This window comes from Poecilia mexicana, unplaced genomic scaffold, assembly GCF_051168715.1.
Source record: "Poecilia mexicana isolate PSO_F unplaced genomic scaffold, ASM5116871v1 scaffold_21, whole genome shotgun sequence".
In the NCBI taxonomy this organism is placed as follows: Eukaryota; Metazoa; Chordata; class Actinopteri; order Cyprinodontiformes; family Poeciliidae; genus Poecilia; species Poecilia mexicana.
Window position 1 is genome coordinate 1,945,343 of NW_028263390.1, and position 144,179 is coordinate 2,089,521.

Genomic DNA, 144,179 nt, shown 5'->3' on the forward strand with positions numbered 1-144,179 from the left:
AAGATGTAGCTATGAAGTTTCTTTTCTGCAATGTTACTATACAACACTGAATATTGGAACATTATCCAGTCATGACTAGTGCACATACCAACATTTTAGAGATTTTTTAAAATTATTATTAATGTTCCGATATTCTGTGTCTGGTTTACATATTGAATGTATAAATAATTTCACCAAAATGTAGAATTTTGATCAGGGGTTATTGAAATGATCCGTACTGTCAAAAACAGGAAACAACTTGGATTGTTCAGTCTATTTGGTACAAACATCAAAATGTGTGTAAAGATACATTTTGCATCTTTACACACATTTGTAGAAATGTTGTAGATTTAGAAAAAAAAAAGTAATTTTATAGTTCTCATTTTATTCACACTTATTGGCTACTGTGTTGCATGTATGAGTTAATGGAAAATTTCAAACCATTTCTTCATCTGACGTCCATGTTCAGCAGACCTAATGGTTGTCTGAGTCATTTGAACCTGAATGTCAGAAGTAGGTATTATGTAGGTCACCAGACAAGTGTTAAGATCATTTGCAATGGTGCTGGAGGAAATCTAAAAAGACAAGTAAAATATAAATGTACAACTAAAAGATATATCAACTTAGGATACAGAATACTGTAATTTGCATTTCAAGTATGTTACTTATGCAGAAAAGCTTATATTGTGAAAGATTTTGCTTTAAATCAACACTGGAATAATTACACTGGACTTAAAATATTAATTATATTAGATTTCCAAAGAAATTAACGTTACAAAAGATTTTAAGTTGACTCAACTTGTAATGGAGTGAGTTGTACTTATAGTTATTATTCTTTATTACTTTCATCTTTTAAGGTGAGCAGATCACAAGTTTTTTTTTAATTAAACTCAACTTGTCTTTAGAGTGTACCTCCACTGTTCTGCTTCACAAGATGTGAGATGTGAGATAGTTACTAATAGTACTAATACTTCAATCTAATTTATCACTGAGAGCAAAGTTTTGCTAATTGTGGAAAACCTTTAATATGCAAGGTCTTTAAAACAAACAGCAATCTAAATGTGAGTTTTTGGAGGATGTTTTCACTCTTGTTTAGGTCACAATGTTAATTTAATATTTAAAAGTGTGACCGACACAAACTGAACGGATTCCGTCACTTCCCGAAATTGCTAAAACTACAGGCAGACAATTCTAAAATAGCGCAAAAAACCAATGTCCTACTCCCGTTTGCTGTTTGGCCCGGTAGAAAACCGATCGGAGACTGTGCTGTAAGAAAGATTTACTTTGAGCAGAGTTGCACAGGAAGGCAGTGGCAAGGCTAGGGGGGTCACGGTTTGCAGCTGTAGGTGGGGAGGGAGACGGGTGGACCCAGGTTGTAGTAAGAAAAATTAGAATTTAAAGATGACAAAGATTACAGAAAGTCCAGGCAGCACAGGTGAGTAGAAAGGCTAGGAAACACTGGTAGCCCTGGTTGACAGCAACACAACGTGAGACAGCTAAACAGTGTAGACCAGTGTTTCTCAACCCTGGTCCTCACCGCCTCCCTGTCCTGCATGTTTTCGTATTTCCCTTCTGCTACACCTGAATTGTATCTCTGGGTGATTAACAGGCTTCTGCAGTACTTGATGGTCATGCAATCATTTGAATCAGCTCTTCTGGACAGCTGATTCAAATGTGCTCTGCACATCTAAAACATGCAGAGCAGGGGGGCAGTGAGGACCAGGGTTGAGAAACATTGGTGTAGACAATGACACAACACAACAAGGAGCAGGGAGCACAGGTGGGATTAAATACACAAGGGGTAATCAGGGAACACGACACACAGCTGGGAGCAGTCGAGGGTAGACAGACAACACAGGAACTAAATAGACACAGAAAAACCAAATCTTCAGAAGGAGCCAAGTTTGTATGACTGAATATCTCACATTAAAGACATAATACAATAATTGTCATCGTGAAGAGTTGCTGTGCATAACATTTCTATACAACAAAACAAACAAGAAAACAAACAAAACCAAAACAAAGAGTAAACAAGTAATAAGTGCATGTTGTTTATTAAATACCTTTCTCACACAGCTGTCACAAAGTGCTTCGCAGTATAAATAGTAAAAAAGAATGTCAATGCAATATAAAGACAAAGAAAGTGACATTTAGAAAATACATCATAATGTATTTTGCAAACACATTATGATGTATTTACATAATAGATCTTGTTTGTATGGCAGTGGCACAAACATAAAGCCCACAACCCATAGGGGGAGCTGTTGGTCGAATCCCGTCCCATTGATCTTTTCCACATGTCTTCCCCTCTCTTGTAACTTACTTTCCTGTCAATTCTCTGGCAATAAAGCCACTAGAGCCACAAAAATCTCCCAAAATGAAAACAGAAAATAAATTAAGAAATAAATCATGACAACATAAAATTGTTAAGGCAGCCCAGGTACCAGTCAGGCTTGAATGCTTGTTTAAAAAAGGATATGTTAAGTTGCTTTTTAAAAGCATTGATGGAGTAAAATGATCACAAGTAATTTGGGTGATTATTCCACAGTCTTGGTCCAACAGTTTGGAAGGATCCGTCTCCTCTGGTGCTGTAATGAGTGTGAGGGACCATCAGCAGGATGTCAAACTATGAAGAGGCTGAATCAGGTCACAGATATAGAGACGGATGGATGGTCTTATACACACACACACACACACACACACACACACACACACACACACACACACACACACACACACACACACACATACACAGACACACACACATTTATATATGTATATATATATATATATATATATATATATATATATATATATATATATATATATATATACACACAAGGGTGTTTTGACCTGAGCAATTAATATAAATTAGTGTCAGCAATTAATGGAAATGAAATTCATATAAATTGATGTCAGACATGCACACGTGTGCAGTCCAATCACCCGTTCTGTGTGCTGATCAGAGCTGGGCTGTAAAGCCTACACGTGATGATTTGCACATCCACACGTCTCTTTTAGTTTTGTGCCCAAGTCAGACTGTCTTGCTGCTTGTTTATCTTTATCTTGGAGTCAGCAGTGACACAGTGTAATCAGGTCTGTAGTGTATCATCTCCTAACCCAAAGGTAGTCATTTCCTCAGTACCTCAATCTCATCACAAACATGAAACCTTCTTTTAGTGTCAGCCTTGGATGCTGAGATCATCGTAAATGATGATTATCTCATTTTATATCGTTTCTTGCTTATACTGTGGCTCAATGTCTTATTCTTCAGTCAGAGGGGATTCTTGCATCATTGAGATAATTACTATAATCTCATGCAGGCTTTAAGCTGTATTTAAAAGCCAGGTCTTCTAGATGTAACTTGAGTTGCTGTGTTTTGTGTAGGCCTGGGTTGGGTGGAGTGCTTCTGGTCATGGGATCTATTGGAGATATTTGTTGTTGGGTATCTTTTTATGCTGTTTATGACAGCACTCGTGATATGTTTCCCAATTTTCCAAAACAAATAAATAATGCAGCACAAAAAAAAATTTTTTTTTAATAAATGTGATTGGCCACAGCAAAAGTAGGAACAGGTCTACTGAGGGGCATTTAGAGTGTCTGACTTAATATTTTAAAATGATGGCTGGCAGACAAAAAGACTTTAATCAAAAAATGAAAACAAATAAATTACATTTTCCTTTATCCAAATATTTTTTCAATGTAACACTTATCAAGCTAATAAAGAAAGTATGTAATTTAGAGCAGAGTAAAATACCTCCATTGACAATAGATAGTGTTTACCGTGTGTAACACTATTGGTTACAAGCAGAATTTTATTGGTCTGTAAAAAATCTTTACACATACCAAGCTCCTCAACAGAATTTGCTTTGTAACTTTGTGGCAGTTCTAGACTAAATTTGATGGTCAACCCACTCCAGGTTCCCTGCTGTCTGACCGGGACATTTTCCGTGCTCCTCTCGAGCGCCGTGTGTAAGGGTTAAAGGAAAACCATGAAGGGATGGATTCTAGACCACCCATGGTCCCTGCAGCCTAAAATTGGGTTCTTGTATTGTAACTTATATAGTATAAGTGTGGGATGGGTGGTGGCCATGGGTGGGAACCTCAGTAATCTGAGCCTCAGCAACAGAAGCTGGCTCTCGAGACGTGGAATGTCACCTGGGGAAAGAGAAAGAGAATGAACTGATGTGTGAGGTTGAGAGGTTCCGGCTAGAAACAGTTGATCTCAATTCAACAATTGGCTCTGGATCTGGAACCAGTCTCCTTGAGACTCTTTCACTCTGTTGTTACCCCTGTTGAGGGGCGCCTTGCAGGAGCCCCCCCATCTTGGTGCCTGTACGTTGGGGTTTATCCTGGTGAATGACAGGGTAGTCTCCCTCCACCTACAAGGGGGACGGGATCTGACTGTTCCCAGTTCAGATTACCCATATTTTTTGTTGGAGGGGGCACTGGAGAGTGCCCCTCCCTTATTTGGCTGATAAGCTTATTTATTAAGCTTATTTGAAGCTTACTATGATAGTTGCACTAGAAATGAGACCAAAAATACTTAAGATTTTGTAGTTTTGCAGAACTGCAAAACAGCTGAAACACTAAGTTCCTTTAAATCTAGACTAAAAACCCACCTTAGAGATGCCTTTGTGTTTTTGCAGTGTGGAAGTTTGTTCCAGATTTGTGATGCATAGAAGCTGAATGCTGCTTCTCTATGTTTGGTTCTGGTTCTGGGGATGCAGAGGAGAACCAGAACCAGAAGATCAGAGAGGTCTGGAAGGTTGATATAACAGACTCCCATCTATTTGATTTTTCTCTTGCTTGAAGCCTGTAATCTTCTTCATCCCCGACCAAACATCTCCAATGTTCCTTTGTGGTTTGCTCTTCAGCTTGTTCCTGTAAGCCTCCTTGCCGTCTCAAATCTCAACCGCGAGTTGCTTCTGTATATTCCTCAATAACGCCCTCCCTGACGGCTCATTTTTTCTTGTTTGTTTTTTCTCGTGTGTTGTCCACACATAAATTTATATAGTGGTATACTATACTATTATACTACAGCTCCTTCATCACAATGAAGCCTGCTATGATGCTATGAATGCTCAGTTTGTCTGTAATCCATCAGGATGGCCACTGAATGTGGCGGATAAAAAATGTCCCTGGAACGGCAAGTTTGTTCTCCGACATTAGCACATTTAGCAACACATACATGAGCATCATCGACAGAGCCAAGAGCTTCCTCCTGGCTCTGATTGGTTGCTTTGTGACTGATTTGCAGATATCAATAAAAGCACTAAAAACTGAATAGTTGAATCGGATTAGTTGAAACAAAATAACATTGCTGTCTGCGTGCATTTCTGCGTAAAGCACAGCAATAAACTTCTGAACAATCAGACAACACTTCACACAGAGCGCTGCTGAAGTAGTTTGACCCAAACCTGGTTAGTTTGGCAGGCGGATGGCTCTGCAAAGAGAGACATCCGAAATAGAACTATCCTTCTTGTCTGCTCTGCATTCCCAGAACCAGAAGACACAAGAGGTCTGGATGGTTGATAGCAACAGGTCTTTATTCTCGTACCTTCCTGATGAACCCTCTGACCTGCCAAAATAAAAAATACAGTTAACAAAACACCAACTAAAAATTCATCATACAGAACCAGGAACCTCCCACATAATGTCTTACAAAATGCATTACATGTTGCGAACAGAGGGAATGCTATCTGCCTTGTTTAGCTACTGATGTTAGTCATTTTAACCGGCATAACCGATTGCAAAGGGTTAATTTAACCCAGAATCAACCAGTATCATATAATATATGATACTGATAATCTGTGAAAAAATTGACCTAAAATACACCATTCAGTCAGAAGCAACCTATCATTTCAGCACTGTCAATCACTCATGTGCACATGCTGCTCACACTCTCCCCGTTGCTCTCTGCTACACTGCAGCTGGGAGGAGGTGGAGGAGCTTCACTCTTTACAGATTATCTGTCTCATGCCATACTGTAATGGCATGGTGTCCATTTTAGCAAATTTGGAAAAAACAGAAAAGAAAAAGTTTTTTGGTAAAAGTTACATGTTGCAGCTTTAAAAACTTTATATGTGAAGAGAATCTTAAATTGTATTCAGGACTAAACAGGAAGATAAAACAGAATAAATATGATTTCTTGTTATCAGAACTCATTAGAACTGCAGTGTTTGAATCAGCTGCAGTTTTAATGAGTTAAGCTTCTTTTAAGTACATTTATGGACCTTCTGATTGTATACAATTACAGTAGTCCAGCCTTGAAGTAACAAATGCATAGAATAGTTTTTCACTGTCACTCCTGGACAGGATATTTTTATTTTTGTCAATATTCCAGAGATTAAAAAAGGAAATCCTAGAAACCTGTTTAATATGGGATTTAAATGACATCCTGGTCAAAACTATCACCAGGGTTCTTTACCTTACCGTTGCAGGTCATTGTATCCAGATCAAGTGATGAGTCCTTTTTCAGAACACAAAACCTTCTGTCTTGTCAGATTTTAAAAGAAGAAAGGTTAGCGTCATGCAGGTTTTTATGTCTTCAAGACATCCCTGTAGTCTGTATGTTCTGGATTCATCAGGTCGTATGGATAGAAATAGCTGAGTATTATCAGCGCAACAGGAATGGAGCCCTGTGGTACTCCACGAGTAAACCTTGAGTATGAAGAAGATTTATTATTCACACAAGCAAACTTGAATCTGTTGGACAGATAGGACTTAAATCAACCTAGTGCCATTCCTTGGTTACTTACAACGTGATTGTATGTTGTGATCAAAAGCAGCTCTGAGTTCTAACAATACAAAAACAGGCACAAGTCCATCATCTGAGGTCAAAACAATATCATGTGTAACTTTCCCAAGTTTTCTTCAGGTTTATGATGAGCTCTGAAACCCGACTAAACTCTTCAGCAGTATTTAGACTATCACACACTTCACTAGCAACTATTTTCTCAAGGATTTTAGATTAGAAAGGAAAATTAGATATTGGTCTGTAATTTATTAAGTCATCTTGATTGAGAAAAGGCTTCTTAAATAAAGGTTTAATTACAACTACCTTATGTAAACAGTATATTTTCTGCTTTCCTGCTTCCTACATTTGGGTTCTCAGTAAAAAGCATCTTATGAACTTCAAAAAGTTTAACATAAAAGCACAAAGAACAATAAAGGCTTTGCTGTGAGAGGCAACAAAGTGTTAGAGGAATCAAAAGCTGGTGAGATGTAAGACGTTTAACAAGAATAGATGATTCAATTCTCTTTTTACCACATGTTGCAGCGATCAGAGGGTTTTCTGCAGACAAAAAAAAAAAGACTTTTCTTAGCTCTTTTATATAAGTTGAACTAGTAATGGTCTGTTTGAATCCCAGATAACAGCATCCATTCACTCAGGCTAATCAGTTTACTACATAAGAAACTCACTGACTCAGTCTTGTTAGGAGAAGTCAAGCAAGGCCATGAACAGAAAGGGCTTCAACTTTCTCATGTAAAACCACTGGATACTGCTGAGGGTTTTAGTGTGTGTGCGCGAGTGTGTCTGTTGAGCATATGGCAAAGCATTTTCTGCCGAGTCAGTGCTGTTCTCAAACATGCAATTGATTGTGCTGCGGTTTTACCAGCCAAGAGCAGTTAAAAATACTCCACCTAACCAAATGAGGTGCAATTTGTTTGTTTCTCTTTAAGGCTCTAAAGTGGAACCATGTGAGGCAAAGACTTTTATTTCCTGAAGGCTTTTCTTTCTTAGCTTCTTTGAAAATAATTAGAAATCTCAATATTATTGCTACCACATTTCAAACGTAATTAAAAGCTGTGGGAATTGTTCTCTTTTCTGATGTGGTCTGATGGATTTTTTTTTCTATAGCTTAGAAAAGCTAAACAAGCATGATGTTTCAAAATGAGCCTTTCAAAAAAAGTGCTGTAGGCCAGGAAATGTTGAACCATCTCCAGATGCAGAGGTTGAATAGCTATTACCAAAAATAAAGAGGCAACAAATTTATATCTACGTGTGGTGATCATGTGGTGATCATATACTAAGCTCATGTATTTTGCCTACCAGAACTGTTAATGAAACAATGTGAGAACAGATCCAGAACCTCCAAGTCTCCCAGCCATAGTGTGATGTGGAGGCTGAAGAAGATTGGAACCTGTAATCCCAGACAAACGTTTAAAGCATATTGTGTTTCTTTCTTCCAATTTTAAAGCAGTTACATTAAGGTTGCTGTTACAAAACACATGAGAGGACATGAGCCTTTTCTGGCTCCAAAACATGTTTTTGATATTTGAGGTTTACAGCTGTGGTCAGAATTGTTGGACTCCCTCTTGAAATCAGACAACACTGTTAATGTGTTCATGGAAATGACCTTAGTGAAACTGTTCATACTTGTAAGGCTTCCAAAAGAACAAAAACAAAATCTTCAAAGTTTGAGCTGTATGTTTTATTGATGTCCCAAATTGTTAGGGGAAAAAAGTGAAACATTTTCTGTGTTCTCTGCTTCCAAGATAAATCTGGTCATTCAATTAGTTTTAAAACCACACCTGCTTTCACATTTCTCATGAGTAATCAAAAGTTAACCTTAAGGAACTCTGGTTAGCAGGACTGTGGCACTTGAACTGTGGAACTACTTTCATTCATCTCATCAAGCACATTCATCAAGACAATATAAAGAACAAATAAATAGTCTGAACCTCAGAAAGACAGTGGTAGACACACTTATTGTGAGGGTGAAGGTTACAATGTCTTTTCCAAATGTTTCATGGTGTGTAGCACAGCTGTATGATGCATCACTGCAAGGCAGCAGGAGACAAAGTCTGTTGGAAACAACCCTGGGCGTGGCCATGTGTGCAAGATTTTTTTAAAAGACTTTGAGGGCAAAAAAAAAAAAAAAGAAAAAAAAAAAGAAAATATCAACAAGGACTCTGAATTTCTCCCAAGAAGGTTGTTGGTCAGCTTGACTCTACTGGAGATGATGTGTCAAGGAAGACAATTGTGAAAGTTGTCCACTGTGGAGGACTCTGAGGTCATAGCAGGAAAAACTCCTTTGCTGAAACAATGGCACATCAATAACGTTTGCTCAAACATTTGAAACATGGTGATGTGTTTTGGAAGTCTGTTCCAAGTTTGATCTGACGAGGCTGAACTGGAGCTCTTTGGCCAGAGAGATGTTGCTTTTGCTTGGAGAAGGAAGGAAACAGTCAAAACACAGACCTGTGTTCCACATGGTGGTGGGAGCGTCATATGCCGACTCAGGATCTAGGAACCTTCATGTTCACGGAATGTTTACTAGAAAAGCATACCTGAAATTTGGTCTCAAACCTTAACTTTAAAATCACATACACAGACATATATATATATATATATATATATATATATATGTGTGTGTGCGTGCGTGTGCATGTACGTGTGCAAATTAATGTGTATTAACTATTGAATTGTATTAACAATGCAGCCACATTGTTAAAAGTGGGAATTTTAAATCTGTCAGGGAGAACATCCGGCATGAAACATTTGCCAAAAGTAACATGCGGGTCAAGAACATCTCCAGTGCACTGGATCGGTCAAGGCCTGGGTTGACAATGACCGCCATTAGAGCTGGTGATCAACAGCACTCAAGGTACACACTGTGTGAAGTAAAGGAAAAAAGAAAATGTGTTATTGGATTTTTTATTATCTAACCTTTACTATTAACAAAATTGCCGGAAAAAATGTGTTTTGTGTCAGAACATCCTGTATGTGGCTCACATCTGTGCGAGTGTATTGAATAGAAATTTCATACCACAAACATACAAATGTGAGTTGGTATGACAATAAAAACCCTTGAAAATATTCATCTCCTTGGCAACTATGGGGACGTAGTGAGGTAACTGCACTGTTAACAAGCCTCACAGCACGTTATTCAGGCACCCAACTGTGGAGTTATTCCTCAAGCTCTGGCCATCTTCCTTTCAGCCCACATTTAGCTTTCCTCATGGCTTCAAACAGAAACGTTTGATTGAAAAGACTGGATTTAAAAGGCGTGTGCGAGTGAGGCGACCTGACTCAGTTACCATCATGATATGTGCTAGAGAGGATGGACTCAATAGCAGAACACAAAAAATAGAAGACCACAGAGCAACAAAACAGGGACAAAGTTGCATGAAGGTAATAAGAAGATCCAGTAAGGAGCGAATGAGGGAAAGGTGGTTAAATACTCGGCCTTTGAATGCTGGAACAATGGGCCAGTGCTAATTAGAAAACAAGGTGCAGCTGTGAGGGGAGAGAAGAGAGAGAGAGAGAGAGAAAGTGGTGGCACAGCAAGGAGAAGGAAACTCTTACAGGGGAGCTGGGAAAACATGAATATAACTGTTGCAGGATCAGCCAACACAACAAATAAACATCATCTAACTAAACAAAATAAGAACAGACTGATCTAAAGTAAGACCAAAACCAGACTGATCTAATCAAAACAAGAATAACAAAGGCAAAACACAGATAAATAAAAAAGACAGACAAACCCAGAAAACAACCTAAGATCCTAACAGTTCCACCAGATCTGCCAGGAGAAATGGGCCACAATACAGGCAAACTAATATGAGATGCTAGTATGCAATGTTTACCAAATATTATGCAGTTCGAAGGCATGGTTAACAAATTCTGAAGAAATGTATGCAAACTTCTGATTCTGAAGACATTTCTCTTGTTATTGTGGCATTTAGTCAATCGGAATAATTTTGGTCATTCTAACTGGATGAGTTAAAACAGGATAGGTTTGATCTGATTTAACTTTAGACCAAGTTAAATCAGAAGAGATTGCGTGCTTTTATTCAGTATAGTTAAGGTTCAGGTTTAAAGGGATTGTACCAACAGTTAGGTTTGTAGGGGGGCCTGAGGTAAGGAGTGCAGAGGAATGTCTGAAGTCACAGGTAAGTTAGTCTTAAACCTGTAGATTTATTGTTAACAGTTGGTACACTGTTCAAAACAAGAGCAAACAAGAGAGTCAGCATGAAAATAAAATACAATAACAGTACCTGAGCTCAGATAAATGTTAGGCCAGGTGGCAAGAATAGTTAGGGTTCAAGTCAGGTCAACCCAAAGAGTCATAGTTTGTGAGTACTGCAGGTCGTCCTGCTGCACAGCTGAAGAGGTTTGTGATGGAAGAACACACTGTTCTCCAGGCCACTCGGCATGACTCTGGGTCTGTTCAGAGGGAAGGCTCTCCATCTTCTTCCTTAGCTGGAAGAAATCCAGGTCCAGAGATCCCACAAAATAAAACCTTCGCCTTTAAACAACAGGGCTATTACTCAATAAGTGTCATGAAGCGGTGATTGAGAGGTGGTGAGGATTAACACCGAGACCCAGGTTATGGTGATGATGATGAAAATGATTTAATAGAGAGAGCTCAAACAGTACAGGCAGCACAGCAGAGAGTAAAGCACACAGCTAATTACAGGTAGCCCTGATACACAGAAGACTGAAAACGAGAGCTGACGCCTACACAGGACTTAACCAGTTCTACTGTGACGACAGACAGACTGACGCTGACAAAGACGACATACGACAAGGATCTGACAAGGAACACAGACAACAGGTGGGACTAAATACACAGGGAGGGTGATCAAGGAATGAGACACACCTGGGAAGCAATCAACGGGGAAGACGCAGAAACCACAGAGACTCAGGACAGAAACTGAACACAGAAAAGCCTTAAAATAAATACACAGAAACACGGATCATGACAATAAGGTCACATTTCTATCTCATTACATGGCCATAAATAAATAAATGGAAATGCTGTCATTTAAAAGATAGCACGACCTTTAAATCCACATTTTTAATGTTTTTACAGTACAGCTAAATCGTGGACTTCAGTTTTTAAATCCCAAGCAGCTCATTTATTCATCAACAGTTTATATAGTCAAGAAATTCATGACTTAAACATGACTTTAATTCATGGCTTAAAGGCATGAATTAAAGTGTGAATAAAAACACACACATTTATATCTCCCGTCTGAACTTAAGTCCGACCAAACTATTCTTGTTTTTGGTAAGTTAGAAATTATACTGAAATTATTCCAATCTCCTAAATGCCAGCAAACTTAGTAATTACATTTTTAGAGTTTTTTTTTTTATATATAACTTTGCTCCAATTCAAAAGTTTACACATATTAGGTCATTATCAGAGATACTGACCAAATTTTACATTTTGAACTTGAGTTTAACATTTTGGTAAACTTCTGATAGGTTACCTGTCACATTGGAGCTAATTGGAGTCATACCTGTGGATGTGTTTTAAGGTCAACTGAAACACTTTGTTTCTTTGCTTGACATCACAGGAAAGTCAAAAGAAATCAACTATGATATCAGGAAGCGAATTGTGGAGCTGCATGTCTGGTTCATCCTTGGGGACAGTTGACTGATGCTTGAAGTTGCCATCATCTACTCAAATAATTTTATTCAAGGATAGACATGATGGGAATGTCCAACCATCATGGTGCTCAAGAAGGAGACGGGTTCTTTTGCAAAAGATGAACGGGTTCTGGTCCAAAATGTGCAGATTAACCTCAGAGCTTGTGGAGATGCTGCTGAAGCTGGTCAGACAGAGTCAAACTGTTCATTGGCACATGGGCTGAAAGGAACAAACACTCACTTCAAAGGAAACATAAAATGTCAGATTGCAGCTTGCAGATGTCCACTGGGACAAATATCTTCATTTTTGGAGACATGTCCTGTGGTCTGATAAAACTAAAGTTGAACTGTTTGGGCATAATGCCTAAATTAGGGGACAAAGTGGAGATGCTTGTCCCACCCTAACTGTTAAGTGTGAAGGTTGCAGCATCATGTCATGTTGATGTTTTGCTGCAGGAAGAACTAGTGCACTCCATATGGGATCATGAGGAAAGAACATTATGTAGAAATATTGAAGCAATATATGGAGAAATCAGCCTGGAAGTAAAAGGTTGGGCACATATTGATCTTCCAAATGAACAATGATCCTCAGCATGCAGCCAAAGTAAAGACAAAGTGGCTTAAGGACAACAAAGTCAATGTTTTAAAAATATCTAAATCGAGCTTTAAATTTATAAACTGCACACAGAGTCTCCTATAATAATATCTAACACACACTGAACCAAAAATATAAAGTTTGATAAAGAAAAAAAATAGGTACATCCCAAAATTGTAGTGGCTGGTCTTTTTAGACCAGCCACTACAATTTTCACAAACAATAACGTTCTACCCAAGTAGAAATGAAAAGCCTAAAAACACAGGGAAAACAAGAGTAATAGTTTGAAGGGATTGTATTTTAAACAAACATAGACACTATAATTACACCTTAGCATTCCTCACACATTTTCTCACGCAGCCTATGAGATGTAAACTATCTTAAGATGAGCATTTTTTTTTTTTTACATTTTGCAAAGTTAAGCTCATGTTTTCATCAGAGGTGTTTTTGTGTCCTTTCCTTCAGTAGTTCAGAGGTGAGAAGGTGAACAGGTTTGTCAAAGGGTTTGGTTTGTGCATGAAATTGACCGACACCAGCTCAAAGTGTATCAGATTTTGCTTCCCAATTGAACTGAGTCGCCTGGACTGTCAGCTGAAAACACCCTAAAAGTTAACGTCACCACTTTATGTAATTAGCAGGACAGCTCAAGTTTGAAACCATGTATTTCCAAATATTTTGTAAATTAGGGTGTGTGACATGAAAGAAAATCCTTGAGAAATTAATGTATTTTTTTTAAGTTTTATATGTATCTCAGACAAAGAGAAATGTGAATGTAGAACTACCCTCTCTACATGAGAAAATCAACAAGTGCAAGCACATAGTTTTGGTGCCTTCAGAGTTTTAGACATAGACAGATTTAATTGTCATTCAACTGTGCACTTAAAAATATATATATTGAAAGAAATTTTGTTGCAAGGCTCCAATAATAATAAAATAAATAAGTAATAATAAAAGCATCAATATTTTTATCGTATAACATTTCCAGAAATTGTAGCAGGACAAACAGGAAAAAATATTTTATTGCGTGTTTACATAAGAATATAAAAGTTGAGAGGAAATATTTGTTGACAGTTTTTGAAGAGTTGACTTTTAAATTAACTGATATTTTCTGCGTAGCAGAGCCCCACAAGCTGTAAGGGGCCATGGCCTAGTCAAGTCACCAGGATGTTTGGTCACGTATTAATATTGACTACGGAGTTTAACTTTATTTTAACAAGATGTAGTTTTGGGAAGTACGCAAGAAGAAAATTGATTTTGAGATTAACAATATGTTACAGAGGTATAGGTGAAGTATAGTTTATTTTGTGTTAATAATGATAGAAGAATGTAAACATGAAATCATTTCAGAACCTAATTAATTTCCGATCATTACATTTTAGTTAATGTATTATTTTTTATTTAAACACTGTCAAAAGTGCCTTCATTTTAACACTTCTGCCTTGAATTACCTTGTTTTCATTTGATCACTTAATGACTAGAACACATCGTGTTCATTATAATTTGTATTATATGCCTGGCGGTGTCTGTTTTTTTGACCCTTTACTTTCATTAAGTATGGAGGACAGAGTGACAACTTCAGGAACTCCAGCTCTGACTCCCACTCTCTGCCTCCTCTCTCCTGTATATTATATCTCCTTGAAAAGAGTTTCTGGGGGAGATAATGAATGAGGTAAGCTTGGGGTACCGTGTATCTATATTTATTCTATTATACACAGTAGATTATTATTTTAAATCATTAGGGTGTTTTTAGATTTGGGTTGGTTGTCTTTTAGTGCTTTCATCAGAGCTAAAGAAAGTCCAGGGTTTAACCTGGTTGGGCTGAAGTCAAAGAGTCAATGCGCTCACATGGTTACAAGAGTTTCATTTTCACACACAAGTGTCACGTTCAACAAGATACCCTGAGCTGAGCGACTGTGAAGCCCCTTCCGCTAAAGTATACGTCATGATGTTTTGTCATGTTTGTAGTTACAGTAAACACAACAATCATGGCAGAGAGGAATGACTGTTATAAGTTCAGAAGTTAGGAAGAGGAGGAAATAGTGACTGAGGAACTGGAAAACCTAATTTTATTTCCCATGTTATCAGAAGTCAAAATAAAGCAAAAAAAAGAAAAGAAAGAAAAACAAAAGGCATCAGAGGGACATTTAATGGTTCATTGAACCAGAAATGAGCAGGGGCAGTTCATCAGAGGAAGTCCAAGGCCATGTGTTGTACTTCCTCATGGCCTTGGACAATTGTTTCTCAAAAATATCCAACCTGCTCTCCAGAACTGTATTCTGGAAACTGAGTAGTTGAGGCTGTTTTCTGCATAAACAAGCACACCAACAAACTTCTGACCAATCAAAAATTCTCTAGAGGAGTTGAGACAAGAATAACAAGGATGGCATGAGAACAAAATGATGCGATTTTCATTACTTTCATTACTTCACTGTGGCAATAACAACCAATTTTCCATTTCTGTTTTGTTTTACTCCTTTACTTTATTTGTCACATTGTTTTGGTCCCTTTTTTCCATATTTTGTAGAGTAAAATATATCTATTGAATTGACTTAATTCAACTCAGTGACTCTGGTGTGCAACAAAAATTTATCACTGATATGTAACTAAAATCTAAACATAGAGTGACGTGCTTGATTTCTGGGACAGTCCCAGTTTTATCCGTACCGATCATTTCACGGCATGGTCAGCTAATACTAACATTTCATTCCCAACTGTTTTGCTATTGCCAGAACACTGTTTGACACTGACTGGTGAAAAACAGAAGCACAAACTAAAGATAACCACCAAGCAAAAACTCCAGTTCCACAAACGGACTCCAGCTGATTGGACGGATGAAAATCTTTTAGCATGCATAGAGCTTAAAGCAGCTTTGGTTAATCCAGTAGTCCTGGCCCACCAAGACTTTGACTGCTTATTTGTCCTCTCTATTGATGCTTCGCTGGACAGTTTGGGTGCAGTCCTTTCGCAAGTTCAGGAGGGTAAGAGTGTGACTTGCCGGTAGCATTTGCCAGCAACTTTCTCACACCTGCTCAAAAGAAACACCCAGCCCACCATCTTCAGTTTTTGGCACTCAGACGGTCTGTGTGTGTCAAATTTAACCAATGGTTGAAAGGACATATATTTACGGTGTGGACAGACATCAACCCACTCAGCCACATTCTCACAAAGCCATGTCTGGACGCCTGTGAACAGCAATGAAAAAGCAAAGCTGGCTTCTTATGTTTTTGATATTAGATATATCTCTGGTTCAAAGAATGTGGTGGTAGATGCCTTAAGTAACCAGCCCTTTGTCAAATCTGCTGTGGGTAAGAGGTTGCAGAGCCCAGTTCCTTAATGAGGCCCTCCCTGCCTCACCTGGCTCTGTCCAGGAAGCTCTAGGAGTCAAATGTCAAAGACTACTCCAGCATGTTGCACTTGTATGACAGACCAAAGTTTTGGTCCATCACAAAGAATGATGTCCATGCTATTCTTGAAACACACTGTGAATGGCAGTCAGCTCCTAGAGTAGGAGCTGGTGAAGAAAGCAACACGCCTGGTTTACACTATGCTACAGTTGGTTCACCACAACACTACCTGCCACTATTGCTAAGGCTAGTTAGCATGATGGCAAATAAACAATTTTCCTGGAATGGTGAGTTGTTTCTCTGTCATTATCACAATGAGCAGCAATGATAAGACGCTCCTCCAGACGCTGATTGATTTTTTTTTCAGGCCATTAAGGGTGCATTTCTTCAGACGGCAACAGTAGTTCAGGGAAAAGATGGAGGAGCTCGATTTTTCACAGATTATCAGATTAACTGTCACCCTGTCACTGCAATAACAGGGTGACAGTTTTAACAAATGTATTTATTTTTGTAAACTTTACGTACTGCCGTTTTAAGCACTGTCTCGATCTTCAGCTCTCTTAAGTTCTTCCTCTCTCTTCAGTATCTTCTGTTGCGTTCATTAACATTCTCACAGATGTTTTTCAAGAAGCAACAATTTTTCTACTTCCACTATGTGTGCTGGCACAGATGTAATATGAAACATAGACAAAAAAATAATTGTTATGCAATTATTAATTTTTTCCTTTCAATTACTTTGCTATTAAATTAATTGAGGTGTTTTTCACTACCTTTCAAATATCAAAATACTTTGCCTTTCTTATTTGGACTCTATATCATAAACATAATAAATACATACAAATGTATGTTTTTACATAAAAATGTATAGTAGATATTTATAGAGGAAGCACACATGCAACGCACTTTCTTCTTCGACATTAATTTTTTATCTTGGTCTATAAGGAGCTTAGTACCATATAATTATAAATACAAATTGTAGGCTGCAGTCAAATATGGGAATCAGTGTCCCTTACAGGACACTTCAGTTTAGCTTAAAATACAAGACATCCCGGTTATTAAGGAACAGTTGGCAACCCTAGTTTATGCCATTCTACACAGATTGAATAATTAAGTTTACAGACAGAGTTGCAGTTTTTAAGAGTGCACTTGTAAGACAACACACTAAAGTGCTTTGTTTCAGTTTTACAAGATTCTGTGGAATAAAGTAATACAAGCAAGCTCTTTACTGTCTGTCTAGCAAGATGCACAAGCAGTCAGCTTCACAGAATACTAAGATTATACTGGAATGAACCCAATTTATAAATTATATACTTTTTTCAGTATCCCAGAATTTCTTGGTTTAAAAAAAAGCGAAGGGTTGCCAAGCATCATCCACAAACTGCCCCAACTACATGATCAGAGTTAGAGCCACATGAGCCGCTGGAGATGGATTGAACAAAAATGCAGCATTAGACAAGGCTTTTTTGGCATCATCGGATGCCCGTAGCCTCTTGGAGTTTCACTCTATATGTTTGTCCCCTTTTTTGCTTCTAGGTGCTTTTTACAAAGGGTGGATATTGACCTGCATAAATATATGTTTTAATAAGAAATAAAAGTGTAAATATATTTTTAGTCTTTCCTTTTCCTTACACATAATTTTCCTTCAAGTAATGTATATATATTTTCTTTTTTATTTCCCCTAAACATGCGTTTTGTCAAGAAAAATTGATATTTTGCTTTGGCTTTTTTTTTTTCTTCTCCCTTTTCTGTTCGCTGTATTTCTGCTCGCTGTTTTTCTGCTGCATCATTATGTCAATGAGGAGAGCTGCCTTCTATGTCTACTATTGGCCAATAGACCTTTGGAACCAACGTCACTACGTCAGACGTTGCAGGGCGTTTAGGTGCAGTCACTCGGTGCCATCTTTGCAGGCCACAGAGCAAAAAAAACTTTATCCCGGTGGTTTTATAGTGTTACCGATTGCAGTGACGTTAGTTTCAAGCTGGATATTGGATTTTCCAATATCCGCTGAGCAAGCGGCGTTTAGCTCAGAGTTGATCCGATTTATGAACACTACTTTCGGCCAGCCGTTCTCTAGCTCCCTCCTCAAGCGCTCAGAGGTTCAACTCAAATAGACCTAAAGGAGTGACAATTGCTTTTTTGGGAACATCTAAGGGATGCAAGAAAACCTGATGGCAGACTCGCACCAAATCCTCTTTGGAGAAAGCAATTGCCCCAGACAGGCAGGTAGAAAAACCTGAATATGAGGGGCTGGATACCTGTTATTATTGGTTGGATTGTTAAGGCACCAGTAAAATAGGACAGCAGTGTCACATTGACATAATGAGTGACTCATTCCATTCCAGAGAAGATATCAAGCTCACCGGGATCTCTATGGGTTGTGATAAGGCTTAGGAAGAAACGCCAGCTTTGTGGGCGTTATCAGAAATCAGGAAGCCATGGAGGTCTACAAGCCAGACTGAGTAAACATTCTCACAAGCAACCACTCCCCAGCCTACTCCCCACAAATGCATAAGCCATGTCCAGCAAGCTTGATGAAGTGGAACATCTTATTTCCACAAACAAATACGCCCAAGACTGTTGTGTTTTCATTGTCACAGAGTCATGACTGTGCCCAAATGTCCCAGACAACCCAGTACAGCTTCCAAATAGATCCTTATGACAGAAACACAAACTCTGGAAAGAGCAGAGGAGGAGGTCTGTGTGTCTACATTCAGAAAAACTGAAGCACAGATAAGATTACAGACACCAACTGCTGCCCAGATCTAGATCTGATGTCAGTTAAGTGTAGACCGTTCCATCTGCCGGGAGAGCTAGTTGTAGTCATTATTAATGCTGTTTACATTCCACCTAATGCCAATAACAGCATAGCTCTCACACAGATACTTGCTTCTTCCACCAGTAGGGGGCAGAGATGCGCAGTTCCCTCATGTGTTTGCTAATTGATGCTAGCTAGTCCAATGGAGCTGAGTGGGGGAGCCACAGGAGATGGGTAAAACTGCAGCTCTGAGGAGGAGCTGCACCTAGAAGGAAGCACTTGGTCCACCCAGACGTTTTGCACAGCTGAATGGTTGCCACTGGAGATAAAAGGCAACACTTCAGGAATGGTTTTGATGAGGGAATAACACTCTAACATACAGTGGTGAATTTAGAAAAATATCTATTGGGTGTCAAGTGAGGGGCAAGGATTTTTCAGGGGTGGCAGCATTTTGCCAGAATTTCATATCATTGTATTTTTCCATTATGAAGCAAACATAGTTATTAGGATGATGACTAAATATTTATTTGAAGCGGTCAAAGCAATATCTCTTGTGCAGTCTGTAATAAATTAGAAATACAATTTATTGTCCCATAGAGAGAAGCTGGAGAAAAAAGTCTAGCAAAAATACCCATCGATTACTGGATTGGACGTCGCCTATTAGCCACTTTGGTTGTGACATTCACCTGCAGCCATCATTAGAATGCATTGAGTCACGTCCACAAAACCTGTTTCAATGAGGGGTAGAATTGGTCACAAAAATATTCATAGCACCATGACTTTTATTACATATGGTTTAAATTAAAGCTGAGGAAATTTATGATGTTTTAATAGGTATAATGTATAATCCCCCCTTTGTATGCATCCATCTTTTTACTTTTAAATTTTTTTTAGACTTTTTTGAATGTTACAAGAAGTTAATTTTTCAACAATGTTGGTTAAGAGAGTCTTGACCTATTTTTTCACAAGATTTTTACTTTGCCAGGCACAACAACTTGTGCCTGGCAACAAGCATTGTTTACAGCAGGGATCAGCTGATTGCATTGAAGCCGACCTGCAGTGTCCAGACCCACAGGAATCCCTTAAGAGATCTGGAGAAGGACACAAAGGGGTTGTAGAGGAGGAAACAAACAGCTGAGGAGAGAAATAAGGGAAAAACAACAGAGGCTTATGGAGAAGAAGAGATATAAAGCCGTTTCTCCCCTCTGTTTCTGTGGGCAACATAAGATTGCTGGCTAACAAGATGAAGGAATTAACAGCGCTGGCCAGGAGCCTGAGGGAGTACCAGGAATGTAGCTTAATGTGCTTTACGGAGACATAGCTGGACCAGGACACTCCTGATGCCAAAGTCTCCATCAAGGGCCAGAGATTTAACCGAGAGTGTTCAGTGGAAAGGAGGGGGGCTTATTGTTCTACTAAAAACAATCATTGGTGCAATCCTGCTCATATCATGGTCAAGGATCATATCACGAATATGTTTCCTGGACATTGAAAGGTTTTACTTGCCCTGTGAATATTTCGATGTTATCATGGCGACTGTTTATGTTGCTGCTAATGCTGAGCCTGGTTCTGGTGCAAGCCATCTGTTAAAATACAGTTTTGACTTTCTTAGTGAGCCCTACCCACTTACATGCATTAGCAGAAAGCATGGATTTGAGATCTTTCTTTTAAGGTTTTATTGGTTCTAGAGGCCTTTATTTGAAAGTGGTTAGAAAGAAAAGTGGATAATAAGAGAGGAGGAAGACATGCAGCTGTCACAGTTGAACCTGTGACAGCTGCGTTGAGGACGAAGGCCTCCATACATGGGTTGTGCTTTAACCCTGCACCACCACAGCACCCCCAAGATTTGATGTGTTGTATTCCTTAGACTTCCTTATTCATGTTTTAAAATAAGACAAATGTAATGCATTTTTTATTAGCATCTTGAAATACAACACTTTCTAAGTCATGTAATCTAAAATAAACAACGTGTGTACTTATGTGCAGGGAAAGTGTGTGATTGTGTGCATGCTCTGTGGCAAAAGACACAATCAGCAGCCAAAAACACTTAGCTATAATTGGGGGTAATTTCTTTGTTTCTACTTCATGCTGACAGCACTGCCTGGAAACTCGAAAGAATTTCAGAACGTCTTTAAGATCAAGCAACATGATTACTACAAAACCATTCTCTTTTGAAATGTCTTAGTCATTTCAAAGTAGACACATTTTCTTTTACACAGTTTTATCAGAATCATTGTACCACATATCTTTATTTCACAACAAATCGTTTCACTCCACTATTACATTTGCCAGTAGTTCTTTGTATTGTGGTGAAAGAAAAATGGAACAATGCAGCAGCAGAAGAACTAAAAAAAATGCTTTGCCAGAATTAGAAGTATTTCCAGGATGTCTAAATTTCCATCCTTTAAGAACAAACATTTGTCATATAGCACAAGATTCCATCTACTTGTTTTTGAGAACTGACCTTTATGAATTTAGATAAGGTAAGGTAATTTTATTTATATAGCACATTTTCAGCAACAAGGCAATACAAAGTGCTTTACATGAATTAAAAGAAAATACAAACAAAATAACAAACCAAAGGAAAGAAGAATAAAAAGAGCAAAAGAAGAAAAATAATCTAATGTTCATCTAAAGTATGTAAACTAGGTGCTCCTGTTCAGGGTTGCTAAGTATCCTCTGATCTAATTCCATTTCTGGGCTGGGAGAACAGGAGTCTGAAAAATTCAACAGAACAGAACCTAAGACTAACCTAAATAACCTAAACAGACAGATAGATAGCAGGGATGATAAGAAAGGAACTACCACAAATAAACTAAAATGGTCTTTGCAGATTAACAAATCAAAAGCAAAAATGAAAACAAATAACTATAGCAGGGCTCACACAACCAAGTGATCAAGAAAATACAAAACATTAGTGAAACCAGAAACAACCCCAAATTGTCATAACAGTGGGCATCTCCAAGACAGCAGGTCCCCAGTTATTCTCCTCAGGAATTATATTTGGAAGGGGAAATGAGTCGTACAGACTGATACTTAGAGAGCAAAGCCCTAGACTTTGCCTGCTCCCTAAGGTCCACTGCTTCCAAATGCCAAGAGTGACACCAGTGCTGCTGCCCCTCCAGGGCCTCTCTTTCGCTACAAGTCCTCTACTGTTGCTCCCCCCTCCCTGCTGGTTCTCTTTTAGTCCATTCTGCAGACTCTCCTCTGGTTCTGATCCTGGCCCTCTGTACATGGCCTGCTGGTGCTACTTTTCTCCTGGTCTTTCCCCCTTTTTTCAGAAGAAGGAATCCTCTCTTTAGTTTCTTGCAGTCCTAGGTGTAGATCACAACCACAGTAAATTAACTAAAAAAACACTACAACCTAATAACACCATGCTAAATACAATAACACCTTGCTAAAATTCTGAAAAACCATGCATTAAGTGTTCATCCCTTGACATTTAACAGCTCCAACCTGATTTGCAGTTTAAGGAGTGCAGTTTTGCAGTTTTGAACAGTGCTTCAGTTGGTAGCACTGTTGCCTTACAGCAAAAGGATAAGAAGATCCTGGGCTCGGCTCGTAGCTCGGGGTCTTTCTGCATGTTCTCCCTGTGCATGCATGGTTTCTCTCCAGGCACTCCGGCTTCCTCCAACCATTCAAAAATATGACTACCAGGTTGATTGATCTCTAAATTCTCCTAAGATTTGTGTGTGTGCATGAATTTCTCTGTATTTCTCTGTGTTGCCCATGGACTGGTGATCTTTCATATCTTCTTAGGCTTCTTTCTAAGAAGAAATATATATGTGAAAATTATCATGATGTTGTGACAGTAAGACAAATAATCTGATAAAATAAATAGATATGACATACTTCTGCCAGCACTACCAATATTAACTGCAGCAATACATGAAACACCCAATCACATCCTTCCCCTTGCTCTCTGCTACGCTACAGCTGGTTCACCACAACTTAGCCTTTCACGAATCCTAATTCTGTCATAATGTGTGGTTTGGTTGGTGGTGAGGAATTTAATGATGCTCACAGTCCAAAACAGGCAGCACGGCAGAAAAACAGGCACACAGCCAAATACCGGTAGCAACTGAAACACCGGACTGAAACGAGAGCTAACGCTTTCCAGGACTTCACAGTTCTACTGGAGCGAAACACAAACGACACTGACTTCGACGCATACGACGAGGATCTGACAAGGAACACAGACAACAGGTGGGTTTAAATACACACGGGGTAATTAAGGGAATGAGACACACCTGGGGAGCAATCAACGGGGAGGACAGGACAGAGACTCACAGGGAAACAGGACTGAACACAGAAAACTCAAAAATAAACACACAAAAACACGGATCCTGACAGTACCCCTCCCTCAAGGGCGGATACCAGACGCCCAACAAAAAACAGAAAAGTCCAAAAACACAACAACCCAACAGGGTGGGCGGAGGGGCGACGGAAGGAGGGCAAGAGTCCAACAAAAAAAAAAAAACCCAACGGGGTGGGCGGAGGGGCGACGGAAGGGGCCAGAGTCCAGAAACAAAAATTAATCAACACAGGAACTGAAAACACAGGAAAAACAGTCCGGGGGCCGCCCACGACACAGGAGGCGGAGACGTAGAGGGGGGTCCGGCGGTCTCTTCCGCCGGCGCGGGAAGCCGAGACGTAGAGGCGGGTCCGGCGGGCGGCGTCTCCGGCGCAGAAACCGGAGTCCCGGTGGCGGGTCCGGCGGGCGGCGTCTCCGGCGCAGAAAGCAGAGACGTGGAGGCGGGTCCGCCGGGCCGGCAGGAAGGCCGGCTGGAAACTCGGGGGGAGCAGACTCTGGAAACTCGGGGGGAGCAGACTCTGGAAACTCGGGGGGAGCAGACTCTGGAAACTCGGGGGGAGCAGACTCTGGAAACTCGGGGGGAGCAGACTCTGGAAACTCGGGGGGAGCAGACTCTGGAAACTCGGGGGGAGCAGACTCTGGAAACTCGGGGGGAGCAGACTCTGGAAACTCGGGGGGAGCAGACTCTGGAAACTCGGGGGGAGCAGACTCTGGAAACTCGGGGGGAGCAGACTCTGGAAACTCGGGGGGAGCAGACTCTGGAAACTCGGGGGGAGCAGACTCTGGAAACTCGGGGGGAGCAGACTCTGGAAACTCGGGCTCGTCCGCAAACTCGGGGGGCGGAGCCACAGGGAACTCAGGAAGCTCGGGGGACTCAAGCAAACGCCGCCTCGGCGCGGGAACCGGAGGCAGCGGGGACAGACGCTGCCTCGGTGCGGGGACCGGAGGCAGCTGCAGGCGGGGCCCAGGGGCCGGGACCTCCGGCGGCTCAGGGCTGCGACGACGGCTTTGCCCAGGGGCCGGGCCCTCCGGCGGCTCAGGGCTGCGGCGACAGCGGGGTCCCTCCTCCAGCGGGCGGATCGCCAGCTGCGATCCCCAGAACGGTCTCAGGTGTACAAGCGCCCCTCCACAAAACTCGTCCAGGGAGACCGCTCCAAACACCCGCCAGGGGTCCCACCGTCGATCCCGCATCATGCGTCTCTCACCTCTTTTGTGGTCAGATCCTTCTGTCATAATGTGTGGTTTGGTTGGTGGTGAGGAATTTAATGATGCTCACAGTCCAAAACAGGCAGCACGGCAGAAAAACAGGCACACAGCCAAATACCGGTAGCAACTGAAACACCGGACTGAAACGAGAGCTAACGCTTTCCAGGACTTCACAGTTCTACTGGAGCGAAACACAAACGACACTGACTTCGACGCATACGACGAGGATCTGACAAGGAACACAGACAACAGGTGGGTTTAAATACACACGGGGTAATTAAGGGAATGAGACACACCTGGGGAGCAATCAACGGGGAGGACAGGACAGAGACTCACAGGGAAACAGGACTGAACACAGAAAACTCAAAAATAAACACACAAAAACACGGATCCTGACAAATTCTAGTTATAATGGACACTGATGACAGAGGATAAACAGTTTCCTGTAATGGACACCTTCGACTCAGCAGCACATGGTGCAGTCTCAAACGTCATTGTCTCCCTGGACAGTATAGAGGAAATGTATTTAGAAACAGTGCTGGAGCTCCGCCCACGCACACAAAGCACAACGCTTTAAAGCACCTTAGCTTTAATAACATAAAGCTACATAATTTTTAAAGTTTAATCAGTAATACTTTTATAACAAAGCATGTGTGCTTAGGGCACCCAGATGGCTAGCAACTGACTTGACTGTTTCTTATTGGAAAATCTATCATTCTTTAAACTTCTTTTCTGCAGGAGCTGAAATGAGCTGGCTTTAGGCCAGTCTACACACAGTGTGTGTCTTCCAAATGCAGACTCAGAAGACTACTGGTAAACAGAGGTTGAGAACTACTGTGCTCAAGTTTTATTGTTCAGTGATGTCACAGAGATTCTGCTGACGTCTATTCACATTGCAGTGCATTCTGGGGTTCAGAGTTTTTACCAGTCTTTTTTGTTCACCATATAGTTCTCTTTTTTTTTAAACAGCAGTCAGGGAAGTATGAACAAGACCATTTCATCTTGAAGGAGGCGTAGGGTGGGGTGACCCCTTTAGTCTAGTTATCAAACCACTGGCATCCTTCTGATGCTTACTCTTACTTCCTTCTGTTGTTTTAGACATCTGTGCTCTTTTCTCATTAAGCACATTTTGCAATTTCCAACTGCTTGGATCTTGATATTTATTTATATATATATATATCAGATCTACCACACCAGACAAGACCCAAGGTGTAGGTTGTGCAAGGAGGCCTCTGAGACAGTCCAGCACATAACAGCAGGGTGCAAGATGCTGGCAGGGAAAGCGTACATGGAACGACATAACCAAGTGGCGGGCATAGTGTACAGGAACATCTGTGCCGAATATGGACTGGAAGCCCCGAGATCAAAGTGGGGAACACAAAGGTGGTGGAGAATGACCGAGCTAAGATCCTGTGGGACTTCCAGATCCAAACAGACAAGATGGTAATGGCGAACCAACCGGACATTGTGGTGATGGATAAAGAACAGAGGAAAGCCGTTGTGGTGGATGTAGCAATACCAAGTGACCACAACATCAGGAAAAAGGAGCATGAGAAACTGGAGAAATACCAGGGCCTCAGAGAGGAACTGGAGAAGGCCTGGAAGGTGAAGACCACAGTGGTGCCTGTGGTCATCGGGGCCCTCGGGGCAGTCACCCCCAAACTGGAGCAGTGGCTCAAACAGATCCCAGGAACAACATCAGACATCTCAGTCCAGAAATGTGCAGTTCTAGGCACAGCCAAGATACTGCGCAGAACCCTCAAGCTCCCAGGCCTCTGGTAGAGGACCTGAGCTCAGAGGATGAAAGAGAGAGACCACCCACGGAGGGTGAGAAGGAAATTTATATATATATATATATATATATATATATATATATATATATATATATATATATATATATATATATATATATATAACCTATTCAGCCTTTTTAGCAGACAAAAAATATTACATTTATTTTCTCTCTGATTTTAACTTTTGTAAAATGCTTTGTGTTATGCTGAAAGGTGTTCTCCAAATAAAGCTTGATTAATCTTTTCCCTAAAAAGTATGTAGAGTATCTTCGACAGTCCTGTGTTTGTCAGGCATGCAGAAATGCAATATTTAGCAGGTGAATGTGATAGGAAGTTAACTTAACAGTGAGATAAACAGTCCCCCATTCATTCTCTGAGCTGCAATATTTGCTAATACTTCATCTATAATCACTAAGAAACAGTGTGATGCAACAGGAACACAGACTTTAGAATAATGTACCGAACTGGAGTTTGACATCATGTATTGTAATTGTAACTACAATTTTTAGTTTTATGGGTTTGAAGTTTTTGTATTAAACGATAACCATAAATAGAACCACAATTTTCTTCTTCCTGCTCCATCTGCCTCTGCTGTTGTATCCTTGAGCAAGGCACTTGCCTGCTGGCGGTGGTCAGAGGGCCATGATGCCGGTGTGTGACAGCCTTGCATCTGATGGCATGCACGTGTGCTATCCAGTAGCTTGCCACCATGAGTGTGTGAATGTGTGTGTGAATGGCTTCATGTATTATGAAGTGCTTTGGGAGCTATACGTGTACGTGTTTTATCATTTAAAACTAGATGTGTAGTCTGATTTACTTCTAGACAGTGAGAAAAGGAATGTAAACTTCTGCTTTGATGGACCGACAACCTGTCCAAGGTCTATCCTTTCTCTTGCCCAATGAATGCTGGAGCACTAGTCGTTCTGTAACCTTGCAAGAATAAGTGGGTTTAGATCATGGTTGGACATATTTAAACAAAAATTCCTGTAAAAATCATCTAATTTTTATATTTTGCATAGAGGTTGTCTGTGCTGTTTGAGAACGTCTGTGTGCACATATTTTGGAAGAAACTCAATTAATTGAAAGCAGTCATATAGTATAGTTTATTTTATTCACTGAGTAGGTCATGAAAACATTTTGCACACATACTTGTTGGACAGAACTGTATGGTTTAATGATAATGCAATCAAACTGGAATGCTCAAATAATCATATCAGTACATATTGTAAAATAAATAATATCTTGATGTAGGTATAATCTCCTTACAATTCACTACAAGTACAAAGTAAAGTAGCATGTGTGCCTTTTTTGGACACTTCAGATTTGTTTCTTATTTGATAAAAGTTAATTATTCAAATAACCAGGCAAGTACCAAAATGGCCGTGTTATGGGTTAAGGCATTTTTTGACCCACAGAAATCGGTAATGGCAAGTGGCAGCTGGCATGTGTGGAATGTTGGCTGAAAGCTGTGGCCAGTGGAGACGTCAAACAAGGATGGAAATAGTTGAGCTCAGCAGACCGTCCAATAGGATTTGTTAAGGTAAAATTTACCATTTACCATTTTTTTTACCATAATTATTTAGTAAGATAACTATGTACCTACATTGGTTACATGAGCAGACTGCACAGTGGCACAGTTGGTAGTACTGTTGCAAGAAGGTCCTGGTTCGATTCCCAGCCAGGTGTCTTTCTGCTTGGAGTTTTCTCCCTGTGCATGTGTGGATTTTTTCCGAGTGCTTTGGCTTCCTCCCACTGTCTAAAATTATGACTGTCAGGTTATGTATATGTGTATTTTGTATATATGGATATTTTCATATTTGTGTTTATGGTATTTTTTCGACAATGTACTGTATTTTTATTCTGTTTTCTTTTTCATTTCTGTACTCTTGTTCTGTCAAGACAGCTTCAATTTCCTACTTGTGGGACTCACAAAGTATTATCTTATCTTACACTGCACTTTTAGTTATACCTGCAGTCAGTTTAGATTGATTAGTGTGCAGTTATTCTGGATAGTGTGAATGTCCTCTCTGGAGTTGCCAGGGAAATGCCACATACCAGGAACATACTTTCTGTGTAACAAAGCTTCTATAATGCAGCCCACCCAAGTATTAAAGTAAAAAAAATCCCTTTTTTACTTTGTTTTCATGTGTTAGATAATTTTTTCTAACTCTCCTGAATATGTGACAGGGCACAGGCAAATGTCTCAAAAGGTTAATTGTTATCACACATAGAACTGCAATTAAAGTACTACATTAAAAGTGAGTGCTAATAAAAGCTATCCACATTGTAGATGTTACCGTAGAAACTAGACAAATACACAATTCTCAGGTATTCCTAATATTTATATCAAAGACACAACTTGAAATGACACTCATCAAATTACATTTGTTGTGAATAAGTAAAATCACTAAACTTAAAGATAAGCATGCCCTGAAAAAGGGACAGCATAGAACTCATCCATCCATCCATCCATCCATCCATCCATCCATCCATCCATCCATCCATCCATCCATCCATCCATCCATCCATCCATCCATCCATCCATCCATCCATCCATCCATCCATCCATCCATCCATCCATTCATTTATTTTCCTCCACTTATCCGGAGTCGGGTCATGGGGGTAGAAGCTTAAGTAGGGAGACCCACACGTTCCTCTCAGCCACTTGGGCCAGATGCTTTGGGGGGATCCCAGGGTGTTTCCAGGGAAACATTGACCCTCCTGTGTGTCCTGGGTCTTCCTTGGGGTCTCCTCCTGGTGGGACGTGCCCAGAACACCTCACCAGGGAGGAATCCAGGAGGAAACCTAACCAGATGCCCGAGTCACCTCAACTGGCTCCTCTCGACGTGAAGGAGCAGTGGCTCTACTCTGAGTCCCTCCCAGATGACTGAGCTTCTCACCCTATCTCTAAGGGAGAGCCCAGCCACCCTACAGAAAGTTTTGGCTGCTTGTATCCGTGACCTCATTCTTTTGGACATGACCCAAAGAGAAATGAACTAAAATTATTGAAATAAAAAAATGATTTTATTATAATCAAATGCATATTATAGCGGGACAAACAAGCATTTCTGATGGAAACTAAAAACTCTTTGATGACTAATGGCCACAAAGTCCAAACAATGACGCAAACAACTGTGAAAAATCATTACCGTTATTTCAACCCTGATTAGCATCTCATAAAAAAAGCAGTTCAACCAAAGATGAGGACTGAGAACATTTATTGGTTAAGATAGCATTTCACAGGTGCAGTTAATAAGTAGAATATTTTACTACCAGTTTTACTTTGTACAATAGCAGATCCCCTGGGTAAACATGTCTAATGCTTGCTTCTGTTCAGTCAGAGTGGAAGACATATCTCGCAAATCAATTAACTAAAAATGGTCAGTTGTCTGTTATATTGAATAGAATGGAGCTTTGTGTTGTAAAATAAATTAGTAACATATTTATCAGAAAACTCTTCACATACAATTTGCATCAAGTTACATCTTTTAACAGCAAGATCTCAGTGCAAATGCCTTTGTAAATGAAAAGGTCCTTGTCAGTACCGACAAAATTATTGACATAAAGTTGCAAAAAACTCCCCAAATAAAGTTTCATCTAGTTTTGACAGTTGTGGAACTAAAATGATTTGGATTTAAGGTAAGAGAAGACTAAATATTAGTCCAGATCCATGACCAGTCTTCCAAACACTTCACATTTTTATTGTGACACAGTTAGCTTGATATACAGTACTAAATATCTATTTCTCAAGCAGCAATGAGTTAAACAAGGAAAAAAAAAACATTCACTCAAGTATCTAAAACACATTTTTAAATACTACTGACAAAGAAATGAAAAAAAAAAGAATAAGAACGCTGGTCATTAAATAAATGATGTTAATAAAATCTAATAAAGTCTTTCTTTAAGGAACCCACAAACAAGCAGTGATATGTCTGTTTGCAATTCCTGCCACTTTCATGTGTACCTCGAAAAGAAGAGACTACAAAATGAAATGTATAACACCAAAATTATTCAAAGTTTATCAGGAGTTACCACTTCTGGTGAATGATAATGTTGGAATTTAACACAAAAAAAGAAAGAAAAAAATTGTTTTTACTCTCAATAAATCTGCCTATTTGGAGTTGATGGAGTATTGTTTTGAGATGATACACAGCAGTAGCATGTTGAAAGGTGCTTTCCTTTCCAGGTTCCCCTTTCCTCATGAAAACCGCAGCATGTCTACTGACACAACATAGTCATAAAACCATCCAACTACAGTTTTCCTTGTGAGAAGGAGACAATGACTGAACAAATGTTCAGCCCTGAATGTGGACAAAATCACAGTTTGGCAATACAGGGTAAGCATGGCTATTAATTATATTGAATGATCTCGGTAAAGGGCAAAGTATAAGAACAAATCTGTGTTGGTAGGTAAAAACCCCATATTTCTACCAGCATTCCAAACCATCATCCTTCCAGTTCATTCTTTATCATGTTCCAATCACTTCATGGCATGCAAATTTAACGCATCAAAGTATAGGAATGTTCTTACCTGAAAATGAACAGCAATGACCAAACAAATCCAGAAAACCAGTGTCACCTGTCCGCTTCTTTGTCTTCAAACTAATCAGTGACAGTTTAAAAGAAAGAAAACCCTGCATAATACTATGCTACGAGTCATCCGATTGTTCCCTTGTGTACACTATCTGACCTTTTAGTGCACATCCTATATTCAATGTGTTAAAGGTACAGTGTTTTAACAATGCTGTGCTATCTGAAAACATCCAAGAAGTACTGTGTCAGTATTCCTGCCTCTAAGCACATTGCTTCTATTCCCCATGTTTGTTGTGGCTGCAATTTTTTACCTTTTCTTGTCATGTGATTGTTGCAGCCATTTTCCCTCACAGGCCATAGCGGCTTGGTGACCCCTCCCTACATGCTCCTTTTTCATTAACTACTTAGAATTAGCATTAGCCACTAGTGTGGCATTATCTGACACACTAGGTATTTGGTTAGTGCCTGGGACCTGTCAGTGAGTCTAATAAAGCACAAGCATGAAATAATCACACATTGCTATTGGTGACAAACCATTTTTGCCCCCACTCTGTGGCTTTTGTCAGTAGTGTTTAAAATTTGCTTGGGGCTTTAAAATTAGGCTTTGATCTGTTTAATGTGAGCGAGGTTTAGACTCCTAAAACTTCCTATGGCTGTTTCATATCATGAAAAGTTACAGAAATACTCCAAAATAAAATGGATGAAACTCCTTTAAAAGGTCTTACAAAAATTTCAATTTCAATTAGATTTGCTATTTCTCTGGAGGAGTGTCTAAACTAAGCACTGTGACTGTGTTAGTCCCAGCTTTGAAATGAATATGCACTCAATCGTTGCCTGATCTTCCGCCTGCAGAGAATAATCTTGTCAGTTGGACAGACATGGAAGTAGGCAAAACCTTGCTTTACACGTCCAGGTCATCTGGCCTTGCTCTGCTCATCCTACTGCTGGCACGGCTACAAGGTCTGGCATCAATTAAAGCCAAAGGTTGGAGATCATGTCCTACTGATGAAGGAAGTTTCTTTTGCTCTTGTGTATCGTCAGGAAAGTCAAAGGCTTGCACATGGGAGTTTGAAATAGTGCTTCCAGCACCATTTTGGCCAAGCCGGTTCTGCTCTGTAGAGTAATTCGCCCAGTTCTGCTCATTGGCCTGTTTATTATAATTTCGGCATGAACTGGTTCCCCGCTCCCCAGTGGCCAGCTTGTAGCCTGGGGGGGACAGAGGTGATAGGGGAGCAGTTGGGGAGGAACAGCCATTATAGTAAGCATACTTTGTTGTGGACAGTTCTTTAGGGGTGGGACTCAAAGTGCCTCCACTGGCATAGAGTGCGGGCTGTTGTTTCCCCTTTACACGATCTTTAATTCTCTTAAAAAAAACATAGAAAAGCTCGATGATATTAAGCAACAGAGAAACTAGAGAGACAACCAGCATGAAGATGATGAAAACGGTCTTCTCCGTTGGACGGGACAGAAAACAGTCCACCCTGTGTGGGCATGGAGACCGCTCACATGTGTAGACCGCAGACAACGTGAAGCCATACATATACCACTGGATCACCAAGAAGCCCACCTCAAACAGAGATTTAAAAAAAATGCTGACTATGTAGGTTCTAAGTAGGGCACCCTTCATCTTCACTTTGCCGTGCTCTTCAATACCATACTTCATTTTTTTCATCTCAATTTTCTTCAGTGGTATGTCAACATCGCCTCCATCATTTTGTACGGCTTTCAGTTCTTCTTCCTTTCTGTTGAGTTTCTGCTCTTTCCTGTGCAGATAGAAAACATGAGCCAGATACAGGAGCGTCGGTGTTGACACAAAGATGATCTGAAGGACCCAGAAACGAACATGGGAGATGGGGAACGATTTGTCGTAGCAGACATTTTCACAACCAGGTTGCTGGGTGTTGCATTTGAAAGCAGACTGTTCATCTCCCCAGGCTGATTCCACCGCAGTACCCAGCACCAGGATCCTGAAGATGAAGAGAACCGACAGCCAGACCTTTCCTCCAGCGGTGGAGTAGGCCTGAACCTTGTCCAGAAGACGACCCAATGCACTCCAATCACCCATTCTTCGGGAGAGTGAGCTGGAACAAAAGCAGTTGTGAATGTGTTACTGTAAAGATAATAATATATGTGTCTGCAACAAATGATCGGATTAATTATGCTGAATTATGATTGATCCGATCGTGATTCATCATGAACTCTAACCAGAATTCTTCAAATGTCAGTTTTAGTATTACCTGTTAAAAAATTTACTAAGCACCTTTTGCAATCAAATTTGTAACCGGTCAATTAAAAAATAGTCAATACATCAGCCCTATACTGATGTATTGATGTTAAGTCAAGAGGAAAGGGCTGAGAGTTTCACATTTTGACATTAGAAATATTGCATCCTTTGTTAAACATAATCAAACACACACTAAAGGAATGCTAGGTTATTGCATTTTAGGCAGTAAAATGTTTATTTTATTTTTGTTTTATTTTTTTGGCTAGTGGCCTTTTTATTTGACAGTGGTCATACAGGAAAGTGGGCTATGAGGGGGGGGACATGCAGCAAAGGTCAAAAGGACTTCGTGACGGCTGCGTCCTATGTAGGTCACGCAGCACTCATGTGTTTTTAATATTTTGTAAAATAAGCTTAATCTTATTTTTTATTATTATTATTTTAACTGAACACTTGATTACTAAAAGAATTGTTAGCTGGAGCCCTAATGGTACATGAACAGTACTATGCAAGAGAATTCTGTGGCTAAACAATTTTGACAGCTTACGGGCAAATCCTTATACCTAGTTTATTTTTTTCCTAATTTGTATTTTACGTTTTTCTTCCTTTCGACGGAGCCAAACATAAATGTTTGATGCAATCCACAAAATAATTCAATTGCTTAGAGAAGGAGCAAGAAGCACTTCTGTTCTTCTCTGCAACACTACACATGTACTACAGGCAGGGTGCTAAAATCCTTGAAACTTCTAAACTCCTTAAATCTTTAGCATTTTTCTAAACCCCAAAAATCAAAATGTTTGCAGTATTAGTAAGAATCTTCTCAGACAGAATACTATGCTAAATAACATTCCTGAGATTTGAAAAAATTAAACTTACTATGGGGAGGGTTTTTTTTTTCCCCAAGCTTTTCAAACCCGTCATGTGAGCGGTTTAGACTTGCTTTAGTATGTGTGCCAAAGTTTAACTCCCTGTCCTTAGATGCATTGGGCAAGAAGGTCTCCACTTCAGATGCCAAAGCAAAAACTCGGCAAACCCAAGAGCCATTAAGGTTCAACAGTTTTTCCTTATGGGAAGGGAGGTTAAATGGACAAAAATGACAAAGCTGGAAACACAAATAAATAGCATCAAAGAGCAAAAGAAAAGCTTATTTATACCATTTTATTTGACAAGTTCTACAGGATGATAAATCTAAAAAAAGACATGGTGATGTGTGCCCGAAGCAGGCAGGGCAGGGCAGTTAAATTGCTCAAAGTGTGAAAGCAGTAAATCAACTTCCTGCTTACACAGAACTTTCGCATATCTGTTTTTCCTTTGGAAAAAAAGATACCAGACTTTATTCTATAATTATGCTTTTGTCTCTCTAAAATAAAAAAAGCTGTTTGAAATTAGTTATTGTGTGTTTTAAATGGGCAAGTCTTACACACATGACTTTAATCCTAAGTGAGCTTTTCACTAAGTCCTGAAAAGATCGCAGGTGTTGGACTTTAAGAAAAATTACATATATTTTATTTTACTCCTACCCCTTGAAAGAGAAAATCTATCTACCCTGCAATAACACCTAAAAGAAAATCCTGTTTTTAAAATAACTATGTGATAAATGTCACAGTTTATTACAGGTTTTACCATTACACTTTTACCAACTGAAACCATGTTTGTCCACTCTACAGCCTGGAGTAAAAAGAACAAATCCAATTCCTTAATTAGAAAATGACCTGTAGTCTAATCCTCATGGAGCAAGATGAAATGCATGTGCTCTCACTTATTACACATTAAGCCAGATGAAGTTTTCCCCAGTGCTCTAAAAACTGACATTTCAGCTTCAAACAAGTCAAAAAGTAATGAGGAGCTGAGGACAATAATGTCTGTGTGATTATTATCCCGCCACTTTCTACATGGCTGAGTCTGTCATGCAGAAATAAGCAGAACAATAGGCTGCAGTCCACAGAACAGTACTGGAAAAACTGAACCTCTTTGCTGCTCCTCAGCACTTTCTACTGCGGCTGGAGTCCCAAATGGTCAAGTCCTGGGCAAAGCCCTCCATCTCATTTGGTAACTGAAAAACCTCTTTAATAAACGAGGAGAGAGCCCTTTTAAATGTCCAACAGACACTTCTTTACATGGGGGTTCAGTTCTATTTCAAGACGTCTTCTAGGGTTAAACATAAATACTAAAGAAATACAAGCCTTTCTGTGAAATGATTTTGTTTAAGTCGGAAAGTTTTAACAGGAGCCTGGAAAAATTATCCATCTATTTCTAACGCCTGCTCTCATAGTTTTCGGTTTGTTTTTCCAAACCAACGGCTTTGGTTCCACTTGAGCTTACCTGCAGGGTTACAGAAGGCGGCCCAGCGGGACTTTCTTCGCCTATGGAAAAACTTCCTTTTCACGATCGGAATCCGGAGTAAAAAGTGAGCCGAACTCCTCAAACGTCCCTTATAAGAGTCAGTCAGAAAAGTTCTAGTCACCTGATCTCTACGTCAAAACGCGAAGCCCCTGGAAGCTGGAAGTGGAGGGGCCAAAACTCCCCCCCAAAATTTCAGGGCAGCTCCTCTCTGTCCTCACGGATCCCACTGCATCAACATCCCTTCCAAAGCCCCGTTTAATTTGCTGTGTCACAAATAAGCCACATGCTGTAAGAACAACTCTCTCTTTCTAAAAATGACATTTTATCAGAGTATAAAACATTTGAACAATAAAGAATAAATGTGGACAGTACAGTAACGAAATGAGTGAAAATCTTCACTCAAAATGAGTGAAAATACGTCTCTACAATTTGGAAACAATTCTGTCTTTTTCTCAGTGTTGCACAATTTAGAGTTAACTAAAGTTATGAGCCTTATTCGTAGAACAGTTTTACTCGAACATCCTTTGAAAAAGTACAACTACAGGCGGTGAACTGTGCACTTTAGTAGTGCATAGCGCCACCTTGTGATGGTCCTTCAATATAGAAATCGCATTAAAAGGTGTTTTTTGAGCAGTTTTTTAAACACTAGGTTAACTAGTAGCTAGATTAACTAGCTACTTTTGTATCTTTTGTATTGACAAAAATACAAAAGATGTATTGCCATCTTTTCTATTCAATTCAATTCAAAAATACTTCTTAATCCCTTAAAAATTCCCTTAAAAAAGGGAAAATTTCCCAGACTCTTAAGAATTATAAACTTTTTGTTGATCTTTCCTTGGCCTCAAATATGAAATTGAGACTCTATACAAGAGGGAATCAATATTGATTCCTTAACTTTGTCTTGATGTCATACCCCCATCTTGTCTTAAGAAAGTCCTGCCTGTCATTGCATCTGATGTGGTTCCAGTGGTAAACTGATCCCTTTCATCAGATGTTTTCCTCCTGGCTTTGAAAACAGCAGTTATCAAACCACTGATAAAGAAGAACAATCTGGACAGATCACTACAGCAGAATTATAGGCCGACCTCCAACCTTCCATTCATCAGCAAAGTTATTAAAAAGTCTGTTTAAACAGTTAAATAGCTTTCTAACTATAGCCAACCGTTTTGACGTCTTTCAGGCTGATTTTTGTGTTCACCACAGAACAGAGACTGGCCTGGTCAAAGTGTTCAGTGACATCCACATAAATACAAACTGTGGGAGAGCCACAGTGAAGGTTCTGTTGGACCTCAGTGCAGCTTTTGACACTGCTGACCATGACATTTTACTGAAATAACTGGAGAGCTGGTAAGACTATCTGGTGCAGAACTCAACTGGTTCAACCTTACATAAAGAACAAAGATTTCTTTGTTTCAATAGGTAACTTCTCATTGAAGTGGACAGAAGTCACATGCGGGGTATGCCTAGGATCAGTGTTAGGATTGCTCTTATTCAATATCTATATGCTCCCATTAGCTACTAGATTATAACAGGAAATAAGATTAGCTATCATAACTATGTGGATAGTACACAGCTCTACGATGCCACCAGGTGACTCTGAACCCATCCAATCACTGAACAGATGCTTAGAACAGATACATGTGTGGATGTGCCAAAATGTTCTCCAGATGAACAGAAACAAAACTGAAGTTATTATCTTTGGACCTAAAGATGAAAATCTAGAGATAACACACAGGTTCGAAACTAGAAATCAGAATAGTCCATCAGAATAGTGATGGACTCTGACCTGAACCTTCAGAGTCACATAAAGACAGTTAAAAAGTTGTCCTTCTATCACCTGAAGAACATTTGCAGAATTAGAGGCCTAATATCTCAACAAGATCTAGAGAAGCTCAGCAATTTATGTTTAGTCGCATTGACTACTGCAACAACTTCTTCACAGGTCTGTCTAAAAAACCCTCCAGCTGCAGCTGATCCAGAACACTGCTGCTGGCGTTCTGACTAAAACCAGGAAAATAGAGCACATCATTGACGCTAGATTCCTTACACTAGCTCAGAGAATAGACTGTAAAATACTGTTGTTAGTTTATAAATCACTGAACGGCTTAACACCACAGTGCATTATAGATCTGCTGTTGTATCAACTTTCCAGACCTTTCAGGTCTTCTGGTTCTGCTCTGCTCTGCATCCCCAGAACCAAACAACCAGCATTCAGCTTCCATGCACCACAAATCTTGAACAAACTTCCAGAAAACTGCTAAATAGCAGAAATACTGCTGTTTTTCCTTTACATCTGGATTTAAAAACCCAGAGTTGCTTTTGAAACATAATCAATGAAACATTAATCAGCATTTTGATGTGCAACGATGGCTCTTGACAAAATGTTATGTTTCAGTTGTTGACTGTGTTCTATGACTTTTATGAGAGCTTAGTTTTTTACCAATGAGTTTCTGCTGATAGGTCTACATCATAACACACCATTAAAAGTTTCTTCTCTGGTGTTAAGCACACAATTCTGTTGGCAGATGATGGGCATTATGTCTTTAAAAATGATCTTACATTACAATATTTCCAAAAATGTGTGCACACAAACTTAAAAATGACAACATGGCGTTATATTACATTTTATTTAGGAAGACAGGCATAGATCTGTAAACACATTTGACTCATTTTTAACAGTCTATTGTCCATGGAAAAACAGTATCTATGAGGTTAAGCCTCATACCGTGTGAACAGGGAAACAGCATGAGTTGGGGAAACCCAAGTTTGATTCTAGTTGGCATCACTTTGGTTCCTTGATGCCTTCCTCTTGATCTGGTACTTAACAAAGCCACTTCTTGACAGTTTCGCTGCAGTCTTTGTCAGTCATCTTTGGGTCAAACTGCTGAGCAGCAGCTGAAAAACACAACAATGAAACACATTGAAATATGTACTGTTATAGATTTGAGAACAAACATAGACACCATATGGTTCCCCTTGTACATTCACAGTTAAATTAATAAGGTTGGACCAATGGATATTGGTTTGTCCTTATTATATGTCAACTAACATTTAGCTTAATGTTAGACGACATAAATAATCCCATATTAACCTATCAAGCTGCTGCATAGGCAGAAAACAATTCAGTTATTTTTCAATAAACAGTTAAATTAAAAGTAATATCGCCAAACTAACTGCAAAAATGTTCAGAGTAGAATTAAATTCGGAAGCTGGATGCAAACAAGCCAGCAGCGAAGTGGCTGTTTGGGACATACTACTAGTGTAAAAAAGGGGAGGTGAACCGCTCCATTGCTTATAGTGGATTTGAGATGTTTTTGTGTGAACACATTATGCAGTCAGTAATAATATTTACAGACAAGTAAGAAAATGTACAGAAACACTATATGTTGAGTACAAATCACTGTCCTCAACATGTAGCACTTAATTTAAAGCTTGACAAATCCCCAATCAATAATAAAATGCTCCCACCCAGAGATTGAAGAGGGGGGGTGAGAGCTCCCCCTCCTCCCACAAACATGGGTGCGACACACATTCAACATTGTTGGCATGTGAGTCATTAGAATTCGACCACAAAACAACATTGATTCAATGACATCTTTGAATCAAGATGTAACTAATGTTAACTGGGTAACTAATGTTAATTAATAATAATTAACTGGCTAACTGGCTAATTGGATGATTGTTTGGTTTATTCACCATAAATTGTCGACCTTAACCAAAAATCAACCTTTTGACCATAATTCAAAATTTAATTAATCTGGGTTGACTTCCTCCTTTCATATAATCCGGACATTGTTTTCTTTCCACCAGTAACTTAAGTTTTTCTTTTGAGTGACCCGGGTTTAAGCCACCTAACCATTATAATTTTTAAACACAATCTCTGGTAAGCTAACTGTATGTCGCACTTTGAGCTCACATCACGGCAAATAAACAGTCGTTTGCATGCAGTACCTTGCGGACCACTCGGGGGCGCCTGTGGACCACTGGGGGTCTGGAGACCACAGTTTGAAAGACTGATCTCGACCAAACTTTGCCTTCCACGAAGAACTGTGCCTTTTCTTTTCGTCACTGAAACAGAAAGAAAGAAACAAAAAATGAATCTTTTCAAGATGACACAGGACCTTAAACTAATAGAAAACTCCTTACACTGCTTTTATGAGAACTGCACTGAACTATTAACTTCATTTTATTTATATGTGTTCTTTTTCCTTAATCCTTCATTCATCTTATCCCTTTGTTTAAGCTTATAGTTCTGTTTTCAACTGCAATAAAGGTTCTGAAAAAAGGGATCTCTGTGTTGTCTACATGTTGCAGCTCAATAAAGATTGATTAAAAAAAAAATAAGTCCGAAGTAGTCGATTTATTATCGTCAGTTTAATGTGGGACTTCCTGGTTACGCGGTATATTTCTCAATCCGGTTTCTTATAAATATATAGTAGTACGAGGTGTACTCCAGACGTTTAAAGGGATTTTTAATCAACTTTTTTTTATTTTATCTTCAGCCCCGTCAGGGTTTCCTGAGACTGCTGATCAAAGTTAGCTGCTGAGCTAACTTGTCCGACAGACTGACCATGTCCGCCTCAACTGGCAGCTCTCCGCCGGGCCACAGCTCAGGCCTTGGCCCGAGTATGTCTATGTTCCGATGGCTGGAGGTGCTGGAGAAGGAATTTGACAAGGCATTTGTGGACGTAGATCTATTGCTGGGAGAAATAGACCCCGATCAAGTGGATATAACTTACGAAGGAAGGCAGAAAATGACGAGCCTGAGCTCTTGTTTTGCTCAGCTCTGCCACAAAACCCAGACGGTTTTCCAGCTCAACCACAAATTAGAGGTTAGTTGACAGGTCTTAGCATGTTTTTTTTTTTAATCAGTGAATATTAAATTGTGTTTACAGCTGAGCGAGACCAGTTCTCCCGAAGACAGAGCACGTCTGACTGGCTTGTTCCTGTTCCTGATTTCTTGGAGTTAATGGTCGGTGGTTGGCACAGTAAAGAGCCTAAAGCTTTTCCAAGCCTGAAGCTTCCGACACCGGGCCTGTTCAGTGGACTCATGTCTCTAACCGTGGCGTAGATAGATGGTGTTTCCGGAGGCTGCTTTCACAGACAACAGAACAGATCTTCTTGAACCAAATTCTGCCTCTTTCCAGAGCCAGGAGCAAATTAATCTAAACCCTGTTTAAAATTTGGATTGATACAACAACTTTGTGAAAGTATAAGAGAATATTCAGAAAATAGACTGAGATAAACCAACAATGACTTAATTTTCCATCTGACCGGTCTTAGATATTCTTGTTATCATAGTGGCTGTTTCATCTATTCTTTGTTTAAGGTTTAAGGAGTAAAGTTCTACCACTGTTGTCCTTCAGTAGTTTTTAATATCTTTTGTTGAGTGTTAGTCCGTTAGCTGATAGATTGCATTTTAGAATTTGAACCCCAACATTCTTTTTAAATTGGAAGTGCAAAAAATGGACAGATTAGACATTTCTACTCTTAAACACACATTGGAATTATTTTTTTATTTTTATTTTTTCAAATCACACAGTTTACCAGACTGGAATTTATTAGTGCATTTATTATGTACCTCAATGTGCTGCTATTGGTGGAGAAACAACATATTCTTGACAGGCTCTGAGGTGGGGAACCAGGAACCAGGTGTGGTATAGCAGAGAGCGAGGTGAGCAGCGTATGCATAAGAGTGATTGTCAGTGCTGGCTCTGATTGTTTCTGACCGGGAGTGTTATATTTCTGCAGATGGCTGTAGGAACACAAGGAGGATGCAGAGGAGCATATCAAAATACATATTTTTTATATAAAAGTTGCCTTTAACAAAATTGTTTTCTGATTTTTTTTTTGCCATAATCCAGTTTTTGATCTGACTTGTCTTCATTTTGTACCTTTCCTCCACTCTTCCTCTCTTCTACATATCTACTCCTTCATTCATACTTTGTCTGATGTAGGCCCAGCTAGTTGACCTGCGCTCTGAGCTGACTGAAGCTAAGTCTGAGCGGGCAGTTGTGGAAAAGGAGGTCCACGATCTGCTGCTCCAGCTCCATTCTCTGCAGCTCCAGCTCAGTGCCAAGCAGGGCCAAGTGGAGGACTCTGACATCATCAAAGACAGACTGGTAGGTAGGATAAAAAATGAGTAGCATTGGTATGTCTGCCAGAGATGTAGAAGGAGTCTGTCAGGAAAAGACTGACTTTCATGTGTTATTGGTGAAGGACTGTTGCTTTCATTAAAAAATAAGGATTCCTGATGTGCATTGGTTATGTTTTCTAATGTGGTTCAGCAGAGAGAGAGCTTCCATACTGCTGGCTGTCCTGTAAGCTCACATGCCACACCTTCCTATTAGCTGAGGTTTGTTTGTCAGGGAGACAGCAACAGTAACGTACTGAGAATCAGGTTTAATTCAGTGGTCATGTGAGCATCAGTGTTTCTTTTCTTTGGAAACCAAAGTTTCTGTGCACACTTGGCTTTCCACTCCTTGTATGATGGACATGCTGGCACACAGCATGTGTCTCCCATTTCCTATCTACGCTGCTCTTTCCACTGTTGCCAACTCCTGAGAAAGAAAAGTACTGGCTGTCCTTAAATTAGGTGATGATGTCATCACCTAATTTGCATATTTGTTTATGTGATCCAGGCTCTAGTGGGAAAGAGAAATATCAAAAAGTACAAAACCATTCTAAATATGTTTAGAACTACAAATGGACTTTCTGAAGTAATTTTGTATCTCTAACTCTCTATTTAGCAACAGAGTTGCTGAGTTGGCAACTGTGACTGTTTCTCCACCTTTACTGCTGTTGCTAACACAGTTCTGTGTGTTACCTCTCATGTTGCAGACTATTCTCTAACCTCCACCTTCCTTCTTTTCTTCTTCTTTCTTTGCTCTAAAGCTTGCAACATCCTTGGAAGAGATGGTGAGTTTTTATTGGCACATACTTTTGCAAAGGTAAAATCTTTGAGATGTTTGAAGTGATTATTGTTGTTAGACTAGTTACTGATCGCTGTTCACAACGTTTCGTCCTGACATGGGTCTGCCTGGATGTTTGTTAATTTGGTTTTCTTAGTTAATGGATCTGGGTCTGTCAGGTATGGAATATATTGTATTTATAGTCATTTTATAGAAATTGTAGACTGGTCTGAGGTGGAAATTGTGCTTCCTCCTATAATAAGGTATCAGACATCACTTGAAAATTAGACATAAAAAGCAGAAAGTCTATCTTTCTTTTAGAAGGCCTCTTGCATCTTTTGTGCATCGTCTTCACTGATTTAATTTTTAAACACTCCTATGAAACAATAAGTATTGAAGTTTGAGAATTCTTCACTTTCATGCCACATATGATCTGTTGTCAAAGCAAAAAGATGGAGAAAAAGAAGATTAATGGTGCTTTTTTTTCCCAGATGAAACTCTGGCCTATAAGTTATTCATATTAGTTAAGATATTTTTAATGATCTGGAGAGCATTAGAACCACAGTCACAGAGACACCAGGGGTAGAACACAAATGACTGAAATGTTGAAGGTTCCTACAGGCTCCTCTTCTGGTCTCCAGTGGAAGAAAAATGCTTTGGTCTCTAGACCACCTGTCCCACATTTAAACATGGAGGTGAATTATGTTTAGGGAATGTTTTCCTGCTAAGATTACTGAACTGAGAGACCAGTGGATTGGACCATGTAATGTGAAATCTTGGAATAACTTCTCTGAGCCAAAACACTGAAGCCAGGTTACTGACTGGTCTTCCAGAATGGCAGCCAAATCCATTTGTTGTTTTATTCTGAAATGTTAGTTGATGCTCAGTTTCTTCCCCATTAAACTAAAACTATAATTAAAAGGAGAAACTGACAGATTTACTGTTCTTGTTGTTTTTATGCCACTTACATGGTCTGTGTTCATTCTAGGAGCAGGAACTCGAAGCGAGCAAGAAGGAGAAATTAACTGAGGCAAGACTGGAAGCAGAAGTCCGACTTTTTAAGAAAGAAAACGAGGCTCTTCGCAGACACATTGCAGTCCTGCAGGCTGAGGTGTATGGAGCCAGACTAGCAGCTAAATACTTGGACAAGGAACTGGCTGGCAGGTAAGATTGTGCTCGCAATACTGAATTCTATTAGGACCAATGGTAACGGATATTTCCAGAGGCGATGTTGGTTGGACAGACAACAGTTTTCTGACTGAAGAATGGGACATCATTTGTTGCTGCTCTTCTTCCTTACAAATGTTCAGGCTGGTAGTTTTTTCATAAATGTTTTGCTGCTGAAGCATGGTATACAGAAAAAAAGGGTCCTTCCAATTTGGAATTGGTGTTCAATTTTAAGCAGATGTGACTTCCATGTTCTCCTTGAAGCCCTTAGACTTTAATGTCGACAGTCAGGAAACATGTTGGAGGGTCTTTTAAAGTTTGGAGTCTCGGTACCAAATAATGAGGCTGGAGTCATTAGAGCTGTTGAGGTTCCTCACACAGAACACATCTGGTTTTGGTTCTGTTTAATCCAACCTAAACCAAGCTCATCCTCTGTTTTACATGGACTGTTGTTTTGTCCTGCAGCATACTTCACACGTCCTGGGTGGCGTTACAGTTCCATTCTGATACCTGGTTTCAAAAAGGACCAGTGTGAGACACTCCAGTCACTGGTGTCGCGTAAACTGGATTGCAACAAAAACGTTTTAACTTAATTGAAGAGCAGTTCCTTAATGCTCAGGCTTTAGAAGGCCTCCAGCATTAAGAACCTCTTCCTGCTGTTATACTACTGAAGAAGTCTGAGAGCAGCTGACCAGGCTTATGGTCAGACCATTCAGAAACAAAGAGCGGCGAGGAGCACATTATAAGATTTTCCATTACGTTCCCTTCTTTTGATTACCAAAACCACTGTTTACATTAAACACACAAAAAAATAACAATTTTGTTGATACATAAAAAAAGCCAATAAACAATCAGCTGTACCACAAAGCAGAGTCAGAAACACCAAGCCATTTTTGCAGGTTGAAAATCAGTCGTCATAATATGTGATGATGGAATAAAGAAAATACAAATAGACAGGTAATTGTTTGTTTTTTTGGGTAGGGCTCAGAAAAGCAGCTGACAAGTTTTTTCCATTCTGAGAAATGTGAGCGTCTCTGTTTTATGTGTTTTAAGTGGAGCATGTCGCTGGCAGGAGCAACGGCAGCAGCAACCTCCACCCTCATGGAAGGAGGATGATGCTGAAGCATGTGCAGGCCTTGCACATGGGTTCCTGCACAAAACTCATTTTGTCTGAAGTTTGTCCTGGGAAAAAGTTCAGCCATTTGCAAAGAGCAGTAAGAAGCCAGATGATCAGAGTCTGGAATGTCATGGGAAGAACAAAACCAAAATCAACCTGTTTATTTAATTTAATGCTGTTTTATTTTATTGCAGTACCATTGTCACACTGAGCAGAAGCATCCTCAAACTAAACAACATGTGTGTTTGTGGGTGGTGAGTTGGTGTCCTCTGAAGCCCCGCTTCATTAAATTCTTTAAATATGTCATTATCATTTTAAAAATTGACAAGTAAAAATAAATGGACAGGGATTATTTTGACTGCATGAGTCAAAATGGCAGAAGACAAAAAAAGTTGAGTGTAATCTCTGATTTCCACACTATATAATTATAAACAGTGAACAGAGGCAGGTAGACTGTTGTCCTGGACTGGGTGTCAGAGCAGGAGGAGGAATGTCAAAGATGGAGGACTCTGTTAATCCTACACCACAGATCCAGATCTGGGTTGTTATGTGTTTTGGAAACGTTTTGGCAGAAAATGTTTGTGTAATCCTGCTGTAGATGTTGGAAAGCGAGTACTCTACAGTAAACTCAGGTGAAAAAGAGAGACATCAGATGTCTTAACATTTCTGGCTCACATTTTTGAGCGCTGCAGTTTTTTATTTATTTTTTTGCTACAGTCAATAATTTATCACAATAAAACTTCAGCCTGCATATTGATCACATAACACAAAGGCAAATTATTTATTGTTGTTGTAATGTTACTGTTCCTCAGATCAGGATAATCTCCAGGTTGATTTCAAAGGGTGAGAGTCAGAGAGGTGGGGGTCCCTGCTTGTAACAGTGTTGCATAAAGTTATTTTATTCCTCTTTTATGCTATATTCATCAAACACAAATAGTTTTGTTTCAGTTGGATTTTATTTTAAAATGTGACTTTTTAGACAGGAGCCACCCCTACTTTAATTAATCTTACTATGCCTTTTTGCTGACCATACAGTATAATAATAAATTTCATTCATCCTGGGTTTTATTCTTCTTTAGTAAAAACTCTGACTTCTGTTTTTCCCGATTGGTTCCTACAGCTTTGGGTCTGGTGACATTTTGTATGGTTAGTGAATCTGCTGGATACTTTCACAAAAGAAAAGACAATAAAAGCATCAGAGCCAGGAACCTAAAAAGGCTGCTGCTCTGAATCTAAAAGGTTCTGTTCTGGTTCTGTCTGGGGGACGTCTGTGGAACCTCTAGACATGATGATGTACAGAAGGATTCTTCATAAAAACAACCAGACCGTCCTGTTCATGAGACTGTCTTGGGAAAACAGCATCTTCAGTCAGAGGCTTCTTCAGATGCACTTTAACACAGACTGCAACTTCCTGCCTACAGCCATCACCATCTATAACAACTCTTTGATGTTACAACATTTTATTGTATTAATTTTAGTATTTTTGAATTTAATTAGAATATGAATGTGGTTTGTTAGCAGCCAGGTGAAACCAGCTCCTCAGGGTGAGACTCAGCAGGTTTTGGAACGATCTGAATTCTGTACAACAGGCTGATGGTTGTGAAACAACAGTCAGTTGGTAACAGTGAAGTGTTCAAGCCTATTAAATGTTACATCCCAGCAGTCCGTTTGCAACGCTGTGCAAACTTAAATTTCCTGTCAGCTCCCATAACAACACCAAGTTAATCTGAACTCACACCAATTAAAAATTACAGCTGAGAGAAGCATATCCTAACAGATGACAGTAGATGATGATGCGATCACACTTTCAGGGTGCAGCAGATCCAGTTACTTGGTCGTGACATGAAAGGACCGGCCCATGACAAGCTGTGGAACCAGCTGGAGGCAGAGATTCACCTCCACCGCCATAAAACAGTCATCCGTGCATGTCGAGGCCGCAACGACCCAAAGAAGTCTCTTCCCTCTCCTGTGGGACACGTATGTTTAAACTCACACAGTGGCTGAAAGCACTTGCATTTGTCCTTTCTAAAAACATTTGAATGTTAATATTTTTTTGTATAACAGGACCCTGACACGCTGAAGAAAACCCAGGGAGTGGGTCCCATCAGAAAGGTGGTGCTCCTGAAGGAGGATCATGAAGGCCTAGGAATCTCCATCACAGTAAATAGAACTTTTTATGCCTTGAGGAGGAACAAACTCCAATTTTGCCCAATTTTACAAACTTTATCACTTGGGTAAAATAAAAAAAAAAACTTCAACACAGTCCACGCCTCCAGCAAGCAATCGTTTCTCAACATCTGAAGGTCCATCAGTATGAAGCAACGTGTAGAACAAGGAGCTGGTTTTCACCAGGCTGGGATTCCAACCGACGACTGTGGCTTGTTTTAAAAAATCAACTTTATTTATGATATTATACACATGCAAAACATACATCAACAAATGAACATGACTTAAGACAAAGGGATATTTTAACCCTAATCTCCTCTGACAGCCCTCAGAAAAAAGTCAGCATGGCAATAAGTACAAAACTGAAAAAGAAACATTATACTTACTGTTTGGAACAAGAGACGTGTCTGGATAAAGTTGCTTTTAAACAGAGGAATCTGAAGTGACTCGATTTATGCCAAAATGAATACCTTATTGTTTGGTGAGGACCTGATGTCATGTGTCTGTTCTTCAGGGTGGGAAGGAGCATGGCGTTCCCATTCTGATTTCAGAGATCCATCCTAACCAGCCTGCAGACAGATGTGGAGGTCTGCATGTTGGAGACGCCATCCTTGCTGTCAACAGCATCAACCTGCGAGACGCAAAACACAAGGAAGCCGTCACCATTCTCTCTCAGCAGGTAGCACCTCTGTTAGTCTGGATTTCTCTAACTGTATTGATGCTGCTTTAAAGAAGACCAGGAGGCACAAAGGGTTAAAGAGTTACTTCTTTATGAGCAGCTTATTTGCTTTAATATGCTCACTGTGGATGTTTGTGGCAGCGAGGACAAATTGAGTTCGAGGTGGTATACGTGGCCCCAGAAGTGGACAGTGATGATGAGAATGTGGAGTATGAGGATGAGAGCGGCCACCAGTACCGACTCTACTTGGATGAACTGGAGGACAGCAGCACAACAGCGCCACCAGGCAACAGCTCAGCATCACTTCAGGGTGAAAGAAATCTCTTTTTTTAAATACACTGTAAAGGAAAAGTGAGGAAAGTCAGGAAAGTGTTTGGTCAAATTAGAACAGAAGTCTCCCCAAGTCTGATGCGTGTGTGAAAGAGTGAGACATTGTATAATTCACACAAGTAAATCACATATGAAACCTGCAAATCCGTTCATGGAGCAGTGACAAGTCCTGCCTAGTTTTCAATGTTTTCTTGGTAGATGTGAGGATAGAAACTGATTAAATCAACCGAATACTAATGTCCAATATGACTGATTGTGAAAATGGAGCTAAGATATTCAGATAGCTGTTAAAGTATCCAAATTTAAATAATTAAGGCAACTTTCATTTCCTTAAATGTACTAGTAATTTTAGCACCAATTTGGTGTAAAAGTTTCTTTACTTTTGAAAACAGATGTGCAGAAAGACAAAAATGATCCATGGGTACTTTATTCATCCTTATATGAATGGGATGAATGAAGTAGAAACTATTAACAGAATCATGCTCTCCATCATAACTGATCCATTAGATTAAAAAAATTGAGGAACACAATTATCTGAACCAGCTGAATTAACCAAGTGCATTACATGAAACCTCAGTTCCCTTAAGGAAGAAAAGGTCAACACGTTATATAAATCAGTATTCACGTTGAAACATACAAAATGAACATTAATCTATAGTCAAACAATAATGTAACATTACCTCTAATTTCCCTGGAAATTAGAAATTAGGTAATTTCAACAAGAAATTTCTCATTTCTTGTTGAAGCAGGTGTGAGCGTTCTCTGTTTCTTTCTGTAAAGCTGGTTTCATTCACATGTTGAGTGACGTTAGATGGCTTTACCTGCCAGTTCCTTGACATGTCTTCAGGTTTTCTGTGAAGAGAGGCCGTCTGTAGGAGAAACGGCAGCATGTTTGTCCCAAAGTATTGAATTATTTTTGAATTATAAGGAGGAATCATTTTTAATTCAGTCAGACTAAGAGTTTTTTGTTCTTTATGAATCTTTTCTCTCCATTCTGCAGCTCTGGAGAAGATGACACTGAACAATGGACCGGAGAACGGAAACCCTGGGATCCCCTCTCAGAAAAATCCGCAGGAAACTCCGTCAAAGCCATCAGACACGGACTACTCTTCATAAAATGCCAAACTGACCTCTGGAATTTTTGGACAAGAACTGAAACAATTCAGTGACAACCTGAGAAACTTGGGGAAACCGACTTTTCCAGTCCATTTTCCCATTTTTCTCTTTTGGTCTAGATGAAGTGCGGTTTGTGGCTTGTGGCACTTGATCTCAGTGATTTTTATGTGAAAGTTTGATGCCATGTTAATGTTACTGGGGAAATTTGAGAATGTTTTTAGCAATGGGAGCTGACGGGAATACACTATAGGAGAGAAATATGCACGCTGACATGGAAGTGGGATAATTTCATCTCTTTATTGATAAAATGCTTCAGAGCTTCTGTCTGGGGAGACGGTGTGTTTTGGTTCATTATCTGGTCTTTTAAATATGGAGTCTTTTCAGGAAAAGATTCTGAAAGAAAAATAGGTGATTTAGAAACGTAGGACACCTTTCACAAGGAACTCATTTAGGCGTCAAATATTTTAGACAGGGTCTGTGATTTTTTTTAACAGTGACTATAGCTATGTTTTAATGTGTAAACTCCTATTTGTGTAATCAGAAGTTTAAGATGCAATGTGCTGTTTGGTGAGCCACCTTGTCTTTCCCTAGCTCTTAGGCTAACAACTGACCCTTTTGAGGTTGCTGATGTTACTTTTGATTTTTTTTTTTAATTATTATTATTATTATTATTTGTTCTTGTGAACTTCTTGGCTTTTCTTGAGTTTTTTTTTTCAATTAAATAATTTCAAAAACAGCATGATACATTTTTTTTAATCACTACTATCCCTGAAATTTCATAAAAATGAATGAATCCTTGTCTCCATATTTAGTTGGTAGTTGAACAAGATCGTAGGTCAGTGTTGTCATTGGCAACAGTATCACACGTCCTAAATTTGTTTAGAGGACACTACTGTACCCATCTCTGTTCTGAATAGACAATCCTGTTTATTTACTGATATTTGGTATGTGTGCTCTTTAAAGTTGCTGCATTTCCTTGTTCTTTTTAAAACTGTTGGTTCAGTGGGAACGCCTCCCAGTATAACTGTAGAGAAAGTTTGACTGCACCAGTTTTTCCAGGCTTCCACCTCAGCATTCCATGTATTCAGTTTATTATCCACCTGCTTGTTTTTGAACTTGAATAAACCATTTATTTGTCATAACTCTTTCTTGAACCTCACTATGTTTTTATCAGTTTAGCTTTTTTGGACTTTGTTTATAAATTCTTCAAGATACTCTTTAATCATTTAAGGAACTTTTAAATGATTAAATGCTCTTTAATTATTTAAGTATTCAAGTTATTGAATGGCCTTTAATAAATATTAAAGTGCTACACACGCAAACAAGTTGCTAACTCTTTGTTAATGTTCAGAAAGACCACAGGGGTCACTGAAATGACGTGAAACTGACCAAAGTAACAAATAGAAATGCACTTAAATTTAACTGATTACTATTGGACCGTACTTTTGAACTGCAGTTCAACTGAATCATTAAAAAAATCTAATTGCATTTGTCAAATTTGAAAATTCGAATGATTTAATGTTGGTGTAGAATGGTGCAGAGCACTGTGATAAATACTGCATGAGTTTTTGGAAAACAACATGAACATCTTTCAGCACTTTAATGTAATTTATTCTCTGAATCTTGTCTCCTGTGATGTTTTTAAACTTCTGACAGACAACACTGAGTTATTAAATGCAGTAGAACCAGACTGCTGCACAGCTGTCTAAAGCTGCACAAGGTTTAACAGCCATCAGTTGATCATGAAGCTATTTTATATCTGTTGTCTATTTTGTTTTCCTGCATGCCTTTAGCTTTAGTCGCACAGACAGATCAGTCTGAAACGTCAGAGCTGCAGCTGTTCTGGAACGGTCCTGCTCTTGTTTTCACTAAATCCAGGAAAATGAAGCTCATCACCCAGTTCTGAAGGTCTCAGACTGGCTCCCTGTAGCTCACAGAATAATGATAAGATACTCTAGTTAGTTTTAGCTTGACACCAAAATATAATTAAGATCTGCTTTATCAACCTTCCAGATCGCTCAGGTCTTCTGATTCAAGTCTTCTCTGCGTCCCCAGAACCAAAACCAGGCGTGAAGCATTCAGTTTCTACACTCCTCTAATCTAGAACACATGTCCAGAAGGCAAAATAGCTGAAACACCAAGTTTCTTTAAGCCCATTTATCGGTGGTTGCCTTTAACTTCTAGTCTAGATTACTACTTTTTATTACTTCTCTTTATGTTTTCAGTGTAATGTAATGTTTTTGATGAGATGTGCTATACAAATAAACTTGACTTATTTCTGTTTTATTAATATTTGGGCTTCTCTTTTTTGTTTCATGCTATTTTTCAATTCTATTTCATTGAAAAGCATTTTGAAGTTGGGGGAAAAAAGACAAACAGAAGTTAAAAACCCCTGAAAAAGGCACACACACAAAATTTCTGTAAATATTTTTATGTAAATTTGGATGTTTGATGGTTTATTTTATAAAAACAGCTTAGTGAAGTGTGCCGTGTGGTGAGCAGCACCAGGACCAAGTCTGAGCCCAGATTGACCCACTGCTGTTACTAACCTGCAGCAGATCTTCCACAGTGAGCCATGCTCTGCAGCAGGAAGGACAGCACATCGCAAACTACATGTGGTTCTAATATTACTGTCCATAGTACCAACAGGCACAAAGTTCTGCTTGGACTTTAAATTTATTCTTATATGATCTTAAGTAATATCCTAATTTCCAAGCAAAGTTAGTGTCACCATCCTCAACATTTTATTGTCTGCATAAGATCCTATTTGTCAGAGGAGTAGAGCGATGGACGTGCTGCTCTGCTCGCATCCAGTGCTGTGCTTCTGGTCTGAAGTGGATTAGAGGCAACAGCTGTTACAAAACTTCAAACATGTCCAAACCTTTCAGAGCTGTGACAGATAGTAGGATTCATTTTCCAAACATCCTCGTTGTACAGAGTTAGAGATTCGATAAATGAAATGTTTAAGAATTCACTGCGTGGCACAGCCTGGAGCCACATACTGAGGACAGTATTCTGCTACAGTTCTCCTCAGATCATCTATTCCTCTCTTCAGCAGGCCGACTTGGAGCAGCTTAGAGCTCGGTTCCTCTTCTCCTTCAGCCAGCTGGTGCTCCTGTTCCTCTGCTGAGACGCTGAGTGCTGGACGGACACAACAGAACAGCAGAGGACATTTGGTCACCATCTCAGTAACACATCCATACTGTCTACATTCAGAGAAATAGAAAACACTGTTTGTTGATTTTACATGAATGAAACATGTCAACCGTGTACTTCACTTTTCAACATTTCTTCCTTCCTTTCTACATAAACTGTCAAAAGCTCTGCACACTGCTGTTCCTGCTCTCCTGCTGTATTTCTCTGGCATATATTAAGCTCTTACTCTGATTAACCATATGAAGATGTGATGTTGAAGTGTTTGTGTTTAGCACATTACATTTCATTCCCAGAAGCAGAGAGAGGTTGGGCTCTTTTCCCTGTGCTCTTTGGGCCAGGATGCTGCAGAAACCTCGCAGGTCAAGCAGACACAAAGACATCTCTTTCAAAAGCTCGTCCACTCCTGACATGCTTCCTGCAGACGACAGATGCACCAACTTGTCTTTGTCCTGGTTAACAGAGAGAATAAAATGTTCGTGTTTCAATGTGAGCATAACTGGGTCAATGACAACAGAGAATATGTTCAGCAGACTGCCCCCCCCATGGCAAAATAAATAAATACATAAAATCTGAATTATGAAACCATGACTACGCACAACAGAAAGTAATTTTCCTTGATGAATAACAGCTGAACCTAAAAGGTTTGTGCAGAAGGTCCCATCTTAGATTCTGCCCTCTGCACAATCACATCCAACCACAAATGGTCGATGCAAAGCATCTCATGAATGTCAGTGTTTAATGAGCCAGATGTTAATCATATGACTTCCTGACAACCACGCTGAAAAGAGGGAACTAAACGCGACTTCACAGTGGAGCGTTCTCTTCTGCGCTCTGGTGGTTTGTTAAAGAGTATTGGGAGCCACTGCCCCCTTCAGGTTACAGTGAGTACTGCATGAGTAAATCAGGTTAGAAGTTAGTTTTTCCTGGACTCATCAAAAATCATCACAGCGCCGGCCTGCAGGATCTACCCTGACCTGCTTTGTGACGATAAAAGAGTCAAGGCTTGAGCCAGCAGGTCACTAAATTTGTCACATGGCTTATACATAAATAGAATGCAAATGCTTTCTATTTACATACATAGCTTCATTGTCCATAGCAGTATGGACAATACTGCTATGGACTGTATTGGGTGCAGACAATTGCACTGATCACATTTGAAAAGAAAAATGGACATGGCTGAAAACTACCTTGTAATGTTGACCTGTTTACTTCCAGCAGCCAACTCTGACCTGTTAACAGAACATCTGAGCTGAACAATAGAACTCAAGTAGTAATCAACAGCTCAGTCATTTTTTATAAAATAGGTCGTATATGAACAAAACAAAACAAAATCAGATAAGAGGAAATATACATTTTTTTAAAAAAGAAAAATGATCTTTTCTAGTGATTTTATTTGTTTTAGTAAACTGCCCTTTACGGTGTAATCCGCCTCTCACCCAATGATCACTGAAACAGCAAGTCTACAAGAAAAATGTTTAATGCAGAGTTGAATTACTTAAGGTTCAATTGCCCTAAATTAAAAAATACATATTTTCCCAATTATGAAACTATCAGGTTGTGCCACATTCCTGTTTCCTATTTAGGTGCATTAACTGTTTATCCATGGTGTATCATCGTATCAGAGTTATCCTGATCCACTGTTTGTTGGATATATTTGTGCTATTTTCTACATTATAGAATAAGCACATCAGTTATCATTTTAGTCTACACTGTACTGCATTCAGTCCCAGTGGATTTATTTGTAAAAGAATGATTCACCTTTTGACTTTGTCAGTTAGAAGGAGGAACCCCTCACTCTGAAGTATACCCATACTGAAGATCACGTTTAGATTCTGTCCTCCCTGAGCAGTAGACCAACAGGAGACAGTTGGTCTACTGTTCTCCCCGTCATTTATGGGAACTTAGGCAAGCGTATGACTGTTTAGTCTTGGTTCTGAGTCTTTAGAAAAAAATAAGCTATTTTGTCGCAAACAAACCCAGAATGCTGGCGGTGACCATGTGCACATCCTGAGTGTGTAAACATGTCTTGGGAATCCACTTGAAAAAGGATTGAACAGTGTAGACTAGAGTTTAGAGTTACAGCCTGAGCCAGACTCAGAACTCAGGCCGGGTCATGACCCGGTCGGACTTGGGCTACTGTGGCACATTTTCAATAATATAACCAGCAGAGGTTAGTTGGCTCCACCTCAGACACAATGTCTATGGGTTGGACTGGGTCAGGTTGGAATTTGTAGACTCTTTCTAAACTAAGTCAAACAGCTTTGAAATGATTTTGAACATAAAACTGGTCTATGGGGTTTGGTTTGTTTGGCTACAAGCTAAGCTAAGCTAAAGTTTCTTATACTGACCAATACCCAAGCAAAGAGTTTGGCATTCCAGAGAGTGATACCTGTGAGAATGCTCCAAGCATGCTGACCAAGTTCTCCTCCTTTTGCAGAGAACAAGCCACTGGTGGATGAGCGGCATCTCTTTTTTTTAGCAGTCTTCCACTAGTGGCCTATCAAAAAAGAAAATACAAACAAATGAGAACTATGTTTGGGACAAATAAGGCTGATGTTCTGTTTCATACAGGAAGATCACCAAACCAACTAATTCTGCTGCCTTTTGTAGTTGAAACAGTTATAAAATATCATTCACATAAGCTCTTACAACATCTTAGAGACTCTATTTTAATGTAGAAATTCATTAATTCTGAACTGGGCTCACTGGACACACTATAAACCACAACCTCTCTGCTTCACCTCACTTCAAAACATTCAAACTAAGACCTTGCTGGCTTGGCACCAGATTCCCCAGCAGACTTCTGAGGTTGAGAAAAATCCCAAACTTATCGGGTTGGGACTAGCTTTAGGGGAAAAGGGAGAGCTGTGGTATATCATGAAAACAGTCATAATGTTATGAGTAATAGTAATAAATGAATCTAACATGTATATTTTAAATATCCCTACCATTAGTTGTGAAGTTAGTCTCTCAATTTCATCCTTCTGTATCCTTAATACCTGGGGAAGGTGGTGGATTAATATATTTTTGAATTTAGCGTAAGAGTTTCTGTTCAGTTGTGTGTGATGCTACCATGTTGCTGTTATCTTGCTGCTGCAGGAGCTGAGAATTTTCTCCCAAAAGGTTTTTAAGATCTTGCACCGGCAGCCTGGCCCCGTCATCCAGACACTGCTGCACTTTCTTACGCAACCTGTCCAATAAGAAAAAACAAACAAAAAACAACAATAAACAAAGTGAGACAGTGAGATAAGCACATACAAAATAAAACAGGAACTATGATCTCACACCATACCTTTGTACAGATGTCATCATCTCATCCTCTGTCTTGGCCTGCATCTCAATCATGACATCTTTCTTCTTAATCAATGCACATCCTTCCTCTATGCTCTTCTGTAACTGGAACACTGTATTCTCAAGAAGCCTGTTTTTTTCCTCTAACTTCTCCTGCTGAGCATATAAACAGAGGCTAGTTACCTAAGGTTTATGTACTGGGAGTATGTGGATAGGAACCAGTGTGTTGGTGCATATGCACAGGGACTCATGAGATTGGTGCGCCATTATATACATGTGTATGCTAAGAGGCAGCATCAGTAAAGCTAGATATAAAGATGTACAAGAGTCTCTTTAAGTCTCTTTATGATGCAATTATTAATGAATTTATTGAGGTCAGATGGTAACCACAACACACAGCTGCCTACCATAGCATCTATATTTAGACCAATATGTCTAAATATATTGGTCATATTGGTATTAGACCAATATTAGACCAATATTAGACCAATATGTCTGGACATATTGGTCTAGACATATGTAGCCAGCTGTGTCTTGTGGTTGCCATCTGACCTCAATAAATTCATTAATAATTGCGTCATAGCCTTATATTCAACTTAGTTTAGTTAATTTATATAGTGCCAATTTACAACTAATGTCTCAAAGCACTTCTCTTATGAAGTGGCTCCAGACTGGCTGTGTGTGTGTGTGTGTGTGTGTGTGTGTGTGTGTGTGTGTGTGTGTGTGTGTGTGTGTGTGTGTGTGTGCGTTTGTTTGTAATACCTTGTGGGGACGATTTTCCTGACATATACTACGTTGTGGGGACCAATCGCTCCTCGTGGGGACCTGAGCCTGGTCCCCACGAGGGGAAACCCTGTTTTTGGGTCAGGGGTCAGATTTAGGGCTAAGGTATAAATTGAGTTTTGGTTAGGGTTAGGGTTAGGTATGTGATGGATAGGGTTAGGAAAAGGGTAAAGTTAAGGTTTAGGCTGTAGAAATGAATGGAAGTCAATGGAAAGTCCCCACAAAGATAGCAAAACAAACATGTGTGTGTGTGTGTGGGTGTGTGCGTGTGTGTGAACAAAGTTTTTATATCCTTATGGGGACCTATTTCTGTGGGGTTGTGGGGACCACCACTTCTTATGTGGACAAATTCTGGTCCCTATGAGGGAAAATGCTGTTTGTGTGTGTGTGTGGGTGCGTGTGTGTGTGTGTATGTTTATACCTGTTTGGACTGGACTTGAACTTCATTTAATGTGGGCAGATCAGAGAGGTATTTTTCTAGTATCTCAATGCGTTGCTGTTTGTCTTGGTTCTGCTCACTCTCTCTCTGGTATTTCTTCTTCAGACTGGTGATGTAACGATCCCTTGTCTTTATCTGTTCACAAATTAAATTGAAATTAAATCAGGTTGCAGAGACAAACACAAGTCAAATTTAAAGTAAAAAAGAAAGAATTGAGAAAATTGTGAATCATACCTTCTCTTCCAGTTTTCTGATCTCCTCTGTATATTTTAGAGTGACCTGCTTAAAAAACAGGTTCAGATGGAGCACTTCAAGCTCGGCAGCTGCTAATTTCTTACTAAGTTCTTCATCACAACATCGCCTGTCAGATTGCAGCTTGCAGGATGTTGTCATTGCTGACTCCTAAATAACAAGAATTGTTTGTGAGTTTTGTAATCACAAACTCACCTACTGAGGTGAGGTATCTCACCTCAGTATTTGGGATTATGGAGGTATGAAACTGTCCTCTCTGGCTGCCCAGGACCTGCTGGGCTCTGTGCTCGTTCTCTCTGATCCACACATGCAGCTGCATGATTTGTTGCTTTTGGCTGAAACACAAAATCATTTTGTTTCAGCAACAGATTATCGTGAATGTTTCTGTTTTAATTGTAAACTTTTAGATTATAATTGTTTTGACAACATCATAACAATAATATAATAATAATAGTTATGCTTCACCAAGTTGGGGGAACAGGCCCGTTATAGACAGTACTGCAAGGAAATGTTAAAACTGAGCACTGAATGTACTGAAACAACACATAAAGTTTGTCAGTATTTATTAATATAATAAAAATTATTACAAAAAAGAAAACAAATCTTGAAGAGGAAGACACGGGGACGCAATTCAGTAGTGAGCAAAAAATGTGAAAGGAAATCATATTAACCTCAATTAATGATCAAAAATAAACCTATACCTGAAAAACCATTTGGTTAAAAATGAGGTGAAGGGTGGCAGATGAAAGCTGTGTGCCAGAGGAGACTTCAGTGGGTTCTGCATTACCTTTGTATCTCCAGTTCTCTTTCCCTCAGCAGTTTCTCCTTAACCTTCAGCAGAGTGTTAGCAGGGATGGAAGTTTCCATTAGCATCTGTTAGCACACAAACATATGAAACATGTTGGTAGAGTGGTCAGCTACATTGTATCATGCTCGGAAAATTAACAAACACTATAAATAAAAAGATAACTTAATAAGAAAGAGCAAAAAAAAAGGATACCTTAGAGGATTTTAGAGTTAGACATGTGGGAAAATACATGGCATAATGCTCAATGTGTGTTGGGTCATATTTTTCCTTTATTCCAGTAGAGAATAATGTAGAAATTTTAACTGATGGTCCTCAGTTAAAACTCAACATTTCCATTAACACAAATATAAATCACCAATAGAAGTCATCTAATTCTTTCAACTGCATTTTTGTAAAATATTCTATTCTTAACCAACCAGTAAATGATTTAGCAGCAGAACGGTTCTTTTGACCAATGAACTTTCAGATTCCTGATTCACAGATTCACAACACCTGCTCGAAAGTCTACAGTGATGTCAGATATTTTCAGCCCTCTGATTGGATGGTCAGAGTGAATCTCTCACCTGGAAACTTTTGCTAGCAAAGCAATCTGCAATACTCATATTGATATGTATTTTTATTTTATACTGAACGGATGATGAAGACGGAGAAACTGATCTGGTCTCAGGGATAATAATAATAAAAAATCTATTTTCATGGCGGACTTTTTCTGAACAACTAGATATCATAAAGACAGGAGGTTCAGCCATGAGGGCTACACTTACAGCCTCTTGGAGCATTGGAGTGCAAGGAGTATCAAGAGTACAACAAAGAGCAGGCCACAGAGAAGGACTTGATGATACAACAGAATATACAGTCATGTGTCAGTAAAATACATTATACTGTCAGGGCTTGAAGTTCATCAAACTTGTTAGCTAATGATGTCATGTTGAAAGAAATGGTTTAAATGGCCTCCCTCTCTTTCTTCTTTTTTTCTGCTCTGCATTCACAAGGCCTCCTTTTCAACTCCTCTGGGATTTCATACTTGAGTTGTGCAGCTTTTCCAAACCACCCTGTTCTATGGCTACACATCATAACAAAATAGCAAAGTATGAAAAGTACTGCCAAAAATCAATCCAACTACACACCATCTAAAACAAGAAGGAACTGTTGTCCGAAAAGTGATTTTCCCCCTGAAAGGCAGAAATGAAAGTTTGACAAAGGAAAGACCTCAATGAAAATAACAGAACTACTCCAACATGCTGCCACTTTGAGCAGCGCAAGCAATTAAATTTCCCAGGTCTTACTGAAGATCCAAGTAGGGCTGTTGTAAACGAATATTTTAGTAATCGAGTAATCTATCGATTATTCTTACGATTAATCGAGTAATCGGATAAAAAAAAATTCTAAAATGAAATATTGGTAAATCTGGCATAATACCGGTGTTACTATCAGATATCAATATCAGTCCAATTTTTCATATTTGAGCATCCCTAACAGTTGCTTTTTTGTAGTTTAGAAAACTAACCTGTAACAATAATAGCTCACTTTCTAAGTTAACCAGAAGAAAAGTTATAGAAAAATCTGAAATTATATTGAATTTAATAACAAAGAGGCAGGCTCATAAATATGCTTATAAAAATGTCTACAATCCAGCTTTTAGTTTATGTATTCATCTTCAGTGAGTTTAATAGATTAATTAAACTCACCTTGCCACCTAACCTGTCACGCTTTGGGTTTGAAAATACGGGAAATGCCGCCTGGAGTGGGAGGAGAGGGCGAATGAACGAACTATGATGGGGTGGAGGGGAGGAAATAGACCAGCGGACTGACGAACCGTTAGACCGGGGGACGAACACGGGGGGAAGCAATACGGGATATTTACGACACCTTCACTGGTCACACTCAGAAACTCATCTACCAGCCATGTACGATGCGCTCCGCCACCCGTTTCTTCAGGCCGGGATATGAAATTTATTGTGCGGTTCGTCGGTAAAGCTACATTTACACGGTAAGCATCAGCTACTCAGCCGCCCGCCCTGTTCAGTCTATCCGCTCACCTCAGCGCTCTTCCCGCCGTTCGCTTTCAACCAGCAGCCCCGGAGGAGAAATGCTGCCGTACTCCAGGCATTCCCCAGTCATATTAAGGATGCTTATTGGTTCCCCAAAAACGATAAAAAGTCGGGCATTATCATCAATCAATAAAATCCCCACGGGCCAATCTTGAAGATTGGACTTTATGCCGCTGAGACTTAGCTTTTGTCAACAACTCAGAGGCGGAAGTGAGAGCTCCGCGCAACGCAAATGAAGTCCCGGCCGGAACACGGTGCGCTAACTAATAAAACATAAATTAACGAAGCTTCGAGGCAGGTAAATTTTCCTCGAGGAATTTTAGTAATCGAGGTACTCGAATCATTCGAGGAATCGTTTCAGCCCTAGATCCAAGAGAATATCCATTTGCATTCTCCCCAAAGACTAGAGAGCAGAGCAACCTTTGGCTTCTTCACCTGAAAAAACAGAGGACAGTCTGCACCGAGATCTACTCCAGATTCACATTTCACACATTAATGTCAAAGGGTAGAGAAATATAAAATCACCACAATAGTTCAATAGAGCTGTGATGACATGCTACTTTTATGTTTCAGCATTGAAGCTGAACAGTCATAGAGAGGAAAAAAGTTGAGGAGCAGGCTCCAATTTAGCATGTTTTGCTGGAGGACCTAAAGATAAAGAAAAGTATGCTGGACATAACAGAGTAGTCAAACAGAAAGGCTTGCAAAAACTTCCAACAAATGAACAGAAACATGTCATATCATTGTGACTTCCCAGGAGAGTCCATTTCTTAACATTTCTTTTATTACAGCAGTAGCATAACTCTCCTCTTACCTGGTTAAGTCCCGATTCCTGATGAGACAGCGTGAGGCCGTTTACGCCACAGTCTTCTGTCCCTGGTGAACTGGCCTGGCCAGGTTCATTTCCACTCTCCAGTTTGGGTCGGTACTCCATCTGCTCAGTCAGCCACATCTGGGTTCGAACAGCTGGCTGAATGGGCATACCTCTGTCAGGGTTTTCAGCCACCGGCCAGTCACCCCAGCTGGATGAATGAAGACCACATATTTGTTGACCTTTCCCAGAATCTTTCGTCTCATGAAAACTGGAGCAGCTTAAGCTGTATTTAACTGGAGAAGAATGAGATGAGGAAGGGGGCAGGTCTGTTTTCAAGCCAGTAGATCTATTACTGTGTTTGTAGCGATAGCTGGGTTCGGCACCAGGAGATCTCAGCAGAAAATTGCTGCAGTTCATAGTAGAAGACAATGGTAGGTAAAGGTTGATATTTGAATCCCGTCTTTTCTTTCTATAACCATGAAGTACACCTCTATCCAGCGAGCCCTCAGCGCCTGGGCTGTAGCAATAACTGGATGTCTTCGTGGAACTCTTATCAACCCCTGACGACAGCTTGGTAAAAGAGGATGACCTTCTGATGGGTTGATGCACTTTCATGTCCAAACTGCTTGGTGCTTCTACAGAAGATGTGGCTTGCTTACTAATGTGGCGAGACATATTCCAGCAGCCTGGGCTGTGGGAAGGAGAAGCCATTTTTAAAAGGATTCTTGGTGAGGACGAGGCAGATGACATGGCGAGAGCTGAAGGGACGCCATCCTCTTCCTGGTTTAAGTTATGCTGTGACAGAAGAAGGGAAGACAGAGGAGTTGCACTGGAACAGGAGTCATCTGTGTAGACACAAAAAAACATAAAGTTTTTTTTTTACCAAAGCAAAAATAATTAGATGACAAGTTGAAGAACATAATATAATAATATAAATGTGTAGTAAGCATGACAATATAAAAAACCTTGAGCTGTGGACAGTGTGCATTGTGAGTTCTGATATCGAGTTAGGTCGAGGAAAAGATTACCCTCTGACAGATTAGGTTTTTAAAACTGCATTTGTGATCCTGCTGTTACAAACATGAAGACAAATTTGCATGAAAAAAGTTATACTCCTATGTGCAAACCCTAAGGTATTAGCTTAAAGTCTCTTACTGCTTTTACGTCTGTGAAAATCCTACCTTCCAAACTGTCAGAGCAGTAGGTACCGATTCCTGTGTCACCGCTGTCAGACACAGAGCTTTGTCGTCGTCCATCACAGATCCTGCCTCCAGAGTAAGGCAGATTGCTGTGCCAGTTTGATTCATGTCCCGGAAACCATCCAGAGCCACAACTAGGCCCTGAAAATTCAAACCAAAAAGGCCAGAGATTCACACACATACAATGGTGGGCCAACTTAGAAATGGGCTATACATTATGTGATATCCAGACTGTACAAATAATAGTCTGTTTAATATAACTTGCATTTATGCTGTCACAAAAATATGTATCTGCCATAGGTTGACATGCTTATTCAACCCATAAACATGGGTTTATGGGTTTATGTTGAATAAACATGCTTATTCAACCCATGTTTATTCAACATGGGTTGAATAAACCCATGTTTATTCAACCCATAAACATGGGTTGAATAAGAGTTGCATGGTGGAATGTTGAGTTCTTCTGGTGAATACAGAGTTTTTCCCTGGGTTCTCCAGCTTCATTCAGAAACAACATTAAAAAGCTAACTGGTCACTATGAATTGTCTGTGCATTAGTGGAAAGAGACCAAAGTTTTCAAGTTCCTGGAAGTATAGATCACTGAATACCTGACCTTAAAGTAACACATTAGACCCTTAAACACTACAAGATCCTCAGGAAGCTACTGAATAGTTTCTACTGGTGCAGCACTGAAAGCTTTCTTGCTGAAATGAGTATAAATATCCAAAATAAATAAAATAAAACAAGAGAAACAACAAATAAAATGAATCATGAAGTCTCTGTAAAAAAAATAAATAAAATAAAATGTCCCAACAAAAAAGGACTACTTGAGGCTAATGCACCAGACTGAATGTTTGTCATCCAATTATTGGTAGAAAGAGTTGACTTAACATGTTAGATTAGAGTTAGATGATTTTTATAATAATAGGCTGTTAAGTGTTAAAAATAAATCCCACTTCGGCCCTGGTGCTGCATCAACTGGAAGACAGAGTTGCTAGAAAAAAACATTTTGCTGTACTTATAGGACAAGTTTACCTTCAAGGATGAGAAAGGAAAACAGCTTTAGCATTCAGGGTAAACATAGTTTGGTTTATGTTCAACACTATGACCAAGTAAACATTATGAATAATGTTTTAGCAACAAAAGCAAATAATATCAGTTTTATCTGGTATTATTTACTCGATAAAACTGGTAAATGATACCAGTTTTATCTGGCTAAAAGTGAAACCAGAGGGTCAGGAGCTTAGTTCAGAGAGAGTAACCTCCTTAAAATAATTGATCATGTAGGAGGGCCAGCAGGTTTGTTGGACAGAGGATGGATGAAGATCAAAACCAGTGGTGGTTTCTGATATAGGTGACATGGGCAACCACCCAGGGCGGCATTTTGTGTGTGTATGTGAGTGTGTGGTGGTGGTGGTGGAGGGGCTTCTTCCTATCACTGTCACTCATTCTGTACCAATGCCTAGCCTGGGATTTCTGTTTAAAATATCTTTTATTGATTTAAAACTCATACTCATTTTCTGAGTATGAGTTTTTCAGAAATGACAAATTTTTTTTACATTATTTTACAAATACATCGAAAAAAGTGTTTTGAGATGTATCTGTAGTGCAGAATTCAAACTTTTAGTGCCTAAGGCGGATATCATCATGTTTTATAGAATCCACAAATAATGTAAAATAAGTCTGTTCAGGAGATGAAGTTCGCCTCATGTCAGAGAGCCAAAACTCACCCCTTCATCATTTTCATGAAAACAACACAGGTTTCATAAATCAAAACAAATATTTTTGTAATCGTTTAATTATATAAAACAAACCACTTAAAGTCTGACCATCGAAAGTGGTTGAGATTTCGCATTTAAACGGATTACAGGTACTAAACAAATGCATCGTAATAGCTCTTCAGTGAAGGGCCGAATCGGAAGCAGTAAGTCGGATGCTAACTTCATCGTTGTCCTTAAATCCAAGCAGCCAGGCTCTTCTGTTGGTAGCATGCATTAATACAGTACATGCTTACAAGCCTCTCACCTGCTTTATTAGCTTCAAATCCGGCTTTAAAGTCACTTCTGTCCCACATTGTGTTTGATGTCGGGGAGCATGAAACCCGAAATCCGATCAGAAGACAAAAGAGAAATTACAGCTTCCGGAAAAAAAACATGAATACCGACTCAAACATGACTTCTTGTAGAACAAATAAAACCATCGTCTGGATTGTTCTTTAAGAAGTAATATATCAAAAAATAACCCCCTGTTTTTGTGTGGGTCTGCAGCTTTTTAGCTGAACGTCCTCTACAAAACGCAGGCATGAAACTCCTCCTCCTCCTCGGCAGCCAGCAGCAGCCTCTGTACGAAAGACCTTCCCCCAATTTTATTTAACAACTGAACATGATACTCCATTAACTCCTGAGGGTTGTTTCACAAAAATGGCATTACAAAATCCAGGATAAAAGATAAAGCCAGGTTTGGCATAACGCTATCATCATCCTGGCTCTATCCAGGATGAACTGAGAAAGACCAAACCAGGTTCTGAAGGGGCCACTACAGAGCCAGGCTTTCATTCAGGTGAATGCGCGTCCACAGATTTCTCTAGCAGACCATGAGATCGATCACAGATTTCCTGATGCGACGCTAGATATATTGCGTACGCCATACCTCACACCAAACTAACAACATCTTTTTATTGAGGATCAGTGGGTGTTTCCGACATGGACGACATGGGCAATGGCTCAGGGCAGCATTCTAAGGGGGCGGCAAGAGCGCCTTTTTGTTCTTCTATTAATGAAATGGTATCTTTGGGGATATCTCGCCCTCGGAAAAACGGGCTTAAATCTAACATGTTCTCTTCCAGAAATTTTGAAGTCCTCCGCCACAACTCGCACCTTGGTGACTGAAGCTGGTCTCGCCCAGGTTCACATCTACTTTAAAGTCAGAATTCTGAGAAAAATGTCGGGATTATTTTTCTTCAGTGGCCCTAATCCTCTTCCTTATTATTATACACTTTTTAAAATACAAAAACCTAATGTTGCACTTGTGATCACCGAGAAGGATGAAACAATAGAATATGTCATATTAGAATGTCAAAAATATTAGAAAAGAGAAACTAAACTGTTTAAACACTCCCTACCAGTTGGTGGCAGTAATGCACACCCTCAGTTTTCTTGCCAACCGCCAATAACACAGGACAAAGAAGAAGAGGAAGAAATCGACAACAAATCCCGGAATGTTAATTGACTGTTTTTACGGAGTTAATTTTCCTCAGCATACTACTACCAGTAAGTACGCGTCATGTCTAACCAGGTGTCGTGCTTAGGTAATTATCCACGACCGAATTTCGTGCCTCGGGAGCGTTCACGGAGTAAGAAGGTTCAGAATGTTGTAGTCAGAACATTTGACAATGTGAAACAATGATAGCAAATAGTATTTTATCGTTGAAACGAACACAAAGCAGTTTGCTTAATAACGGCGTATTGAATGTTGGTGTTTATATGCATCAAGCTTACACCCACGTGATCATCCTCTTATGAAGCAAACACGTTCTCGTGCAGGGGAGCTCAGGTCCAGTCCTCCAGAGCTGCCATCCTGCAACTTTCAGATGCTTCCCTGCTCCAACACACCTGAATCAAATGAATGGCTCTTTACCAGGCCTGTTCAGAGCTGATCCCGGTCTGTTGGAGTAAGGATGCTTCTAAAAGTTGCAGGATGGTAGCTCTCGAGGACTGGACTTCAGCATCCTTTTCTAGTATTTTTTAATAATATTAAGCTACTTTTCTGCTGTAACATGTTAAGTGAAGGATAAAGTAACAAAACTCATGTTTCTTAAAGTTAAAACATCACAAGAGTAGATAGACTATAAGATACCTTATAACATTAATAATAAATGTAATATATTAATAAGGTACCTTATTAATCAGAATTCTAGCTACTGACTGCTTGGTCCACATGGCAAACGAACATCTGCTTGGCTTTCAGATCTCAGCCAACACTATGTTTATAAGCCCTGAGGAGGAGGCCCTGATTGGTCGAGTGTTTGAAAACTACCTGACCGAGCATCATCATGGTGACATTCTTCAGCTCAGTACTGATGTAAATGAAGACACTCATCGCTCTGTTGTGGTTAACGCCATGACACTTTTTGAAGCAAATATGGAGGTACTGTTGACATGATTTTCTGTTTTTTGATTAAAGCAGAGGTGATGGCCTTTAGATGTTTTGTTCGTAACAGAAGGACACGTTGAGTGACCAGTTTTGTCCAACGTGAATATAATGCAGTTGACTCTTATGATCAGCTGTGATTTTTGGGATGACCTGATGCATTGGTCCTAGCCACTTTCTGTCACTTGTTGATAGCTACTATTTATGCTTATATTTGATTTTTCTGCACAGAAAGAACAGAAGTTTGTGATTAAAAAAATCTCAAAATGTTACAATGTTCTGTTTTCAGTAGCTGTTGACTAAATTAACTAACGCTACTGAAGAGGCCTGTCTACTCTGCAAAAACGACACCAGTATTAGTCTGAGAAACACCTTCCTGAGTCTGTAATGTTGAATTGGGTTAACATTCCTGTGATGTTTGTGGTATCCATGGAAACCGCACCTGAAATTTTAGTCCATCCTTCAGTGTCAGGACTGATTTTGGTTTCAAAAAGAGACCAAGTACAAGCTGTGTGTCACATAGCTGACTAGTGCAAACAAGTACATCTGTCTTACCACGCTGCACTGCACTGATATTAATCTGCCTTTTTTTTTTAGGTTGGGGATTATTTCAATGCATATCCAAAAGACGTCTTGGCTGTATTTGATAAAGTATTACAGAAAAAAGCCTTGGAGTTAACGGATGAGGCTTCTCTCAAAGACAAAGGACAGGGAGCAGGTCAGAGAGGTCTGAGGCAGATATATCACACCCGCATCACAGGTAAGACATTCAGCTGCCGACCGAGCTCTGTTTGTTTTATGCTGTTTTGTTTTACACTATTGTATGCATTGTGTTTTTTTAATCATTTTGATCAACATTTGAACAACATAAATGCTATTCATTCATTTTCTTATTGTTGGATTTATATTTCCGCATATTCAAGGGTAGATTTTTAAAGCACTAGAAATAGTGAAATGGAGAAATTTAGGATTAAATATTACTGATTCTTATTTATGACAGTTTATAAAAAACATATAGTGTATTTTTTCCCAAATGCACTCATGAAAATTAGGATGTTCTTTGTTCCATTATGGTTTTCTTGTCTTTTTTGAACTCATTTAATCCCAGGTCTGCCAGTGTGTCCAGAACTAACCAGACATACCATTCCAAGGTCCAGAGATGTGGGTCACTTTCTGTCTGTTACTGGTACGGTCATACGTACCAGTGTGGCTAAGGTAAGAAATCACATGTTAACTGTTAAGACATAGAGTCCATCTAATGATCCTCTGTTCTTGAAGCAGGATGTCTGGTTTCTGTTTATGATTTAGTTCAATAAACTGAGCTGCTGGTTGAAAAATTCATGAGCTGTCATTTTGTCTCCTAATCCAATCCAAAATGGTCTTGATTTTGGTAATCAGTTGAATCAGGCCTGGACAGAAATACCAACAGTTTTGTCCACGTGTGTGAAACGATTCCCATAAGTAACACATCCAGAACTGAAAGTATACCATCCAGTGTTAAATGTCAAAAAACAAAAAATGCAGAAAGAAGCTGAGCTTTGTCCTGCAATAATAGAAAAAAGTCGTCGTTCATAGATGAATCATCTCTCTTTGTCATCTCCTGATTGAAGCAACATCTGACATATCTCCAACTCTAAAACATTTGCAGGATTTACAAATATAGTAAACAGAGTCATAAATAAATGCTGGGATGTTCTTTTTGTGTTTCTGCTGTTCTGTATTTATTAGGTTCTGGAGTATGAGCGTGATTACATGTGCACAAAGTGCCGACATGTTTTCAAGGTGCAGGCTGATTTTGACCAGTTCTACACCTTCGTCCAGCCGGTGGGTTGCCCAAATCCTGCTGCCTGTAATTCCTTTAAATTCAGCTGCCTGTCTGGAGGGTCGGAGCCTGCTGCCTGCAGGGACTACCAGGAAATTAAGATACAAGAGCAAGTGTGGAACATTTTCATATAACTCCTTCTCTTTGTTTCTATTAAAATGAAATGAAAAATAAGTTAGAAGTTTCTTTTAAATCTCCATTAGAAAATGAAATGACCCTCTCTTTTAACAGGTTCAGAGGCTGTCAGTGGGCAGTATTCCTCGTTCCTTAGTGGTAGTGCTGGAGGATGACCTGGTTGACAGCTGTAAATCAGGTATGAATCAGCAGCCAAAGTATTTGTAAAATACATGTAATAAAAAACTGACATTTTCTCCTAACAGCTTTTGAATTCTCAGATTCAGTGCAAGAAACTGTTGAAATCTGCAGTATAGTTACATTACTTAGTGCTTTTGGCACTTTAATAAACCAATACAAATATCTCTTCATTACCTTTTTTCTTAATCTAGCGTTGGGTTCTTGGAGCAGCAGCCTTAAGAGAGGCTCAGATTCCCTTTCTGGCCCCAACCGCTTGGTCCTGCTCCTCCAGGGGAATCCCAAATCATTCTCAAGCCAGCTGAGAAACACAGTCCCTCCAGTGTGTCCTGGGTCTTCCTCTGACTCTCCTTCTTTTGGGATGTTGTCCCAGACACCTCACCAGGAAGGCTCCCCACTGGCATCCTAACCAGTGTCTGAGCATCCTCAGCTGGCTCCTCTTAGTGTGGAGGAGCAGCAGATAACTAGTGTTATCTGAGCAGTAGTAGCACAGTAAGCCAGTTGCCCAAACCCCCAATGCTGTTATGAGGATACCCATACATCTGAACCTCTCTGTCTTCTGCACTACAGGTGGTTCAAATGCATGTCAACTTTGCAACTAAAATAACCCAATAATTATTAAATTCAAGAAGAGATTTTTTCATTAAAATAAAATATGTTTTCAGGTGATGACATAACGGTTTATGGTGTAATGTATCTCCGCTGGAAGCCCCTTTATGATGGTTCCCCCTGTGATGTGGAGTTGGTCCTCAGAGCTAACAACATAGAAGCAAATAATCAGCAGGCTGCTGCTGCTCTGATGGTAAAAGATGTTCAGAAAGAATTTGAAGAGTTCTGGGACAGCTACAAGCAGAATCCACTGGCTGGTTAGTGTTTTAGCCCTTTGACAAAATATCTTTGAATTTCTTGTGATAACTTGCATTTTGTAATTTGATTTTCTCATCTCTTTCTGTAGGTAGGAATGAGATCTTGTTGAGCCTGTGTCCACAGGTTTTTGGCATGTATGTAATTAAACTGGCTGTGGCGATGGTGCTGGCGGGTGGAGTCCAGAGAATAGACTCTTCTGGGACCAAAGTTAGAGGTATTTGTCTCCTTTGTTTGCCATGATCAGCATGTGAGTGTGAATCGGAATGATTTATTTCATTGTAAAATGTCTGAGTTTCCCTATAAAGCCATATTTAAGTCTGATTTCATTTCATTACTATTGAAAATAATTTAAACTAAAAATCTATCAACTTTATTTGTATGTCACATTTCAGTGACAAGGCAGTTCAAAGTGCTTTACATCATAAAAACACAAAAATAGCAAAATGTGATTGTGTGATGTCTCTTGTAATTTGTAGGAGAATGCCATTTGTTGTTGGTTGGTGATCCTGGTACAGGAAAATCTCAATTTCTGAAATATGCAGCCAAGGTAATATCCCGATCCGTACTTACTGCTGGAATTGGATCAACCAGTGCTGGTGAGTATTTTTCCAATCATAAGCAGTGTTTTCTATGAGCAGTGTTTTCTATGAGCAGTGTTTTCTATGAGCAGTGTTTTCTATGAGCAGTGTTTTCTATGAGCAGTGTTTTCTATAGGAGCTTAAGGAAGGATGGGGCACCTGAGGATTATTCAAGACCAGCACTGAAACAAGTCTTTTTTTTTTTTGCTGCTATAGTGCTATGATGATGGTGGTGGTTGTAAGAGTTTGTCCCGCAATGTTTGGGTTGCCGGTTCAGTTCCCGCTCTATCTGCCCCAGTCGTTGTGTCTTTGGGCAAGACACTTCACCTGCCTTCCTGCTGCTGGTCAGATGCCCTGGTGGTGCTGGTGTGTGGCAGCCTGGCCTGATTTGAGTTCATATTTAGTTTCCCTTTGGCATAAATAAAGTATTTCTGAATGCTGAAAATGATAAAGTTTTACTTAATGACAGATCCTGGGTGATCACAGAAGGTCTGCAAATACCTGTGAGTATTTGTGTAGTTAAATGACACCTGCCAATTTCCACCCCTGATTATGACCCGTTGGATCTTGCAAAAGAAAATTGGGATTTCTCAAGATGTTTGTAGGAAGTCCTCACAAAGTTTCATTGTTGAAATGAAGAGGCTATAATTTACCAATAACACAGTGGCTGACCTAAGTAGAACTTATTCAACTTTGTGGCCTTTTGAAAGCAAGCTTGTTCCTTTTGGTGGTAGGGAACTGTTTTCCATTTGTCAGTGGAAAATGAATGCTGACTTCCAGTCACAGTCGACTGTGAAGCATGGTGATTCATCTATTATTGCATGGGAATATTTCTCATACTTTTTATTACATGCTAGAGGTTATAGATCAGTTGGACTACATGACCAGCTAAATTTCAGGATGTTATCCAACCATGAAGTTTCAGAGTTCCCACCATTCCCTGAAATCCTCCAAAGTTTGTACATTTTAAAAATAAAGGTTAGAGGTGATGAAAAGTTGCCTGGCCTTTGTCAGCTGTGGCTACTATCCAGTAACAAGCCACTATCAGTGTGTGAATGTGTGTGAGCTCACAATGCAATGGCATGTCTGAACATTAAGGTGGTTGTAAGGAGTTTGAGCTTTACTTCCTTTTTTTAAACATACTTTTGAACACTGCTGTTTCTGAGAGCTTTCATTTTTCTAATAGAACATTTTCTACTTTGCCAATCTAAACATTTCCTGATGTCTTCCTGTTCTCTCCGTCTTATTGAAGGTCTGACGGTTGCTGCAGTAAAAGATGGAGGTGACTGGCACCTGGAAGCTGGAGCACTGGTTCTGTCTGATGGTGGTTTGTGCTGCATTGATGAATTCAGCAGCATCAAAGAACATGATCGAATCAGCATTCATGAAGCGATGGAGCAGCAGTCAATCAGCGTAGCCAAAGCTGGGTATGTATATTTACACTCACTCATTCACATCTGCCCTCCTCCCTGCATGAACATTTCCTCTCTTTCTCACTGGGCTAACAGCAGCTACTCTGACCTCATCCTCTCTCTGTCCCTGGTCACGTCTCTTATTATGTCCCATCAATGACGACAAATCCCCTGTAGTGCTAATTCTCCCTCCTTCTCTGCTCCTGAATCTGCTCTAGCGGTTGAAGTTTGTGTGGAACACATATCTGCTACACATTTTTCTGCAGCACAAGCCACCTGTTACAGTGTCTTTGGTAATTTCATACATTTATCCTCATTTGGTCAATGCCGGGTCCCAATTTCCACCTTGATTATGTCCCGTTGGATCTTGCAAAAGAAAAAATTGGGATTTCTCAAAACTTTTGCAGGACCTTGAGAAGCTTTTGCAGAATCTAGCAAAAGTAAATCATGATTCTTTTTTTTCTTTTCTCCATGTAGGCCTCATACAATTAGAATAGATGTATTAATTAAACCGAAGTATAAATTAAAGTTGAATACAAATGATGCTATCATAGGATATGTGTAGATAAAATCTATTTACACTTTTTGTTTTGATCTCTTGACTCCTAATCTCTCTACAGCATGGTGTGCAAGCTGAATACTCGAACCACCATATTGGCAGCTACCAACCCCAAAGGACAGTATGATCCCAGTCAGCCTCTCTCTGTGAACGTGGCTCTGGCCAGTCCTTTGCTCAGCCGGTTCGACCTGGTTCTGGTTCTGCTGGACACCAGAAACGTAGAGTGGGACTGTATCATCTCTTCTTTTATTCTTGAGGACCGAGGTAGGACTAAAGTTTTGAACCATCTAGTTTTGAATTCATTTTTAGTTATCATTGATGATGTTCATGCTACATTTCTCCTACTCTGACACACTTTACGGGCAGCATCAGTACATGTCTCCCCATGATTTCTCAGGAACTCCAGCTGATGCCAGTGGGCTCTGGTCCATGGAGAAAATGAAAACTTATTTCAGTGTGATTAAACAGCTGCAGCCTCAGGTGTCCGAAGAAGCCAACTGCATCCTGACTCGTTATTACCAGCTGCAGCGTCAACAAGACGGCCACAGTGCCGCCCGCACAACTATCCGCATGCTGGAGAGTCTGAGCAGACTTGCTGAAGGTGAGAACAGACTGAAGTCCAAAACAATTTCACTTTACATTATGATGATCAAAAGTTCAAACTCAGAGGACTGTCAGTGAAATGGGAACAGCTTTAATCTTTTACCTTTAGCTACTGAAATATGTGACATGATTAAAGATGCTTGCTGTGCCTCAGAAATGTAGTTGAACATAAAAGAAAGGGAAATCTGAAAAAAAAATCTTTAAAAATATGCATGTTTCCAGATGGCATCACAGTGCCAGTAAAAGGGAAAATGATTTGATAAACACCTGCTCCTTTCTTAAACTTTACACAGCACATGCCCGGCTCATGTACAGAGAGACTGTTACTATCGAAGATGCTGTTACGGCTGTGTCAGTCATGGAGTGCTCCATGCAGGTAAGGAGAAAACAGATTGACCCATTTTACTATACAAGTGATGATCCTTTGGATGTTAATGTCTTTAATGTTCTTATCTTTAGATACATTTTGGTTTGCTCCAAAATCCTTATCAGTATTTTCCATTACATGGCTGTAGCATCTTCAGTTTATATACTTTGCTGTCCAAATGAGGCTGCGGGAAAAACTAAAAAGCTACAGACACATTGGGTGCACTTGGGGACACTGTTATGCATCTCTTTGTTATATTGTTCATTTGTAGATGCTTTACTTATTCTCAATTACTTCATATCATAATGAAAGTGAGTTGTAGATATCAGTGTGTGTATTTTTATTTATGTATTGGAGTTGGTTTTAGTTTTTGGACAGGTGTCTTTATACAGGTAACACGTTCAAACAAGTGACTTTAAGACGAGGAATCCAGGAAGGTTTAAAGAAAAACTAACAGGCCTGTGAGACCTGGAGTTCATATTGGTTCGTAGTTTATCAGATACTGATGTCATTCAATGAAATGCTAATTAATTACTTAAAAGTCATATGATTTTATGGATTTTAGTTTCAGATTCCATCACTCACATTTGAAGAGTAGCTGATAAAAATGACAGACCTGCTTTGCAAGTGGAAAACCTGAAAAATTGGCACAGTATCAAATACTTGTTCTCCCTACAGTAGAATAGACTGCAGAAAACAAAAAGGACTTTTGTGGTTTACTTAGTTGATTTGTTGATTGTTTTTGTTTATTTATAGTTATACAATATTATGATTATAAAGTTTTCACAGAAAAATGGGATGGGGGTTGGATCATATGACGTGGCTGAGTCTTGTTTTGACTCAAGAAATGAAAATTTGTTTGGCTGGTTGAGCCATGTACATTTGAATTGATTTGACAATTTCAAACTCATTAAAACCTGAAAACTTTCTTCAACAAAGAAGAAAGTTGTTCACAATTATTTGGATCATGCATCACTGATGTTTGGGGAATCAGTGAAGGTGAGATTATATTCACACGTCTAAAATCTAACTTTCAAGTAAACTGAAAGGACTTGTCTTATTATAAAAGATGGCATGTTGCCTGCTAAGAAAGATCGGCCTGGTTCTGAGCAGTTATTAAATGGTTTTGTTCTGGTGATGTCATGAGTTCATGCCAGACTGAAACACCCAGGATTCAGTTGGCTCAAACTGTAAAGAGTTTGAGCTGCTTAATATTAGAAAATCTAGTGATGGTAATAAAGTTGATAAATATTATCATTTGCAGTTATGCCTTTATTCTCCTCTTCTCATCTGTTCTTCCATCACTGTGACCTTTAGCAGTTTGACCAGGGTCTTTTATGTCTGGTGTGAGCATTTCCTGCAGTAACACTCTGGAATATATTAGCCAAAAACTACTGCACATTTGCGACATGGATATTGCAGACACCAATGTTGCGATGACTGTGCTCCCATGTTGTATTGTCTTGTTTTATTTTTCAGTCCTGTGGCAGTCATTAACCGTCTGGTGCATCCTTCCTTTAGGGTGGTGCTTTGCTGGGAAATGTAAACGCTTTGCTAACAACATTCCCCACCGACCCCCTTCAGCAGTATCAAACCCAGTGTCAGATGCTCTTGGAGGGACTGAACCTGCCTGAGCTTCTTCAAAGTGAGATGGAGCGACTGGCCAGGTGAGCAACTCTAGAATCTCAACATTTATTTTATTCATGTGCACATTTTTAGTGCTTAAGATTTGTTGCTGACATGATGGTTTAGTTACACAAAAAAAGTTAAGAGTTAGGCACCCAATAGGAGCCTGGCTGAATGATGACAGGAGCTGCTATAGCCACCAACCAACCAGAGGATGAGGGAAGTGCAGGAACAAAACAAAATAGTAGTACATAACCGAGGGAGCTCAGCAAAGCATTATTATTAAATGTAGTACTTAATATTCTTTAATATGCAGGTAAATTAGCAAAGAATTTTTCATGTTAAAATATGGTATTACTAGCTATAAGTTTTAAATTACGTTTACGTTAGTTACATTAGTTTTTAGTGAATAGTAAATTGTGAAAGTTACCTTTTAAATTCTGGGTGCTTAACTTTGTAAATTTATTTAAAAACAGCTGAACGTTCAAAGAACCTGTGATTATGTTAGATAAATCAGATATTATAGCTGTTCATGTTACCTTTAATACTGTATATTTTTAACTCTTCACTTATGCAGTGGACAGTGCAATTAGCAAACCTAGACTTGTAAATCATATTAAAATGCATTTTTGTGGATGTTGTGTCTTTGCTAGGCTAAGGAGCAACACCCCAGAGGCCAGTGTGTGTGACCTGTCTGTTTCTACAGACCAGCATCAACTACATGTTTCAGACTCTGAAACCTCCAGTGACCTAAAGAGTTGTGTAACAGTGAAGAGTTGTTTGGACCAGCTTCCTGCCACGAGTCCTTCACTGTCCCCAGATGATGTCATCCTACCCATCATTACATCAACCCAAGGAAACATAAATACTGCACCAAACAATAGCTTGTCAGTATCATCAGCACTAAGAGCAGGGCAAAGCAGAGTTGACAAAAAAGAACAGAGACTCCTGCCTGAGAAGAACAACAATGATGTTTTGCTAAGTGAAAAGATGGCGGGCGAAGATGCAAAATTGACAGACCTGCACACAAAACTGTCAGCTTTTATTTTCAAACCCAGAAATAGGAAACAACCTGACCACAGTGGTAATGAACCAGAAACGTTAAGAGAAAAAGGGATAAATATGCAGACGTCAGCTAGTCACGATGACTTAACTAGCCAGATGCCACAATCAAAGAAAAAGAAACAAATGGAAAAGCTAAATAATGGACATTCACAACACTGTACAGCCAAACCTACAGCAGCTCAGACTAATTTGGAAAGAGTTCCTCATGAAACAGAAACTTCTAAGTGTGAACTAAAGAAGTCAGTTCCAAACCAACATGCAAAACCTGTAAGCAACAGTGAGGTGAACATGAGGAAAAGGAAGTGCTTTAATCTGAGCCCGCCACTAAATAATGATGGATCTAAGCCGTTCCTTTCAGGTTTTTCTTTCTCTGGTCTTACTGTCTTTTCTAGTGATGTCCTTGACACCGACTGGGACCAAGAAGTTTCAAAGACCACCAAAGACTGTCCGCATAAATAGTGTAGTGAGGAACTGAATTTATTTATTTGTCTTAAAAAACTTCTTGGTTCAAAAATTCTTAAAAGTGAAAAAGAGGAATTGTACATGTTTTGTTTTCTGTATTTCAAATTTTGAGCAGAGGCTGAATAATCACCTTCATATGAGAAAGTGTCTGTAAAAAATAACGAAAAAGAAAAAAAAACTGTTTTTCTAGTGAACTTTCTTCTTGGATTTCTGCTTTTGACCGATGAAATGTTGCTTAAGAAGGTTGCTCTAATCGAATATAAAAATTGGGATAAAATGTGGTTTGGACAACCTGGTTTGATTTTAATTTAGACATTTTAATTTTTCATAACACCAACAAGGATGTGAAAGTCATGTCTGTACTGTGCCTTCTCGGTTTCATATCTGCTTCTTTCTCCAGCTCAAGGAAGCAAAACCTTTTTATTGCATTAATGCAAAAATAAAGTCAACTGACATCAACAGGTAAAACAAAGCATGAATGATCTTTAAATCCCAATTTCTGATTTTGTCCTTGTCACACTGAAGTGATATAAAGATGCCATCTGCAAAGCTGTCAGCTTTGCAGTGAAACAGAAAGTAGAAAAACTTTGAAGATTAAATGGGTGATGGGATAATTAGGAGCATTATTTCTATGTTCAGTTTCTTTTTATAATTTTCACAATGGTTGAGCATCTTTAGTGAGTCTCTATTTCAGTGGTTTATTTCCTATGATATTGAGCGACTGTTCAGCTTTGAGACTATTGGGTACAACATCTCAACAACGTTAAAAATGACGGTGAAAAGACATTGCCAACATATTACACCAAGAAGTGCAATAATCATTTACACTTCTTGGTGTAAATGATTATGAAACAAAACACAGATAAGACATACATATCAATACTACATGTGAATTGCTGGGCATTTTTCAGGTCTTAAATGGCCATCATCTGAAATAGGTCCAGCAGGCTGTAAACTTGACCAGCAGGCCAGTAGATGAAGCTAAAAACACTCTGACAACCTGACTCTGATTAACCTGATGAGATTAAAGTCTTAGATATAAATGCTCTGGTGTGTGTGTGTGTGTGTGTGTGTGTGTGTGTGTGTGTGTGTGTGTGTGTGTGTGTGTGTGTGTGTGTGTGTGTGTGTGTGTGTGTGTGCGCATGTGTGTGTGTATCTGTACGTACCTGGATGCTAATGCACTTACTGTGGCCATCTGTGCAACCAGCACCCACCTGCACAATCTGACTTATCTTCTGCACTTCTTTGTAAACACTGCTAGTCGTCTTTACAGTACAGTTTGCAACTGGACTTTGAGAGGAAACCATAAAACGGATACAAGAGACTTTCTGTAAGACTGGAATCAAAAATCGATACTGGATAAAATCTTTTTCTTCATTTCAGAGAGCTTCCTTCCTTCTCCTGCGTAACAGTTTTGCTTTTGAACATGGGCTGTTCACCATCAAAGGGAAAGTTATTTTCAAAACCACATCAATTTGATGTTCAGAATGCCCTGGTCACTGAAGAATTACAGGAGGTTGCGGATGGTGGACCTGCACTGGATGAAGACACCTGTTTACAACCTCAAAACAAGGAAGAGGAACTGCCACTACTTACTGACGAATACTGCACAAAAGAAACTTCAGTGGCTCATCTGGACCCTGATCCAAAACTTCCTGAAAATGAAATGGATTCTGAGGTAACAAAGGTAAAGGAAATGCCTCAGGAAATAATTGGAAATGTCATGGAAATGCCTATGAATCAGAAGGTGGAGACCCGAAAGAAAAACACGAAGAAGAGATCTGCAGAAAGGCAGAGAAAGTCTTCTGTAGTGCAAACAAAGGCAGGTTTGTCACCACATATGGTGAGAGCTCACCAGGCTGCTTACAATTTCCTGAACCAAAATATCTCCAAATATGAAATTCTTCTGGGGCTTCTAGACCAGGCTACCCAGACACAGCTGTCCCTCCAAACACCAATGTCTGCTTTGGCGTTGTACTTTGAGGAAATCAACCAGGCACTAGAGGAGATGGCTGAAGAGGGGGAGCTGATGCTCAAGGAGCATGGGGACAGCATGACTTTACCTTCTGGGATGTTTGGTCAAGCTGTATGCTCGGCTAAACCTATGGATAATTTTGATCCATCACCAGATCTTTTACATCAACTACTTCCAGATTCATCAGAAAAAATCAGGCAAGTTAAAAGCTCAGTGAAGACTCGGAGCGATACTATACTTGAGGAGGGAAGAGAGTATTTCTCTTCCCTCTCTAAACTGTATACTGAGAAGCTTCAGGCGAAGCAGGCTGCAGAGTTTAGGTTGGCTCAAGTACTTGCAAAGGTTGAGACAGTGACTATTAGGAAGTCTAACCCAGAAGATTCTGCACTGCACAGTGAGGACAGTGGTATTGGAGGAGAGAGTGAGAGTTTGACAGGATCTGAAAGGAACCATTGCCACCGTGGGAGTGCTGGATCAGGAAGTTGTGGGTCTGAAGTCAACATTCGGGGTACATATCAAAATTATTCAGCTGGTTTTGTTAGTAATACTAGAAATAGTGAAGAGGAGGAGGAAGAGGATGAAGAGCGGCATGCAGAAAAATATCAAGAAGATAATGAAATTGACCAGTTTGAGAGGAAGAGATCAAACTCTTCTCCACCAGATCCCTGTCACGCTCTTCGTTACATGTATGAAAACTCCATGAAAGATCAGCAGCCTGCCTTCAAACTTTTCAATGCTGAACACTCTCTAATAACAGAGCAACAAAAGAGTCAGTTGGAATTAGATGAAAAAATTTATATAATTTCTGAAATGCAAGGACTAAATGACTTTGCAAAGCTGCAGTGCAATTTGCATCAAGCTGGACATCGGCGATATTCTTTGGATGGATCAGCTGGTGAACACAAAAACCAAGACAGAGCCAATCGGCTACCTGGTTCTTTATCTTCACCATCAAATAAACCACGAACGTGCTATTCAGTCAGAAGGCTCATAAATACATTTAGCCAAGGGATTGTTGATGGGAGACCTGGACAGAGTCTTTTACATACTGCACCTCACATCATGAGGCCCAATAAAAGTTGTATTCTTCTAGAGTCCAGAGTAGTTAATAAAACAGGAGGTGACATCGTCTCTGGCAACAACAGCAGCAGCTCTCCAGATGGCAGGGATGACCTAGATATGGATAATCTACCACCGCCACCCCTGGAAGTTCTAATGGACAATTCGTTTCGACGCAATGAAGACCAAGTACGAAATGAAAAACTACATGAAGATCCGGTTCTGACTCTTCCGTTAATCCACCAGACCACTGGGATTTCCCAGCGAAGGAAGATAGTTATGCAGAATGTAGAAGTTCTGCCGAACAAAGCAAATGTAAAAATTAGATCAATGGCTGTGTCACCTGCCCCTCCTGTTAGGCATGAAGGAGTTACTGAGGTGCAACATCAAAAGTTGAAACTGGAAACAGATCTGTCTGAACAAACTGAGAAAGCGAAAAGGATCTACAAACAAGCAAGAAAGATTATCCATTTACGCAATGCAGGAGAATCCACCGGCATGAAAAATGTTCAAATTCCAGTGTCAGGAGATTTAACATCCCTTCAAGCTACAAGATGTGAAGGCAATGAGATACCGTCCTGCAGTCTGCCCGTCATAGCACCACCTGTTTCACGAGTACGCTTACCACCATCATGTCCTTCTGTGCACCACACCGTTCCACATCCCCCTGTACTCAGACAGCATCCCAACTCTGGATCCTCTTCTCGTCCAAATTCTCCAAGAAAAGTTACACGTGCAAATGATAACAGCACAGAACAGATCATTCCTCATATGTCCTTTCATGATGCCCGCTCAGTCTTCTGTCAAAACGAGTTGAAAAATTCCCAGGCCTGCCTGCCCTTTGGAAGTTCTGTTCTCCCCAGAAAATGGGGGGAAGTCTCTCGAGGCAGGTCGTCCACAAGAGAGAATTCAACCCGCCGCACACAGTCAGAGCAGAGGCCTGGAATGACTTCCTATTCACACCTGGAAACACATGCCCGTTTGGTGTCCCAGCAGACCAAGGAGGATGAACCTGTTGCAGAAAAATACAGGTAAATTGAACCCTTAAGATAGGTTTATACTTAACACAGTGAACTGGGCGCACTGTGGTGGAATTAGCAAATCTTTGTCACAGACCTCAAGGCCCTGGTGGGGGTGTAGGGATGAAAACGTTCAGAGATGTAGATTGGTGTCTGTCCAAGCAGAGCTCGCCAAGTTAATACGAATATCTTAATATCCACTTTTAAATGAGGCAGGAGACAATGAAGTTACATTAGAGGTGGAGGTACACGACAAAATATCTATTTGTTTATATCATATTTACTTACACTGAATAAAAAAACATGTACACGTTTTTTTTCTCATTGACTCAAGTTTATTGGACAGCCTTTAAACCTGACTCGGTTCCTCCAGTTTTGTCAGGAGGACGGAGCAAAAACGCCACCAAATACTGTGAGAAACTTGTGGAAAGAAACTCATATGGTTTGACGCAATGATACAGGCTAAAAAACAGTTATCCCTGATACTGACCAAATGTATGTAAGCTTTTGAATTGAAGTACAGTTACAAAAAAGATCTCTAAAAAATGTTCTAACTAAGTTGGTAATTTTATCTAAACTAAAACAAGAAATGATTGGTCTGATTTAACTTCCAACTGTGAGAAAAAAAATTGCATAGGAGTCTTTATTCAGTTTATGATAAGTTCTTTACATTATTAAGCCATTTAATTTATGCCAAGTTAATAAATAAATAGACTACTGAGTCCATCATTTACTTTCAATATTTGAGATTAGAGTGAAGAACGGGATTATTTTCATGGAATCCAACCCTCTGTAGTTTTTTGTGATCTACAATAACAGACCAAAACTTGGCCTTGAAGTACCATCATCAGCAATGCTAAGAAATAGAGAGTGAACTAAACAAAATTTCTAAAAACAAGTGAAATATTCCTAAGGTTAAATGTGGCTTGTACTTAAAATTATTTTAAGTGTATTTATTTTCATATTCTTAGATGATGTTGAAGCAGTTTGCATGATAATGTTTTTATTTTTATTAAGTTATGAACTCATTTTATCATTTCCATGTTTTAAAAAAGAAATCAGTTCTAATTTTTATATTTGGAACAAAAGCACAGTGCCTACAATGATACTACTAAGTCACCTCCAGCCTGTACAACGCTGGGCTTAATCCAGATTGGATTAGATTTGTAGCTCCACTCCACAGTTGATGTCAGTTTCTAAACCTGTTGCCCTGCATGACCTGATGCAGGAAAACTCACCTCCACTCTCTGTCACTCCCTGTAGTCTAGACAACTCTCTGAAGACAGAAGAAAAGTCCCAAGTGGATCCAGCTGCTGGAAACTGATTCTGGTTAGGGTTGAAAAAATCCACAGAAGATGGAAAAGATTTATTATAAACACCTGAAATGTTTCTGTTGTTTGTTTTAATTGTGAATTATTTTTTGTAGCACTGATCTTAGATCAGAGAGCATATCTTATAATTCAAGTAAGTTTTTTGAGCTCATTTTTTTTTAAAGAACTTTCAATTATAATTTATTTTAGTTTGCATACACACTTAAGCATTTTGCTAAATGCAACATCAATTCTAAACTTTTAAATATGTTCCTAGTCTATAGTTAAAAACTGAGGATGCCTAAAACATTGTATATCATTATCCATGTTTCTTGTTTTTAACCTGTTGTCATTTTTTTCTGATTTTGTGAAGCACTGGTTGAAATATTGGTTGTGTAAATGACTATAGAAATAAATAATTTATTGATACAAGTTTGTTAAAAGATTGTAGATGGTAATGAGGTAGACAGTGATGGTCTGTCTCAGCATTTCTGAGAGTCTCTGACTGAAAATGTTCTGTGTTTGTATTTTTTGCACTGAACAGCCTAATCTTAATCAAGAAATATTTTCTATTCCAGTTTTCTATGTACCTTCATTGTTGTGTCTCCAGTTCAGTTGGTTGTCCAGCTGAAGATCAAGATATCTAATCTCATCCAACACCTTCAGCTCTCCTGACATGGAAGTAGTGTTTGGCAATTTCTTGTTTCTGTTGGAATCTACAATAATCTTTTATCTGTTCAAATTTGGTGTACCATCCACATTCAGGTTTGCTTAATAAATAATCTGTATAAATATTTGTTAGTACTGTTATAACAAGCTTTAGTGTGAAGACTGTGAAACTTATTTTTTACTCATTTTATCCAACTAAATGAACTATTTTTCTGTGGCTTTGGAACTGCACTGATGTAATATCCCATTTTAGCCACACGGTGGTGCCAGCGCTCCTTCTTGAGCCTCTCCTTTGATTTCCTGAGATCTTTTGATGTTTGTTTATCCAAGGTCATTTTCGAGGGTGGGTAAATTACCAAAAATTGTACTCAAGTAAGAATGGTGCTACTTAACAGTATTTTTTACACTAAAACTTACATTAGGCAATGTGATTATATGTTAAAATAGGCTAACAAATGTCCAATAACAACATTTACAATAATCTCCTGACTGTGACCCAAAGGGCTCAGCAGATAGAAAACAACAATAGAAAAACAAAACTTGTGTATAAACAGGATGTCTCACTTTAGCAAAAGCTCCAGGTGTGTATCTGTACTGGTCTGGTTTTGTTTAAACTTGATTTTCATTTAGTAAAGTAAAAGTAGTGATATTACACAAGTAAAATCAAAAAGTATAGTGTAGTAAAACTAGGACTAAAAGTCCAATCTTTCCAAGACATTGCTTAAGCAATTGTAACTGAGTGAATGTATAATTTTTTAAAATACATTTTATATCTTTATTTACTAATATTTAGCACCTTGGATGGAGCAGCTTGTCAACAAATAAGCAATTTATTTTTGGGGCTCAATAAAGCTATTCTATTCTATTCTATTCTATTCTATTCTATTCTATTCTATTCTATTCTATTCTATTCTATTCTATTCTATTCTATTTCTGACAGAAATGGACCAGATTTCTGTTCACTTTAACTGTGCTATAAACAGATCCTGAATTGTTCAGTTTATGTCTGTCACTTATCAATATGATCAAAGTCCAGTCCAAGTTTTGTGTTTGTCACTGAATCTGATTTCAGTTTCAGACAAGCACATCTTAGCTGCTTGTCTTATTATTTCTAACATGTTGCATATCTTACTAACCATAGGCTGGAGTTGGGTAGAGAAATAAAGCATCTCCTTTTGGATCAAGGCTTCTCCATTTACAAACTGGTAAAGAATCAAACTGGATCCTCATCTAAGTTCACCTGGAAGATGGCAGATGACGGGAATGATTTCCTGGGAAGGGATTCAGCTGTGAAATCTTTTGTGATTTAAACAGAACTTGTCTACAGGGACATGTTCTGTATTCAGAAAATTGAATACAGTCTGTGACCAACAAACCTCTAAACAACAAAAAGATTAGAAAGAAACCAAACTGCATTCCACAGATCTTAACCATACAATATGTTCTCAGGTGATGGTATGACACCATGGACCCAGTAGGTTCCCAGTGCTGGGTCACTGGTTTCAATGGTGTGACTAAACACTTGATGTATGTCAAAGAGCTGCATCTGATTGGTTTGTATAAAGTTAAATATACTACTGGATCAGAGTTTCACATTAATTCCCTCAACTCTGTCCACCATAAAGTGATGTTCAAACTAAAATGCGGCCATTTCAGAAACGTGCCCTCATGTCATGCTGTGTTTGAATATCATGAGCACATGTGTAATTTGGGGTTTTCTTTCTAGATCAAGGAGATTTCAAAATAGGTTTTTCCTCACAGCTTTATGGCAGTTATTTCAAAATACGCTCATTTTTCAGCATTACTGGAGTTCCATCAAAATCATCACATAAAAGTGTTAAAAAAAACAGTTAGTGTCAGATTGATGCATTGGGTCATCAGTTAATGTTCATGTTTGGTTCTTAATGTATGATGTACAACATTACTTCAACTGATGGAAGAATGGATGGACATCTATATCATTTTTATTGCACATAATGTGACAAAGCATATTTGAAATCTGAAAAAAGCAAACTGTATGCAGAAAGAGCCCAGTCCAAGGCAGCAGTGACCTACTGGACTTCCTTACAGCACCAGGCGAGCCACCTGGAACTTCCTGTTGCTAACAGGCTGACATGAGAAGTAGCAGAGTGGTGGAGATCTTGTAGAACAAAGCAAGACAACAAGAAGAAAGTAGAAATATAATTTACTTTATTCAACACATCGGGATCAGAATCAGCCTTGTGGGAAACTAGTGAAAGTAGGAAGTTCCGAATACTTTATGATCCAGTTTATTAAAATGTAATTGTTTAGAAAGGGAATAGTTTTAATAATCAGACATGACGTCAAGGCTTAATAAGGCCACAGACAAAACGACTTCAAATAAATGGATGGTTGCCAGTTTTATTTTTAGCAGGCTGCATAATGTTTGAACCTCCTGTGTTTTCCTCAGTGACATGCTGGGCCCGTGACGTCAGAGTGACAGGGGCCACTCCTCATTCCTCAGCAGGTGGAGGTGATTTCATCCACCTGAACAGAGAAGCAGCTCAACAACCAGGAAGCTTCACAGCTTCAGTCGCTCCACTTAGACTTGTTTGTTCCGCTGCGGTCAAAGATCGCCGCTGTCTCGCAGTGGCATTATTAATATCGCTGAGTTTTATGGCATAATGAGGGCAGCAGGAGAGCTTTAACAAAGTGTAAGGCTGTGATTGAAGGGCAGAAAGCATCATGGGGACCCAGGAAAAGACCTCTTCGCTCTGGGACAGAGTTGCTTCGTGCTGCTGTTGCTGCTGTAACGCCTGCAAGAAGGAGCAGGAGGAGAAACGTGGCCAGAACAAAACGATCACGGTTGTGATGAACCCTATGACTGGGGGTCTCGAAGATCCCCCTGAAAACAGACCTTTACCTTCACCTCCAAAGTCGGAGCGCTACATCGCCCTCTTTGATTACTCCGCTCGTACCGAGAACGACCTGACCTTTAACACCGGGGATATCCTGGAGGTCCTGGACACCAGCGCCGGGGAGTGGTGGATCGCCAGAGCAGTGAACGGGATCTCAATCGACAAAAAGGGATACATCCCGGCCAACTACGTGGCCCCTGTGGAGAGCATTGATGCTGAACCGTGAGTGTTTCTGTACAGTAAGGAGTCTAGGATTTAACAAACCTCCTGAGATCAGGTGTTCTACCAAATTCTCTGACAATCTATTGTAACACTAGAGGGTGCTGTTAGGAAGCGGCCCTGAAAACACACATGGTCACATATTTTAATCTGTATTTTATAATTTATCAAAACATGTGATAAATTTTTTATTTTTAAACATCTATTTCGAAAATATAAATGACACCTAGCTTCCCACTTACTACAAAATAATACGCATATCACAATATCAATGAAACGTAAGGAAGCACAGTAACCATAGAACACTATAAATACAGACTGGACAGACTGACGGCCGCTTATCTATATATATTTTAGAAATTTGATATCAACTACTAACTAATATTTAACACCTGGATGAGTAGCTTTTAAACCAATAAGCAATTTCCTCTTTGGAATAAATATTCTATTCTATAACCAAAGAAACCAGCTGGTGTATTAAAAAAAGAGAAAGAAGAAGCCTCGCTTGTTGTCCCTCACCCCTAAAACCTGGAACTGCAAAGCCTAATATAAACTAGGTTATTATATTAGTTAATATATAAAGCAGAGAAACAGCAAAGTCACTATCTTGTTTCTATAGTTCGTGTTTCATATAATATATTGAACCTGCATAGTTCAATAAACTGCATAGGTTTATTGAACTGAGGTTCTAACCAGGTTCTTTCATCTCCAATAAATGTTTTTATTTTATTGTAGAGTCGCAGTAACTACCAGAATATGTAACAATCTGTATTTCAGCACAGATTCTTCGGTATGTGGAAGGAGATTATATTTCCTGGAATATCAAAGCACATTGTGTTTTTCACGGCTTCCTGAAAGTTTTACTAGGTCCTGAACTAAACTTTATTTAGGAGCCCACTTCCAGTGGCTCCCATTCTGATTATTACAGATCTGGATGAATAGATAAAGGGTTCCAGTACATGTCAAAATTTTAAAATGTATATTATTATTATTGAATATTTCAAAGACTGATAGTGACACCCATAAACTGTAGATGAATTATAGGATGTGATTAGGTTATATTAACAGTTGGTGATGTTTACTAAATGAAAAACTGGAAAAAAAAAAAAAAACATATGAGGAAAGTGTAAACGATTAGACTGGCTTTAGTCATTGTATTTCAGTTTGGATCATGTGCCAGAGCTAAGAGTGAGACATTTTAAATAAAAAAATAAATAAAAATATTGCAGAGTCCATAATTAATCACCATCAGCTTTTATCACAAAGCACATACTGACAAATTAAGCAGCGTTCTCAATTCAAAAATGCTTTTTGCAGATGAATTATTTGATAAGCAGACATATGCACGCAACAACAAAAACATTTAAAATGTTATTTAAAAGAACCTTAATATTGGTGCAAAGTGCTGTTCTATCCATTCAGCTTTAAGTGTTTCAGGAACCTCCAGTTGGTTCCTTACACCATGTTGTTGCTCGTGGATCAGATTTAGGGTCGTACCAGAGACAAAAAGGGAATTAATTGCGTTAAAATTTCTAATGCATTTAGAATCTATGCAATTATTTATTCAAAATTAACTTGTTAAAGTCCCGACCCACATAAATAATTAGAAAGTTATGATTGAAAATGTAGTGTTATCATGGGCTTGGTGTTAAAATAAAAAGCATAATCTTACTAAGATGAGACTTTTTACTTTATGCTCATAAAAAAACAATCGGTAGACTCCCAGATCAGAGCTGGCTCTAATGGTTCATTAGCTGGTTCAGTTGTGACCAGCACATCGCCTGTTGATTCATCAGGCCATGGTAAATATTAAACTCTCCTTCATTAAGTTGTTTTTAGACTTACGGCCGACTTATGGCCCAGAAGGGTCAACAAATGCAAAAGCTTCAGCGTAATAGAAAAAAAAAAGGGAAAAAGGGAAAACACAGGGCAATACTGGATCATTTAATACATTAGATGAGCCTCAGAGTCAGAGAGATGCTTGTGGCTCCGGAGCTGCTGAGTCCTGATCTAACAGGTAGATGGAGACTGTGATCCTGCCTCAGCTAAACTGAAGCTAAAAGAGAAACACCTTAATTATTAATTCACTGTTGAAGTAAATATGTAAAGGTAAAAAATGAAAGTGGTCTAAGGAACCAGTTACAGTTTCTGTGTCAGCACACATTACATAAGACACATGAGTTGGTGTTTTCTCTTTAGAGCAGGATCAGGCCTACAGTTCTGCTCTGTAGATCTGGTTTTATTCTACAGATCAGAACCGCCCACGAGCCACTGTATAGACTTCCTTCTAACTAGTAAAATATATAGAAAAAAGGTCTGAGTTTAGATTGTTGTTTTTAAGGTATGGTATATCTTCACTGTTAACCAGAAGTCATAAAGTAATTTATTAAAATGACTCAGGAATTATGGTGACATTCATACAAAGTTAAAGACTTTGTGTGTAAACTGTTAACTAAGGAGAGGATACAGAAAGTAGGAGGTTATTTTAAAGTGGCAAAAGTTCTAAAATACTAATTCTCAATATAGTAAGTGGAAATCAGTGACTTTTATTTATGCCATATATTGAGAGTTATGGAAAATGACTGTAAATTTCATTTCTGTCATGCGACACCAGTATAAGCCTATAAAAATGTGATTGTGGGCCATATATTTCTTTTCTTTCTTGTGGGCAGATGTTTGACTCAGGTTTGCCTTGAAAAGAGTTGATCATTATCCCAGACCAGGAAGTTTTGATTTCCCGGTTATCTGTTCCACCAAACATGCAAGAACAACAGCACATTAAAACCACTTTCCTGATAGTTCCTGGACATTGCACTCTTCAGTTACACAGTTCACAACTTGGCTTGAGAACAACTGTAATTTACTGTAGATGGTGTTCAATTCAGGTTTCAGTTGAAAGGCTATTTGTGTTAAGCTGTGTGATAAGAATCTGAGTGCAAAATCTGCAGTCAGAAAAATGACTGGAAGTCCAACAAAGTTGAGGGTTACACTGAAGCAGGTTGGTCCAGTTTATTTGTTACCCAGCTGTGAAATGGTTTATCCTGACGTCTTTTACAAGAATAAAATCAGTTTCTTTATTTAGTCCAGGCCTTAGCTTTGCTCAGCACCAAACCTGATTTACAGGCTGGAAAAAAATGTTCCATGACTAAGAGACACTGAGGTATGCAACCATTGTGCTGTTTATCACTGACTCATGGAATGCTAATGAGTAGTCAGCCTTTCTGCTTTTCAGTCAGGCAGAAAGTTATGCCTTACTTACTGTGGTGATAAAATCTCCAACAGCACTGATACTCTGATCAGTTCATTTTGTTCTTGGGAGGCTTGTGCTAATTTATCAGGCTGATGTTTTGGACATGCAGCTGTAGGAGCAGCAGGCTGGCTGCTGCTGCAGCCTGGGTGTTCAGTCTCATACCACTATATGTACAGAAGCATTCACCTGAAGAGTGAAAGTTCATGTTGCAAGTTTTTATTTGAAGTTGGACATTAGCCATCATCTAAATAAGCTGAGATTAGTTTGCCAACCAAAACATCATAGTGACACCTTTAGTCATTACAATGGACGTTGCTCCTCTTAGCAGTGTGAACAGTTGTCAATGCCTCATGGACAATAAAGTTTAATTTAGCTCTAAAATATTTTATTCATCCCAAAGAAATGAAATGTTCTCATCATCCAAGTATTTTCAGAGTCGTTGTGGATGGTGACAATGTGGGCAGGATCCAGCCTGTAGCAGTCAGTCTGGCTACAAACTGAAGGCTGCTGTGTATATCAGTCTCATGACTCAGGACATGCTAACGGCTCATGCATTTTTTGAGATGCTAATCAGCAACTCAAAAATGCTGATTAGCATTTTTTGCTAATCAGTTACTTTTGGACAGCATCACTACTGTCCAAACGTAAAAGATACAACCCTTTCAGCTGCACAGCATCCAAAGCCAGAGGGAGTAAGTGTCCAAACACAGAGGAGCTCAACCTTCAGGTCAGTCTGATGGGTGGATCTGCTCTGAACTCCTGAACAGACTTTGTTTTTACATTCATCTGAAGGCAGCAGTTGTCTTTCTTGATTTTACATGTTTTTCTTTCACCATTTTTTCTTCCACTCAATCTTCCATCAAAATGTTCCAATACAAAATCTATGAAACACCAGCTTCTTTAGCAATCATCTGTAGCTGCTTCACCTGAAGGGCTCCAGAGTCTGTCTGCCAGCCACAAGTTTCCCCACTTAGCCTCTAACATGACCATCACTCAGGATTTATGTATTAAAAATATTTTACCGACTTAAAAGAAAATAGATTTTTTTGTCAGCTGTAAACCATAATCACCATCACAAACAGCTTTATGATCTCGCAATGTGATTCATGTCACGTTGTCATGAATCTTGAGGAGTTTCAGCTTTTGAATATAAAATAATCAAGTTGAACTTTTTGTCAATGATTTCAAATTCTCTGAAACTCACCTCTATATGAAGTATTAAAGTAAATATTTTCACCAGCATGCAGCAAAGTTCTCACTGTCACTAAAGCAAAGAACATCAGATTATCACCACAGTACAAGTTTCAGATGTTTGATCAGAACATAATGCATGTTCTTGCTTTATGCTACAACTACAATCACCTGTAAATCAGTCCCAATGGTTAGTGTGATTATTTTTTTTGTTAGTTTTGTTTTCTGCACGTTCACTGACATGGACCGGTTTTCAGTTTTAGTTTTCCACTGATGAACAAAACATGGTGTGTAATCTGTGGCAGTTCTGGAGAAACAGAAATGTTAGACATGGTTAATATTCGTCAACATAGTTCATGTTTATAAAGTGAAAAGGCAATTTTAAAGAACACTTTTATCTAAACAACCTTAATTCCAACTTAAAGCTGTCAAAGGAGACGTCTCCTTCCTGGTTCTTCCAGAATATTCTTCCTATTATGAGCATTATTTCTCTGTGCTGTTGCCTCAGGCTTACTTGAGGGGGAAAACAAGATCCCTCCATCTATTTTCAATACTTAATCCTCATTGGCTCTCTCTGCTGTCAGGTGGCATCCCGGCTGGAGACAGACACACAGGACAGATGTATTTTTATGCCTGAAGAGAACTTGGCTACGTCTTGGTTTCTAGAAGAAGGATCAAAGGAATGGAGTCCCTTTAAAGAGTTTATGTAGGGTTGATGTCAGGAGGCTCGGCTGCCTTTGATTTGTTGCTGAAAGCTGCAACAGATACACCAAACTTAAAATAAACATTTATCCTGTTTGGGTGATTCACCAGTCCAAAGCTTTATTTTTTAATCAGCTTCTGCTGGATTATTTCTCTGCTGCTGACTCAGTTTACAGGCAGCTGGTCAAAACCAGAAAGATAGGAATCTTGAGATTGTTTCAAGAAGTATGTCATAACTGATTTTAAAAATGATCTGATTCTTCCTGTAGCTCAAAGAGGTCTTATTCATCAAATGAGGAGGGAGGTGAATGTTGTAGCCTCTGTTGGACATTTTTGTTTTCAGCTAGGTCTGTACAGTTCATGCAGGATGTTTGATTCAGGAATCCAGATCTACTGGTTGGTGGCAAAGTAAGAATGTCGCTTCATTCTGCTTAAGAAAGGGGAAGCCAGTTTATTTACAGAGCCCTGTTTATGTCCGGAGCTTTACAGGAAAACACAACAATCGAAATGAGGCACATTAAAAGGACAAAAATCTCATTTAAAAAAGGAAAATCATTGCATAAAAATATAAATATAGATGAATTAAAACACAAGATTGAAATGTGTCTGAACTTTATGGATAAGCTGCAGTAAGTCATGTCTGCAGTCCTGATTGGCTAACTGTTTAAGGACTGAACAGTTGAATGTTGTCTACTTACTGGGTTAACTGGCCTCTAATGATCTGAGGCTCTATAGTTTATACCTGCAGCTCTGGATTGTATGTAGAACCAGGACCAGTGAGAGTCCATTAGACCATCATCACAACGTTACGCTGCAAACAGAACCAGGAAGCAGCAGATAATGACTCACTTCAACAGCAACATAAATCAAACATAAATGATTCTAGCTGAAGCTATTTATCTTCATTCTTAAGCTATCATTTATTAAAAAAATATTTTTCACATAAGACCTCATCAGGGCGGTGGTGACCCGCTCTGACATGGTTTATCTCAGAACAGAACAGACTTTCTGAACAAACTGTCTGAGTCTCATGGTAGAAAATGTTTTCAAAAATTATTGATCATATTTACTTTTCAAAATGTTTCAACAGATCGCTGTTGCAGTAAAGATGAAACTTCAAATCACTTTTATTTGCAATAAATACTTGTATCAGATTACAGTTCAAACTATATGAAGTTACTGTTAAGCCTTACGAGGAACTGAAATCAGAAATACACTACAACTTCCTGCAGCTGGTCTCAAAGTCCTGTCCATCAAAGCTCACACAATCTGCTTCACCATCAGGATTACTGCTGTCATCCCAGAAGCTGTAACCATGAGCAGCAGCTGCTGTAATTTATTGTATATATAAAACTCTTATCCATCATGTTTAAAGTACAGTGTAAAATATGCAAATGTCAGCGGTCACAATGATGCTCGATATTGGATTCAAATCTAAATCTTCATCACATGAGCACCTTGTCCTTTATGTCAGACACGCATCTCCACGTAGCTCAAAAGTTTTCACTAACACAGACAATGCAGCATACTTAAAGGAAATAAAAGCATGCGCACTTTATTTTGTGATATTTTGTAGTTCTCCATAATCTGAGCCAGTTGGATCATGTTGAATAAAAGTGGCCTGAGAATAGAGCCTACAGGAAGATGTGCTTTGTTTGCTCAGATTTATAACTACTAAATTCCATAAATCCCTGCTGTGAAGATCTGGGTGAAATAATATATTTAATAAAAATGAATAGAAGAATTTAAAATTAAGTTAAAATTGGAAAAAGGGTTTCCTAAAAATAACCATATCTGTAATTGCTTCCAGATGGTATTTCCCAGACACCAAGCGACTGGATGCAGAGAAGTTGCTGCAGGCTGAAGGGAACCAGGAAGGAGCATTCCTCGTTAGAAACTCTGAAAGTCTGAAAGGAGAGTACTCCCTCTCAGGTAAGGAAATAACATTTGCTTTTTTTAAGCATTTGTTTATTTTATTTATTTTTTGTCGTCACACACGCACAGAACCATATAAGAAGAGTCCAGCATTCAGGTCTCTCATGTTATCTAACCTGGTATCTTATACTTCATGCAGAACAATAATCAGAATGCTATGCTGGCCGACTCCTCTCTGATGCTGATGTAGACAATTTATTTATTTTATTTTATTTTATTAATTTAGTTTATAACTATATAGGGCCGCATCAAGTGGTAAATATCCATTTTAAATGGTAAATGTCCTGCACTACATTCACACGCTGATGGTGGCAACCTACTGGATAACAGGTCAGCTGACAGAAGTGACCGCTGCCACCAGGCTTTCTGGACACGACAGAGACGTCTGAGCGTTGAACCAGCAACCCACTGGTCGCCACAATCATCACCAGTGTTGCTCACTGTATGAGCTACTGTCAGCAGTGTGAATCAAGCAGCATTCTGACAGGATACTATGGTACGTTATTGGTGCCAAAATTAAGACTACAGCTAACCCAGTGGTGGCTACTTCCTTATTGCAGAGGGATACATCCATTCCAAAGCTGACTACTGATCTGATTAATGATGGGCCAGCACTAGTAACTGAGTGCCAGGCTCTGGCAAATAAGTAGGAGGGTTGTACTTGTGTTTGTTTTGGAGAGGCTGGTGAGCATGTGTAGCTTCATATTCTGCTGTCTACTAGCATGGATAGGCTAGTGTTAGGCTGGGAACTAGCAGGCTTAAAGCCCCGACGTACTTCAGCAGAAGTGCTGAAATCATCAGTCATTGATGTAAACGTGACAAAAATTGCTTCCTTTGTGTTTTATGTGGAAACATGCTCAGATATGACATCAAGTATGAACAAACTGCTGGCTGTGATATTTTACTGATGTTGGCTTCCAGTTGCAGCTTCCATTCAGCAAATAATGAAAAGGTGATTCCACTTTGAGCATCTTTAGTGTGCTCTACTTTAAAAAATTCAATACTTATCAAATTTATTCTAATTTATTCTACATTAAACAAGTATTTAAAACCTAATTTGTGATTTGTGAAACTTTTATTTGATTTGTGACAGCACTAATATGACCTTTTATGCAACTTTTACTATTATATTGCATGCTAAAAATGTTTCTTAAGAGGATAAAGGTACAAGTCACCAACCTCGGCATGCTAGTTGTTAGCCTTTCCAAAGCTAACAACTTCTAGCTTTGGAAAGGCTAGAAGTTATTAGCTTTGGAACAACTTCCAAAGCTAACAACCCCAGCCTACTGAATGCTGGGCTTAGCATTCAGTAGGCTGGGGTTAGCATTCCAGTTTGCTTTCCAGTGACTCCAACCTAAAAAAATGATGAGCTTATAAAATATCATTCCATTTGCAGCTTTTTGACTTGACCTTGTTCACAAAGAAAATGGCTTGGAAGAGCTTAAAACCATAAAGTGACATGCAATAAGGATACAATGCAGTGAGCAAAGTATCACTGGAGTTGGTGACTTGTTCAATAATCAATCTTGTCAGAAACACATATATTACACGTACTAAAACACAACTCTTGGAGACCGCCGGTATTTCTACCACCTGAACTTTGTTTTATTTGGATATTATGTTAGACCAATGTGAAGTATCACATGACTGAGTTTTTAAATTTTTAAAAGATAAACATCTGGAAGGTGTGCATTTTTATTATTCAGTATCCCTGAGTCAATATATTGACTCAGGGATACTGAATAATAAAAATGCACACCTTCCAGATACTTTATAGAATCGCCTTTATAGAACCACAATGAGTCTTGTCAGATTAAAAGTACTTCTTGAAAATAACATCCTTTAAGTAGTGTGGAATCTACATTTTGTTTATATAATATTCTGATTTCAAATGTAATGATTCCCTGTAAGTGAAAAATCATAATTAATGGAGCTTTCAAACATTCATCTTTGTGTAATTAATTATTGTGTCACTTCTGGGTTTTGCGGTAATATTTACATTTTGAGTGGGTCTGTATTCTTTGCTTCTTTTTGTTTGCTTACCGTAGCAACCATGATGGAACAACATTCAAGGGAAAATATTTTAGCTTTTCCAAATCAGTTCTGACTGAGACGGTAGACTTTAACTGGACCATAAATGTGTTTTGCTTCCAAATTTGAGTCACAGTTTTTGCATTTGTTTTATAACATTGAGATGTTTTTGATTTTATTTAGTATTTTATTATTGCTCCATCACAACATGTTGTGGTGTGCTTTAGGTTCCAACATGCAGTGTGACTGGTAGGGGACTGATTTAGTATAACTTGGTTTCTCTTTTGGAGGTGATTAAAATGATTTCGTATTCTTTTTTTAGTTTTGCACCAAGGGAGAGTGAAACATTACAAGCTCCAGAAACTGGATAATGGCCACTACTATGTGTCAAAGACCAAATCCTTCCCAACGCTGAAGGAGTTGGTGGAGTATTACTCCAGACAGAGTGATGGGCTGTGTGTGCTTCTTGGCGAGCCATGCAGGAAGGTAAACTACAACATGCAGGAGCGTAGACACTGATCCCTGATGTTTAGTTCGTCATTACTAACTGTCCTGTCGGTGCAGATGGAGGCTCCTCAGACCTACGGTCTGTCCTACAACACGGTGGATCAGTGGGAGATTCCTCGCAACTCTATCAGGCTGATGGACAAGCTGGGTGCTGGACAGTTTGGAGAAGTCTATAAGGGGATGTGGAATGAAACCACAGAAGTCGCTGTGAAGACCCTCAAACCTGGTGATTTTTTTTCACTATTTACATTTAAAGAGACAGCACCACAAAGTCCAAAGTAGGAACACATCCATAAGGAACATTTTGGCCAATTTCAATATCCACATTTAATATTGATGTTGTGGCCAATAACCAATATTTACTGATATTAGATGTGTTATATAGCACATTGAGACCTTACTGCTGACATTACTTCTCAACTTCTGTTAAACGCTTCCGAGTCCTGTGCTGCATCACAGTCACATGACCAAACGAAAAGACCCAAAAACCTAGAACTTGTGTCTCTCAGGTACGATGGACCCTGAAGATTTCCTGGCAGAGGCTCAGCTCATGAAGAGACTGCGGCACCCCAAGCTGATCCAGCTCTATGCTGTGTGTACCATGGAGGAGCCCATCTACATCATTACTGAGCTGATGAAGCATGGCAGCCTGCTGGAGTACCTTCGAAGTAAGTCAGCCACACTTTCCACTTCAATTATGAGGAGGAGTCAAAATCTACAGGGCTCCAGGTTGTTATAAACAAGTTTCTTTTAAAAATTTAAATGTTTTTATTAGGCAAATTAAGTTTTGATATGTCAAAGTGCACAAATGCATGATCAGTGGAAATGCAGGAAATGACATGACCAACAGGTGTTAGAAAATCACACAGACAGCTGTTCTACATGTTTAATAAATGAGTGGTATTGATATTAACATTCAGACTGGTTTTGAAAGTTGCTCCCTTAAAATGGATGAATCATTCTTTTAAATCCTCTTCACATTTAAATCATTTAAGTTTATGCAAGTCTATGCAAGTGGAACTGCAACACTTCCAGCTCCACAGGCACATCCGACCTGTTCTGAGGGATTACTGAGAGCAACCGGTTGTGGTGCTGTCTCTTTAAATACAAATCATCCCTCTATGTTCCACCCTGTCCAACTATTTTTGTAGTTTCATGGCAGCTAAAGTTAGCGTCATGAACGCCACTGAATACATTTGGATCATGTTAAAAAAACAATCCTAAGCTGTTTCATGTTGTCATTGTTGAGAAAATAAATTTAAAATAAGCTAGTTTTAAAACTTAACATGTCTTGATTCAAATGGCCTAATTGTGGTTTTGAATTTAGTAATTATTCTGACTTTTTGACCTTTATGTTACCTGTAGTTACAGCAGATGGTTTGCTAGGATCGTTTGAACTGCCTTTTGTCTGTGGGAAAACAATACAGTGGAAGTTCTGGCTTTTCACACTCATCTGTGAAAGGCCGTAAATATGGCAGGGGTTTTAGGCTTCAGATAGAGGGTCAGAGATAGCTCCTGGTTGGATGAGCAAAGATACGCCTTATTTGAATAAATTAAAGATAAGAATACTCCTTCAGTATAAAACTTTCTACACAGGAGTAACAAATCAGATTTGCTCTTGCAACTCTCCAAAGATGTCTTTGCACGTCTTTGCTTTTCTTCTTCTTTCCATTTATGTCAGGTAAATGAATGTATGTCTCCGTTGTTCTGCAGTTTCTGGTGTAAGTTTGTGCATTGTCTTACTTGTAAGTTTATGCATTGTCTTATATTGGATTAAACTCTGTAATTCTGTGACGTCAGCACACATTGTTATTTTCCTTGTGGCTACACGTGGTCCGCCGAGAGGACCTGGGATCCAGAGGAAGAGAGAGAGCCAAACTTTTTCCAAAGTTAACCTATTTTAGTATTTTTTCTTAACATCATATTTTTCAGAACACACAGTTTGGTTCTGTCCTCAGGGAGCTAACAGCTATCACACATCACTAACATAAGCAAAGTGATGCTACTTGTAGCAAAGCAATGACCAGAACGTCATAACACTGTAAAGTCATGTTGTCACTTTTGGGTTATTTGAAGCTTACAGCTTTGCTGTGTCTGACATTTCCAGACAGAAGGAATTGACCCTCAACTAGACAGTCTTATTGATATTAGCAGAGGTTGTTGAGGTGTATGCATTTAAAAAGAAAAATCAAATTTAACCAGTCACTCCGAAGAGTCACAACAAGCAACACTGAAGCTGTAAGAGGATAAAAGTTCCTTTAACTTTAATCTTCCAACCTACTTTGAAACAATGTTACTGTTGAGGCATGTGGGAGATTCCTGAGATGGAAGAGCAGGTTGAAAGCCTGAGTCAACTCTTTCCAAGTTCTCTCTGTAAAATGAAGACGAACCTGAACTGTTTCATCAGGTGGCACTGAGAAATTACTCATCAGACATGTTGAAACACCTACTTAGTGCATTGAATATATTGTTATATATAAGTGGGCTGATCCATAAAACGGCTTATTGTTACTGATTTTGTTCACTTATTTCTACCTTGACAACAGAGGATAAGGGGAACACTCTGCGTGTGCAGGACCAAATTGAAATGGCAGCCCAGATCGCGGCTGGCATGGCTTACCTGGAGCAGCAGAACTACATCCACAGAGACCTCGCTGCCAGGAACGTCCTGGTGGGAGAGAACAACGTCTGCAAAGTGGCAGACTTTGGCCTGGCCAGAGTTTTTATGGTAGGTTTAAAGTCAGATTCTGTTGGAAACAGGTCTTGGTTTTCTTCCCAACTTCACTGGTGGGGGAAAAAAAAGACAAAAAAAAAAAAAACACCTTCAATACTTCTGGCAAAGGAACAAATCTCAAGAGCTTTTTAAATGTTTGCTTTATTTTTTCATGTTCGATTGTAGAAAGAAAGTGAGAGTGTGTATGAGGCCAGGGACGGGGGGAAGTTTCCTGTGAAGTGGACCGCTCCAGAGGCCATCCACAACAACAAGTTCTCCATCAAATCAGACGTTTGGTCCTTTGGGATTTTGCTGTATGAGATCATGACATTTGGCCAGATGCCGTACTCAAGTAAGATCCAGACACCTTCTATAAAGACTTCAAATAATTCCTCCTGCAGTAGTGTCTTGTTAGACCAACACTTATGTTCATTTTTTTTTTTCAATTTTTTTTTCTGCAGCCATGACAAACATGCAGGCGGTCCAGTGGATTTCTGGAGGCAACAGGCTACCCTGCCCCCCCAGGTGCCCAAAGCAAATGCACCTCCTCATGTTGGACTGTTGGAACGAAAAGGAATTCAGCCGGCCCACGTTTGAGACGCTGCAGTGGCAACTGGAGGATTACTTTGACATGGATTTGAACTCCTATGATGACAGCTCCCGCTATTAGAGCAAAAAAAACAAAAACAAAAAAAAAACAGCCTTGTTTGACTTTTAACGAAGGATTGATAAAAAAAAACAACTAATTCATAATCACTAGATTCAGCAACGATTCTGTCAAATGCCTCCTAATCTGCTCAGTTGAAGGATTTGATTACCAAGCAGAGACGCTGCACTTTCAGGTGGCCTGTGTATCTGTTGAGCCTGATTCACACCCGACTGGGAGAGGCGCCGTTTAGAACGACTATCCATCCGTCTCGCTCATCCGGTCCTGCTGGTTTCATCCATTCTACACATTCTGTCCTCCTGCTGAACTGAAGCCGGAGGTCACCTGGGATGAGCACCTGAAAGCTCTTTGTTTTAAGTCTTTTCCATGATCTTTTCACATATGCTTTAACTTGAACCAAGACAGTAATCTATATTTAATGTTTATGTCACCATGTTGCTTCCCTGAGAATCTGAGAATTGTTGATTATTTCCATCCCTGGCAGCAGCGTTAAAGCTGCCAGTTGTCTGCTTTCACCCCGTCTCTGCATCACAATGACTTGTCAGACACTCAGGAGTTTCAGACTGGACTCTCTTCATCGTGTCGAGTCTCGCGCTGCTCTCAGACCTGTTGGAGGTTCCTGGTTCCTTCTCTGAACAAATAGATCCTGTTTGACATCACTGTCTCATGCTTTTAATGTTCTAAACAAATTCCTGTTAATTGTATTCTAACTAAAAAGTGTTTATAGAATTTAGCTGATTTTTAACTTATCCTTATGCCTAACATAAATAAAACAAATGTTATTTATGATGACATGGTTGATTTGTTGTGGATTTATCTGAAGTGATCTTTGAACAATGAGATTTATCAGTCGCTGCATTGAAATCTCTCATAGAATTGGACCAATAATTTGGCTAGAAATTATTGGTCTCCAGAAAGCTGGAGAGAAGATGACTAGCGCACAAAGGGAACTAAAAAATGAACAACTTTTTTTGGTAACACTTTATTTGAAGGGGGTGAATAAGACTGTTATGACACTTTCATAAACATGACATAACACCTGTCATGAACATGAATAAGCCTTCATGAATATTTATGACTGTTGTCATAAAGTGTCATTCGGTAAATTATGACACTTTTAATGCAAAGTTGACATTATTCAAAATGTCTTTGTTATGACAACTTGACATTAACCAAGAAATCATTACTGTTTAAACTTTACCTTATTAACATAAAGTTACCTAATTTTTAAAGTGCAATCAGTAATAATTTTATAACAAATTTATATCAGTAATGATTTCTTGGTTAATGTCAAGTTGTCATAGCAAAGACATTTTGAATAATGTCAACTTTGCATTAAAAGTGTCATAATTTACCGAATGACACTTTATGACAACAGTCATAAATATTCATGAAGGCTTATTCATGTTCATGACAGGTGTTATGTCATGTTTATGACAGTGTCATAACAGTCTTATTCAACCCCCTTCAAATAAAGTGTTACCCTTTTTTAACTAATTTTCTCACAAACTCTAATCTGTTCTATTTACATGGTCAAGATGTCAGTAGTTTCAGAACCACTGAATATTCTGGAGTGACCAGCTGAAGAATTTTTACTTTTACTTCTTTTGCTTTCGAGACAGTTATCCTGGGTAACCATGGCAACAAGATATTGTTTTTACAAACGGGAACAGCCGATTAGGATCTTAAAAGCTCAAATAATACTTAAACTATTATCCCAAGCCTCAGAGGAGTTTAATAGGAAACTTCCTGGATGCAGAGAGAGGCAGAAGTTCAAACCGCCTCATTCATCCATCATAACGGATGGATGGATCACATCTGACTCCAACATCTTTCCAACTGGCCAGACAGATTTAAAGATTATCAGAGCTGCTAACAGCTCATGAAGTCATCCAGGACATGTTGCTGTGGAATATCATTTCTGCTGCTGGGAAACTGAGCTGTTACCATGACACAAGGCTGTAGTACAGCAACAATTTTCGGTCAGAGGCTTCTTCAGATTGGTTGTATTGCTGACTACTAGAAATCTTTGAAGATATGACTTATGACTACATTTTTAAGGTGAACTGAAGGATGAACCTGACCTATTTTTATTTGGTGTAAATTGGCTAATGCTTGATTTGCCCATGATGCTGGGTATTTGAGGTGTTTGAGGTGTTGCCTTCATCCACAGAGGTTCCACCCATCTATTCACATGTTGAGTCAAATTATCAGAAGCCATGACCTCATCATCTGGGCTTTCCCACATTCCTTTGTCATTAGTGTATGTAAACTTTTGATCTGGAACAAAGTTGTAATATCTGATTTCTTATTTTAGTATTTAGCAAATAAAAATAATTGTCATCTGAAGCAGTTCAGTCTGACTTCATATCCATGAAACATTTTGAATGCAGTCTATGTAAATATCTGGTTTACATTGTTGGACTCGTCTGTGACTAATGAGTGGTCATAAGGCAGTTATTTATTCCATTGTCAACATAATATTTCTAAATGCAGAATAAAAGGATCAACAGGAGATAATGGTCAACCTGTATTGATGTAATTTCCCCATGTGGCCACACGGTGGTGCTATAACACTCCGCCATTCACGCTTACCAATAAAAGGCATTACTGTATTGCTAAAGCAACAAAACCTCCAATATTTAAAATGTGTTAATCTCAAAGCCATATTTAACAGGGAGCAGAGATCTGGATCAACCCTAAATATCTGCACATCTTTAAATCTGAAACAGCATCAAGGACCAGAGTGTTTTATTTAGAACTGTTCAAATTCCCACAAAGCAACGTCAGTGTCAACATATTAAAACAGCACTCTATTTGGGAGAAAGCAAGCTGAGATGGAACATTGATGAGAGAAAACACTTTATCCAGAATGGGAAGTTTACAGGTTTAGCTTTTCCACGGTCAGAGCTGACCTAGCCTTTAAAGCTTCTAACTGAAATCAATTCTACTGAATGTGAGGTACACAGAATAACATTGCATGCAGACAGTAAATGTTTAAAACAATTTTAAGTTTTCTTGTTTTGTTGTACTAAAATCTGTAGACATGCCAGAGCTGAGTCTGTATTATAACTAGTGGTGGTTATCTATAATCTCAGGGTCTGTAATTAGGTAACCACGTTTTAATTAAACTATTTGACAAAATATGCAACATTTTTAATTCAGAAACCATTTATTGCTGCTAATTATACAATTATTGAATAAATAAACATATGAACTCAACAACAAAGATATTTATTGGTGCAAAGTGTTATTCCAGCCATTCAGTTTTCATCTTTCAGCCTTGATCATTCATGGAACTTCTTTTCATTAAAGTGGACAGTGGACTCTGACGTCAGCATTGGGGACGTTTGCAACATGTTTACCTTTGAGATGCGATTTTAGCCTGGAATAGCTTCACCAATAGGCCAACTCTGCTTAGCAAAATGTTGAACACAACATTTACCTTTTCCAGTGTCTTATCAGATTGGTTTTTGAAGCAGAACTGAACTCCCCAGTGGACCAAGAGAAGCAGCTTTAGCATACATCGCTTTGTTTGCAGATATCGCTTATCTCAGATACGCATGAAGCAGAAACACCTTACAAAGATCAGTGGCTCTGAATTCCACCTGGATGACTGAACGTCTGAGTCAGGACATCTTCCCTGACCTGGAGAAGGCAGGTTTACGCCTCCATACTGTAGTCTCAGATTTGGAGCTGGTGTCTTTCATCCTGGAGGCTTCAGCTGTGAACTGCTCCAGCAAAATCTGGAGATCACAATCTAACTACGTCACCTGAAAAAAGCAGAGACCTGATCCTCAGGCCTCCAAGACTGAACTTCCAGGCACAGACAAGCTGTGGAGGGAATCAGTCTATGGAGGTTATGAACAGAACCTTCTCCAAGTACACAAAAAACATGAAAATTGTCACAGACAGACGATAAGCAAGTCACTGTAGGTAGATCAGTAGATGGTATTAAATCTGTTCCAAACAACGTTAGAATAAACTGTGACAGCCTGTAAATAATGCTGCTGTAAATATTACTAGGTTTCCTAAGGTTTGGTCTTCAGAGTAGCAGAAGGACTGCTACAGCTAGGTGGATGTGTTGCCATACTGATTACCTTGATAATCAGTATGTTAAAAAAGGAGAAAATCCAACATGATTCTGGATTAGTATTTACTCAAAACTCTGAACATTCTCAAGTTTTATACTATTTCACAATTAAAGCATCTGTGGAATGATAATTTGGATAATAAATAAGCAGGAGTGCAAACTAATCTAACATCCTTTTAGTGTTTCAGAAACATACGAGGCAGCAGATTCACCCGTCTCCTTCCATTAGAAAGCTCCTTTTTTCCTCATTTACTGTAATGCCTCGCCATAAAAAGAGTGTTTTCTAATGGAACCAGCGGATTTGCTTGTGCTTAGAAATTACCTGCACACTATGGCTGATTGCCCCTCAAAAGCAAAACAAGTGGATGAGACAGCTTCAGTGAGAATTATTTAAATGATTTGCTCTTGTCTGCAGAAAAGAAGTGGGGGGTTGAGCTCGATGCTAAATCCTTTGGCAGCCGACATATTTCTGAGCTCTCAGTTAATTCCCTCATTCATGGAGACATGTCAACATTCTGGATGTGGTCTGACTCATCTTTTTTATGTCTGCAGGCATTAATAATGATTGACTCAGAATAAAACTTGAAAAGGTTGTTTGGAATATCCGTTGATTCAAAGCGTCTGATTTACATGTGGCTCTCTGCAGTGTTGTGGTACTCGAAGTTGGTCTTGGTCTTAAGACCGGTCTTAAGACCATTTTTTGATGGTCTCGGTCTCGTCTCGGTCTCGGGCTCTGAGGACTCGGCATTTTATTTCAAGACCAGTCAAGACCGCAACTGTGAAAATACCACTAAACGTGCAGCATTCTGTCCACTTTGTTTGTTAACATCTTTGTTTTCAGTGGATGCAAAACGCACCGATTAAAATCCAAGCAACTACGTGTTTCTGTTACTCCCCCCTCCCCTGCCCTCCCCTCCCCACCTTTCACTCGTGCGCGGCGCTCCAGGACAGGCACAGTGGTTTTCTCTCAGCGGCAGAAAATGTTTGTCTAATCGTCAGTAATATAATAGCGCTGCATAAATAGTAAGAAATCCGATGGCCACAGCTAACTCAGCAGCGCTTCGCTTTCACAGACGGTGGGGACAACATCTAACTTTTTTCGTCACTTAGAAAAGTAGCTCAAAGAAGGTAAGCTCCGTTAACGTGATGTTATCAAAGCTAGCTGTACAGAGACACATAAGCATTGTGATGAAAAATGTTATCACTCACTGCGCTGAATTATTGTGCGGAGGTGTTGACTGACTTGTTGCATATATGGGACAACGCTATGTCCAAAAGTCTGCAATATAGTGAGGTGACATTCAGAAACAGTGGATTCTTCTCCACGGCTCTTTACTTATTAGATAGGACTGGAGTGTCACTCACTGAGAGCCGTTGTTCTATCAGATAGCCATACACTGTCAGGATAGCATACATGCATTAAGCATTAAGAAATCCGACCGTCAGAGGAGTTGTCAGTTCACCATACGCAGCAAGTTATGATGAACATAAGTCATTAAATTGTTTTCAATGATAACAATTTAATGTTATCAACATGTGTTGTCATGGTTTCAAAGTGTATTTAAAGCAGGGTCTGGCTGCAGCTGGAGTCAGCTACAACACACACCCGTGTAAAACTCACTTAACCGCTAAGTCAGGATGCCATACAACTGTTAATAACAAAGTGTATGACGATCTACGTCATGATTCTATGTTGTTGATTATGATTAAATGAAATCTTATGGTAATGACGTGTCTGACAGATATAGCCGGTGTTCTATCAGATAGCCATACACTGTCAGAATAGCATACATGCAGTGAGTACCATGCCAGCGCATGCGCATTAAGTCCGACCGTTATGACGAAAATAAGTAATTAAATTGTTTATAATATGACATAATGTGATAACTAGATGGATATACATGCGTTGTCGTGGTTTCAAAGTGTGTTTAAAGCAGGTCTGGCTGCAGCTGGATGCCATACAACTGTTAATAACCAAGTGTATGATGATCTACGTCATGATTCTATGTTGCTGATTAAATAAAATCATATAGTAATGACAGCGTATGCATGTCTGAGCTAAGCGTACGATTATCTGACAACGTATGCTGATCTGACAGAACACCGTGATCTGACCTGACAGAACACCCGTTCTTTGTTCTTGTAATGCTCTATGTACACTGCATCATTATTTTATTTTATTATGTACGTTAATATTTAAATTAACAAATAACTAAAACACAAGAACGAAAGAGCACGCAGAGAATGCACATTGCTCTTTGATTGTTTTTGTTCAAAGTGGCAGCTGTAATGTCTGCCATGGTGTCAGACTACCTGGCTTCATGTACTGGGATAGAGAGTGAAAACAGTCAGGATGAGTGCCTTCTGTTTGGTTACTTCTTGCTTGTTGCTCCTTGGTCAGTGTTCATGGTTGAGCATTATTTACCGTCAGAGCATTGCCTCAATTGCTATGTTTAATGGTGCAGACAGTGGTGGTTTCTTATATGAGCAATATGGGCAAATGCCCAGGGCGTTATGTTTTTAGGGATGGCACGAGACCATCACACTTTTTAGCACATAAATGGAATATTTAATATTGGTAAAATGTATTAAGTATTTAATATCTAGGTGTTTTATGGTAATATGGATCTTTCAGATTATTTTGAGAAGCAATTTCGATCATATTTTACATTTTATTGTGTCATGTAGCACGGGCTGCTGGTCTTGGTCTTGACTCGGTCTCGACTTTCCTCGGTCTTGATCTTGACCTGGTCTCGGACCCCAAAAGTCTTGGTCTTGTCTCGGTCTTGGGTTACTTGAACACAACACTGGCTCTCTGGCATTATGAACACATTCATGTGGAAAAAAAAAAAAATCTGTAAACTCTATTCAGTTTTTTCACAAGTAGCATTCACATAGACCTATCCTCTTTTTATTTATTTCTGGACAAAAGCATGATTTAGTTATAGTTAGAATATCAAACTTGCTCCACTTATTAAACCAAACATAAACAAAAATGATTTTTCCAGCTGTGGAAAATGTTAGAACATCCTACTCTCTAACAGATAGTCTTGTCTCCACTGCTGGGTTGTAGACACGTGATCTGGATGACATGCGAAATTCAGATGGGGGTCAGGAAGTGGATTTCTATGGAGAGCAAAATGGATCCCAGCGAGTAGTAAGCTAATGCCCCAAATGGGTTGGAACAGATGAGGTATCTCAAAAAATATGTGTATATTTAGGATATGATCCATATTGTCTGGGTAAAATAATCCTGAGGATTTACCCAGTGTTGAGGGGATTAACATAACTAACTATCTGGTGCTGCAGACAATGAGTCAGATGAAAGCTTTCAAAATCCTGGAAGCTCACAATTATTTTGTCAACCAATTAGGTTCAGATGAAGCATTAAATGGCTGTCAATTTATTTCTGCAGTAGTGAGTTGTACTATTTTAAGTAACTGTAATTAGTTTATGATAACAATGCTATCGCTACGCAAACAAAAAGCTAATCCATGTTACTTCTATGTGATTGGATCTACTTGTAAATAATTTATTATTTCTGTAAGTCCAAATTCATGATGGAGTTGTATGTTAATGTTGAGTCATACTGCATTTCCACAATGTAGGTCAACCGTTGATTTACAGAAGCCACATTAAAAACATGGTTTGTGGCCAGAGAAAGCGGGGAAATAGTCACAGCCCAGGTTAACAGTAGGGGCCCAGTCTTAGCTACCTGACCTGCTGAGCTTGGACAACTGACAAAATAGTAAAGTAAAATGTAAAATGCCAATGTCAGCACTAAGCTAGCTGCTAACAACATTAGCACTCAAATGTTTTTGGGGGACAGTCAAGCTAGGGGTGTAAAAATAAAAGATTTTACCTTACAAATGAATGCCTGTCTTTCTAAGTGACTGTCCAATAAAATATCTGAAAATACAATTTAAACGATGCGATCCTTTTTACCTGTCAGGAAGTGGTTGCTGCAAACTCTGGTATCTTTAGCTTCAGCAACTGTTTTTAGCCGTAGATTGTTGATCCACTTTTCTTGCCTTTTTGATTAAAGTTTTTTAAAATTAACTACCTTCAGAACACAACAATATCGTTTATCTTTCTCTCTATTAGAATGGTTGGAATAACTGTACACGACAGAGACTTTAGGCATTTTGAAGCTGTATCAACAGAAATAAATGGGCTGCATTTCACATCACAATGCATGATGTACTACGTCTGCAACCCAGCAATAGATTGAAATAACGTCAATAGCCATAGAATTGTCTGAATCGAAATTACAAAAATACATTTGCTTAATGGAAACCAGACAATTTAAAAAAAAATCATGTTTTTTAAATAAAAGTTATGTTTGGATGAGGTGGATTTTTTCCACAATAGATGTATTTGGCAAAACTGTAATGGACACACTTTTTTTGCATCCCACAAGTGATCAGCAGCCGGATGTCACTACTGGTGAGAGCAACAAAGAAGACGCACTAAAAGCTAATGAAATACTCTGAAATCTGACTCCATTCAAAGTTATTAACCCAACGTTTTTCATCATGATTTTAATCTTTTATTCCTTAAACTTAAACAATGAAACCGAACTGTATTTATCCTCATACAGGTAACAAACATGCATACAAATATATAAATAAAATAAAATAAAAATAAAATGATGACGGTCTGTGCGTCAAATGACGTGAAATGCATTTTATCTGTGGGACTCTCGTTCTCACTGAAAAAGAAAACAGGTTTGGATCAGCAGATTAGCTCCAAACAGGTCAGGTTTGATTATTTTTAAGGTGATCAAAGTGTGTAGACAACCACAAACATAAAAATATATAATATATGTGGAGAGGTGTAAAAGTGAAACGATGTCAGTTTGCCTCTGCTGGAAGACATGGCCAATGGACAGATTGAGAGGGAACGTTTGTTCAGACATCACACTGATCTGCTGGGATATGTTGATGGTTTATTCGGCTTCAGATTGCTCAGAGTGATTATGGCTCTCATGTTTTTATTCCTCCTTGCACAAAACTTCATGTGTTTTATCACATATTATACCCAATATGTGATAAAAACACAGACTATCTGAATCAATAAAAGTAGAAAAACTTACAAAATGTATCTGGTATCAGCACAGGGATGCCTGAGTGAAACTATGAGTGTGGGACAAAAAAAGTACAGCTACCACTGTTAAGCAGCTTTTTTTCAGCTGGCTGTAGATAAATAAAAGGATCTCAGGCCACAGCATCTTGCCGGACACAACCTGTGGGTTTGCTGGAAACTCCACAGGGGAGGAGATGAGGCTGTCCGTAGGTCAGAGAGGAGGTGGAATCGGAGTGTAATTACATTTGTGGTGCAGGCCTGTGTGAATTTCAGGATGTCAGCTCCATGGGGTTGGAGCAATCTGCTGTTTGGGTGACATGATGGATGAACCCACTCTGCTACTGGTCACTTTGATCCCACAACTCTAATGACCCAGGAGCGGGACAGGAGGGGGACATTGTCTCAGAGACCGACTATCTTTGAGCTCTGAGTCTCTGCTGTTGAGGCCTTGCCTGTCACTTCCCCATCACTGGCAGTGGTCATGCTGCCCCGTGGTTACTGGCTACAGAAACCAGCAAGTCTCTGGTAAACCAATAGAGTTCTTGGCCCAACACCAACACCTGTTTATCCAATGATCCTCTCTCTGGCTACCGTCCATTTGTTAAAGGTAAAATTGACTTTGTGAGCTTTACATCATGTTATAATGTTTTTCACTCATCAAAAACATACATGCTTTGATTCGTTCATGCATTTCTATGAAATTCTTTAATTTCCCATGGCAACCATTCATTCAGCTGTGCAAAACGCCTGAGTGAACCTAGCTCCTCCTTCAAGGCACAACTCCTCCTCAAAGCTTCAGTCTCTGAGCGTCTGAGCTTCTGCCTCAAAGATCACCTCTCCCCTGTGAATCCCTCACTCAGCTCCTTCAGACTAGCCAGCAGCAATTAACAAACACTTGGTGGAACTGAGCATCTGGTGGGCTCATCATACAAGCTACCTTTCAGTGCAGTGCTGGTAAAAATGTTTTTAAAGCGTTAATAGAGGAGTGATGTTGTGATGACTTCCTGAAGAAAGAGCGGGAGTTTTTAATAATGAAGACAATTTTTAAAAGTCATATTTGATAAATACAACATTTTTATTTTAAAAAATGCTGTTACTTGCAGTTACTTGACTGTGTTATAAAATGATACCATGTAGCCGAAAAACACATAATACTGTGACTCTAAAACTAAATCAGAATTCAGTGTAGTGGAGGAACATTGTCTGGATATAGACAATATTGGGTAACTCTTCTGTTTAGACAAAAAACATTCAAATTGGACATCAACATGTAAAACTTTGCATTTTCTTATGGCGTGCTGTTTTTTCACGACTATGTGATCAGATTCTTTTTCAAGAAACAGTTGAACAGAGACAAAACAGTCACATCCTGTAATTAATTTCTTGTATTTTTCCCATTCCTACCAACTTTTGTCTCTTGGCCCAGTTTTACACATTCTGTGTTCACTTGTTTCTTCTCTTCCCGTCCACTGACCTGTTCTCTTTTGTCTGGCCCGGTTTCTGATTCTCAGTCTAGTTTCTTGGCCTTTTCCTTTCTTCATTATGAACCTTGTCAGCTATTCATCCATCACTTTGTATATTTAATGAATCATCCTTAAATTACAAATTACTTGGTATTCTGGATCTAGGTTTCTCTTTTGCTAGTTGTACCTTGTCTAGGAAAGTAAAAATCTATTTTAGCAGCAAAGGAAAACTAAAGTACGTTTCATAACTGACTGAAGCATTAAAACTGTATTCTGACTGATGAATTCAGACACTAAGGTAGTTTAACTTTTCTTTCCACAACCTCTGACCAGCACATTTCTTGTTCAAATGATCACATGAGGCATCTGCTCCTTTCACTAGTATTCTCAGTGACTGATATATAGTGAAAATATTTATTCTCAGTTGAGACTATTTTTTGGTCTTCTTGGCATGATGTAATTAAGTGAGGTTACTGATATTTGGGATTAGACCTGACTGTGTTATGCTACATGACGAGACTGTTACACATTACAGGACTGACAAGGTTAATAAATAAAAAGAGACATTAACTAATTAAATGTTGCTTTACATGTGCATAAAGGGTCAGTATTATGTAAAATCAACTTTTTTGAGCTTTGCAATATGTCATAATGTTGTTTCTTCATCAAAAACAAACCTGGAGTGTTGCTTCAAATGTTTCTTAAATGTCAGAGAAATCCTTGACTCTCCAGTGGCAACCTAAGGGTCTGTTCTCACAAAGCACCGCCCATTTCTGTAAAGCTCCTCCTTCTCGAGCTGAGCTTCCAGCTGACAGAGCAACCCTCCCCCATTCAGCTCCTCAGACTAGTGGCAGCAGCAATCAGCACCTGGTGGAACTGGAAATCTGCTGGGCTTATAGTATAAACTACTTCTCAGTCCAATGCTCCTAATGGTGGTTCAGACTGCAGTTTGAGCATTAAGGGTGTCTACATGGTTAGACACTCGTCAAGAAGTCTCATGGTGTATCTTGTGCTGCGTGTTTTCAAATTTTGAGCGTTTGAAGTGCGAGATGCTAGAGTTGGAAAACTTGAACTTTGGCAGCTGGACATGAGCATCAACCAATCAGAGCTACATAGTGGCCTGAAGTTGGTGTTCTGGCAGGAGACACAGGTACCGATGAAAGTCAGCAGGTCATCAAACTGGGCCCTGGTGAGATGAAAACAGTGATGAAAGCGACCCTCATCACTATGCATCTCCTGGATTAAATGGTGAAATTCACCAACTCCTCTGAATTACCTGGTGAATTCAGACAAAACACAGAGCGCCCGACGACAACGTTCTCTTGCCTGCTGAACACATGCTGAACACAGCATAAGAGCCATAGTAAATGGCATAATGGATTAACACTGTTCTGATAATGTGTTAATGGTGGCATGTCAGAAAGAGCAGGCCACTTTTTAAGGAGACAGAGGCCAATATCAAGACATTAAATGTGAAGTCAAATTTCTTTTAAGTCATGTTTGATATTTATAGAATTGTTATGACTGAAGGTAACACAGTTACTAGATTGTACTATAAATTCACACTATCTGCCTGGAAAATACATAACACCACCCCTTTAAAAAAAAGTGTAAATAAGAATAGAAATAGAAAATAAATGTGAAATAGGCCCTGGTGAGATGAAAATACAGCAAATTTTCTGTGAAATAGAAAATCAAAGAGCTAATTAGTCATTTTCACAATTTATTTCTCCATAACCTTTAGCTTCCTGTATGAAAAATATTGACCCTCAATATTTCTACATGATCTTCTGTCTGCATGATGTCATCTATTTAGTGTAGTTCACCAGACTGGTGACAGGTGAACATGCATTTATTGATTTTGCATGTTCACCTGTCATAGAAATTAATGAAAACGGTGAGTTGTAAAATCGCTTTTATCCCTTCATAGACTGACTTTCTGTGCAGACGCAGATGTGTTGGTGTCCCAGGAGACTTCCTCATCGGCCATAATGCTGATATTGGAATAACAAGAGTTAGCTCAGGCCACAACTCTCACCTCTTCTAATGATGACTCACTCTCATAGAATGGTGGTGGTGGTGAATCAAGCTAAATGACCCAGAATCCAACAGTGTGACCATATGCTTCACCCTTTTGTCAGAGGCTCATGTAGAGCAACAGTCTGCTGAAGACTGTTGGGGATCAAAGACAAAAGTCCCAGAGATGTCCTGGACATAGGCAGAAATCCTGGGGTGTCAAGGAGCCAAGGAATGGGGGTAGGGGGAAGTCTAGAATTGCCCCCCAAAGAAATCGTATAAAAACCTTTTGTATTTAAACAATATCAATATGAAAAGGCAAAAGAAACAATAAGATAATAATAATAAAAAAATATGCTCCCCCTCGTCCCCCCACCATTATTAGAACAATGATTCAGTCCTATGTGTAGGAGGAGCAACAGCTACGGAACGATACAGGCTCAGAGCAGGTGAAATGAGGAGCTAGCTGTTAGCTGTGGCTCCCCAGCACAAACAAAACACCCTCTAAAAACCCTTAAAGCAAAAGACATGTAACACGTTTTATTTACTTTCACTGCTTGATAGGGAGAAACACATTAACAATTAAAATCAGACTGCAGTTTGTTATTTCATTACTTTGGATGAATCATTATAAACTGCCTCGTTATGCCTTGGAAATCAAAACTAGCAAAACTGCTACATTGCTTTTGATCAATCACTTATGGGATTATATCATGTGAAAACTGATCACTACTGAAAAACACATAATACTGCCCCTTTCAAGTTTTATGAAGACTGTTTGCAGGAGCTTGGTGGTCTGGCTTTACAGCACTTTTCAGCTTCTCCTGATTGAAAATTGTAGTTAACAGATGTGTTTCTCTCTGAAGGCATGAACAATGGCCAAAATTGTCCCTTATCACCTCTGGACAAGGAAGTCTCTTTCCTTGCCAAAGCCTCGTTGACAGAGGTCCAGATGTCCGAGTCTATCAAATGGTGTTCAAGAGATGCTATGACCACTGCTGAAGCTGGCCAAGAAAGCACTCAGACAATTCTTGTGTGGTCGCCTTGGGTAGGCTTTCTTTAAAAATGTGAAACCATGATAGTTGAGGATGTTAAATCTACGATCGATGTGCAATGAGTGAAAGAAACTAACATCAGATGTAAAATTATATTTCAGGAAATCTAAATAGAAGATATATACAGATTCATTCTACTGGAATAAGTAAAATGATTCAAATACATTCTACAGGATAATTATTGGTGGGCGCAACTGTTCAAAACGCATAAAAACATGTCCTTTTTAAAAAATTTACAATATACTCAAACATAAAATAGTTAATTTACAGAATTTATTAACACAAATTCTAAACAAGACTTTGGTTGAACTTAAAATATTAGGGGAGACTGAAGCTTTCCAGTTGAGGAAGCTGTGAGGACAAAGGGGCAACATCCAGTGAAGAAAAAGGATCAAGGTACACACAACAAAACACAGCTTGAATGGTGCTCCAACAAAATAAACACAAGATGAAACACTGAGGCCACCACACGGAGCCTCAGTCCCAGAAAAAAAAATAAACAGAAACAGCCTTAATAAAACAGTCGTGTCACAATATTTCAGCAAATATACTAATTTTCCTATTGGTTGAAGTGTGCATCTTCGTAGGACTTAATTAGTACTTCATTGCTAGTTTATTATGATGCGTATGATGGGTATGTATATTCTGTTTAATGGGTTTCTGTCTCATTTTGAAATCATTAGGTAAAAAACAAATCCATTTGATTTAAATACAGATTGTCTTTCTAACTCTTAGAAATGACGACAGTCAATCATCCATCACACCAAAGAAAGCAGCTTCTTCCAATGACTGGAATATATGATTTCATCTCTTCCATTCAACCTATATGCATACCCCCAATCAGCAGCATGGACTGAATTTGTGCTCTTCAATCTAAAGAAAAATAACTGGGACCTAAAAATTTCTCTCAACCTGTCCCAAATCTTCTAAATGCTATCAATCGTACTTCCTTTCATTCCACTTTATTGTCTCTTTATTTCAGCACTTAAATGCATGAGAAAGTTTGATTGATTTTCCTTTCAAGGATGGGAGACAGAGAAGTTAGGAGGTAGGCAAAGTATTTGGGAGCATCTCATAAACTCTGACACAGACAAATGGATGGGACTGAATCAGATGATTCATTCAGCTGTTGGAATATTGCAGTAGCTTCTTTCTTCCATTCACACCATGCATCATGCATTTTCTGTTGCTTGATAACACTGTTCTCTGGCCAGTAGTTGGCGCAAAAGATAAACAGAGAACTGAGCTGATTTTTAAATGGCTAGGATGGAAAACTTTTAGAAATTGCCTTATTTTTGATAACACATTGAAATAAAAGGATACATTACCCCATAATTAGGTTGAATAACCCAATTACCTAATTGGTTCTTGTCAACTTTCATGACTTCATGGACATTTGTCATTGTTCTTCTTCTCCAAGTTAACCTAAAATCAAGAGAAATTCTTTGCATAGCTGTCAAAAAGCTTGTGAGGATCCAGTGATTATCCATAGCCCCATGCAAGTACACAGATAAAACCAAGCAAAGGCCCAACATCTACTCATTAGGTACCCTGCAGGTAACCATATGCAGAGATGGGCAGTAACTCTTCACAACTACTCATATTTATTTGAGTAACTTTTTGGAAGAAAATGTACTGTTTGGAGTATTTTTACTAAGCTGTACTTTTTTACTTTTACTTGAATCATTTTATTACTACCAACAGCATGCAGACAGTGATCTGGCAAAAATAATCAGCTGTCCAGTAAACAGCTTTAAAGAGGTTCAGCCCACTGCTCAATCACAAATGCAAATTAATACTCCAGCAACAAAACTCACCTTGTCAAATTATCATAATTGCATATTTTCTGATAGTAGCTATCATGTTGTTTGCTTCTCTTGTTTCTTCAAGATGTTTAACCTCTCACGCAAAAGGCTTCTTCAGCTCTTAACATGATTATAAGTAACAGGCTTATAAATTTTAGTCAGAACAACACTAGTAGTGCCAGCTATAAATAAAATATAGTAAATAATAAATAATTTATGAACAAAGTCGGTAGGAGACATAAGTGATTGATTCTACCTTCTATTTAACTCTATTGTTGCTTGTTGATCCAAACATGTCTCTAATGTGAGATGGTTTGGTTGTCTGTCCTGAGGTGTGAATTACTAAAAAAAAAAAAAACACCTGCACAGTAGGTCTGCAGAATAGGTTTTAGAAAGATGGAACCTGAAGCCACCTCCTCTGTTTAATTTTGACCTTTTATGTTGAAAATAGATGATTTATTTCACTTCTTTCTCTCTCAAACCAACTGCCTTTCCTGTCCAAAATGTGCATGTTGCCATCCTCAAACAACTTTTGTTCTTGCAGTTATTTTTTCTCTAAATATTACAATCAGCATAATTGTACTATGTTTGAAGTGTTTCATTTCATAAATAGATGTTTTTGATATATTTGTCATTAAGTGTTGTTGGTTGCTTATGAACCCAAATGCAGAACAATGGAGAGGTGGCATCGATGAAAAAGGAATTTAATGAAAATGATGAACGGCAACAAACTTACAAAATCACAGGAAGCCAGGGCAGAAACACAAATCAAAAATCCAAGTAAAAGAAACCAGCAGGGAGACACAGGGTAGCACAGGGAAGTGATGAGAGGATTCAGCAAGAAGTGACTGAGAATGAGAGGTTTAAATACTGAGGAAGTTGAAATGCTGAACAAAAGACCTGGACTGATGAGCTAACTGGTGCAGGGGTGAGTGGAGGGAGCAGGAGGCAGACTGAGGAGAGGAAGAGAGAAAGTGGCAGGGGGCGAGGGAGAATACACAGGAGAACAGAAATGAATCTAACTAAAAAAATACTAAACTGAAAAGAAAATGGAACTAGAGTAACAAAGAATAACTAAACAAGAAATAAACATAAAGAATTGAACTAAAGAAAAACAGCAATAAGACAGATCTAATCAAAATAAGAAACTGACAACAAATAATAATAAAACTTGTTTCAAATCAAACTACAAAACAACCTAACAAGCTGGGATGTTGCTGGAGGTATCAAAGAGATAATGGAAGATATGTTAAAAACACAACAGGTCTGTAAAAGGCTGTCTTTGTTGGAGTTGTAATTGTGCATGTCTTATTTGCATAATTGTGAATAAAACAGGTAAAAATGTTTTATTATTTTTATGTTACATTATATAAGATAATGTAACATAAGGAAAAATGAGCATAAAACAAAATAATTCCATGCATCATATTGTGAAAAATGAATGAGCATACATCAATATATTATTGTTACTGTAGGTCAAATAATGTAACAGGGAAATCTGACAGCTCTCCTTTATCTGAAGAAGTTAAAGGCCTGATTAACCTACTAATTCTCTACATCCCTCTCTGTTAATGTGGCTCCAGAAGTTCAGAACTGTGATGTGTTGTAAGGAATTTATATCTGTTACCAGGTTCACTGTAGTCAGACTGCTGATGGTAATGTTTCATCAGTGGTGAAATGAACACATGAAACTGACATGGTCTATTGGCGTCAGAAAATTAGGAAGCATGTCATGCCTGAATGGAGCTAAACCTGGTGTATGTGTGTTATGACAAGGTGCTATTAGGAGGACTTGTGTGTGTGTGTGTGTGTGTGTGTGTGTGTGTGTGTGTGTGTGTGTGTGTGTGTGAGGCAGGGCGAAGGAGGAATTAATGGAGATACAGTTGGTCCAATTCTTCCATAATTTTACTGCACAAATGTTAACTAATAGCTTTCTAAAGCCAGGTCCACAAAGCAACATAATTACACCAATTCTTGACCCGATCTTCCCCTTCGGACAATCTTAAGGAAAGGATGGGGTTAAAGATGATCTCATGAGATAATCCTGCTGTGTATTGTGTGTTATATTTGTACTATGCAACTTTTATAAAAAAAAAATTGTTAAAACTGTCACCATGTTACGACACTTTGATATGAGACAGATAATCTGACAAAAGCTCAGTCTTATGGAGAGCCATTTCTTCACTCATTTTCTTCATTTTTTTATTTATTTTACTCATTTTTTATTTATTTCACCCATTTATTTATTTATTTATTTAATTTTGGCTGAAATGGCTCTCCATACAGTCTCCTTCACCTCCTCCCTGTGGCCATCTGAAGAAATGCACCGGTCCCAACCAAAAACAACCAATCAGAGGCTGGAGGAGGGTCTAAGCGTTGTCAATCAATCTCATGTACTCAATTCTAAATGTGCTAATTGCAAAGAAACAACTTACCATTACGGGAAAACAGTTTGTCTGTCATTGTTATTCTAACTAGTCTTAACATTCATAACAGGGTGCTAGCTGCAGCATAGCAGAGAGCAAGGGGGTGATGGAGAGGGGAGATGAGCAGCACCACACGACATTGTGATTGACAGCACTAAGGGTCTCCTCTTGGCTCTGATTGGCTGTTTCTAGATAATGCTGGGAGAAGGCAGATAATCTAGATTTTTTTCACCGATTATCTGTCTCATACCATACTGTCATAGTGACATATATGTAAAAAATATAATAATAATAAAAGTTACATACTGCAGCTTTAAGAGTAATCTGGTCTGTTTGGAAGGAAGTTGGAACCACTCCAACCCCAACATTCAAATGTTGTATTATCTTGGCCTGATGTCCCAGTGTGAGGTGTACCAGAGAGCAAATAAAGTTAACCACACACTTGTTATATTTATGATTTTTTTTCTTGTCATCATGTGTGCCGTCTGCCAGGTTTTGAAAATCAAATGACAATTCTGAAATCATGCCTAGTGAACCAGGCATGAAGACAGATGTTGACAAAAGATTCTAAACATCCAAACCCTGGTGTGTGTGTTTGTGTGTGTTATGCCAAGGAAGACTCAAAATGAAGAAATTGAGGGAAAGTAAGATCCACTTAGCAACTGTAGTAGTTGTCTGTTTATGGGCTGTGCAGTGGCAGTGATTAACAGTATGTGCTGATTTGTCAGACAGTGCTGAGAGCTGCTCAGTGGGACAGAGACTTGGGGCCAATTAGCAGCATTGACACCATTTTGTGTGTTGATCCTGATCTGCAGGGGGTTTATAGGAATGGCCCACCAGTGCTGAGTTGCTCATCCTCTCTAATCTTCTCCAAGATTTACAGTGTTAATGAATTTCATTTACTTTTGTCCCAGCAGCCTCAGACATCTCAACAGACTTTTTGTTGCTTAACTTGCTGCATCTTAAATAACTGATGCTTAAAGTATGAGCATAACATTCTGAGGCAAGAAACAAATACATACATCACCCTGATGTACGTATGTTCAGTTCAGTCTCAAATGAATCAACTTAAAATGACTGAAAGGTTTGGTGTGTTGCAAGAGTTTGTGTTGATAAAGTTACTCTGGTCATTATTTTTAAAATCATAATGATCTCTATTAGTTCAGTCTGGGAATTGATAACTCAGCTGAGTAAGCTGAGTTGTGTTGCTTCATCTCAGCATCGCTGTCCATAAAAAGAAGAAAAATCATGTTCCAATGCTAACACTCTATAATAATTTATTTTCTATAGTTTTTGCGATAGAAACCAGATTTGTTCATTTTTTCACATTTTATAACAAGATATGGAGATACAGTCAACAATACTGGGAGAACAAAGAGACAGAAGACAATAGTCAGAGACAGAAATGGAGGAAGACACTGAGCAATAAGTCAGAGAGATCACATTTAATGAACCTTCAACACCCAACTGACCCAGTCCAGGTACATTAACTCAATATAAAATATGAGGCATTTACTGAAATGAGTGCAAACCAAATAATGGGCCAATCAGTGCTCTAATTTCCAAAAAATGAAGAGGGGATGTCTTTTCAGAAAAAAATGTTATGAGGATAACTCATGACTGAGTATTTACCCATTTCTAACGACATGTTTTATTTCAGCTGATATCTATTTCCCAATGAGAAAAAAGCACATGAATGGTAAAGCCTGGGGGACAGAAGGGTTAAACAGGTGGAAAACAGCATTAAAGGAGATCAAACTGCACGGGGCATCAGAGGCCCATATGTGTGCTATAGTGAAGTGGAACAATTTTAAGAAAAAAAAATCACTGGAGGAAGTTTTTCAAGTGGGTAACTGCAAGTTGCTAAAGAAAAATTAGAGCTGGTTCAAGATGTACTGAAGGAAAATTATTTAAAATATTTAACATAAGAGGGCCTTATGAGGGACTTCGGTCAAAGATTCTCACACACAAGCTCAAGGCCTTTTATGTGCATTATCGGGTTATGTAACTTCATCTTGGTTTTAGTTGAAAGTGCCAAGTCAAATATGTTTTTTTCATATTTTTCAATTTGGTTGAAAAACTTTACAGATTTGCAGAAACTCATCAAAAGGTATACTGTATTCAGTCAAAAAAGAATGAAAGAACCCAGTTGAGATGCAAGCGCCGTCTCCCTGGACCTGTGGAAAGGCTTTCCTCAAATCTCTCAGGGAAGTTCTTCTAGTTGTCATGAAGTTCTTGGAGCTGTTATATTCTTAAAAGTGTCATTCTGTTAAAACAAAATATGTCTATAGCATCTATACTTCTCTATAACAAAAGGAGACCTGAAGAAGGAGATTTTGATGGCAATAAAATAATTGATACACATGTGTGGTGTCTGTGGTGTCATAACTAGAAAATCTATATAAAATATATAGTGCAGGTTTAAACCAAAAGCATCTGTATGGAGAAAGCAGACTTTAATCACGACTTAGGAACTGAACTAGCACAAAAACATGGAGATGTGTTTTTAAGATATATGCATATAGATTCTGTGAGAGATTTTGTCATTGTTATCCTGACCACTTCTGTTTGTATGATGGAAACCGTTTTCATCCAGTGTCCCCTCACTCTTACTGCAACAGCTACATTTTATTTCTGATTAATCAGATTCACTCTAATTTCTAGAAGGAGTTCAGATACACCAAATACTAGTAAATTAAAGTTAAATAATAATTCTGAAATTAATATTTTACAATTTCTTTACATAAAAAACTGGTATGTTATGGGCGCAGTAAAATTGTAATAATTGTACATATATGAAAGTTATGAAATTCTTTGTAGATAGCTATGTATAGATATATGTAAACAAAGCGCTATTCACCTGAAACTAAGAAGCTGCTGATTTTATGATTCACCAACATCTGTTGACAACCATTAGAGCTTATTGCTCAGTATTCTCCAGCTTCAACGTAAGCCTGCAGCACAATGTAATATTTATGGAGCCTTATGCTCTTCCAGTCGGATGTTGCTTGAGCTCAGTGGGAAATGTTTTGATCTGTTGGAGAAGATAGTGGGAACTAATGATTTATAGAGCTGATGATAATTGCAGCTGAAATATTCAAATGCATGAGGGTCATCAGTTAACTGATGAGGTTTAATCATCACACAAAAACAAAAATATGTTGTTAGAGAGTATGTGTTCAAATGGTGTCATGATCCATCTTTCTTCTTGAATTAACAAACTGTTGGCATTTCTATTAGACTGTATGTGGAAAGCTTAGTAGAGGATTGTAATGGAGCATTGCACTAAGTTAGATTAATTTTCAGACAGTTTTTAGTAAATTTCCAGAATCCCCACTTCTACCACAGAAAGAAAAATAATCTAAAAGCTGATTAAAACTGAAGTAGAGTGAGAACGTTATCTGACTTCCTTTTTGGTTTACATAAAGAATGTTGACTAAAAGCTCATAAATGAGCTAATATGTTTACTGATCTCTTAACAACTACTTTTTTGTGCTCACTGATTTAATGAAAGAGCACACTGTAGCTATAATACCAACTACTACAGATTACAGAAAGCTGTTCCAATCAGATGGTAGTATGGCAAATCTGTGATTTGATTAATTTAAAATTACTCTGGAAGTGTTTTTTTAATTAATCTAATGTTAGTCATCTAATATTGTAAAAGCAGGTATGTACTTTCCACAGTTAACATTTTTTCTGAATCAGTTTGCTCATTAGTTTCTAAATTTACTGGATGTTTTCAATATTTTGGCTAATATTTATTGTAAAAACAAACACCATTAAGTAATTAGTGTTGCATGTGAAAGATGCAGATGAAAGAAAGTATCCTCGACGTTAAAAATGTATTTGTTTTTGCAAGGGACTTTATTTGTTTTGTTGGTGAAAAAGTGACTAAATATGATAAATGTTTTCAGACTGACAGTGAAGCCATCCAGTGTGGGCACTGCCATGATGGAGCCATACTGTGTCTCTGTCGTAGAGGTAATGGAGCTTGATTAAGCAGACCCTTTCCTATCATTTGGTTGACAGATGAATGTTGTAAATCAGGTTGGAGAAGGAGGGAAGCTCTTCAGCCATAAAGCAAGGTCGTCCTGACCATGTGACTGGCTCGTGTGCTGTTTTTGTTTCCTCTCTCACTGATTATGATGCCAATGGAAAAAACGAAGACGTCCTCATGGTAAAATACTATAAACTAGTGATGGGTCATGCATCTTAAGAGCTGACTCCCATCGAATGAGCCAGCTCCCTATAAACATAGTACCTTTATATGTGTCTATTCAGTTTTATTCCACTATTTTTTCTCTTTCAGTTTGAAGATATCAAAAATATATATAGTAGTATATTTGTATGTATATTTAGCTGGTGGACTTCAGGACGGTTTTGTTGGACTGTTGGTGCTTCTAAATAAAAGTTTGAAAAGAATCACTTTTGACGCTCCTCATCCTGGAGCGTCAGCTGCGAGCTGATGCAGCAGGTCTGGGGTGTTTGGTAGAAAATAAACTGGAGCATATTTGACTTGAATCTGATGATGTTGAATTTGTGTTCCCTCTGCACAGACTGGGTACACCATATGGAGACTGCCAGTCCATTCCAGGCACAAGTAACTACTCACAGACATTTAAACTCACCAAAAGGACATTTTGTATGCCCCGCCACTCTTCCCAGGTGTATGTGCACCTTGTGGTACTCCTTGGCTCTCCGTGATACTCTCACCTGCCTACAGGCGATAGGTTTATCACCAGACCTGTAGGCAGCATCACAGGCCAGAGGAGTGAGTGGACCTGGCTGGTCATCCAGGATGACTAGGAAAAGTCGGGATGTTTGTGTGGGAAGGGTGTAGCTCTGTACGCATGCTTGATGTTGGTGTAAACATGATCCAAAATGTTCTCTCCCCTTGTAGAACTTCTCACATGTTAGTGGAACTTTAGGAGTACAGTCTTCAAGTTTGCCGTATGTGAATTATGTGAACATCGTTGGGGTGAGCCCGTTGCCATTCATTGATGGCATTTAGCAGGACAGGAAGTGCCGTGTTTATGTTGTGCTTACACAGCGTTTACGATCTCAACCGTTAGCACTCTTGGCAGATCAAATGGCGAGCATCAAACAGACTTGTACTCAACGTCTGGGGAGCAGTGTTTGTCTCAGACTGTCCCGTTGTTACAAAAGGTTTTCATGCCTTTTACCAGAATCCGGAGTCCTATCCCAGCAGAGCAGAGTGAAACCTGCTAGTTGCACGCTGGCATCAGATCTTCCCGGGTGAAGCCAGGTCTTGGAGATAGTCAGAACTCAATAGTCCTGAACGCAACGATTCCAACACCCATAATCACTACGGTTCAGTACAGCTCAATACTGCTAAAAAACAAGAACCATTTAGCTCACAGAAGCTAAATGGTTCTTCTATGATTAACCATTTAGCTTTAAACTTTCAATACAGAAACTTTAAAGATAATTAAAAGCCTGTTTTAAATTTTTACCTGTTCTATTCACTGCGATAGTCATTTACTCAACATTAGCTGTTTCCTTTGCGCCCTCATTACCTGGACATACAGCCATCCAAAAGATTAATTTAAGGCAAGTTTTGAAATGTATTTCTGGATGCAGATTCCTGATTAGATCTGTGAGCTGAAACTTTCACACTGCTGTCTGTTGAACTTTTCTGTCTGACTTTACCTGCTTGATTTGGGGAGGAAGCTTCAAACAGGGAATTGCCTTTTATGGTTGTTTGTGATTCTGTGGAGGAGAAGAGGTCAAAGCATCAAGCACTGATGAGTTTCTGTTTAGAAAGGGTTGTGGGAGGATATATTTACCAATCTAATTGTTATCATAAACCAGGCAAACACAATTAATGTGTAATTTCCTTACAGCTCCTTGTTTCAGAGGTACAGAGGCAGGAAGGAGGAGAAAATATGAGACCAAAGAGACGTCGTTCTCTCTTCTACACAATCATGATCTTTAACACATTTTAAGAGTCAAAGTTTGAACAAAGAAAAAAATACTAACTGTTGTTATAAAACTTGCATTTTTGCTACTTTCTAACATATTGACAAACATTTCAAAAGAAACTCCTAGATGTTTTGATTTTTACCTGTAAAATAATTTTATTCTTGCCAGAGTAGTGATAATTGAAAACAATTATATACTTCATGGACAAAACATGAAGCTCAAGTTTTATCTGTTTCTCTCCCACCTGCTCATGTGAATCGTTTAATCTTTAAATGGGGCTCTTTGGTGGAAAAAACCCCAGATGTGTCTGAGCCCTTCCAGATAAGATATACGAGCTTTTTTGACCTTCATTGACATTCCTCTCCCTTTTCTTAGAAGAGTTTGCACAGGGGGTCACTTGGCTGTCCATCTCTGAAATGACACCTGACTGAGGCCTGGAGACAAATAAATTCCCCTCATTTACACAAAGAAGTGAAGATGGGTTCCCCTCTCAATCACACGCCGCGGCATGACCATGAATCTCAGAACATTTCATAAAGTCTGCGGAAATAAATGAATAAAATGTGACCCTCTCTGAGCATCAGGGTCATGTCTGTCAACTCCCATCTTCTTATGTCCAACCTTGGGGCGGAGGTCATGACTTGCAGTCCCAGAGAGCGGACTGAGACTGACGGACAAAGAGGAGACAGACAGACAGACAGGCAGACCCAGAGAGGAACCTGTCGTGATGTGAATTCAGCTACAGCTCTCCGGCGCCACTGTGACAACACCCCACCCATCTTTGCACACTCAGGGGACAACAGGCAGATTTCTCTCAATTCCACTGGCAGCCTTTCATTTTCCACACTACTGGAACCTGGACACTGTCATCTGTTATTGAGTTTGTGGGCTGCTGAGGCCATCTCTGGATGACAAATTGAAAGCAGGGCTTTTTGTTATAAGTGGGATTCCTTTACTCTGGTGGACCACTGAGCCACACCTGAGGATAGCATGATAAATGAAACCCATCACTCACCAAGCTGGATTCTGTGCTTTGCTAATATGTTAAGTTGCTCAATACATGCTCATAGAGACACACAGCATTTTAAAATAACACTGAATGATTATGAATAAAAAAACTAAAAAAAAAACTGTTAAAACTGATTATTTACTATCCTGGTGAAAACCAGCCCATTGTTCTATGCTTTGCTTCGTGCAGAGGGTCTGGACACTCGGCTATTGAGAAACGATTGCTTACTGGAGTTGTGGACTTAAGTTTGAAATTTTATCCAATCATTAACGTTTGGCTGTGACAAATGTAATGTGCTATGCTATGAAGCTTACTGGATATTCTGGTAGGAGTAAACAACCATCCTCCAGAGGGAAGTGCAGAGCTAAACAAGGTGGCTGTAAATGAGAGTTGCAGCAATTTAATCTTAAATATTCCTCCATTCCAACTTTATTTGCTCAGTATTTTACCAACATGAACTGAATGACTTTGTTCACTCCCTCCTCTGTCATTGCCAAACTATGACCACAGACTGACTATAATGCATAAAACAGCTCAAAGAATTCATGTCATTGTACAGAACTGCTCCTTCTGTTTACTGATTGACCCCCTTGAAATTTAACAGGAGAAATCCAGCTCAATGGAAGAAATCTCAGATGGAGCACTGAAGGAGATGAAAGTCTAGCAGAAATACGTAGGAATGCAATGGCTAGGCTAGGTATTTACATACACTCCATAAAAATCGACATGCCTATTTGGACTTTGACTTCTGAAAATAGTTGGTTGGATTTTAATTAGAAGCATCAGAGAATAGGGAGCCGAGTACCAATCCACATCAGTTTTCATTTTTGATGTTTTAAGAACTGTAAATATATCCATCATATTCCTCCCTCTTAAATGTGCATTACTTTGTGTAAGTTTAAAATCCTAATATATACATTGAATTTTGTGATAGCATTGTGATAAACTGGAAAAGTTTGACTGCTGTACTAGGTACATCACTGTGTTATTTAGCATCCAGCCTTTAAAACAGTACTTCTGATGGTGTATTATCATAAGGTATCATGGCAGAGCTTTGAGATCCTGTGGATAATCCAACATAATAAAAGAGCAAGACATCCATCATCCACCCAATTACCTTTCAGGCCAAATTACAGGTTGTCAACAAAAAAAAGGTCAAGGTTGTGTTACTGCCAGTGTTAATCGTCACCTCCTGAAGCGCGACTTGATTTTGATAGTGGATTTCCTCAAGTTCTTCTCTTAAGGGATGGAGCTTTTCACACATCCAGAGCTGTCAGGGGCAAGGAGGCTGCAACGCTAACCTAAATAACCCTACCTGTGACAGCCTTCACCGCCTGGGAAGGAATAAATCTGCCATGCTACCCAGGGCCAATTTAATAAAACTCAAGAGACTGCTTCTTGGCAAGCAGCGATTGGGCTCTGCATATATAGCACAGTAAATGTCACACTGTTCAGGTATGACAACCGAACAATAAACCTTTACTGGCAGAAAATATGACACACTAACCTAATAAGCATAAAACAATTTTCTCCTGTGATTAGTGTCACTGATGTCAAGTGCATTTCCCTCCTTAATTTGAAGGAAGGAAAGTTATTTTGGGGCTCAAACCACTTGAGATTTGTGTCATCACATTTTCAACATCGCTGCTTTTTATGCTATTGCATTCAACTACTTTTAGGGGGTAAAATATTGTATAAAATATCCAGTAATGCAACATGTGCATAGTAATGTGCAATACTTACTCAATATTTTGTCAAATATATAATCATAACAAAATAATGGTCTGGAAGCTGGTCTAGGCCTGAAAACAGAACCAGGGGAGAAAAGTGAAAACATGTCAGACTGAAGACAGGAAGGACATTTAGGATTTTCTTGTGCTACAGGCTCAATTTTCTTTTCAAATTCAGACTGAGGGGCTACATGATGAAAATGATATATTACCATTTATACACTTGAGAGTGTATGAATACTTTTGTATAAATACTTTATGCTTTTATACATAATTTGAATATATGTATATTTTTATTTTTGTCCATCCTCAGATTAGTGCATTTTACACCATTTAAAAGCAACTTTCATCTCGTTGCTGTCCATCTAGCTACCTATGGGGTATTAAGCATGATCAACCTTTTGGAGTCTACTTTCAGGTTTATTTCAGTGTCAGTCTTGTCAATATTGTAATCTGTAAATGTCCTTGGCTCATTTTTTTTTTTGTTTAAATGGGTTGTCATCATGAATAAAGATTAATGGCCGTTTGAAATGTTTGTGAAGCACGTGAGCAGAGTAAGAGAGGAGACACCTGGGCTATGGTTTGATCATGTCACCTACCAGCTGTGAGTGCATTCTTATGTACAACACTTTGGGTTACAGCCCTTGGGGTCATTAGCAGAGCTTCTGCTTCAGTGTTTCAACCAAAAATCTATTAATCCGGTTTTCTCATATTGATCTGCAGTGTCTTCCTGCTCTCAGTGTCAGACCTCAACTAAATCTTCTAATCTTTCAACAGGGACGGGCAGTGAAACAGGAAGGAAAACAGAAAGCCTCAGCAGTGTCCTTCTAGCCCCTTTGACTCTTCCTTCACCTGTATGGCAGTATAATTCCACACACCGAGAAAGGAAACTACTACCATTCATCTGCGTCACCCTGTCCTGCTGCCTGCAGTGGGCTCTGCTGCTGTGCTTCAGTGAACAGTAAGCAGACAGACGCTGGGAGCCATTTCCAACCATCTCTGAGAGAATATCAGGTGCTTTCCCAGTAATGAGACCTTAAATGGAGCTGTCTGCCTTCTCGTCTTCAATGCCTTTACCTCTTCGTAAGCACAGCTCCTCTTCAGTCTTACTCTGATGGTCAGTGTTTCTCTGTTTCTATTGGTTGAGCAATAGCAGAGTTTTGGGAACATAGCTGATAGATCTGAAGAAGATCCAGTAATATGTTCATGCTGAACTTTACACGTAATATAAATTTATAATACAAGTGGTGTGTATTCAGCTCAAAGTAAAACACACACCTTGGTTTACAGAAGGACACAAATTACTGTGTTAGCCTGATTAAAAGGGCAATGTTGTGTAAAATAGACTGTTTTTATCATGTTATTACCTGTGATGGCACAATGTGGATTCTGCATTCAGCTTGAATATTAATTAAACCAAATGAAAATTAAATAGAAATATAAGTCATTGTTAACGTTTTGGAAATTGACAGTTAAAACTAGATTATGACAGGAATTTTTTGACCCCATTAGTTAAAATGAAACACAGCCTCTGACATGTAAATATTCAAACTGATCTTTGAATTAAAGTTCAGAAATTATGGGGTCAAATTATTTGCAAAAAAAAAAAAAATAATAAAACAACAACAAAAAAATAACTGCCTATGTCTTTGCAGATATTTGCAGATAAAAATGCAGCTCTAGAAGCTGAAACATGCTGTCGCAATGTTGGACTGTAGATGTTAGCTTCTGCAGGTAAGACAATCACCACTATTCTAATGGTGTTTGAACCATAGAATAGGTAGATATATGTTTGTTAGATGGGGTCTGAAGGATTTGAGGATTTCAGCTACGGTCCCTAACCACCCCATTCGAATTCCTATGTCACCTGAATGCACCATCCATCCATCCATCCATCCATCCATCCATCCATCCATCCATCCATCCATCCATCCATCCATCCATCCATCCATCCATCCATCCATCCATCCATCCATCCATCCATCCATCCATCCATCCATCCATCCATCCATCCATCCATCCATCCATCCATCCATCCATCCATTCATTTTCTTAACTCTTATCTCATTGGGGTGTGGAGGGGTGCTGGTGTCTATCTCCAGCTGTCAACGGGTGAGAGGTGGGGTCACCCTGGACGGGTTGTCAGTCCTTCACAGGGCACACTCTCCCAACACTTTGGGTTTAATGCAAAATGCAGCAGGATTTGTACTTTAGCTTATTTCCCTAGATACCATTGGAGTTAACACTGGGCTTCACATAGTTGCTGGTGCTGGTTAATTGAGTTCAACATAGAGCAAACAATTATTGACAAAAAAATGTCACTAACAAAAAATGGAATTGGAATCTTCTTGTCAAAATCCAAAATAAAGTCTAACTGAGATGCCTTGCAGGACGCTGTGATAAGAGCAGAGCAAGTATACTTCTAAATAGTAGTAAAAAGTTGAGCTGAAGTTACTGGATGAGTCGTAAACACAAACATCAAACTCATCATCCTGAGATGTAGGACATGAGCTCAGCAAAATGCTTCTAAATATTTCCTCAGTGTTGCTAAACAAAGCAATTTCTCTTTCTTTGTAGCAACTGTATCGTTTTCATACAAAGTCTTATTATTTACATAACAAAGGCTGTTTTTACCATAATAGTGCTTAAAACGTCCACTGTCTGTCCATTATGATGAAACTGCTCTATAAATCATGGAGCGCCACTGGGGAGGAGAACAACTAATAGGAATTTTATGCTGCTGCCTTTTGCTGCTAATTACAGCTCTTTGCTTTCTGATTTGCCTAACAAATAAATGGCCCATAAATGCGGTAATGTTCACGTTGTATTTATTAGTGCAGTAAACAGAGGAGACTCAGTGGGCAGAAGAGGACCAGGCTGGATGAAAGTCACCCCGCTGGTTGCAGTAGATGAAACTCGATTTAGCCTGAGTGAGATTTTGTGCAGACTCCCTGCTGCGATGTGTCCTCCTGCTGCTGCTGATGATAATGGGACGCTTGGCCCTTATTGTCCTGTCAGCTGTTACAGATGTGCTGTTCCCTCCTGTAGGTCAGCGCCACTCACCCACCTTCCCTCTAAGACGGCACCAACCAAACCTCAAGATTCACTGCCTCACAGACAGCTGCTGCCACCAACAGCTTTACAGAGGACAAAACTTATTTGATGTAAAAACGTGAACACAATTAATGAATTGCTTGTCTGCAGTGTTTGGATCTGTTTGCTTGCATGTTGATGTATAAACTAATCCATAAATATTGAAATAACCCCTATTAAATTTCTCTTATTCTCATGAGCCAATGACACTGATGACCTATTCTCAGATTCCAGTCACATAGGTTTTATGCATTGGTTGTACTAACAGAAAAGAGTGAACTGAAACTTTGTCTTTACATTTTTGTGCACTCAGCACAATTAAGCTGCTCATTTATTCCACTTGTCAGCATAAACAGGTCTGTTTATTCTTTTCTCTTCCTTCCACTGTCAGATGAATTGTTTTATCTTCCTGCTGTCTAGATTTGCATGACTTGTACCAACATATGAAGGGCCAGCTGTGGTAGAATGTGCTGACTGAACTATCCATTACCAAACTGTTAGAATGTCTCTGAGTTTGATTAATACTTTTTACAATCCATTTCACATACATACATTTTTAACGTCTTTTCACACCGATGTAATTTGGTACTATGCAAAGTTTGACTCCTGTGTCTTACACCACAAAACATTATTTACAGTGAAAACATAATATTTGCATTCCCTACATTATGATGTATTGCAGGGAATCAACTTTAAAGCTGCAGTATGTAACTTTTATTTAAAAGAAAATATATTTGTATGGTATGCTCCTGGTGCTAACTAAAAACAACAACCTATCAGAGTCAGAAGGCGGGTCTTAATGCTGTCAATCACAATCCCACGTGATGCTGCTCATCCTCCCTTTGCCCTCCTGCTCCATGCTACGCTGCTGCTAGCATAGCCTGTTGTGAATGCTCAGTCTAGTTAGCATAGACACCCATGATGGCAGATAAATGGTTTTCCTGTAATGGTGAGTTGTTTCTCCCCCATTAGCACCTTTAGCAGCGAGTACATGAGAATGACTGACAGCTTTAAGCCCCTCCTCCTGGCTGTGATTGGTTGTTATTGGCTGCATTTCTTCAGACCTCAATAATAGCACAGGGAGGACGAGGAGTTTGATCTTTCCAAATATTATCTGTCTCACAACAAACTGCCACAAAATGGTGACAAATTTAACAAATATGTAAAAACATGCATATCTAACCTACTGCAGTAATGATGTGTTGTGTTTATTTGGGCAGGCAGTGAAGGAACAGATGATGAATGATTTAGTGATGGCAATGTTTCTTTCTGTTGGTCAACAGTTATAGTGCAATTAATTTCCTGAACTGCATGTAAATTAAGAAGAAGTTATCAAAGATCTGCATGAGTTGTTAGACTGTGGAACAACAAGAACATCAGAGTGAAAAACTTTGTTTCATAGCATTTTTACACAATCAGGAGTAAACTGCTCTATGAGGAAAGGGCAAAACAAAATATGAACAGTTGTTCTTTCAGTGAAAGCCTGTCCACAACAGTCTACTTCTCTTTTCTTTTCTTTACTCCCATGTTGCTTCCTTAATTCTTCTTTTCCAAGCTGAACCAGGCCACTAGGATGGGGTGAGTTAAAGCTGGAGAGGAGGCTGGTGAGTTAGAGCTGCAGCTGAGGACGAAGCAGAGAAGAGAGAAAAAGGAAGAACCTTCATCTTCATCACTTCATCCCTGCTGAGCCGGGTCACAGGAGTCACGGGGCTATCATGCATGTCAGGCGGCCCAGCCTTTAATCACAGAGGAGATGCTCTTCTACTTTTTCTTACGTCGCCTCATCACTTACCCCAGATCAGCTGAGCAATCTGCCAGCTCCCTGTCCAACCAGCTGCTGAGTCAGCTAACAAATGGGTGTCTGAAGATTTGCCCGCTGAACGCCCTGTGATTACAGAAGTGACACTCTCAGACAGAGCCACGGATAAACAGGTAGGATTTACTGTCCGTTTGGGTGACAGAAATCAAAGCCTTAGTGGAATCCGAAAAGCTTTTTCTAGTTTGTAAAGTTGCTGAAGCGTAAAAGTTAAATAGTCATGGTGAACTGAACTGAAGTGTCTGCACTCCTTGAGTTTTTCCACATTCTGTCATTCTACATAACACAATGCTCAGATTCACAGTATTAACACTTTCATTGTAAACTGAATGATTATATTGTCTCTGGTCACACAAAGAATAATTATTATACTTTTGATTTATTGAATAATAACAACATAAAGAAACAGACTTGAACTCAAGCTACAGAAAGGGAATTCTCAAAGGACTGGATAAAAACTGAACTATGTCAAAGCTGTCTTTGGTAAACTCAGCTCACTGGCACAATTTAGAGTTTCTATATGTCTGACTGGAAGCTGAGGGAAACTTAGGAAAAGAAGACCGAACTCTGAGTTAGCCGCCTGGCCTTTCTGGTGAGTTTGGACAGTCGGTGCAGTTCCCACAGTCCCATCTGAGTCACTTCAGGATATGAATCTACTTAGATTTTAATCATTCCATTGTAGCTCTGGCTGTATATTTATGGTTGCTGTCTTGCTGGAGCAAAAAACATCTCCCTCAGTGTTAGCATTTTCAGACTTTAGAAGATTTTCTTCCTCGATTGCCTGATAGTTACCTTCACCCAAATAGTGAGGCATCCCACAATTTTCATCAGATTTTTATTGTGCAAGAAATGTTTTAAAATCATGTACCATTTTTCTTCCACTGCACAGTTTGACCTACTCTGTCTTTATCTGGCTCATAAAATCCCAATAAATGAGCGTGAAGTTAAAGTCAAGTTTGTTGGTGGTTTTACCGCCTGACCACGTGATCAGAAATATGAGACAGTTTTGACTCTGTTTACGCATTCAAATAAGGAAACATTACGAAATAAATACATTTTGAGCAATACTATATAAAGTACTAATCTAATGCATAAAAACTGTCAGAATAATTTATTATCTCAACTGAGTAAAAAATATTAAAAACAGCAGAAATCTGAGGTTAACAACTTGTGTGCAAATTTTATTGTTAGAGGATTTTTTGATGTGTTCCTGTAGAACTAGAAATGTATTTTTATGCAGCAATCAGCTAGTTTAAAAAAGAAAAGGAAAAAAATATAAATGATGTTTGCAAGATTTTTCAGAAAATTATTTATTCTTTTTTTGATTGCTAATAGGGGCATTTAAAAATAAGAGACAATATATCTGGGGGGAGTTTTGGAGCTCCATGATGCCACTAGACATTTGCAGATCATACTGGTTTTTTTGTCACTGCTTCAGCTGCTTTTCTGCCAGCTTTCCTGTATAAATCACAGGTTGAGGTTTTTTAATGTATGCCACAGCCTCGCCTTGGGACTGCCAGGCATCATGAGCAGTGGGATGACGATGCCTTAGAGGAAGAGGATCACACTGTCTCACTCTTTAAACATCCTCATTAGCAGCTTTAAGCTGCAAGCTGCACAACACTTTAGAACCAGCGGCTGCATTTAGCTATGAACGTCTGCTTAACTTGGTCTGATTTAAATAGGCCCACTTAGGACTAATCTATATAATCAGGCATTACACCCCTGTGTCTCATTCAGCATCAAAATGTCAATGTGAGCATTAGTCAAAGATGAGCACTCAAGAAAGGTGTTTCATTTCAAAATATTGCATTAATCTAGTTGGACTTATGAGGCAGAGCTGCAGCAGAGAGAACTGCAGCAGAATTATCACTCAACCGGAGCTGGACTGGGTCAAACCTTTTGGCTGGTACTGTGTAGCCAGTAGTATTTAATGGGTATTAGCTTGAATATAAGTTTGTATTAATTTGTCAAATAAACATAAACATATTGATTCAGCAAAGATCTGAATCTAAGTTGCCATATGGAGTAATTGAGTGATTTTTCTACTTATTTTCTTTCTGACAGCTCTTCTAAATGTTGTGGATGTCTTAATGCACACACACATGCAAACTCATTGCATGGTTGCTGCTCTGACAGCGTACACTGACCTGACAGAACATTGGACCCCCTAGCTCCGCCCCTGGTGTGAAATAGTTTTAATGATTTTGAACCGCTAACCTTCAAGCTAATATTTGTGAAACAGCACCTTGTAAGCTGGGATTTGTGTATGTCTTGTGAGGCAGCAGTACTGGCCGCTGCTACACTGTGTAAAAATGTTGTAAATCTAAGTTCCAACAGTTCCAACATCTAAGCCTTATTTACTTTTAAAAATTGACATACATTAGGAAGCAGGTTTATTTTTCCATGTGACTCTCTCCTTTCATCTTTGACAATGATACATTTTTTTTCTTTTACCATTTTCTCAGTCTCTGTTTAAAACTCATAATACATTTGGAAAACTAATCCAAAAATCGCAAATAGTCTGCTAAATGTTCTGAGTTAGCAGCCTTTAAAAATATTTCAAATTTACAGTCGCAGAATTTAACAGGCATGTAAAAGTCAGAGTGACAGCAGCTCCTGTCATGAGCCATATTTTCTTCTTGTACTATTTGACAGCATCCACAGAGCTAAGCTAGGAGCTAAAGCACTCTAATCATAAATGCCTTAATCAGCAGGATATTTTATGATGTGTTACACGAGTTGCTTTTCCTTCATCTATAATTACATTGTTTTAAAAAAAGTTTAGAATGCCAAGCTGTCGTTTATCTGACTCCTAATAATTAAGCTATTTGGAAAGAGTATTTTCACAGCACTAATATTTTCTTAGCTGTTTCTAATAATGTTAATTATTTCTTGGCTCATGGTCTTTAAAGCAAAATTCCCCAGAGGTTTGAGTCTTTGTAATTCAATGATTCCATCTTCCCTCAGATCAGGTGTTGCACTGCATGAGAAACATTTTTGTCAACTTAAACATAATGATTTGAATGCTGTGTTACCACAAATATCCAAATTAATCATTCTCTGTGAGTGCTTCCAAATTATTTTTGCACTCTTAGGAGTCAGTGCAGGGCGATGACCTGTTAAAGAGAAAGTACCTGCTCCTTAAATTGCATTGTCTGCTCAGTAAAGGTCTGGAAAGCAGTGCTTGTGATGAAATGGCCATGCATGGTTTGCTTGGAAGCGAGAAGGAGAGCTACGGTTCACTTATACCACATTTGGACCTGCTGAGCACTGCAAATATTTGAAATGTCAATCTGTTTGATAATGTCACCAGGCCCTGGAAAGCAGACTCTGCACTAAAGGCGAGTCCGGTGTATGAATCTGAACTGCCCTGCTCCCCACATCCCCTATATTTTTTTTTGACTTCTCTCCTTTTCTGTAGACGCATCGGGACACGTTACGAGCAGCAAGCAGTGAGGTTACCATGTTGCACATGACTTGTGAAAAACTACGTAATGCTGATTATAGAGGTTTTCATAAGCTGAGGTGTAAAACAACAAATGATATGACGCGAATATTGTTGAGACGCTTTACCAGGTCGAGAAAGAGTCACATGCTGTTTGACAAAAGGTCCATTGTAAAGAATTACATTTTTGATTCTGTTAAGGCTCATTCCTCAGAGAAACAGAAACGTATCAGGGACACAGAGACATGGTGTGATTTCAGGGAGTGTCTTCAGTCCATATAATCAGCTAGCTTCCTCCTTCTCCTCAGACGCTGCACAGACTTGTTTTTAGAAACTCTTCTCGAATGTAAAGGTAAAAGCGTCTCCTTTCAGCGCTGAGAGTGAATAAAATAAGTAAAGTCTGAATGCTTTTCTTGGCTGATTTTATGCTCCATGTATCAATACAAATTATGATTCATCGATCAGGATTTTCATTCTCAACAATATCCAAGGGACATTTTTTTTTGCTCACTGAAAATAAACACTATTATGTCTTGTTTCAGACTGAAAAGTCAGTTTGTCCATCTGTAAATCCCATACATGTGAGCAGCGTTGAAGAAGCAGTTCAACATTTGAACATGTTTTAGTTGTTGCCAACCAGACGTGTTAGACATTTTTGTTGTTTTGACTGGCAGCATCAAAAAAAAAAAAAAAAAAATGTCAATTTTTAAATGAAATTGACATAGGCTAGTTTAATTTTTATGCAGAAAATCCAGATCCCATCATACATCAAGCAGATGAACACTTTCCACAGATCACATGATCAACAGCCGAATGTTGCCATTGGCAAAAACAATAAAGGAGTCATGAAGAAGTAGGAGGACGATGGTTTGTTTTTGTTTTTTTAGGTCAATGTGCTGCTGGCTCCACCAGAGCTCTCACAGCATCACAGTTCATAAAAAGTTTTGTCATCACAATGTGTTGTATCATAACTCTTCTGTAAAATAGACAACTATAATTTCCCCAAAATGGCAAGTAGGCGGGGCTTGTTGCTCTAACCGCTGAATGTTAAGCACATCTCCGTTGTGTACTCCAGAACTCCAGAATTTTTAAAACGGGATATTCATTAGTATAATGGAAATGTTATATATGTCAAACATTGAAAAAAACAACAATATTGTCATTATCTATAACTACTCTGTAGACAGAGCATTTTCAGCTGTTCCACCAACATTTTTGACTCCACACTCCCAAAAGACAGTTCCTACGTCGCAGACAGCTCCAGATAGAGTGTTGATAGCAGCTGAATGTGATATAGCAACCGGGCAGACATGCTGACTCCAGCAGCCTAAATATCCAGTCAATGTCTGAGGATTTCTGCCATGATTGCATTTATGGAAATAATGCTGTTTCTAGAATCAGTACAAATGTTAATGTGTGCCATCCTGCTTGCGGAGAGTGGAGTAATCCATCACTTTGTCTATTCAGCTGAATCAAACTGGATTGGCGCGTGTGTTCTTTCATACTGGCTCTTTCCCCTCTCAGTGTGCTCTGTTCAGAGCTGAGGAAAAGTTCACATAAAATACTTTGATGTGCAGAGAAAGTGTGTGACATGCTTCTGATTGCAGCTTTAAAATAAAGAGTTGTCTATGTCGGGTGTGGCTCATATGGGGCTCATCACCTGTTTATGAAACTTCTTATCCTTGAATGTAGATTAACTTTGATACTTCCATGACTGATTTCCAACTGAAAATGAGAGACACAATTCACTCATTTTCTCTTGAACATCCTCAAAAGCCTGTCCATACATACAGCCATCTCTATCCCTGTGAGCCACTTAATGATAATGGTGACAGACATGTTAATCTCCCAGCTGCAGGATGTGAGAGAACCCAACATAGTCACAGATCAAAGAGAGATATTAGGCTCCTTTTTCATTTAGTGCATCATATCTGCCCTCTGACAGTGATATGAACCACTGAGGCACAATAAGTTTCCCTCAGGCTCATTTCCCCTTTTCATTCATCTACTTAATAGAGACAAAAAATGGGACAGCAGGAGAGAGAACGAGAGAGCAAGAAAGAGCAAAAAAGAGAGAGAGACATCTGTACATTCAAATGTCTAAAGCCCTACAGGGGGTTAGCTAATTCGCTTATACTAAATACTGAAATGCAAACCAACAAAAAAGCTGTTCCCAAATTCATCCTGTCACATGTCAATATGCCTCTTGGCAGGGCACCAACCCCAAGTTGCTTATTGACTTATTTGTATATTTATCAATAACACAGATAATATCAGGACAGCTGTTAGCATGTCCTGATATTCATGAGACTATCATGCAACACGTTTTCATTCAAAAGGGTCTTGTGATTCATTGGAAGACTGACTGATACAGGAGATCCTTCCCGCCCGCAGCATCACCTTTAAAGTTACTAAGATGGGTCAAGTTGTGACAAAATTTAATTTCCTTTTGGAATAAATAAAGTATTTTTGGACAGAATTGGATTATTGTACCATTTCTATTCAGACATGGACAATTTGCTCAAATGTCAGTAATGATCCAGGTTCAACTTTCGTGTATCTCAGGTGAGTCTAAGCACACACTCTGTCTACACTGATGAAGACTCTCTGACCTCAGCATGCTGAATGCAGGGGCTTTAATTTTTATTTTTTATTTATTTATTTTTTTTTAACAAATCATAGATAATGAGATAATTGATTTTGTTCAATTATCTCACCCCCATGTTTGGAAAAAAAAAAAACTCTAACCTAAGTGGTATCTTTGTGCTGATCTGTCCTGCAAAAAATATACTGGTATATCAAAAAAGCTAAAACTGTGATGTGCCTTTTGTTATGTGACCAGTGGGAAAGCAACACAAACCAAGCAAAAACATTTGACATTTTTATTAAATTTGAAGAATGGCATAGATTCACTATGCCATGTAACACTTGTTATGAATATGCCACCGTCCAGGGAAAGATGATAAATGATGTGGTGGAAGCTTATAAAATCTTAGAAATTGCATTCAAAGCTCCATCTGCTGCATCTCCCAGTCTACTAATATACTAATGTACTAATGATGAGCTATTCTGTGTGCACTGTCCCCAATTCTCCTAATGGGCCTGCTTTAATTGACACAGCCACAGTCGGCCCTGCTCTGGTCTTTGGTGACACTTTAACTGACCATGCCTGTAGCTTCTTCAGTGTCTCAGCTCTCTGCACCGCCCAGCTGTTACTCACCTGTTGAACATTCCAGTAATCAAACTCCCCAGCATGAATAGTTGATGGTTTTCTCAGTCAGTGATAGATCTCCTGTTGTTGCCACCAGCCTGATCTTTTGTCTGCTTAAGACTATTTACAGTTAAAATCAGGTTTCATGTACCACAGACCCACAACTCTACAACTGAGTACTCAACAAGATGGAACATGACACTAAATCACTTTCTTACGGTTGATAATGATATGAAATACAACACAAATGAGTTTGCAGGCACATCAGTATTAATGTTCTAGTGACAGCAGATGTCTTAGAGATATGTTTCTCTGAAAGTTCTGATTCCCTTCTGTGTTGAGGCGTGTGACGTTTGTTAAAAGTGTCACTTTGTCGTGACAATATAATAACATAACACAATAGTCTGTGAAAAAACTGAGCTCCTCTTTCTCGTCCCTGTGATAACAATTGAAATACACAGTCATAAGTCAGAGCCAGGAGGAGGGTCTTAGCCCTGTCTATCATGCTTGTGTACATGCTGCTCACATCCTGCACCTTGCACTCTGCAATGCTACACCTTCTTCCTGACAGCAGAGCCTGCAGTGAACACTCAAGCTAGTTAGCATAGCCACCGATGATGGCGGATAAAGAGTTTGAAGTTGTTTCTCTGCCCTTAGCACATTTAGCAGCATACACACAACATTGATTGACAGTGCTAAGCCATTCCTCCAGGCTCTGATTGGTTGTCTTTGACCGCAAGCCGGACATTTCTTCAGATGGCAGTTGGAACACTGGGGGGAGTTGGAGGACATCGATCTCGTCACAGATTGTCTCACATTATTCTGCCAAGACATGGTGACAGTTTTAACAAATATGTAAAAAACTTTTTTTAAATAAAAGTTACATACCCCAGCTTTAATGACTACACTTAGGATAGTGAACCACAGTTGATAGATCATTTAAAATGTTTTATCAGCATCATTTGAGCTTCAAAAATCTTCATGTACGCCATTAATAGATTTAGATTATCTATCTATCTATCTATCTATCTATCTATCTATCTATCTATCTATCTATCTATCTATCTATCTATCTATCTATCTATCTATCTATCTATCTATCTATCTATCTATCTATCCATCCATCCATCCATCCATCCATCCATCCATCCATCCATCCATCCATCCATCCATCCATCCATCCATCCATCCATCCATCCATCCATCCATCCATCCATCCATCCATCCATCCATCCATCCATCCATCCATCCATCTATCTATCTATCTATCTATCTATCTATCTATCTATCTATCTATCTATCTATCTATCTATCTAATCTTGTGCTTTAGACTTAAATGAGATTGTTTGACAAAACACGGTGGGATTATTTCACTCTGTCTTCTTTACAGTGTCTCGCTCTTGCTTTGCCATTTTGTGAGTGGAAAAAGAGCATCCGTTCTCTTAAATCACCAATGCATGAACAAATAATAGACTATGAATGAATTCTTCCAACGGTTATTGATTTCTATTTCAGTTAGAATTTAATAAAATATTTCTTCCTTGGAATAAGGCTTTATTATTGCACATTTATGGTGTTGCTGTATGAAGAAATAAATAGCATATTTTGGAAGGAAATTTGAATTAGTCAAAACTAATGAACACATTCCAAGTTGTTCATTAAATGAATCTTGGTTCTCAATATTCACAATTCGTTCTGAACTCTGACATCATTTTAATTGTTCTATTTTTATTTAGTTTTTACTATTCTTACCTTTACTAGTTTTAGTTTAATCAACAATGTGAATTCTGATTCCCAACACTCTTGAAGTCTTTTAGCTCTCAAGTCATTTCAGACTGACACAGAACAGTCCACATGCCTGGACGCTCTTCTGGTTGTGGTTGTCTAATGTCAGTTTGTCCTGTGGGAGGAGGCTGGGTCCACATTAGATTCATGTGGACGGAGCGGCCAGAGGCAGCCGGCGGCAGCGTGGGTCTCCTGGGCGGCTGCTGCTCACACAGAGCACACAAAGGCAGCTGCTGTGATTGGATTCAGATCAGGTGTCTCAGAAAGGCTGAGCTCAATGACAATGAGGGTTTCCTCAGAGACCGCGGCCGTGTGGATCCATCGCTTCCTGCAGCCGGCTGAGTTTACACAGCAGCAGCCAGACAGAAGGGCTCTCTCTCTGATGTGGCCTCGTGGCCCCCGGGGTCCCTGGCCTGCCATCACAGCCACCTCTTTGTTTAAATCTGACATTCTAAAAAGCTGAACAATATTTCTTTCATACATGGTGTTTTTTGTTGTTTGTATTTCCCACCTAACAGAGAGGTCTGGCCCATATCAGGTCAGCACTGCTGGCACGTCAACCGGTGTTTCAACCGGAACTGGGCCAGTTCTGGCAATGATGGCACAGATTTTATTATGGCATACCACAAGTGGCCCGGTAATGGTTTGGTCTATGTGACCTGAATCTGTAGACACCATATGGGTTTATGCATGTGCTTGTTGTGAACCTCAAATAATTAATTCATACCTTTCTTTACGACATTCAGTGATGTCATTCTTACTTTCGATCAGTCTTCTCCCCTGTCCACATACAGGTATGTCCAGATCTTCCTTTTGTTGGTCATTCTTTTCACTGTTAGATTATTTGTGCCCAAACTGTGTTGTTATGTTTTCCAATATTCAGTATAATTTTGAAATTGCAGTCTTTCCATTAAATGCAAAATTAAATCAAAACCAAACATGAATAAATGTGTTCATGCGATAAGTCATTAAAAGTCATGGGGCCCAATCTTCCTCCTATCACTCCACTTCCTATCATCTTCTTTGGGGATTTTTTTTTTTTGCCAGTAACCAGTAGTTTTACTAAAGGTTCAACAACAGTCAAAAAGACAGTGTCTTATTTATGTAGTAAATGCAACTTGTGGTTGTCTGGTATAAAATTGATGCATAGGTAATCAGTCTCAGATCAGAGTCTGTAGTTCAGTTTAATAAATAAATCAGACTGCTGAAGCTGACAGATTCACTGCTACAAACAGCTTAGGGGCCTAGACATACAATGGTCAGCTAACTTAATTTCAGTCATATCATATCCTCAGCACAGATGATGCAGAGAAAGAGTCCAGCTAACACCACACTTCCAATCTAATCAGCAGGCTGACTGCTAGAAAAGGGGACAGATGTGGAAGCAATCATGGTCTGCTTGTGTTGGCAAAGCTTAACTTGAAAGTAAACTCTGCAGCCATCATCACTTTGCAGAAAGATGAGAGGAATGAAAGGAAAGGGCTGCACCAAAAGGAAGAGTTTACTAGATCAAGAGAAAAGTTTAGCTGAAACATGTGAGTGAGCTCCTTCTAAACCCAGAAGACATTAAACTGTTCTGATGTGTTTGCATTTGAAGTGACAAAAACAACATTTTCTGTTGCACAGCTTCAACCTAAAAAAAAGCCTAAAAAATATTTCACATCTGAGCTCAGAGGGACATCGAAAATGAAGTTTTTCTAAAGGTCACAACTCATAAAGCATAGAATGAATATTCTACAAAGTCATGTCACATGTTATTACCCTCATTCAATTCAAGGCATGAAACCCTGCAGCCTGTTGTGGTGAAATAGCGTCCACAGTATGTCAAGTCATGTTGCATATTATTTCACTACAGCACAACATTCTGGCATGTTGTGTCATTTTTTATACTATGTAACGTGACAAGATGGCATGATGCCCTGCAGTTTTACCCTAACCCTGACCACTCAGCGTCCTCTAACCAGTGCCAAAAGACAAATCAAACAGAATGCAGAAGTTTTACCTGAAGTTATGTTCTTTGTTCTTATTTCTGTATAACCATATTGTTTTAAGGATTTAAGGATTCATAACTTTGTTTCATGAACATGAGTTGTTTTTGCTTTCTTGGATCACATCACAATGTAAGTTTTTATTTTGGAAAGAAAACCACACTTTATTTGTTTACAGGTGCCAGGCCCCGCCTCCTCCCCACTCATACACACAAACAGAGCCACCTTCAGTGTGTCATAATATTTAGACCCCGGTTAGAGGAGATGTCAGCAGCGTGTTTCTGGACCTGTGCTTGTTGGGATTTATGGGCCATTTCATGCTCCCATTTCCTTTAGTAGGTAATACACGTCACTTTTATAACACTGCTGAAGTTGAAGTGTGGAGGTGAAATGTTAAGTGATGCTTCAGCGATATGCAAAAAGAAGCTGAAAGATTGGTTTAGGCTTTAAGTGGATAATCCAGCACTCATCCAGCCTCCAGCCGGTGCCCAGCTCCAACAGAGCAGATCTGTGTCCTTGATGAGCCCTTGCAGTGGATCACAGCCTCCAGGAAGACAACTTTCCACAGAACTGACACTTCAGTCATTTTCCCAATGGATTTCATGTCTTATTTGCATCATAAAGTAAATTTATCTATCATCTCTTGTTAACCAATAGTGTTATGTGTTATGGCCAACAGTTAGCAATTGGGTAAATTTCAAAACTTCAAGAGAGTCCATGCCTCCAGAAAGCAATCATTTCTCAACAGCTGGCAGTCCAGACCCTGTGTGCAAAACTGAGTGTAGAACAAGGGAGTGTGTTTTACCAAGGAGCAGGAAATATTCCATGGAAAGAAATATACTGCTCAAAAAAATAAAGGGAACATTTCACTTTAATTTTGTGTGTGGCTCCAAATCCAGGCCTCCATTGGTTAATAAATTTGATTTCCATTGATGATTTTTGTGTGATTTTGTTGTCAGCACATTCAACTTTGTACAGAACAAAGTATTCAATGAGAATATTTCATTCATTCAGATCTAAGATGTGTTATTTGAGTGTTCCCTTTATTTTTTTGAGCAGTGTATAAATGTTGAAGCCATAAAATTGCAACCTTTTAGTCAGCATTGCACAAATGCGTCTGTCATTAATTATTATCTGTATTTAAGAGTGTTTTGCATAGAAACATCAGTATTTCTGCCTTACAAAGGTGCAGTGAGTGTGTGTGTGTGATGTGTGTCTGTGTAGAAAGGCGAAAGAGAGTTATAATAATCACTCGTCCTTTAAATTCAACCATAAACTTTTAATTAATCAGATGGACTTGAGTAGCTCAAGCAGTAGCTGCATTATGAGCAGTAGCAGAGGAGGTGTTGGGGTCATGGTGGTGTCTGCCAGGGAGACGATGCTCTGTGGAGGCTTTCTGCTGGATCATGAACTGCTAACCTGGCAAAACACTCTTGACCTCTGACTCAGACCGCGCGGAAACACCACTGCTCTGTGGACTGGCAAACCATTTAAACTTGCTGACTTCTATCATTTTCTGCAGAATGCCAAGAAAGGTATTCATGATCAATTCAATTAAAAGAAACATATCTGTCATGTTCATTTTATAGCACATTGGACAGTGTTAGTGTTCAGCATGGGAGCTGTAACATGGATTGATGGAGCTGAAAGATATCCTGGCAGATTAATGGCATTTAGTTTGATTTCATTACTCTGGATCAGGGTCCAGAGGCCCAGAAGATGTGGAAACAGCAGTCAGTGAGAATGTATACAGCAACATTTAGCCTCCTTTCAAGCTCTGGCTTAATGCAGGCTAATGGAAAGTCTCTTGTGCCATAAAGGGATGGAGATGGTCCACAACAACACTCAGGTAGGCTGTGGGATTTAATCAAGGCTCAGATGATTCTAAGGGACTAGACCAGGGGTGGCCAAGTCCAGTCCTCGAGAGCTACCATCCTGCAAGTTTTAGAAGTATCCTTACTCCAACAGACCGGGATCAGCTCTACAAAGGCCTGATAACGAGGCATTCATTTGATTCAGGTGTGTTGAAGCAGGGACGCATCTGAAAGTTGCAGGATGGTGGCTCTCGAGGACTGGACTTGGCCACCCCTGGACTAGACAGTGTCCTCCACACCATTGTACCACCATGACTTCTGCTGCTTTGATATTTTCTTTTCTTTGTGCCATTTCCTTTAACCTTCCCACTGTCTTAGTGCAATACTCAGACAGAGTGTGGTAATGTTATGGTCGGACAATGTGGAAGTGATGGGGTTGTCCCATCAGATCATCAGTTCCCGACATCATGCACAAGGTTTTCTCCAGAGAAAAGGAGAGCAGGGATACAAAGTAAGTATGGGATGAAGCGATTGGTTAGGTTTGGCTGACAGGACGAGGGGAGGAGAGCGCTTGGAGAGGGGCGGGACCAGAACAGACATTCTGGGTAGGGCTTGGAACCCATCTGATAACTATTTGCAGTTCTAGTTTGGATTTGATGGCTTTTGTTGTTTAGATACAATTTCGAGAGGCACTGAGGAATCTAAGATGGCTGCTGGACATGTTCCTCATCTTTTCTGACTTCCATGCATTTTTTTTTTATAAAACAATGTAAAATCACATGGTGCAAACTTTACTAATACATTGCTGAGGAAGATGACTGCAGCCTCTGATGTTACCAGACGGTAAACACTCTTCTATCTTTCAGATACCTTACATAGTGCTGCATTTATTGAGCACTGTAATAAGGAATGGTCGTATTATAAAGTGACAAAGAGCATTAAAAGCTTTCACATAGCCACCAGCTTGCTCTTGTTCAAGTTGGAAACATTTCCTGTGTTAATGAAGACTCTGACTTAGTATAAAACGTCTCTTGGTTTTTCTTGACTGCAATGATCGACAGTTGCCTTATGAACTTTCTCCATCACGACCTTGTGAAATTTCAATTTACAGGATAAACCTCTGTTTGCTGTCAAGAAGTTCTACTAACAAGATCCTCTGAGGATGCTGTCAAATATTTCACTATGTTTAGTCAAAGTGCTTTCACTCAGAGACAGGATTTGCTTGAGTCACAAACGTGTTTCAAAACTGTGAAAGGCATTTCTTTATGTCTACAAGGCCCTAAATCTAACCGCAAACTCTACCTGCCACTACTTTTTTCCTCATTTTTTGTTTTTGGGATGATTTAGCTGGAGTTTGAATGAAACCTGTAGAACTTTTTTATGTTTGGAAGGTCATTCTGCCTTTTGATTGAGGTGTTTGGGAGCCAGGGAGATTCTCTACGTTCGGGACATCAACCCTCAAACACTGAACTTTGAGACTTCTGTCTTAGACAAAGGCAACAAACCAGGTGAGTAGTTTTATACATTCATGATGATAGTGACTTAAACACATTAATTTCATCCAATCATTCATAGAGCTATGATCAACAGTCAACCAGTTCCTACTTGAAATGCCAGCCATATCTAAGCTCATGCATTTCTATATTGTCTCTGTTTCATCCTGTTTATGACATCAAACAGTTAATCAGACTCAAAAATAGTCAAAAGAGTGTTACATGCCTGCCAGGCTGTTTCTCTTTCCCCTCCCCCTTTGTCTCTTCACAGGTACTAGGGAAAGCTGGTGTCAATCTCCTCTGATTGATCCTCATCAACCATGGGCCAATCACCATCCACGGAGGCCTTATTTAGGCAGCCCAGCTGGGGAGATCTGTCCCCAGCTGGGCTGGCTTTGTTACCTGACGCATGACTTGTTGTTCTTTGTGTGAAGGTTTGTGGTGGGAGTGAGAGGGTGAGGTAAGTTTGGGGTACCCTGTACATTTCATCATGTAGGTGTTTTTTCTGTTAGATACACTAGGTAAGTAGGTGGGTGCCACCCATGTAAAGTTTTGGTGGAAACTTTTGTTAGATTAGATAGGCAGGGTTTTTGTTTTCTTTTGTTTCTTTAGCACAGATGGTAGTTAGGCCCTGTTTTGTTTTATTTTCTTTGATTTGGCACCACCTAACCGCCCCTTTCTCCCCCACAGTTTGTGTGAGCCTTCTGGGATTTTCGTTATCAATAAATCCCTTCTTTTTACAACATTCACTCGGACTCTGTCAAGTTTTTGTGGTTGTCGTGTTACTCCCCTCCTCCTCACGAAGGGGGGGGGGCGTAACAAGAGCAATAAACCGGCCATGTAGGAAAGTAACTACAAGTCAAAGAATGTGTTTTAAACTATGATCATGAGGCTGTAGAGTTTGAGAAGGATGCAGAGTAGTGCTGTCATGTTTGGAGCATTGTGCTGTACTCTTGGAAGTCCATTTTCTGCTTTTGAAGAGTTGCAGTCATCTAACAATGTTAGAAGGAAATACGACTGTGGTGAAAAGCAACACATCCTGCCAGTAAGAATCCATCTCTCTTTACAGTGGCCTTGTACTGGATACTAAGAAGTCACACTTTAGCTGGGCAAACCCAGACATGGCCTCATAAAAAATGATCACATAGACCTTGTGTGGTCCATCTTTTATATATACAGTCTGATGATCCATATATTTGTCCCCTT

The 144,179-nt window shown here is 39.1% G+C and overlaps 6 protein-coding genes and 1 long non-coding RNA gene across 10 annotated transcripts; 4 read left to right on the plus strand and 3 right to left on the minus strand.

The window, feature by feature from the left end:
* Window positions 1–29,574: 29,574 nt before the first annotated feature.
* Window positions 29,575–35,547, minus strand: gja1b (gap junction protein alpha 1b). Its single transcript, XM_014993219.2, has 2 exons — window positions 35,450–35,547; window positions 29,575–32,987 (listed from the first exon to the last, which is right to left on the minus strand). The coding sequence occupies exon 2, from the start codon at window positions 32,969–32,971 to the stop codon at window positions 31,808–31,810; it is 1,164 nt and encodes a 387-aa protein (XP_014848705.1). The 5' UTR covers window positions 32,972–32,987; window positions 35,450–35,547; the 3' UTR covers window positions 29,575–31,807.
* Window positions 35,548–38,078: 2,531 nt separating this feature from the next.
* Window positions 38,079–39,633, minus strand: LOC148152892 (uncharacterized). Its single transcript, XR_015761881.1, has 2 exons — window positions 39,422–39,633; window positions 38,079–38,365 (listed from the first exon to the last, which is right to left on the minus strand). It is a non-coding gene; the product is annotated as an uncharacterized LOC148152892 (long non-coding RNA).
* A 170-nt stretch (window positions 39,634–39,803) lies between these two features.
* Window positions 39,804–50,098, plus strand: gopc (golgi-associated PDZ and coiled-coil motif containing). 3 transcript variants are annotated; one of them, XM_088002301.1, is made up of 10 exons: window positions 39,804–39,870; window positions 39,973–40,302; window positions 41,428–41,592; window positions 42,365–42,388; window positions 43,370–43,545; window positions 46,477–46,642; window positions 46,730–46,825; window positions 47,346–47,510; window positions 47,652–47,820; window positions 48,841–50,098. In XM_088002301.1, the coding sequence occupies exons 2-10, from the start codon at window positions 40,042–40,044 to the stop codon at window positions 48,954–48,956; spliced, it is 1,338 nt and encodes a 445-aa protein (XP_087858427.1). In that variant the 5' UTR covers window positions 39,804–39,870; window positions 39,973–40,041; the 3' UTR covers window positions 48,957–50,098. The 3 variants fall into 3 exon arrangements, with proteins under 3 accessions (XP_087858427.1, XP_014848711.1, XP_014848713.1); XM_014993225.2 differs by having other exon boundaries at window positions 39,815–40,302; XM_014993227.2 differs by lacking the exon at window positions 42,365–42,388 and having other exon boundaries at window positions 39,818–40,302.
* Window positions 50,099–51,371: 1,273 nt separating this feature from the next.
* On the minus strand, window positions 51,372–64,253 carry cep85l (centrosomal protein 85L). 2 transcript variants are annotated; one of them, XM_088002300.1, is made up of 13 exons: window positions 63,775–64,253; window positions 61,732–61,890; window positions 60,551–61,395; window positions 57,665–57,750; window positions 57,095–57,212; window positions 56,860–57,027; window positions 56,608–56,760; window positions 55,405–55,556; window positions 55,185–55,302; window positions 55,061–55,111; window positions 54,502–54,609; window positions 52,393–52,561; window positions 51,372–52,097 (listed from the first exon to the last, which is right to left on the minus strand). In XM_088002300.1, the coding sequence occupies exons 1-13, from the start codon at window positions 63,821–63,823 to the stop codon at window positions 51,928–51,930; spliced, it is 2,346 nt and encodes a 781-aa protein (XP_087858426.1). In that variant the 5' UTR covers window positions 63,824–64,253; the 3' UTR covers window positions 51,372–51,927. The 2 variants fall into 2 exon arrangements, with proteins under 2 accessions (XP_087858426.1, XP_014848709.2); XM_014993223.2 differs by having other exon boundaries at window positions 55,405–55,559.
* A 106-nt stretch (window positions 64,254–64,359) lies between these two features.
* On the plus strand, window positions 64,360–76,043 carry mcm9 (minichromosome maintenance 9 homologous recombination repair factor). The gene is made up of 15 exons (XM_014993220.2): window positions 64,360–65,018; window positions 65,716–65,895; window positions 66,496–66,658; window positions 67,007–67,113; window positions 67,627–67,833; window positions 67,952–68,033; window positions 68,698–68,898; window positions 68,988–69,113; window positions 69,376–69,495; window positions 70,730–70,904; window positions 71,510–71,712; window positions 71,846–72,049; window positions 72,345–72,427; window positions 73,940–74,085; window positions 74,698–76,043. The coding sequence occupies exons 2-15, from the start codon at window positions 65,731–65,733 to the stop codon at window positions 75,566–75,568; spliced, it is 2,853 nt and encodes a 950-aa protein (XP_014848706.2). The 5' UTR covers window positions 64,360–65,018; window positions 65,716–65,730; the 3' UTR covers window positions 75,569–76,043.
* A 954-nt stretch (window positions 76,044–76,997) lies between these two features.
* pcare2 (photoreceptor cilium actin regulator 2) lies at window positions 76,998–79,640 on the plus strand. Its single transcript, XM_014993221.2, has one exon. The coding sequence runs from the start codon at window positions 76,998–77,000 to the stop codon at window positions 79,638–79,640; it is 2,643 nt and encodes an 880-aa protein (XP_014848707.2).
* A 4,460-nt stretch (window positions 79,641–84,100) lies between these two features.
* On the plus strand, window positions 84,101–98,489 carry frk (fyn-related Src family tyrosine kinase). The gene is made up of 8 exons (XM_014993228.2): window positions 84,101–84,704; window positions 91,655–91,776; window positions 94,133–94,296; window positions 94,375–94,543; window positions 94,827–94,985; window positions 96,864–97,045; window positions 97,217–97,382; window positions 97,492–98,489. Exons 1-8 carry the CDS (start codon window positions 84,310–84,312, stop codon window positions 97,698–97,700), a joined length of 1,566 nt encoding a protein of 521 aa, XP_014848714.1. The 5' UTR covers window positions 84,101–84,309; the 3' UTR covers window positions 97,701–98,489.
* The last annotated feature ends 45,690 nt before the right edge of the window (window positions 98,490–144,179 follow it).

Excerpts from the sequence above, each read along its gene's own strand:
- gja1b (XM_014993219.2), bottom strand. The coding sequence starts at position 32,971 with ATGGGTGATTGGAGTGCATTGGGTCGTCTTCTGGACAAGGTTCAGGCC.
- pcare2 (XM_014993221.2), top strand. The coding sequence starts at position 76,998 with ATGGGCTGTTCACCATCAAAGGGAAAGTTATTTTCAAAACCACATCAA.
- cep85l (XM_014993223.2), bottom strand. The coding sequence starts at position 63,823 with ATGTGGGACAGAAGTGACTTTAAAGCCGGATTTGAAGCTAATAAAGCA. Across the intron at positions 54,610-55,060 it reads GACTAACTTCACAACTAATG|GCCACTAGTGGAAGACTGCT; the intron begins GTAGGGATATTT and ends CTTTTTTGATAG. Across the intron at positions 52,562-54,501 it reads TGCTTGGAGCATTCTCACAG|GACAAAGACAAGTTGGTGCA; the intron begins GTATCACTCTCT and ends TCTGTTAACCAG.
- gopc (XM_088002301.1), top strand. The coding sequence starts at position 40,042 with ATGTCCGCCTCAACTGGCAGCTCTCCGCCGGGCCACAGCTCAGGCCTT. Across the intron at positions 46,643-46,729 it reads TTCCCTCTCCTGTGGGACAC|GACCCTGACACGCTGAAGAA; the intron begins GTATGTTTAAAC and ends TTTGTATAACAG. Across the intron at positions 46,826-47,345 it reads GCCTAGGAATCTCCATCACA|GGTGGGAAGGAGCATGGCGT; the intron begins GTAAATAGAACT and ends TCTGTTCTTCAG.
- mcm9 (XM_014993220.2), top strand. The coding sequence starts at position 65,731 with ATGTTTATAAGCCCTGAGGAGGAGGCCCTGATTGGTCGAGTGTTTGAA. Across the intron at positions 68,034-68,697 it reads GGTTGACAGCTGTAAATCAG|GTGATGACATAACGGTTTAT; the intron begins GTATGAATCAGC and ends ATATGTTTTCAG. Across the intron at positions 70,905-71,509 it reads ATCAGCGTAGCCAAAGCTGG|CATGGTGTGCAAGCTGAATA; the intron begins GTATGTATATTT and ends ATCTCTCTACAG.
- frk (XM_014993228.2), top strand. The coding sequence starts at position 84,310 with ATGGGGACCCAGGAAAAGACCTCTTCGCTCTGGGACAGAGTTGCTTCG. Across the intron at positions 84,705-91,654 it reads GAGAGCATTGATGCTGAACC|ATGGTATTTCCCAGACACCA; the intron begins GTGAGTGTTTCT and ends AATTGCTTCCAG. Across the intron at positions 97,046-97,216 it reads GCCTGGCCAGAGTTTTTATG|AAAGAAAGTGAGAGTGTGTA; the intron begins GTAGGTTTAAAG and ends GTTCGATTGTAG.